The following is a 126,484-nucleotide window of genomic DNA, read 5'->3' as shown; positions in this document are numbered from 1 at the left end:
TATAAACTCAGCTGAATGACCTTAAGAAAGTGATTTCATTTGTATATTTCTTAATCAGCAAAGTATGGAATATGACGACTGTAAAAGGTGGCCACAGGGACAAATAAGCTGATATATATGGAGCATAAGCATAAGCTTCTTCTCAGAGAGTATTTTTGCACACATACTCATTTAGCAGCAAAACTTGATCTTCCTGGAAGAAAGCACAGCTGGGGAGAAAAATATAGGCACAAAAGTATACTTTTCTGTTTAAGAGAACCTTTCTTAGGTTAAGGCAGTGCACCTTGTAGCTCTTAGTAGAAGTAAGCAAACAGCCCTAGAAATCAAGTGGTAAATCACTGTAAGTCATCTTTATTGAGTCACTTAAACCAAAGCCAAACCTAATCTGTTTTGCCCTGAAACATGCATTAGAGCAACTGCTCTTAAACAGCAGTGAACATCAAGATAACTTGAATGGATTACAAATCAAAATAAAACAAATTACCATGATTAGGTTTCATTTCTGATCACTAGATCAAAAATGAAGGGTGAAGCCCAGGAATTAATCACTTTCCCCATAGTACCTGACCTCACCCACTAGCCCTGAAAGAAAAAAACCTTCCCTGGATGTGAGAACTGCTGAGTTTAAGGATCAGGGAAAGTACATAAACTTGACCAGACCACACTAGATTTGGTTCCCTTGTTCACACAGGCTAGGAGTTATGGCTTCCTTGGCCAGTATCTTAGTAAGGAGTACTGCACATTCATATCATCATTCTGCTTCACGTCTTTTAGCGTGATGCTACTTATATTTATGCTTATCTTAGCTACAGGGAGAGTCATATTTATGCTTATCTTAGCTACAGGGAGAGTCATTGACTTCTGGTTCCTATTCCAGAATGTGGGTTTGAGATACTCTTAAATTTTTGTGTGACATACATAAAGTCTAGAATTTAAAAAATTGCTTTTTCTCCCTATTGGATATTTGACCTTGACCAAATTACTTAGTATTTCCGAGCTTCAATTTTCTCTTTCATAAAATGAGGATATTAATAGTAGCAGCTAGATAGGAACGTATTATAATAGTAAATTCCTACATTAAATTACTATTTTCAATTACAATCAGTACTTTGAAGTCTCAAATAGGTAAAACTCAAGGAAGCAGCATTAGTTATGTAATGCTGATTAACAAAATTTGTTTGCCAATTAGAGATGCTTTAAATGATAAAACTACCCAGTACAGAGCCCACCATAAAGCAGGTTCTCAGAAGTCCCAGTTCTCTCTATGACTCCCTTTCCCTAACTCATGACAACTTTTTATGTTCTGCCTTGCTTGTTATTTTGCACTGAGTTATTATTATCTCTTGTATTATTTAATTTCCTATTTGTCTTGTCTTTTAAATTATCCTTTAAACTCTTTGGAGGAAGGGAATACATACTGCACTCATGATGATATCCCCAGTGCCTAGCACAGGACCTTGAAACAGAAAGTGCTCAATAAAAGTGTCAATTGATGTGGGATAAAAATAGTAAAAAAGAATAATAGAAAGGAAAGACAGGAGTTTGTGGTAAGCAGAGTTAAGTGTGTCAGATACAGAGTAGCCTAGCGCTAGGGATGTTTAATTTCTCCCAACAGCTAGGCTTTGGCTTCTGCAAAGTCCCATGATAATTACCCAAACTTTATGTAATCACCTAATTTAAATACATATTTGAAAAGCATGTAAATAGTGCAAATATTTTCAAAAGATACATATTTGAAGCTAAAATTATGATAAATAATTTTAAATTAAATATAGCTAACATTACTAAATATGGCTAAATATGATAGATTGGACCTGGGGTGTGTAGACAGGCAGATACACCTATACTTGATATACCCCAGCAATTGAGTGGCATGAAAGTATTGTGTAAGTTGAGTTGAATCAAATGTCTTATTTCAAAGAAGGGGAAGAACATGACTCAGATAAAATTTGTTTATGAAGCTGGATTATAAAAGTAGGTAGGCTCACTACTAAGAATTTTAATTTCTGAAACATTCTTTCATTTTTAGTCAGATTAGCAGAACAGAGGAAAGTTGAAAAATGTCTCTGAAAGAAAAAAATATCATTTATTCAGTTACGTTGAAGGTACCACTCTCATCTCCATTTGAAGAAAAAGAAAATCATCTCTTCCATTAAAGTGTCTCTGTGTCAGTGCAAATCAGGGTGGTGGGAGATCCTTCTAGGACTATACAAATACAGAAAAGACCAACAGGGATAGTGCCAACAAAATCTTCCCATAGATAGGGAATATGGTGAAAGGCTGTCAACAGGAGGATAATTGAACAAGGAGGATCAAGGCTTGCTGGATTTCAAAGGCAGGAACTGGATGAAGAGTTCAGACTGATGAAATTCAGACTGTCATGGATGCAGTTGGTGAGAATGATCAGCCCAAACTGAGGGTATGGGGGTGTAGAAATGGGATCCTGAGGAGTGGAATAACTCTTTGTCAGCTGTATATAGCAGGCAAATAGTATAACTGGACATAGGAGAGGATTTAGACTAGATGACGCTTTACCTGAGAAGGGATCACCAGTGGCAAAGATGACAGCATCAGTGTTTTCCGTATTTGTGCCACTTTCAAAGGTGTTACTGTTTCTGTAAAGGCCTTTGTATTTGACTTCATGATAACACAGCCTGAGAGAATAGCATTGGGATGATTATTACTACTATGGGAAATTTCTGGGCAGCTTGTTTGTTGAAATTAAAGAGAGAAGGTGTCTGGGGTTCCAGATGTATTGGCTCTTCATTCAGGTGTAAATTGTGCCTTAATCATCTAGTCAGTAGGTACAACTCTTTTACACACTGTTTAAAACATATGTTCTCCTTCATGAAAAGATTAAGGCACAACTCCAAAAGAGGGCAGGCATTTGGGCGATTTTTCCTGTAGTCCTATGAGTGGGTCACATAGACACAATTGCCTGTGCTGTTGTGTCAGATTATAGGCATTGGTGGCAGTCAGTGGCATTGTGGTAATGGTGAGGCAGCGCCAGAATTGAAGTTATAAGGAAGTAGAAGAGTTGCACTTTAACCTAGCCCAGGAAGTGAGAGTGAGAGATGCAGTCCCAGTAGCATTTGGGGTAAAGAACTGAGCCTGCTGGGTTTAGCCCCTTGAACTCTCTCTTTCAGAGCCATTCTGCCTGCAGGAAGGTCACCGTCTCTGTTCCTTCATGTAGAAGAACCCTGGACTAAATGCCAAGTCTCTAGTGCTTTTATTGCTGTAAATGAAACTAATATAATTTCACTGTAAATGGAAGAGTCCTTAATCAAGTGTATTATGATTTATTATTATTATTTTTATTAATAAATTCTTCCTTGTCTTCCCTTAAGTTGAATATATGTCAGTAGGCCACCGTGCTTGGCATATGTGTGGAAATCCCTCATGACTTGTCTGTTAGACATGTAACTAGGATAATATTCTGAAATGATGACCTATAATGGTTTCCTAGAAGTCATCATCTCCTTAGAGGTGATAATAGAGATTTATGAATGGCAGCCCTCTGGCTCTGTCCTTGGTATCACTCTCGTGTAGGAAGTAATAAAATGTCAGATAGTTTGTGTTAATTTATGGGAAACGAGCTGGGAAAAGTGAAAGCGTCTGATAAGTGTACATAAGACTTGGTTGGTACTATTTCTACTTTCTGACATTCTCTGATTCTAGGATCTTTAGTTCTAACCCATTTCTGGCTGTTTTATATATGCTGAAGGTTGAGTTGCAGGTACTTAATATACTTCTGTCCTCCATTAGAGCTGCTCTAGGAGACTAAGGATAGCAAAATAAAGTTTTTCTTCAACACATAATTGTCGATTTTCTAGCTTTCAAGAAAAGGTGATAGACTATCCAGATATCCTATTGGATGTTTAGAGTCTCAGACAATGCCTCTTTATCAGCTAACAGTCTGACAGGTAAAGGCATCACCACAATTAAAAATAATAATTATAATAAAGTTCAAATTGGAAACATGAATTTAGTAGATTGAACCTTGGAAATTGGAGTTAAAAGATTTAACTCTCTTCACCAGCTATCTACCTCATCATGCACAACTCATTTAGATTCTCTAGACTTCAGATTCCTCATTCATTAGGATGTATCTCATGCTGTTAGTGTAACGAAATGAGATATTACGCATAAGGCCTCTGCAAATAGAAAGGCACTAGGGACAGTGCAGTGGTATTAACATGAGGAATCTGTGTATGGAGTTTGGGGATCTCTCCTTGACCAGGTGTGGGAGGACAATCAGAAACATTACTTCTGAGTTTTTTTTTTTTTTTTAAAGGCTCTCCTTACAGGGATGTAGCCTTAAAAATAAGCACAGAATGTGTACATATTGAAGGGAAATTAACAGATGTAAAGAAGTTTTGGAATAAAAAACAAAGTCAATAAAAAATGTGGTAGATATTGAAATTGACTTTAGAAAAGACTGCCAGATTTTTCATATGTTAGTGATATGTAGATCTGCAATAATGCATGGTGAATGTTTGGAAAAGAATCATTTTTCTTGGTTGAGAGGATAAATTTTGCAGTATAAAAAATATGTGATTGATAAAATATCATGTATGCAATCTAAAAACTCCTCCAAGTTTGCAGCTAAGCTTCTTTTCAGATTTTTTATTTTCATTTCTAACATAATAATTGAGTTAAATTATTTCATGTTTATATCTTTAAGCTGATGGCTATACTGGAGATAAAAAGTGATTTATGTGTGATCACCTCTAAGAAAACTGAGTACAAGGAGCTATTAAATATTAGAATGGAAGTTTCTGGTTTTTTTTTTTTTCTTAATTTTAAGAAAAGCAAAGGGTGGTGAAAGAGCTGAAAAGGAAGGAGAGGCCTGGAGGGATGGGCCAGGGACACCTGGACTCCTCATCCAACTGCTAACACAATTGATACCTGGTCTAATAGGCTTAGATGTTGGACCTAGAAGTAGTTCCAGGGCCCAGTAGATATCTGTTTCAAGTGCATATCACACACATATACAACCATTGCTCAACTTCCTAAGTGTTGGTTTTCAAATTTGACTTGTAACTTTTATAAGACCTTCTGATAGCCTCTTAAGAAAGAAGAAACCTACATATTTTAATCCTGATAGGATATGATTTTATATCAAAGCTCCTAAAACAGAATGAATAAAATACAAAACTGTGCATTAAAACATGAACACAATATTTTATTTTATTTTTATGCTTGACTGCACATTAGAAATAATCTTGCTAACTAGTTTCTCCCTCTCTCCTACCACCTCTGCTACCCCCTCCCTCCAATAGAAATAGAACACATGAATTTTGGAATAAAATTGATTCCAAGTCAAGTAGATTGGTGGTTAAGAATGGGAATAGGAACAAATGCTCACAGATCAGGAGCATGGAGTTGAGTGGTTTCCTGGGTGATGGCTCCTAATTTTTCTTCAATGCAGAGAGCAAAGTCATCTGTTGAGAATGAGTGGCAAGTGGTAGAACAGTAGACTTCAGGAGAGTGCAAAATGTAGGAAATAGCTGTAAGGAGTGCCCGGGGCCCCAGGGTCTAGTTGGGGTGGAGGAGCATGAATTTCTAACAGAACATGACTTGTTCATGCACAGTAGCACCATTTTGGATGTACTTGTGTGATTTTTCTACAGGAGCAATGTCAATCTGGGAGCAGAGAAGGGAGGTACAGCAGATGAATTGATCCATGGTATGTGTTTCTTAGATGGGTTCAATGGAAGAGGGATGGTGGAACTGTGGCTATTGTTAGCAGGGTGGCTGAAATGAAAGACAAGAGTCCTACCCATGCAAAGAAGAAAATGAAGATGTGAGAGGATGGGCTCGAGTCTGAATGTCCTACTAAAGTGAAAGACCAAGTGTAGTAGGAATGAAGGTTATGGGCTGAATTGTGTCCCCCCCCCAAATTCCTCTGTTGAAGTCCTAACTCCCAGTATCTCAGAATGTGATTTTATCTGGAGACAGGATCTTTAAAGAGGTAATTAAAGTTAAATGAGGTCATTAGGACAGGCCCTAGTGCAATATGATAGATGCCCTTATAAGAAGAGGAGACAGGACACAGAAACACACAAAAGAAAGACTATGTGAAGACACAGAGAGAAAGCAACTGTGATGGTTAATTAATTAATTAATTTATTTTTGGCTGTGTTGGGTCTTCGTTGCTGCATGCAGACTTTCTCTAGTTGTAGTCAGCGGGGGCTACTCTTCGTTGCAGTGCGTGGGCTTCTCATTGCAGTGGCTTCTCTTGTTGTGAAGCACAGGCTTCAGTGGTTGTGGCACGTGGGCTCAGTAGTTGTGGCGCATGGGCTTAGTTACTCCGTGGCATGTGGGATCTTCCCGGACAAGGGCTCGAACCCGTGTTTCTTGCATTGGCAGGCGGATTGTTAACTACTGCGCCACCAGGGAAGCCCCTATGATGGTTAATTTTAGGTATCAACTTTTCTGGGCTAAGTTATGCACCGATAGCTGGTAAAGCATGATTTCTGGGGGTGTCCGTGAGAGTGTTTTTGAGAGATTACTATCGAATCAGTAGAGTGAGTAAAGAGGACCTGTCCTCACTAATGCCTGTGGGCATCATTCAATCCATTTAGGGCTGAATAGAACAAAAAGGTAGAGGAAGCGTGAATTTTCCTCTCTTTTTTTTTTTGTGGTACGCGGGCCTCTCACTGTTGTGGCCTCTCCCGTTGCGGAGCACAGGCTCCGGACGCGCAGGCTCAGTGGCCATGGCTCAAGGGCCCAGCCGCTCCGCGGCATGTGGGATCCTCCCGGACCAGGGCATGAACCCGTGTCCCCTGCATCGGCAGGCAGACTCGCAACCACTGCGCCACCAGGGAAACCCTCGCTCTCTCTTTTTGAGCTGAGACGTCCATTTCCTCCTGCCCTCCAATGTTGGAGCTCCTGGTTCTCAGGCCTTTGGGCTCAGACCGAATTATCCCACCAGCTGTCTTGTTTCTTCAGCCTACAGGCAGCAGACAGTGAGACTTCTTGGCCTTCACAACCATGTGAACCAATTCCTACAATAAATCTCCTGTTGTACAGATCTACATATATCCTATTGGCTCTTTTTCTCTGAAGAACTCTGACTAATCCAGTAGACAGACGCCTTAGAAGAAATCAAAACTTCCAGCACCTTCATCTGGGACTTGTAGCCTCCAGAAGTGTGAGAAAATAAGTTTCTGTTGTTTAAGCCACTCATTCTGTGGTATTTTGTTATGGCAGCTCTAACAGCTAATACAGAAGGTGTCAGGGTTTTGGAAAGATAAGAGGTTGAGGTCCCAAAGCAGGATTGCTTGTGTTTATATGAATGGTGGGGTAATTCCTGGTGATAACAACATCCAGGGTGTTGCTGTGGGACTGGGGACTGAAGTCATAAGGAGGTGAAAGTCACTGGCTGCAGAGAGAGCAAAGCAGGCAGTATAAAGGTAAATAATTCAGAACCAGTATTATGAGGTAAGAAACTGAAAGTTAATTGATGGCAATTGAGGGATCAGTTTACAATGTGCTTTGTAAATATCTTTTATAACAAAAATGGTCATGAGATAATAAATGTGAAAGTGCCTTTTTATTTCAAATCATAAAATCTCTGAATCCTGGTATGCACCAGTATAGCATGAACTGATTTATTTGCCTTATAAAGTACTCTCTTCCTTCGACTTCTCCTTCCCTTTAAATTGTTTGATAGGGCAACTAAATTATATGGGTAGAGCGTTCCCAGGGACAGCACAGAGCCTGGCATGGAGCATAGTGTGTTTGTTGAACTGGTAGGTGACTCTGCAAGGAGAGTGCCCTCAAATTGTCCCTTCCAGTAGTACGCTTGCCAAGTTATCTGGGCCACCTAAAGTAAACAACCTTAGCAATAACAGGAAGTTACCAACCCACGTAAGCAAAGCCTCCATCCTGAATGTCCACAGTCGCCCGATGCCACTGTATTTCTCAAGCAGGTAGGCTCAAATTCTTCATCCAAGCAACTCCAAGAAGAGTAGCTCTCTTAGCCATAATCTTCTGTGGTAGGGAAAAAGCAAATGAGCCCTGCTCTGATACATCCAGTACTGAGATGTCCTTTTCCGGTTTTACACCCTAGGCACGTGCAGAGTAAAAGAGGCTGCTGGAACAGCTCACTCTCATTCACATTTCTCCCCCTTCCCTACTTTATTTTTTTTCCCTACAATACGCCCCGTCAGCCAACATTGTCTATCTTTTATTTATTTATTTTGTTTACTGTCTATTTTCCTATTTTCTGCTACAATATAAACTTCATCAAGGCGAGGATTCCTTTTGGTTTTTTTCGCTGCTGTATCCCCAGCACTTAGAACAGTGCTGGACATACAGTAAACACTCAATGGTAATGTGAGCTGAAAACCCTAAGAAAATATATCCCTTTGCCCCCAACTCCAAGAGTCCATTTTGACCCATTCACCAGGAGGTTGATTTGGGAGCTAGTTTTTGGGTCTCTCTAGGGTCTGAGGAAGAGTTAAGCCAAGTGACGCATTCTGAAGTTTTTAGAGGACTAATGCTGTGCTTGCACTGGAGCAACAATGCTACTTGGAACTGTTTCATTTATGTAGCAAGTATGTTTCCCTACAGTGACCTGTGAGCATATCAGAGCATATAAGGGTCTGTAACAATTCACTCTGAGTCTTAGTCTCCTCCAATGCAAAACCATGATAATAATACCTACATTACAATGATGCCCTGGGGATTAAATGAGGTATATGTGGCATTACCCAGTACCCTACAAGCATTCAGAGTAGAACATAATTCTTGAGTCCCTGCCATGTGCCGGACACCATATTAAGAGATGTACATGCATTGCTTCTAATCCTCACTATAGTCCTGCAAAATAGATGTTATCTCTTCCATTTTACAAACAAGCAGTATAGCTCAGAGCAGTTTAAATGACTTCACAAGTCACAGTGATTTTTAAAAAAATTTATTTACCTATAGTTGATTTACAGTGTTGTGTTAGTTTCAGGTGTACAGCTTCAGATTCTTTTCTATTATAGGTTATTACAAGATACTGAATATAGCTCCACGTGCTATATAATAAATCCTTTTTGTTTATCTATTTTATATATACTGGTATGTATCTATTAATCTCATGCTCCTAATTCATCCCTCCCCTTCCTGTTCCCCTTTGGTAACCATAAGTTTGTTTTCTATGTCTGTGAGTCTGTTTCTGTTTTATAAATAAGTTGATTTGTATTATTTTTTTAGATTCCACTTATAAGTGATATAATATTGTCTTTCTCTGTCTGACTTACTTTACTTAGTATGATAATCTGTAAGTCCATCCATGTTGCTGCAGATGGCAATATTTCATTCTTCTTTTTCACATTGTTAATGTTAAATCTCAGCACTTTGGGCACAGATATTTTACATTAACTAGGCTGGCCCTGTGGTAACTAAATATTACTAAGCCACAGCTAGCTTAACAGTTCATATGGATCACAAGCTATGCCAAAATGTGCGTAATGAATCTGGAAATCTGTCTTCTTTTCAAATCTGATCGTTTTAAGAATAGTACTCCTTCATCCTCCCCGGTAGAGCATGGCTGGATTTGACAAATTTTTCTCTATTGTCTGGTCACTGGTGTCAAGATTATGGAAAAATTATAGAATTTCTTAGAGAAACAGCAGAGAATGAACCTTATTATTTTAGCATAGACTTAGTATCATTTTGGTCACCTGGAACTGTGAACCATGAACAAAGGTTGGGAAGCTGTCAGGGCTGTTTTTTCTTTCTCAGTTTATTTACGTTTGTCTTCCTCCAGGAGATTGTGAGAACCATGAAATCTAAACTGTGCCTCCTGTTTCTAGTGCAGTGGCTAGTGCTAGTAAACATATACTTAATTGAATAAAAATAGAACAAATAAATGACGATGAGGAGTCTTTTCAAGCTGTATTTAGTTAAATAGTTTAAATTTATGCTTTATATATGACTTTAATGCTGGTAAGAACAGAGATTTTAGTCCCATCTTATGGATTCATATACCATATTTCTTTGGGGAGTGACACAGTGGTTTGTTTTCTCCCAATAGTTATAGAACCAATTCCCATATATTCAGTGAATCTGTGCCAGGTGTTAGAAGAGCATGACAAGCTTAATAGTCATAGTAGCAAACACTTTTACTGCATTTACTATGCGCGCGGTTCTGACCACTTTACCTTTGTGATATCATTCAACACGCAAAACAACACTGGGAGGAAGGTACCATGATCATCTCGATGACAAATAAGGAAATCGAGGCACTAAAAACATAGTCAGTCACCCAAAGAAATAATTAGCTGTGGAGCTAGGATTTGAACCCAAGCGATTTGGCTCCAGAGCCTAAGTGCTTGTTCACAACTTTATAAACCCTCCTTAAATCAACGAATTCACAGTAAATATGAACAATGATAATAACTATATAATGGGATAATATTTTGATAATTAACCAATTTTTTTGTTCTCAGTATCCCCCGAACTTTATGATCTTTTCCTTCCTTCCAACAGCAGCTACAACTTAGTGCCCTCAGGAAAGGCATAACAGAATAGAACACAATAAACAAAAATTAAATTGTGAGCTCCGGACATAAAAGATATGAAAGGACATAATTTTGTCTCATCCATCAGGCCAGGTGAGCTTGTCTTCTCAGTGGAGGAGAGAGAACTGGAACCTCTGGTTCTAGCCACCCGTCCCTTAAGTTCCCTGCATGGGAGAGAGGGAGAAATGCAGATCTGTGACAGAGAACCTGAGCCTCGCACCCATCCTTATAGACCCAGGAAAGTACATGGAAGCTGGTAAGACCCCAGACCTTCCCTGGCCCAACATGGAGTGGGAACAGTAGAGCATAAAGGGCAAAACGCCTTAGGCAGCCCTACCTAATTTCTCACAGTGGTGGTTAGCAGCAGGAACTGATTCTTTATCATATGTCAAAGAGGCGTGAGTGGCAGAGAGAGCTGAGTGTCGTGAGATCTTGGCATGGGAATGAACAAGGCGCAATCCATCCCTAATGGATTGATGGGGTTCAGGGCAGGCCACCCCCAAATATATCACTTTGGCATATTGATTATTGTTAATTGAAGTTACTTGAGAAACAGCTGGTGCAGAAAGGACATTCCGACCCTCCTCTCTGTCCCCCTGAAATCAGAAAATAAATCTCTCGTGTGAAAGTTACCCTTCCTGCGTTAGGAGGTAGAAAGACCTCCTTTTGCCAGAGACAGGGAATTCAGGGCTGTGAAGTTATGTATCTCTGCTTAGTTTCTTCAGTAATTAGTACCCAAGCCTAAGTTTCTTTGTCTTGTCAGTTCTTCACAAATTTATTGTTTCTTTGTCTAAAACTTATTAAAGCTGCCTGCTTTGATCATTTCTTTGAGTTTCACATTTCTATAAACTCCTGTACATATGAAATTAACATTTTATTTTCTCCTCTTAATTTGTCTCATGTCAATTTAATTATTAGACCAGTCAAAAAAACCTAGAAGGATAGAGGAAGCAGTTTTTCCTCCCCATCAGGAGGAATGACTGAACACCTAACAGACATGAGGCAGTCTCAGAGATGTCATTGTGGAGATGCTGGCTCAGGACCAGCTGCATCACTCTTCTGTGCCCCCTGCCCAAGCACCTGATGGCCTGGTGCCACGTGAGCCCCTGAAGATCAGACCCACAGGGTGAAGCTGGGGTAGCAACCTGAATTAACTGAGAAGACGTTTCTGTTACCAGGCAGAAAGGGAGGGCTTGTGATAAAAACGAAGTTGTTATAGACAAAAATGCAGGTAACATATGAAACTAAATGTCTTGCATATTAGAATTTGTGCTTGTGAATATTCTTCAGTACAGTAAGTATCATGTACTGTTGGATGTATGCTAAGAACTGTGCCAAGTCCTTTATAATAGTTTTTTCATTTAGTCCTCATAATGAATTTAGGACAGGGGTTCTATTTGTGTTCCCCCATTTCACATTTATGGGAATTGAGGCTTGTAATAGGCAAGTCACTTTCCCAAAATTACAACTGGGTCACAGGGTAAGGAGTCAGTTTCTGTCTCACCAGATCCAAAGCGTCTGCTCTTAAATATTATATCAGTTCCTCAGATTTATTTTCTTAGAGTTGAAATAGCAGAAATTTGGGACTGATCTTTATCACCTTGCTTCTCTTACCCTTATGTTCGATTTCAAGACCTATGGAGTCTACGTCTAAGATACACATTGACTCCATCCACTTCTTTCTGTTTTCCCTGATAGCACACAGCCCACGTTACTGTCAAAGCTGCCACATACCAGAGGGAAGCCTGCAGACCATGGAAAGCTGGTCTGCCTTCACAGAGTTTCACAATGTCTTAAAAGGGGGGAATTGCGAAAGGTACTTACACATTTCAGGCGCTGGAATTATCAAAGGGATGTTTTAAGACAGAAGAAGAAAGCAAGGTCTTGGTCAGAATTTGTGAACTTGGCAGGAGATGCTGGTCTTAGGAAAGCATGAGTCTATGCAGTTACTACTAGAACAGCTAATCAGTGGTCTTCTCCTGGAGCATGTGGGTCGCAATGAGCTGGTAACTGTTTGACCTTGGTTTGTGGTACACATCCTAGTTGGGATGCTTTATCTATCTCATGAGTCGCAGCATAGTTCACTACCTCCACCTCTTTCTTGGCCTTGTGTAACAGCCCGATTAGTCTCCCTGATTTCACACTTTCTCACCTCCAATGCTGTCTTGACAAAGCAGCCAAAGCGATCTTTCTTAAAACCTCAGATTGGATGTCATTTCCCTGCCTAAAACTCTTCAATGGCTTCTCATTAAACTTGAAATAAAACACCAAATTCTTGGCACAGACTTCACCCCTGTCAGTAACTCCAGTATCATCCTGTGCTATTCCTCCTGCACACACTGTGCTCCATCAACCCTGGCCGTCTTTGTTTCTTTTTTTTTTTTTTAATTTTTATTGGAGTGCAGTTGATTTATTTTGTTTCTTAAATGTGCCAACTCATTGCTGCCTCCATCCCTTCACACACGTTCCAGCTGCCTGAGTGATCTCCAGTTCTTCCACTGCTACATTCCTTATAACCCCCATACCTCAACTTAAAGAAACCTCTCAAATCCACCTTTCATAGTAGGTCCCTTTAGATCACAGAGTGCAATGTATTTCCTTTCATAGCATATGTTAACAATTTATAATTGTATACTTGAAACCGTGCAACTCAGATTGGGACTTGAACCCACGGTCTTTTAACTGAGATCACACACCTGGTCTCAGGACGTAATGAAGCTCAGGTTCTTGATGTTCTCGTTGCAGAAAGAATTCAGTGAGAGACAAAGTGATAGGTAAGAAGTAGATTTATTTAGAGAGAAACACACTCCACAGACAGAGTGTGGGCCATTTCAGAAGGTGAGAGGCACCAGGGTATAGGGTTTTCAGGGTATAGGGGTGGGTAATTTCACAGGCTAATGAGTGGGAGAAGTATTCCAGCTATTTTGGGGAAGGGGTGGGGACTTCCAGGAATTGGGCTGCTACCCACTTTCTGACTTTTTATGGTCAGCCTTGGAACTGTCATGGTGACTGTGGGTGTGTCATTTAGCATGCTGATGTGTTACAATGAGTGTAGACTGAGGCTCAATGTCTAGTGGAAGTCAAAATGTCCACCATCTTGGACCTGTTGGTTCTAACCAGTTTATGTCATCTCCTTGGGCTATGTCAGTCTGTGACCAGCTCTTAATTAGGAAAGGTAACAAACCTAAAGTTTATTTTTAAAAAAATCTTAAAAAGGGATATATCCTATCTACAGTGAATAAAGTTGTTGTGAAGATAAGAGATGTAAAATGTTTTTGATAATCAGGATCTTGTATGAATAAGATACTGTAACCACAAAGTGTGATGACCTCATATGATAAGCCTCATAAGATTAGAAGCAACAGAGCTTATCAGTCAAGAGTTGGGTGTTAGAGTCAGGAAATCTGGGTTAGAACCCTTGAACTTCATGTACTAGTCGTGTATCCTTGGGCAAATTAATCTCCGTCTTTGTGCTTTCATTCCTTTGTCTATAAAAAGAGAACAAAAAAATTACCTTCAGAGGTTGGGGATGAAATCATGTAATACATATAAAGTGCTTGGCTCTTGGGAAGAGTTTACTCAAAGAGTTCAGTAAAAGTTCGTTATGCTCAGCTTTAGATATAGAAACATAATTTGGGGAAGGGAGTGGGAAGCCAATAGAACCTACAAAGACAAGCAGGTATCTGTTACTTTGTAATCGTGGCAAACTAAAAAATTGCGAAGAAATTTTGGAAGTCAATGTTAATGCTTTGAGAGAATAGTATTAAAAATATATTTCTTCATTTAGTAAAAACAAGTGTTTGAAATACCTGTAATATCCTCTGAATGTGTGGATTCTGCTTATTTTAAACTTTTCTGAAGTAGTTAGATAATATTTCATTGTTGGTGTTATTTTATGATTTTCAGTAAACACACCTGTAAAGTGTAGAACAGTTTAAGAGCAAGGAATGACCTAATATACTCCCAAACTCCAAGATGTTTTGTAACGATTTATGCAATTAATATTGCATGCATATCAGGCCTTATTGATTTATATCCTCAGTATCTTCCTGAAGAATGCTGTGAATTAACAAACTCATTTATTGTAGTGGTTGTCATGTTCATTTTAGCCACTGTTGGCCCAGAAGACTCCTATTACTTGTGGGTTTTCCTCCATTCATCCCTTCTCTTCAATTAAAAAGTCATTTTTGGGGGGGTTACACTTGGCCACAGTTACACCCCTTAATGGAATACTTTCCTCTGTAGCTGATAGTTTGTGAACATATTTGGGACAAATTTCATACATGCTGGTGGTAAAAAGGGAGAATAAAAGGAATGGAGAAAGGCATTAACTGAAATCAAGCTGTAAAGAAATAGGACTCCAAAATATCAGCAATTAAATTCCCTGACATTGTGGGACAGCTTGGTGTTTCTGGCCTCATGAATATATTTCTAAGTGGTGATCCAGTTGCAATCAATATATTATTATAGAATTGCAGTTCCCATGTCCTCTGACAAAGGACCTCCAAGAAGAATATTTCCTACCATTCTCTTTTATATAGATTCATAGTTCCACTAGATTTTCTGTCTATGTCTTGGTGAAGTGGTGAAGGAAGAGGGCAGGAAGGGAGGTTTCCTTGAAGAGGAATCAGCAGAGTCTAGTGAAACTAGAGCATTAAAAGCAAAAGCAAAACAAAAAAAAAACAGGATCAAAATACAACTTTACTCTTGTCAGTCCAGTGGAAGTATTTTTCCATTGTATATTGGGCCAGACCACGGGAAGCCACACTTGACTAAGGAGTGGGGGTATCATGTCACTCAGAGGTCACAGAATTGGAGCTAAGAGCAGTAACTGGATGAGACCATTGTCTTCCTCAGGGAAGGGGTATGTTTTGGTTGAATAGAAGAGTTGTGTTATGTTTTACATTCTCCTCCAGAAAGGATCCTTTAGACTCATTTATTTGTAGACACAATTGAATGCTACCTCATTATGCTACTGCTTCTTGAGATACAGTGTTTGCCTTTTAACAGAGTTGTTTTTATGGCAAAGGGTAAAGATTTAAAAGTGTAATTTCAGGCTTTAGGGACCTGGGAGTTTGGAGAGGGGCTGTATTAGAGTGAAGACTAAATCACTGCAATAGAGAGATCTATAAATGCAAAGACTAAAATAGGTAGTCATTTATTTCCCTTGAATGTAAAAGTCCAGCATGGGTAGGACCTGCTCTGAGAAGCCATCCAGATATCCAGGCTGTTAGGGGCTTTTCCATATTCCAAGGGGCATAGTATATTATTATTTTCTGCAAGTTTGAAGCTGAGTTCCACATCCACATTCAACCATCAGGAAGGAATAAGGCAGATTTCCTTCTTAAGCAAGTGATTAGGCTAAAGTCTTATACTTTGCTTCTGCTCACCTTCTATTGGTGAGAACTTTGGCCACCCAGAGACCAAAGGGGACTGGTCTCTGGTTGATTAGCCATGTGCCTATGCTGGGTAATTAGCTGACTCAGCTATGGAGGGCTTTCCTTTGCCTTAAATTATTTCCTGAGACCTGCCTTATATATTCCACCACCACTTGACTCCATATTCAGAAGTTATATTTTTTATTCTTTGAAAAAAATGAAGATATCTCAGTTGCTATGATAGTCATAGACATAATAGCTGAAAACTTCCCTAACCTGGGAAAAGAAATAGACATCCAAGTCCAGGAGGTGCAGAGAGCCCCATACAGGATTAACCCAAAGAGGAATACATCACGACACATTGTAATTAAAATGACAAAAATTAGAGAAGGAGAAAGAGCAGAGAGAACCAGTAGATGATGGAGGAGGTTACTGTAGTAGGTTGAAAGTGAGGAAGAAGTCCTTGGTCACCAGCCTAAAGGACTTTGAAGAACATGTAAATATCACAGAATATCTGACCTTTTACAAAACCCTCAACATTTGTATAAGGTCCACTATACTTGTTGCTATGTCTGTTTCTTTGGGAGGGTGGGGGTTGGAGAAGGGTGAGGAGTTATGAATTGGTTTGGTTTGCTTTGTTTTGTAGAAATCTAGGTAGGTATATTAGTTTCCTATTGCTGCTTTAACAAATTACCACAGACTAATGCCTAAAAACAATAGCAATTTAATATCTTATAGTTTTGAGGTTCAGATGTCCAAACTGGCTTTCACTGGGCTGAAACCAAGGTGTTGGTAGGACTATGCTCATTCTGGGAGCACTAGGGGAGAATCCATTTCCTTGCTTTTTTCAGCTTCTAGGTTTGCATTCCTTGAATTCCTTGGCTCCTGTTCCTCATCTCCCTCTTCAAAGCCAGCATCATTGCATCTTCAAAAATCTTTCCTCTCTAACTTCCACCTTCCTCTTATAAAGACCCTTCTGATTACATGGGGCCAGCCCAGATAATACAGTTTCCTCTCCCTGTCTCAAGATTCTTTATTTAATCATATATGTAAACTTCCTTTTCCATGTAAGGTAACATACTCGTAGATTCTGGGGATTAGGAATTGGAGGATCCTGTGGAGGATGGAAGAAGATTTTCCATGCAAATGGAAGTCAAAAGAAAGCTGGAGTAGCAATACGCATATCAGATAAAATAGACTTTAAAATAAAGACTGTTACAAGAGACAAGGAAGGACACTACATAATGGTCAAGGGATCAATCCAAGAAGAAGATATAACAGTTGTAAATATTTATGCACCCAATATAGGAGCACCTCAATACATAAGGAAAATGCTAACAGCCATGAAAGGGGAAATTGACAGTAAAAGAATAATAGTGGGGAACTTTAACACTCCACTTACACCACTGGACAGATCATCCAGGCAGAATATTAATAAGGAAACATAAGCTTTAATGACACAATAGACCAGATAGACGTAATTGATATTTACAGGACATTCTGTCCAAAAGCAGCAGAATACACTTTCTTTTCAAGCACACATGAACATTCTCCAGGATAGATCACATCGTGGGTCACAAATCGATCCTCAGTAAATTTAAGACAATTCAAATTGTATCAAGTATCTTTTCCAACCACAGCGCTATGAGATTAGAAATCAGTTACAGGAAAAAAAAACCTGTAAAAACCACAAACACATGGAGGCTAAATGATACACTACTAAATAACTAAGAGTACTGAAGAAATCAAAGAGGAAATAAAAGCATACACAGAAACAAATGACAATGAAACGTGATGACCCAAAACCTATGGGATGCAGCAAAAGCAGTCCTAAGATGGAAGTTTATAGCAATTCAATCCTACCTCAAGAAATAAGAAAAATCTCAAATAACCTAACCTTACACCTAGAACAACTAGAGAAAGAAAAACAAACAAAACCCAAAGTTAGTAGAAGGAAAGAAATCATAAAATTCAGAGCAGAAATAAATGAAATAGAAATGAAGAAAACAATAGCAAAAATCAATGAAACTAAAAGCTGGTTCTTTGAGAAGAAAAATAAAATTGATAAACCTTTGCCAGACTCATCAAGAAAAAAAGGGAGAGGATTCAAATCATAAAATTAGAAATGAAAAAGGAGAAATTACAACTGACACCTCAGAAATACAAAAGATCATAAGAGACTACTGTAAGCAACTATATGCCAATAAAGTGGACATCCTGGAAGAAATGGACAAATTCTTAGAAAGGTACAACCTTCCAAGACTGAACCAGGAAGACATAGAAAATATAAACAGACCAATCACAAGTAATGAAATTGAAACTGCAATTAAAAATCTTCCAACAAACAAAAAGTCCAGGAACAGATGGCTTCACAGGCAAATTCTACCAAATATTTAGAGAAGAGCTAACACCCATCCTTCTCAAACTCTTCCAAAAAATTGCAGAGGAACGAACACTCCCAAGCTGATTCTCTGAGGGCACCATTACCCTGTTACTAAAAAGCAGACAAAGATATCACTGAAAAGGAAAATTACAGACCAATATCACTGATGAACATAGATGCAAAAATTCTCAGCAAAATACTAGCAAAAAGAATCCAGGACTTCCCTGGTGGCACAGTGGTTAAGAATCTGCCTGCCAATGAAGGGGACATGGGTTTGATCCCTGGTCCAGGAAGATGCCACATGCAGCGGAGCAACTAAGCTGCTGTGCCGCAACTACTGAGCCTGTGCTCTAGAGCCCATAAGCCACAACTACTGAGTTCATGTGTCACAACTACTGAAGCCCATGTGCCTAGAGCCCATGCTCCATAACAAGAAAAGCCACTGCAATGAGAAGCCCGCACACCACAACAAAGAAAAAGTAGCCCCCTCTCGCCTCGACTAGAGAAAGCCCGTGCACAGCAACGAAGACCCAATGCAGCAAAAAATAAATAAGTAAGTAAATAAATAAATTTATTAAAAAAAGAATCAAACAATACACAAAAAGGATCATACACCATGAACAAGTGGGTTTTATGATCAAGGATCATACACCACGATCAAGTGGGTTTATCAAGGATTCTTCAATATATGTAAATCAATCAATGTGACACACCATATTAACAAATTAAAGAATAAAAACCATACGATCATCTCAATAGATGCAGAAAAAGCTTTTGACAAAATTCAACACCCATTTATGATAAAACTCTACAGAAAGTGGGCATAGAAGGAACGTACCTCAACATAATAAAGGCCATGTATGACAAACCCACAGCAAACATCATTCTCAATGGTAAAAAACTGAAAGCATTTCCTCTAAGATCAGGAACAAGAAAAAGATGTCCACTCTCACCACTATTATTCAACATAGTTTTGGAATTCTTAGCCATGGTAATCAGAGAAGAAAAAGAGATAAAAGGAATCTACACTGGAAAAGATGTAAAACTGTCACTGTTTGCAGATGACATGATACTATACATAGAATACTGAAGATGCCACCATCAATGATGCTAATCAATGAACATGGTAAAGTTGCAGGATACAAAATTAATGCACAGAAATCTCTTGCATTCCTATACACTAACAATGAAAGATCAGAAAGAGAAATTAAGGAAACAGTCCCATTTACCACAGCAACAGAAAGAGTAAAATACCTAAGAATAAACCTACCTAAGGAGGTAAAATATCTGTACTCTGAAAACTATAAGACACTGATGAAAGAAATCAAAGATGACACAAACAGATGGAGATTTTTCTTGGATTGGAAGAATCAGTATTGTGAAAATGACTACACTATCCAAAGCAATTTACAGATTCAATGCAATCCCTTTCAAATTACCAATTGTATTTTTCACAGAATTAGAGTAAAAAATTTTACAATTTCTTTGGAAACACAAAAGACCCTTATAGCCAAAGCAATCGTGAGAAAGCAAAACGGAGCTGGAGGAATCAGACTCCTTGACTTCAGACTATACTAAAAAGCTGCAGTAATCAAGACAGTATGGTACTGGCACAAAAACAGAAATATAGATCAATGGTACAGGATAGAAAGTCCAGAGATAAACCCACGCACCTATGGTTACCTAATCTATGACAAAGGAGGCAAGAATATACAATGGAGAAAAGACAGTCTCTTCAATAAGTGGTGCTGGGAAAACTGGACAGCTACATGTAAAAGAATGAAATTAGAACACTCGCTAACACCATATACAAAAGTAAACTCAAAATGGATTAAAGACCTAAGTGTAAGACCGGACACTATAAAACTCTTAGAGGAAAACATAGGCAGAAAACTTTTTAACATAAATCACAGCAAGATCTTTTTTTGACCCACCTCCTAGAGTAATGAGAATAAAAACAAAGATAATCAAATGAGACCTTATTCAACGTAAAAGCTTTTGCAAGCAAAGAAAACCATAAATGAGACAAAAAGACAACACTCATAATGGGAGAAAATATTTGCAAAAGAATCAACTGACAAGGGATTAATCTCCAAAATATAAAAACAGTTCATGCAGCTCAATATCAGAAAAACAAACAACCTGATCAAAAAATGGGCAGAAGACCTAAATAGACGTTTCTCCAAAGAAGACATACAGATGGTTAAAAAGCACATGAAAAGATTCTCAGCATCACTAATTATTAGAGAAATGCAGATCAAAACTACAGTGAGGTATCACCTCACACCAGTCAGAATGGCCATCATCAAGATATCTACGAACAATAAATGTTGAAGAGGGTGTGGAGAAAAGGGAACCCTCTTGCACTGTTGGTGGGAATGTAAATTGACACTGCCACTATGGAGGTTCCTTTAAAAACTAAAAATAGAACTACCATATGACCCAGCAATCCCACTACTGGGCATTACCTTGAGAAAACCATAATTCAAAAAGACATATGTACCCCAATGTTCATTGCAGCACTATTTATGATAGCCAGAACATGGAAGCAACCTAAATGTCCATTGACAGATGAAAGGATAAAGAAGATATGGTACACATATAAAATGGGATATTACTCAGCCATAAAAAGGAATGAAATTGGGTCATTTGTTGAGACATGGATGGACCTAGAGACTGTCATACAGAGTGAAGTAAGTCAGAAAGAGAAAAACAAATACCATATGCTAACATATATATATGGCATCAAAAAAAAATAAATGGTTCTGAAGAACCTAGGGGCAGGACAGGAATAAAGTCTCAGTTGTAGAGAATGGATAGACACAGGGAGGAGGAAGGGTAAGCTGGGACGAAGTGAGAGAATGGCATTGATATATATACACTACCAAATGTAAGATAGATAGCTAGTGGGAAGCAGCCCCATAGCACAGGGAGATCAGCTCGGTGCTTTGTGACCACCTAGATGGGTGGGATAGGGAGGGTGGGAGGGAGATGCAAGAGAGAGGGGACGTGGAGATATATGTATACGTATAGCTGATTCACTTTGTTATACGGCAGAAACTAACACAACATTGTAAAGCAGTTATACTCCAATAAATATGTTTAAAAAAAGGAGAAAAACAAATATTGTATATTAATGCATATATGTGGAATCTAGAAAAATGGTACAGGTGAACCTATTTGCAAGGCAGGAATAGAGACACAGATGTAGAGAACAAACGTGTGGACACAGTGTGGGGGGAGGAGGGGAGGGATGAATTGGGAGATTGGGATTGACATATATACACTATCGTGTAAAACAGTGAGCTAGTGGGAACCTGCTGTATAGAGCAGGGAGCTCAGCTCAGTGCTCTGTGGTGAGCTAGATGGGTGGGATGGAGGGTGGTGGGAGGGAGGTCCAAGAGAAAGGGGATATATGTATACATAAAGGTGATTCACTTCATTGTACGGCAGAAACTAACAGCATTGTTAAGCAACTCTACCCCAATTAAAAAAAAAATAGAGGACTGGAAATGTATCTCAGATATATCAGGGTTCAATTAGAGAGGCACAACCAGAGGTTTGACTAAGCAATTGTGGGAGCGGGTTAAGAAGTCTCTGCAAAGTTGTCATCTTCACACTTTGTGCTGGAGCTCAAAGTCTGCAGGGCAGGCAATTGGGAAAGGCGTGTGGGTGTGAAGTGGAGAGCAGGGACAAGGTAGAACCCACAAGCGTGTGACTGTATCAGTCTCTTATTGCCTCCAACACTGATGATGTTGATGATGCAGATGTCCTGCAGGAGAAGCTGGTGTCCTTTGTCAACATTACTAAACCCACCTGGCCCAGAAGTCAGAGAAGCTGAAGAAAGACCCAAGGGAAGGTAGAATGGCTGCTGCCCCAACTCCCAGCAAGGCGAGCTGGCAGAGAAATGAGAACATGTGTGAACTGCAAGTTGACACATTCCAAAGCCACAACATCTGAGTCAACAGAGGAAATGGGGCTTTCATCTACCAGCAAGTAATTCCCTGTGGCTGAAGTGGTTTATGCTAGGGTGGGATGCAGGGGTGGGAGGAAGGTAAGGTGAGATGAGTGAAAGATGAGCCTGGAGCCTTAAGTCAAGCAAGATCACTGCAGTTCAACATTTATATATCAACTTCCTTATAAACCAGGATGAAGTGTTAAACTGGATCCTGACGGCCATGGGAACCACTAACTATGTTGACTCTCCAATTTTCATTTCAAAAAGTTTAAAACCATTGGCACAGCACAATCTTCCCCTCAGGTCTCAGCTCTCCCTATTCTTTCCTTAACCACCTGTACCCACAACAAACTCTCCAGCTTCCCCCAACACTCTTCTTGCCTCAGTGTCTCTACCTGGAATAGTTTGCCTGCTCTAAATCCTCTTCCCCTGCAAGCTCCATTTCTTCCTTTGTAAATACCGCCCTTGGCAGCATTCATCAGAGCAGGGTGTAAATAACCACACTGTGTGTCACTAGACTGTGGCCTTCCTGAGGATGGGAACCTTGTTTACATCATCCAGATAGCGTCACTATCTAGCATAGTGTCTGGCACTTAGAAGATGTTCAGTAGCTATGTATTGATTAATGCAAGCTCCAAGAGCTTCTCATCAAACACTTTGCTTATATGTTTTTTCAATTTTGTTAGTTGCTTTGATGAAGTAAGTCTTCTAATCACTGTCAGACAGAGAGAGGCAACACATTTCTATATTTGAGTAGAGAATCAAGAAGAGACAGTAAAGGCTTCTAGTGTCCTTCTGAAAAGCATCTACAAACGGACTCAAGTTATCAAGAGGGAAAGGAAAATCATTCCTCTTCGGAGGTGTGCTCCAAGGCACTCGTGAACCTTGCATTCTTTACCGATACATCTTTGTTCTTTACCAATACGTCTTCATAATTATTGTCTGTAATGGCTTCCTTATCATTCTTGGTTTCTTTAATCCCCATAGGACTGCCTGTCAGGTCCTTGGGAAGGTTATAATTATAAAGAGGCTTCAATTTTTTGATGTAGATTAAGTTAAACAGTCTTCGGAAGCTTTGTTTAATATTTGAGGAGGTCAGTCTATGGGCTGTTTCCATAAAAATTTTGTTTGTTATTTTTGCAAACTCCCTGATCACAGGATCTTCATCCCCAAGCACTGGGTCAATAGCTGTAACAGCAGAAAGGCCATTAATTCAAGGCATCACTCTCATAGTCTGAGAAGCTCTAACCCTAAATAGCCTCACCACCTTTCACAAAAGTCCCCCTCCCCCAATTTTTGTTACTTTGACAAATAGCATCCAGGAAGTTTTTTATCCTCTGTCCTCACCAGACCTCATTAAAAGAAAAAAGGAAATATTCACTAAGTGTTTACTGAGTGCCTGTTCTGTGCTGAGCATTCTGGTAGACAGCATAAACATATATTCATGAAGAGGTTCAGTATTGCTCATAATAATGAAAAAAGTGGAATCAGTCTAAATGTTCATCAATATGAAAGTGCTTAAAAATTAGAGATATCATAAAGTGAAGTAGCACATACATATTAACATGATGATGTAGACCCATATTTCTTGGCATGAAAAGATGTTTCTGACACATGAGTAAGTGAAAAAGTTATAAAACAGTTACGATAGTTTTAAAAATAAATAGGTAATAGTTTATATTCTTTAAAAATATCTGCAATAAGATATATACCAAAATACTAATATCATTATATTCACATGTTGAGCTTGTGGGAAGTTATTATTTTCTTTCTTAATAAAAAGAAATAGAGAAGGAAAAAAGGACAGATATAGAAAAGAGAGAAAAAGTAGAAGGAACAGAAGGAGGAGGAAGAGCGAAAGAAGAAAAATATTCTGAGTGACATGGAGGGAGTGCTTAGTATTTAGCCGGCAGTCAATAAATATGAATGGATAAAAAAGGAAGATAATGATGTGTCAATGTAGATTCATCAACTGTAACAAAGGTACCACTCTGCTGGGGGATGTTGGTAACTGGGGGAGGCTCTGCATGTGTGGGGGCAGGAGGTATACAGGAAACCTCTGTATCTTCCACTCAATATTTCTATTAATGTAAAATTGCTCTAAAATATAAAGTCTATTACCAAAAAAGGGAAGGAAGGCAGCCACCTTATTTTCTGCCTCCCCTGTTTGTAATTCTGATCCTGAAGGGGAAATAGGCAGAGGCTAAGAGAGAGATGCTGAAGATCCAAACATTTTGAAAGAATAAACATTACCCTTCTTTAATTTCTTCTGGTGCAAGTGTACATTGCTCTCCACTAAAATGTAAATCCTCTGAGGGAAGGGACTTTGCTTTGTCTGCTGCTGTATATCCTGCAGATAGAATAGTGCTGTCACATAGTAGATGCTGGAAAAATGTTTGTTGAATGGATTAATGAGTGAATGAATTCTTAACTCTCTGTAGTTCCTAAGGACTCTAGGATAATAGTTAGGTCTCAACTAATGAGAGGGACAGATGGAGAGATTGAAACAGAGAGAGAAAGAATAAAAAATAAAGAAGATGTCCCTTAACCCAGTCCTTCCACTGATTTCCCCTTAACTGCCTAGCTACCTCTACCACCCTCTTCCCATCCCTGGCATCACTATAGAGCTCAGATATAAACTGAATCACAAACAGTGAAGTTATTTAGGCCTATACATAAAGATTTCATTATAACTTCAACACTTACCCTCAAGCATGACTTGAATTTCATCTCTGAGCAGTAAATGGCCACCCAATTTTGCCAAGTACCCTATGCACAAAGTAAAATTAAAGTTACTCCAAAATACGTTATGAAAATGCATCATCTGATATTATCTGGCTACCTTCATTGCTTTCTTCAAAGCAAAGCATCTCTAGATTATCCTTGAATCATCTTTTAGTGCTTTCAAATAATTATTAATAAAATTCTTTATTGAGATATCCATGTGTTTATAAATGTGCAGAAATCATAATTGTACAGCTCAATAAATGACCACATGGTGAATACGTCTAGCTACCACCTAGGTCATTAAATAGAATATTACTATTTTCCTAGGAGCCTCCCTCATGCCCTTTGCAGCCTCCTCCTTCACCTTTCAGAATACATTCTTTTGCTCAACGTTATATTGTATGATTCATCCATGTTTTTAAACATAGCAATAGGTCATTCATTTCCATTGCTACATGACAGAGGTTGGCAAAGTTCTCTTGAAACACAGCCATGCTTATTGGCTCATTTGCTTATGGATTATCTACGGCTGCTTTCACCCTCCAACAGCAGGGTTGCATCGTTGCGACAGAGACCATATGGTACTCAAAGCCTGAAATATTTACTATCTGGTTCTTTACAGAAAGAATTTGCAGAATGCTTTTATATGATATTCCATCGTATTAATGCAGCACTTTTTAGCCATCCTGCTTATGATGGACAATGTGTTGTTTCCAATTTTGGGCTGTTATGAATAATGATGTTATTGTGGGCATTCTTGTACATGAATTTTTGCGTAGATTTGTGTGCATTGCTGTTTGGTATATAGCTAGGAGTGGACTTATTGGCTAATGGATGTGCTTATGTTCACCTTTAATCATTACTGCAGAACAGTTTCCAAGGTGGTTGTACCAATTTTCACTCTTACATTTCCATTGCTGTACATCCTCTCTAACACTTGAAATTGTTAGTCTTTTACCTTTCAGTCAGTCTCATGGGTTTGGTGGTATTATTTTTGTATATTTATTGGCCACTTGGATATTTCTTTTTTTTTTTTTGCAGTACGTGGGCCTCTCACTGTTGTGGCCTCTCCCATTGCGGAGCACAGGCTCCGGACGTGCAGGCTCAGCGGCCATGGCTCACGGGCCCAGCCGCTCTGTGGCATGCGGGATATTCCCAGACCGGGGCACGAATCCGTGTCCCCTGCATTGGCAGGCGGACTCTCAACCACTGAGCCACCAGGGAAGCCCTGGATATTTCTTTAGTGAAATGTCTGTTCAAGTAAGTCACTTGTTTTTATATTGAGGTGTTTTTAAATTATTTATTCTTAGGCATTTTAAATTCTGGATACTAATCTCTTAGAATATTACACCCATTACAAATATCTTCTCCTACCCCAGGGCTAAACTTTTCCATTTGTATTGTTTTTTTGGTTTTTTTTTTTGATGAACAGAAGTCCCTAATTTTAATGTAGTCCAATTTATGGTTAGTGAATTTTGGAGTCCTGATAGGGAATCTTTGCTGTCTGAAGGTCATAAAGATATTCTCCCATATTTACTTCTGGAAACTTTATTGTTTTACCTTTTCACATTTTTGGATTGCAAGCCCAACTGGAATTATATGGCATAAAATAGGGGTTGAGATTACTTACCTATGAAATTAATCGAGCACCATTAAGAGAAAAAAAACAAAGTCCTTTCCCTAATGCTTTGCAGGGTCATTTATATCGTGAATTTTGCAGGGGTCAGTGTCTTGACTCCATTCTAACATTGTGCTACTTCCATAGTACCTTAATGTAAAATGGGTCTTGATATCCAGTAGTATAAGTTCTTCAACTTTGTGATTCTTCTTCAGATTATCTTGGCTATTCTCAAATCTTTAAATTTTCATGTAAAAATTAGAATCAACTTCTCAAATTTCACACACACACACACACACACACACACACACACACACCCACCCAAAACCTCTGGTGAAATTTTGTTTGGGGTTGTATTGAATATACTGAACAGTCTGGGGAGAGTTGACATTGTTACAATACTTAATTCTTTAATCCATAAACATGATATATCACTCTATTTAAGTCTTCTTAAAAACTTCTCAACATTTTCTAGTTTTTTTGTGTATCAGTCTTGTACATCTTTCCTTAGTTTTATTTTGAGGTATTTGATGAATTTTGGTACAATGCATTAGGCATCAAAAAATCGATTTTCTAGTTGTTTATTGATAGTGTGTAGAAACCCAATTGATCTTTGTATATTGATATTGTATATAGAAAACTTGCTAAATTTATTTAATTCCAATAATTTTTCTGAATTCTTTCCAGTGTTCTAAATACTCAATTATTTATCTGCAAATTTTGGAAGTTCTATTTTCTTTTTTCCAGACTTATACATTTTATTTCTTGTTATTACCTTATTTTAGTTTTGGAAAATTTTTGGTCATTATCTCTTCAACTATTTATTTTGTCTCATTCTTTCCCCACTATCCTTATGGAATGCATATGTTAGACCTTGTAACCATATCTCATATTATTATGCTCTGTTCATATTTTCCATTTTTAACTCTTTGAGCTTTGATCTTGAGGCTGAATATTTTATTTTGACATTTCTAATTCTCTTTATCTCTTTTCAGTTCTTTCTAGTCTGCTGCTAATTTTACCCATTGAGTTCTGCATTCCATCTCATTATTTAATCTTTTGAACATACTAATCATATTTATTTTAAAGTTCCTATCTGATAAATTTCAATAATTGCATATACTAGATTGTTTCTATTTTTTTTCCTTGTAATTAAAAAAAATCTAAACCTCTGGTTATTTTTGATTAAATCTCAGCTATTGTGTATACAATTTTGTGTAGATACTTTTAGGCTCTGGGCAATTTATCTTCTCCCAGAGAGGATTTATTTTTGCTTTTTTGGCAGGCAGTTAGGCTAGAGGTATATCCCCTTAATCCAACCAGGGAGTTAGATATTCAAAGGTTCAGTAATTTTAAGAGCTGGCCTATTTTTAGTTTACTCTCACTCTTAGGGTAGAGACATCAGGGATCCCAGCTGAAAACTTGGGGGTATTTACCAGAGTTCCTCCTCATTGTCAGTCCACTCCAAGTTTTATTCCTCCAGCTCTGTGAGACAGCTAAAATTTCTGCACAGTTTATCAGCCTCCCAAATACCCTTTTTGCATTTAGAATTGATCTATAAATTTATAAAAGAAAATCTATAAAGGAAAATAATCCCCAAATCTCAGGCCTACTTCTTTTGGTTTTTCTACTTTCTCTTCACTGCCTTTATAAAAGCTCTTACATGTTTTCAGATAGATTTAAGAAATATTTTTATTGCTGTTCTTATTATCCTCATTTTCCATGTGATAAAATAAAAGTTCATAGAGATTAAGTAACTTGGTGAAGGTCACACGGCTAGTGGGTGTTCATTCTGAGATTTCAATGGAAACGTATCTACTCTCACCAATATTTCACACTGCCTCTGCTTCAGTCAAAATAGTGACCACAGAAATCACAATAATACATTATTTTCATAATACAATTTACAGATAGTAAAGCTCAAGATATTCTTATTGACAGGTGGAACATGGACTTAAAAATTTAAGAATAGGGCTTCCCTGGTGGCGCAGTGGTTGAGAGTCCGCCTGCCGATGCAGGGGACACAGGTTCGTGCCCCGGTCCGGGAAGATCCCACATGCCACGGAGTGGCTGGGCCCGTGAGCCATGGCTGCTGAGCCTGCGCGTCGGAGCCTGTGCTCCGCAACGGGAGAGGCCACAACAGTGAGAGGCCCGCGTAGAAAAAAAAAAAAAAAAAATTTAAGAATAATGTTTAAAAACAAAGCCCTGTGTTGTGGAGGTATCCTTAATTGGCATACTTTTGCTTAAGTTTGTAAATCAATGCAATTCCTTTCAGAATTAGGTGGCAGGTACAAATAATGAATGAAAATTTCTTATGCTAGAGAGTACTAATTTCCCCTGTTGTCAAATTACTTCTTTATCTTTAGTTCTCTTACTAAAACTACCAATTTTTAGCTGGACACGTGGCCATCTAGCAGATGACTAGACTTTTAAGACTTCTTTGCAGCTAGGTATGGCCACATCTATGTTCCGGGCTAATGATCATTTAGCAGAAGTTACAGTTGCTCTTTAAAGAGATGCCTGTGACCTCTTGATATTTTCCCCTTTCCAATTGAAGTGGTTGCAGGAGATGGAGGAAACATCTTGGACCTGATGTAGGAAACTGTGTGATGAGAATACTAGAGCAACAGAAGAGCTGACACTAGTCTACGTATACTTGGATTGTTAAATGAGAGAGAAATAAGCTACTATTTTGTTTAAGCCGTAATTATATTTGGGTCTTTCTTATACTGTAGGAACTTCAGAAATACAACATTAGCACCAAAGGAGCAAAACAGGTGGTAAAATTAGGCAAAAACAACTGAAAATTAAATGACTCTACTGAAATGGTGTTTTTGAAAGTTACAAATGAACTTTCAAATAGAATTTGATGTTTTGAAAGTTTTGAAACACGGCAGACTAACCACAATGCCAACAAGGTGCACGTGGAAGAATACAGTTAGTAGTGGTGGGGAGCGTGGGGACAGGAACTACAAGCTCCATCCACAAGCAGTCAGCTCTGCTCAGTTGCTACCAGGCAGAAATGCAGGTTCAGTGTAGCCTTATCTCCTCCCCCTATCAAATAATTGGAAATACAGATACTTATGCGAAAACTCTTAAATTTGGCAATTGTGACACACTGCTAGCTGTCAATCTAATATCATTGTCCCCTTCTTGCCCAATAAAAAAAGTGCCAAGCAGCTCTTGCAAATGATGGTGGCATTGTGACAGTTCTGGTCATTGGGAGGTATAAGATGAATCACTGGTTGGGATTTTGAAGAAAGCCTTGTAAAATTAGGTTGACCCAGAGACACCTTTTGCCCTTTACGTTTTTCTTTCTCCTTGGTGTAACACTGCGAAAATACTGAGGGTAATCAGAAAACACAAATAAGGATACAAGTCACATGCTAAGGATGATGGTATTATAAAGCCAATGATGCAATGAATATCTACATGCACACATCACTTCTCATATGTGACTATATCAGAGGATAAATTCTCTTGAGAAGAGATTATTAAGTCAAAAGAATATGCATTTCACATTTGGATGGAAATTACCAAACTGCTGAGATTGTAGTAATTTACACTCTGACCAGTAATGTAAGTGTTTGCCTACTTCCTGCAACCTGGACAAAACTATGTAGTATAATCATTTTTGTTCTTTGTCAGTTTGATGGATGGAAGCACTTTATCAATTCAATTTGCATCACTTTTTGGATGAGGCTGTGAAAATTTTATGTATATGAGCCAAGTAATTTTCTTCATGTACTTTGTCCATTTTCCTAGTGGGTTGTTTGGCTTTTCTTACAGATTTGTAAGGATTCTTTAGACAGTAAGAATTCATGCACCCTTTATATGTGATAAGTGCCATAAATATTTTATTACAGTTTGGCTTTTGACTTTGTTTATAGTGGTTTTGCCTTGCAAAAATATTTGTTTTTACATAGTTTGTCAATCTTTTATGATTTTTACTTTTACTTAGAATGATCTTACCTACCCCATGATTATAAAGCAAATTCTTCTACACTATTTTATCTAATCTTATTTATTATTATGGTTTTATTTTTAGCATTTGAGCCTTTGACCATCTGGAATTTATTTAGTGTAAAGAGTGGGATAGGAATAAAATAATTTTAAAAATTCCAGATGGCTCACCATGTGTCCCCAAACCATTTAAGGAATATTCCATATTTTCATCACTATTACTTAAAGCCAGTGATTCACTGTAAAATATTGCATGTTTTGGCAGTTATTTCTAGATGGTATTTTGTTCCATTTGTCTATCTATTCATTCCATGTGATTTTAATTACTGTAGCTATATTAATATCTGATAAGGTTAGTCCTTTCTCATTCTTTTTTGGTTAGAACTTCCTGGATATTCTTGCATGGTAACTTTTCTATATTAATTTTAAAATTAGGATGTCAATTTTGAAAAAAAAAAGCCCTATTGATATTTCAACGGGCATCTTATTCCATGTATAGATTAATTTAGGAAAGGACTGGCACATTTACAATTTTGATTCTTTCCTAAAATATGGTTTATACCTTTCAATTTATTTAAAATTTTTTTGTGTCTTTCAGTAATGTTTGCAGGTTTTCTTCATAGAAATACTGCATACATTTTAAAGTTTCTTTTTAGATCTTCCTTCCTTCCATCTATTCAATACATGACTTCATACACCTAGAATTGATTTTTGTGTAGGGTGTCAGGTAGGAATTTGTGTGTGTGTGTGTGTGTGTGTGTGTGTATTCCCATTGTCCTAGCACCTTTTATTAGACAGCCCATCATTTCTGATCTGATATATACTACCAGTTCTGATCTTTTATATTAGGTGTTTGTATATGTGTGGATCTGTTTCTAGGCTTTCTATTACAGTTTCACAGTTCTTGTCTTTCCTTGAGTGAGTAACGGATTGTCTAAAATTTGTTAGTTATATCTTCTTATGTTGGTCTTTTGCTCTTCCATATACATTTAGAATCAACTTGTCAAGATCTATGAAATTATCTGTTGGTATTTTTTATTATAACTGGATTGAACTTATTGATCAGTATTTCTCAGTAGGGGCTCTGGGGTTTCTAGATGGGATAATTCGTGACTAACACTGTTACAATTATTACTGAATATTAAGCATACTCCTGTAACATTAAATGCATTAATGGACATTAAATGCTATACCAACCTGAAAGCAAGCTGGCAAGGGAGATTGGGAGATGTAGACCATAGAGGTCAGTTTTTGAGGCATAGAGAAATGTAAAACATAGTGAAGAATGGATTGGGAGCTGGAAGTCCTACAGTTAAGTAGATACTGTATGTCCTTATGTGATAGTTTATCCATTCCTTCTTTAGTTGGCTGAATTCCATCCATCAATGATTTCTTCAAGAAGGATTCATGGTAATGAACTTATGCTGAGTTTTTATGTTTTAGAAATGTTTTCTTATTATTTTTATAGTTGGATATAATTTTGATAAGTATAAAATTCTTCAGTCATAATTTTTTTCTACTTAGGATTTATAGGCTCTATTCTACTACATTTTAGAGTTGAATACTGAAGTGGAGAAATCTAATGCCACATTTATTTATTTTGTAACGTATAGGTGACTTTTTTTTTGCTCAACGGCACGATGAATTCTTTAACTCTGAAGTTCCATAACTTTGTTAGGAAATGTCTTAATGTTTCATTCTGTATAAAACATTTCTTGAACAATTTTTACCATCAGTATATTTAATCAAATTTTTTTTAGTTCTTAAATTCTATCTTTGAATACTTTTTTCTGTCTAATTGTTCATTTTTCTTCATGGATATTATCTATGCATATTTACATTTCTTTCATCTATCTTCTATATCTATCACTGCTCCCTAATTTTTCAAACTGTTTCTTGTTGGTTTATATTTTATTTTGCTAACATTTTTCAACCCTTTCCTCCTTGTTCCTTACTGGGTTATCAACAATATATATTTGCTCTTCCATTGGCTGCAATGAAGTTTTTTGCAATGGTTATATATTTTTTCTTACACTTTCCATCATGCTTTGAAAGCTTCTTTTACTTTTTGAAATTCTCTATTTTGCCATATATTTTCTTGAACATGTTAATCAGTTTTTAAAACATATATCTCACATCTATGTCAGCTAACTTTAGTATCTGGCTCTCCTGATGTTCTCCTTCCATTGTCTATTTTTTAAAAAAAATTTTATTGGAGTATAGTTGATTTACAGTGTTGTGTTAGTTTTAGGTATACAGCAAATCTCCTCCTAGAGTAATGAAAATAAAACAAAAATAAACAAATGGGGTCTAATTAAGCTTAAAAGCTTTTCCACAGCAAAGGAAACCATAAACAAAGCAAAAAGACAACCCTCAGAATGCGAGAAAATATTTGCAGAGGAAGCAACCAACAAGGGATTAATCTCCAAAATATACAAACAGCTCATGAAGCTCAATATCAAAAAAACAAACAACCCAATCAAAAAATGGGCAGAAGATCTAAATAGACATTTCACCAAAGAAGACATACAGATGGCCAAAAAGCACAAAGCACATGAAAAGATGCTCAACATCACTAATTATTAGAGAAATGCAAAGCTTACTCTTCATGTGTTCCCGATATCCCATTATATATTCCCTGTGTGCTTATATCATTAGATTTTTATTTTAAAAAGTTTTGGATTCATGAATATATTTACCATGATTTTCAACTACTCTGTAGAAACATTTTCTAAAATTTGATTTTCTTCTTTGTGGGAAGTTTGTGGAAATTTCCAGTGTAGAATTCAGAATAGCATGAATTCTTTATGGTTTGAAATAAAGTTCTTATAATACAGGGTTCTCTGTGTGTGTGTGTTCCTCTACTCCACTCTGATCAACACAGATCATGAACTGTAGTGCTGATCGTAATACAACTTGTCTTCTACCCTGACTAATGACAGACTTTTCTGTACAAGAATAATGTGACTAAGTATTTCCTCATTCCTTGGGGCCCCAGCTATTCGAGGATGCCAAATGGGGTCAAGGGAAGATCCCACGACCAAGTTGGGAATTCAGTTCCTATCATTCCAAATAAAGGATTATTAGTTTTGATCTTCATGGCGAGAATCTAGGCGGAAAAAAATGATTGGTCAGATTTGTCCAAGGTCAAAAATTATAGTTGTTTTCTTTTAGAATCTTCCTGCACTCCCACAACTTTACATTTTCTTCTTCAAACTTTATTGGATTTGGTAGCTCTTCCTCATCTGTTGTAGTCTGTGGTTATAGATGTTCATGTTTTGTTGAAGATGGCATTTAAAAAATACATTATTCTTATTCTTTGGGGGGTGATTTTTAAGCAGTGAAGGAAAACTGTAGTGGTTTGCCACCATCTAAAATTTTGAAATTCATCCTGTTGGATGTACTTTGTATGATAATTTAATCACACCGCTATACCCACTGTGTATTACAAAGTAGAACTCTATACTCATGATATATTTTAACTTCTGTTCATCTTAGATATCACCATGAAAAGTACTGTCTATCATAAAGAAAGAAAATTTATAATTTTTTCAAGGAAAATTTCTAGCTGCTTACCCCATTCTTTACCTTTTAAGACAAATTAGGAAATTAGAATTGAATTTTACTTACCTATTAAAATAACTGATCCTCTTCTCAGATATGTTCTGGAACTCCTCAGGAATCCTAAGGTATCAGCTATCAAATCTATAACATATTTCTGATGAGAAATAAGCTGAGAATAAAAAAGGAAAAAAAATTCTCTCACTTATTGAAAGAGCACATTTGCTCTCTCCAGAGAGGCTTTCAGGGAAAAGAACTTGGTTGCTTATACCAAATCAGGGCCAGTTTAAAACTCGGGGGTTTCTGCGTATGAACGTTATTCTTTTGCTTGCAGGTATTATTCAGCTTATTACATGATATCCAAAGTTTGGGTTTCCAACTTTTGCTTAACATCCTTCCATCCCCATTTGTCTATCGTTGCAGTTTATGCTGGTTTTCAGAGAACCAGCTCATTCAGCCATGGAAAAGAAATTCCAGCTTTTCTTTTGGTGATCTGAAATGTTGCTACCTTTACACTGCTCAAAGTAGGTAGGTTGGAGGAAGAAACGATAGATGGAAAATGTTGAGGAAAAGAGAGTGGAAATTTTTAATTTTCTCTTGTCTCAAGTTCTAGCTATAATTGTTCATTTATCTTTTCTTTATATTCCTTGCTCATCATGCTTTTCATCACTTTGGATATCCTTTAAAGTTCCTCCTATAACTCTTGTGGTAGTAAACCCTGAGGGATCACTTACAAGATTGTTACAGATGTTGAGCACTACCAGCTCAAAACTGTAATGTTCATCCTTGAGCAAATATGATGTTGCCCATTTTAATTCTGAGGCACAGATTTCTAATGTATATTTACATGCCTGTGAAGTAGAAAAAGGTCAGTAAAAATCTATTCATCTGGTGTTACATAAAGCACTGCGATTCTCAGCAAAACTAAGAAAAACAAAATCACAGGACTTACTTTAACTACTCTTGCCTCTGTATCTTCCAGAAACAGAATCAGAGGCACCAAGCCTCCGAAAACCACATCATTCAGCATCCATGTGTACTGACTCATGTCCCTGAGTAACTCACCAAAGTGTCGAATGGCCATACTCCGAATGCCTCCATTACTCTGAAATATGCACACAGAAAAGACCTCATTTGAGGATATTTATATATATGCACACACACTATATACTATATATACTATGTATACTTATATACACTATATAGTATATATATTTATACGTATATATACTATATATGATGTGTCTATATGTATATATATAATTTTTTTTTTTTTTTTTTGCGGTACGCGGGCCTCTCACTGCTGTGGCCTCTCCTGTTGCAGAGCACAGGCTCCGGATGCACAGACCCAGCGGCCATGGCTCACGGGCCCAGCCGCTCCGCGGCATGTGGGATCTTCCCGGACCAGGGCATGAACCCTTGTCCCCTGCATTGGCAGGCGGACTCTCAACCACTGCGCCACCAGGGAAGCCCGTATATATATAATTATTATCATTTATTTTTAGAAAAGATTCAGCTTGAGTCTAAGAAGTCTAAGGGTCTAAGAAGATTCACTTTGGGTCTAAGCTTGTCTTTTGATTTTAAAATAAGACTTGCTTACCAAAATTCAGATTACCTTAAAGAAAATCCCCTGTGAAAAGTGAGTTTCTTAAATTTAGGAAGATAGTATTTAATAACATCCTAAAATTATAACATGTAAAAATCTATATAACTTGGAGATGATTTCTATAATACTTAGGGTAATGTGACCATGATGTCTTCAAATGCTGGAGGACTTTGCAGAATTGCCAGTGAATACCAATGCAAGTTCTTTGCATAATGGCATAGTACTAGGTTTCCAAGGGCTTACTTATGCCAAATAGGAAGGTGATTGGATTATAAAGATTCTAGAAGAGAAAAATTTCAAGTCAGAGGAAGAGGTTAATTTTTTAAAATATAATATCACCTTCAGTTTTTAAAAAAAGTTTATGATTCCATTTTGAAAGTAATTCTTTACATGGGCATGCCAACTACTTATTAGCCGTGTGAACTTGGCCAAATATTCATTTCAGTTTTCCTCAGTTTCCTTATATGTAAACTGGATAATAGCAATAGAGTTTGTTAGAGGATTATGTGAAATTGTCCATGTAAATCCCTTAAAATAGTGCCTGGTACATAGTAAACGCTCAATACATTTTAGCCACTATTATTATTACTATTCTTATCATTATGTCCTTATGAAAATATTTTCTGCCACTGTTTCCTTTTTCTATAGTTTAATAATATTGGGCCTTTCTTCAATGAAATCTGCAGAACTAAGAAGTTACACATTTTGGCAAGATAATTTACTATGAAATAATTCTCTGGTTCACAAACACTCATCAAAGGAATCTTTAAAAACAAATAGATTTCCCATAGCATACCAAAATGTTCTTGTTTATTAAAATACTATATTACTGTCATCCAACTTTTCTGGAACACGTTTACCATAAAAAATGAGAATTTTCAAAATGTACAACTTTCTGATGAAATACTTTCTAATTAAAGTTTTCTATGAAAATACCATATTCATTTGGGGCATTACACATGTCAACTCTAATACCCATAATATGCCTGCTATTCACTCTCTTTTACAGATGATGCACTAAGAGACTGAACCACCTGCTCAAGATTTCACAGCTAGTCAGTGGCAGCACAGGGATTTGAACCTAGGAAGTCCAGATTCAGGGTTAACAAACACAGCCACTAAACTATAATTCCTCTTTCATCTAAGAACAGAGGCTACATTTTGATTCTCTTTTCCTATGGGCAGACTTTTCCAGGTTCTCATAGTGTAGTTTAAAAACAAACAAACATAGAGCTTACTTGATTAATATTATTATCTCTGGAAAAAAAAAGGTAGCTCTGCACAAAATGACTGCCTTTTGTTGACTTATTCTGGGATGTAATAGCATTGCCTTACCTGGGGCTTCAGCTTAATGATAAAACCTAATGATCTCATATATCTATGTAACTCACATGATCCATCAGAGAACAGTAGCTGCAAGCAATTCTGGTACACAGGGAGGAGTAGGTCACCTTGTCCAGTTTGCCTAAAAGTCTTCGAAGGGTCATCAAGGCCCGAATTACAACAGTCTTGTCTTGGGAAAGGAAGGCATCCAGGATGGCTATTAATAAGCTGCAGACATTTTCTATCTATATGTAAAAGGAAGAAAATGGTGGGATTTAAGAACTAGAAGGAGACTTGAGGTAGCTTTGGTACACACACCTCTGAGTTTGGGCAGTATGCAGTGATGTGCTGGAGCTAGCTTACAAGAGTCAATTGCCAAATTGTCAAAAATTTTGCAAGCTGATCATTAAAAGTCACTATTAAAAATTAAATTTTATAAATTTAGAAATAAAAACAATGGTAATAAATACTGAAGACTCATCACTTCCCGTTCTTTTGCTACATTTTGCTCTTTTATGCCTTTGAGGTTATTTACATGTAGTGTATCTGTATGGTGGGGATATTAAATAATGATGCACTACTGTGCATCTCCTCCCAAATCCATGTCTACTGATGTCCCTTTGATAGATTGAAATCATCCATAGTGGGAGTTTTTACACCAGAGAAATTGGTCTTATTTTCACAGAGCTGCTTGTTTAAACATTTACCAACACACCACTGGCAGTATAACCTCGAAACTAGGTGACAATGACCTGTTTGGACATGAGAGCCACTGAGCTGCTGAGCTAGGTCATGGGCATCAATTGCAGATCAGAGACAAGCAGAATATCAGGCAATTAAAGCATGAAAAGGAGACACAAAAGGAGTGAAAGAAAGGCTGGAAAGAAAGGAAGTAAAAGAAATAAATAATATTTGCCAAAATAACAGCCAGAGGACACTTGTGTCTGGCTGGAGTCTTTACCAATAGATAGTACGTGAAACCTCAAAACAGATCCCTCTCCACTGTTTCTCTCCCACTTTCCTAGACAACTTTGTTACGTTGTTAATCGCATTGGTAAGAGGACTAGACAAGGCAATAAATAACTTTCTGTTCACAATACATCCTATTGACTTGTATGATTTACCTAAAGCAAATAAACTATGGCTCATTTCGTTCTAAATGCAAAATGAGTGCCCACTGACAGGCTTTAAGCTTTCAGAGACTATGCTTAATGGATATACTAGGATTTATTATTAAATTTATTATTAAATCAGTAATAATTTATGGAATATCTACAGTCTCAGCGTTGTGCAGGCTACTTTGAAATTTACAAAAGAATTACAACACATAGGTGTATGCATTGACACACTCTTCCTGGAAGGCAAGAAGTATTCACATGACTTAGTGGGAAATGATACAGGGCAGTAGTTCTCAAGTTCAACCTGCATTAGAATTACCTGGAGGACTTTTGAAAACATAGATTGGTGGGCACAACCCCCAGGATTTCTGATTCCATAGGCCTGTGATAGGGCCTGACAGTGTGCTTTTTTTTTTTTTTTTTGTGGTACGTGGGCCTCCCACTGTTGTGGCCTCTCCCGTTGCGGAGCACAGGCTCCAGACGCACAGGCTCAGCGGCCATGGCTCGCAGGCCCAGCCGCTCCGCGGCATATGGGATCTTCCCATACCGGGGCACGAACCCGTGCCCCCTGCATCGGCAGGTGGACTCTCAACCACTGCGCCACCAGGGAAGTCCGACAGTGTGCATTTTTAACAAATTTCCAAAAGACTCTGATGCTGTTGGTTCAAGAGTCATAGGTAGAGAGCCATAAATATGAAATACTATATAAGCAAGTGCTTATAGTTGGTGTGGCCCTGAAAGGGTTGAGGCTGCTAGAGACCAGAATATCCAGTGAAGTTCGACTTGAGCTGATCATTGGAAAATAAGAAAAATGTGAATGGGTGAAGGAGGAAAGTGGTATAAAGGAAGAAAAAGCTTGAGCGAGTGCTCTGAGACAGGAAATTAATGTGTATGCATGTGTGTATGTTGGAGTGGAAAATAACGTATGTGTGGTTTAGAGTGTAACAAGAGTGTTCATGTAGAGCAATGCTGATAAATTCTGAGTGTAATGAGCGATTTTCTGGGAAAAATATAAATAAGGTGATAAAGCCAATAAATTGACTTAACGCATCCTTTCCATTCAACCCAGTTTCCTTATTGATAAAACACTCAGCTTTGATATTGTGTTAGTGATGTATAAACTAAAAAATAATCAATGTTTTGTCAGTAAGGATACTGAGTTCTACCAAATCTCAGATTATGAGTTCGATGGTGCTGGCAGACACAGATCACACACACACATACCTCGTTGATAACCGGTGCCATGCTGGCAATCTTCTGAAGGCTCAGTTTGCTAACTGCAGGATCAGAGTCATTGACCCAGTTTCTGAAGAGAACCAAAAATTCTTCTGGGAATGGGTCCTTGAAGAAATTATTGAGAAGCTAAAAGAAAACAATTAAGTTCATAGGCAGAGTAATGGCCAGGCATTGTTCTTGCTTCAGTCATAAAAATCAAGACATTTTCAGTAAAACAAACACAAATCACACTAAAACTCTAAATACTTACACATATTTTTACATATATTTCTGTGCCCATAGAAGGAAGGAGAAGTAGCAGATGGAATAGGAAATACATGCTTTGTTTTATATATATGATGAAAGAAATTTTCACATGTGGAATAACAGAGTTTACGTTAACTTTTTACACTTTTATGTTGCCTCATCTTTCTCTTACCTGGAAAACCTTGGTGCCTAATAGCATTAATATGTTTACTTATTCGTTTTCTACCATATAATGCATATACTAGTCTTAAAATTATGATATCAACACATATAACATCAATAAACCTCCTGAGGAAAAATAAATATTTCTTTACAGATTTTTTTTGTCCTTGCAATTTATCTCACTAAGGATGTACAAAGCACAGTGTTCATGTATTACTTGATCTTTCACAAATCTGTGGGGTGTGTATATGTGTGTATGTGTGTGTGTGTGTGTGTGTGTGTGTGTGAGTGTGTGTGTGAGAGAGAGAGAGAGAGAAGCATACAATTCACAGAGAAAGACACTAAGATCATAATAGTTAAATAGGTAAAGGAAAGATCAGGTTGTTCATAATATGGAACTTTAATTTATAAATAATATTTTAAAAATGTTCAAACTCTCTTTAAACAATAAGTACAAATCAAATCACCCCACAGGACATCACATCTGCCTCACACATTGGAAAGCTTGTTTATGGTGGTGAGAGTGCCGTGGGGTAAGCAGACCCACGAGCTGTGTGGGGAGCTCTGATTGGCACTGCTTTCCAGATAGCGGTTTGGCATTAAAAATCCTTAGCCTTGAGAATGTTTATACCCTTTGGTTATTATTTCAGATTCTTGGAATCTATTATAAGAAAATAATCGAAAATACCAAAAGAAAGAAGATTTAGGCACAAAGATGTAAACTTGATTACTATTTATATCAGTAGAACTTGATTGCTATTTGTATCAGTAGAAAACTAGAAATAACAAATATATATAAATAAATGGCATAGGCATTGGTAATACTATCTTAGGTATCACTGGCTGATAAGACCAAAATAAGGTAAAATGCATAGATTGTGTGTTCAGAACAACAAAAGGCCAAGGGACCTCACAGTTGAACTGGAAAGTTGACGATTGCCCAGAATTTCTAAACAGAGAAAAATGGTGGGAGAGTGTGGTCATTGCTGAGTTCCTGGAAAGACAGGCATGCCAATCTCCAGTAGCAGGAAGCATTACATTCATGATGAGAGAGGCAACTAGGTTTCCATCTAGGTATATTAATGATGCTTACATAAATCTTATGTAGTTTGTAAATTTCTTTTAAATGTAGCATTTTATGGAAGGGATTTTGTATCTCATGTTTAGACCTGTTTGGTGTTTGTACATACTTAAAGGGTAGTACAATAAAAATAATGAGTCACATAATAAAATAATGAGAGGTTCAAATGGATTAAGCAAGTTAGAAAAATACTGATTTGCTACTGCAATGTTAAGTTAAACTAATTCATGTATCCTTGTGAAAGCTTTAGAAGTATATAGTAGGGCTTCCCTGGTGGCGAAGGGGTTGAGGGTCCGCCTGCCGATGCAGGGGACACGGGTTCGTGCCCCGGTCTGGGAAGATACCACGTGCCGCTTAGCGGCTGGGCCCGTGAGTCATGGCCGCTGAGCCTGCGCGTCCGGAGCCTGTGCTCCGCAACGGGAGAGGCCACAACAGTGAGAGGCCCGCGTACCGCAAAAAAAAAAGAAGAAAAAACGAAGTATATAGTATACTGTATGGGTATGCCTTTTATAGTTTATTAACTATTTTGACATGAAGTTTGAAATGTAAAACTTTTGGGAATATTTGGCATCGTACCTTAGATCAATACTTCCTTATTATATATTACTTTTATGGAAAATTAGATTTGACTCAGATAATTTCAATTTATAGAACTTTTTACATGCCTTTTGTAAGCAAAAGTACTGCCTCAATTTGCTTAACTCTGGTATGGCATTCCAATATTTGATGTAATATTCATATACAAAGTAATATAGTTCTGTATCTTCATGTTACCCAGTTATTTAGCCCATTCCTTTTTTCCCCTAGGCAGTCTGAAGTATCGTTTAGACACTAGATGTTACCTACCACCTTTAGTAAACTTAATTATCCCTATATACTTTAAGAAGCTTGTAAAGAAATATGAACTAGGACTACAAAAATACTTAGTTTGTGCAAATCCGCACCCCCTAGGAAACTACAAAGGCCAACTCCTGAAACAGTCTAAAGGGACAACCCTCTCATAAATCTATCTTCGCCTTACGCCCCTCAGCTTCAGATATCTGTTATTGTCTTAACTTTTGGTAAGAATCAATATTCGGAGAGGGAGACAAAACATTAGAGAGTTGATTTAAGTTTGGATAAGGAAAGGGAATGAGAACTTGGTTGTTCACAGTCTCGTAATAAAACTCACTTCAGTGAGGAATATTATTGTGATGACGTTGTCTTCTGGCCTTCTAGGACCTTCCACTGAGAGCTTATAGAGATAATGCAAGGTGTCTGGAAACTGTGGAAAGTTATAGTCACTGAGAGTTCTGTAAAGAAGAATAAAGCACTGAATTAGCAAAGAAGATGAAAACACTTTCTGCATCAGCAAATGCTAATGGTAGAAAAGAGGGAAACATTATCCTCATATTTGTATCACCAGATAAAAAGAAAGATATTCTTGAATATTCCTTAATCCAAGGTAAACTGCGGGCTCAGTATGAGTTCTACGCAGACTCTGTGGATAAAAGTCCTCTTCTATTATACTTTCCCAAATTTGTCTCATTGGGTACAGGTTTTTATCAGACCTCTTTAAAGTGGGAGCACATGTCTGATGCCTGCAGAGAAGGAATCAGTTAACAACAGAGGAAGGAAAAAGCAGATTCACCTCTAGTTCTCCATATCTGTTCTGTGGAGGGAGAATAATTTGGTGTCTACATCACTAGGTAAGAGAGCAAGGCAAGGAAAAGTAAAACCCCCCAAAATAAGTGAAAAAGTAGAAGTCAAATGGCAATTCAGATCATTAGGAGAGATTTGGAAGTTGGAGTGGCTATTGACTGTGTTCCCACAGTGGCTTAGTTGAAGAAAGATGAAACAGGTGGGAAAGAGACAGAGAACATTTCTCAATGCCCCTGTTCTTACTTGGCAACAAGGTAGACTCCATGATGGTGAAACAGTGCTTGGGAAAACTGGTTCCAACAATTATTTCTCTTTAGAGCAATATCCACTTGTTGCAGTCCAGAACAATTCAGCAGAACTCTCAGTGCATCTCGAGCATAGCTAAGGTCCCAAAGAAGAGGAGAGTCATCACCTGCAAGTGGCCTTCACATAACTAGATACAAGTGATTATTTGCCTTTTCATTCTATGTTGGGCAGGATGCCAGTTTTGGGAAAGGGGGGTGTTTCAAAGGAAAAGACCATTAAATGCTCTTAATCTCCCCTGATTAACAGGACATGGGATGTGGCGTTAAACTGAAATTGTAGCATGTAAAATCTAGGATTAATCATAGAGCAGCTTATTAGTTAATTAAAAGCTTGTTAGCAAAAGATGTTAAGTGATGTGAAGACATGCTAAAGGTGCCTGTTGATTGTCTTCTTTGAATGCTTTAAATAAATAGAATACATTCTTATCTACTTGGGATGATTTGGTGTCTGTCTGCTTGAAAGACAGAGAGTGGATTAAATATCTTAATGGGATTGTGTTTTAGAGTCCTGCCTGACTTAGAAGTCCACACCAGATGAGGGCAAATAGCAGAAAGTTGGGTCCTGATTTCCCTGGAGAGCAGGGAAGCTTACTGTAATCTCTTGGGCAAAAGAGAAGAGCTGAACCTTACCTTATGTGGACAGAATGACTGCATGCTATCATAAGCCCATACATCACATCACCAACCGCAAAATAAATTTACAGTTCACAAAGCACATTTGTGCACATTATTATTATTATTTTTTTAACATCTTTATTGGGGTATAATTGCTTTACAATGGTGTGTTAGTTTCTGCTTGATAACAAAGTGAATCAGTTATACATACACATATGTTCCCATATCTCTTCCCTCTTGCGTCTCCCTCCCTCCCACCCTCCCTATCCCACCCCTCCAGGCTGTCACAAAGCACCAAGCCAATATCCCTGTGCCATGTGGCTGCTTCCAACTAGCTATCTACCTTACTACGTTTGTTAGTGTGTATATGTCCATGACTCTCTCTCGCCCTGTCACAGCTCACCCTTCCCCCTCCCCATAACCTCAAGTCCGTTCTCTAGGAGGTCTGCGTCTTTATTCCTGCCTTACCCCTAGGTTCTTCATGACATTTTTTTTTCTTAAATTCCATATATATGTGTTAGCATACGGTATTTGTCTTTCTCTTTCTGACTTACTTCACTCTGTATGACAAGACTCTAGGTCCATCCACCTCACTACAAATATCTCAATTTCGTTTCTTTTTATGGCTGAGTAATATTCCATTGTATATATGTGCCACATCTTCTTTATCCATTCATCCGATGATGGGCACTTAGGTTGTTTCCATCTCCGGGCTATTGTAAATAGAGCTGCAATGAACATTTTGGTACATGACTCTTTTTGAATTTCGGTTTTCTCAGGGTATATGCCCAGTAGTGGGATTGCTGGGTCATATGGTAGTTCTATTTGTAGCTTTTTAAGGAACCTCCATACTGTTCTCCATAGTGGCTGAACCAATTCACATTCCCACCAGCAGTGCAAGAGTGTTCCCTTTTCTCCACACCCTCTCCAGCATTTATTGTTTCTAGATTTTTTGATGATGGCCATTCTGACTGGTGTGAGATGATATCTCATTGTAGTTTTGATTTGCATTTCTCTAATGATTAATGATGTTGAGCATTCTTTCATGTGTTTGTTGGCAGTCTGTATATCTTCTTTGAAGAACTGTCTATTTAGGTCTTCTGCCCATTTTTGGATTGGGTTGTTTGTTTTTTTGTTATTGAGCTGCATGAGCTGCTTGTAAATTTTGGAGATTAATCCTTTGTCGGTTACTTCATTTGCAAATATTTTCTCCCATTCTGAGGGTTGTCTTTTGGTCTTGTTTATGGTTTCCTTTGCTGTGCAAAAGCTTTGAAGTTTCATTAGGTCCCATTTGTTTATTTTTGTTTTTATTTCCATTACTCTAGGAGGTGGGTCAGAAACGATCTTGCTGTGATTTATGTCATAGAGTGTTCTGCCTATGTTTTCCTCTAAGAGTTTGATAGTTTCTGGCCTTATATTTAGGTCTTTAATCCATTTTGAGCTTATTTTTGTGTATGGTGTTAGGGAGTGATCTAATCTCATACTTTTACATGTACCTGTCCAGTTTTCCCAGCACCACTTATTGAAGAGGCTGTCCTTTCTCCACTGTACATTCCTGCCACCTTTATCAAAGATAAGGTGTCCATATGTGCATGGGTTTATCTCTGGGCTTTCTATCCTGTTCCATTGATCTATCTTTCTGTTTTTGTGCCAGTACCATACCGTCTTGATAACTGTAGCTTTGTAGTATAGTCTGAAGTCAGGGAGCCTGATTCCTCCAGTTCCTTTTTTCGTTCTCAAGATTGCTTTGGCTATTCGGGGTCTTTTGTGTTTCCATACAAATTGTGAAATTTTTTGTTCTAGTTCTGTGAAAAATGCCAGTGGTAGTTTGATAGGGATTGCATTGAATCTATAGATTGCTTTGGGTAGTAGAGTCATTTTCACAATGTTGATTCTTCCAATCCAAGAACATGGTATATCTCTCCATCTATTTGTATCATCTTTAATTTCTTTCATCAGTGTCTTATAATTTTCTGCATACAGGTCTTTTGTCTCCTTAGGTAGGTTTATTCCTAGATATTTTATTCTTTTTGTTGCAATGGTAAATGGGAGTGTTTTCTTGATTTCACTTTCAGATTTTTCATCATTAGTGTATAGGAATGCCAGAGATTTCTGTGCATTAATTTTGTATCCTGCCACTTTACCAAATTCATTGATTAGCTCTAGTAGTTTTCTGGTAGCATCTTTAGGATTCTCTATGTATAGTATCATGTCATCTGCAAACAGTGACAGCTTTACTTCTTCTTTTCCGATTTGGATTCCTTTTATTTCCTTTTCTTCTCTGATTGCTGTGGCTCAAACTTCCAAAACTATGTTGAATAAGAGTGGTGAGAGTGGGCAACCTTGTCTTGTTCCTGATCTTAGTGGAAATGCTTTCAGTTTTTCACCATTGAGGATGATGTTTGCTGTGGGCTTGTCATATATGGCCTTTATTATGTTGAGGAAAGTTCCCTCTATGCCTACTTTCTGCAGGGTTTTTATCATAAATGGGTGTTGAATTTTGTCAAAAGCTTTCTCTGCATCTATTGAGATGATCATATGGTTTTTCTTCTTCAGTTTGTTAATATGGTTTATCACATTGATAGATTTGTGTATATTGAAGAATCCTTGCATTCCTGGAATAAACCCCACTTGATCATGGTGTATGATCCTTTTAATGTGCTGTTGGATTCTGTTTGCTAGTATTTTGTTGAGGATTTTTGCATCTATGTTCATCAGTGATATTGGCCTGTAGTTTTCTTTCTTTGTGACATCCTTGTCTGGTTTTGGTATCAAGGTGATGGTGGCCTCATAGAAGGAGTTTGGGAGTGTTCCTCCCTCTGCTATATTTTGGAAGAGTTTGAGAAGGATAGGTGTTAGCTCTTCTCTAAATGTTTGATAGAATTCGCCTGTGAAGCCATCTGGTCCTGGGCTTTTCTTTGTTGGAAGATTTTTAATCACAGTTTCAATTTCAGTGCTTGTGATTGGTCTGTTCATATTTTCTATTTCTTCCTGATTCAGTCTTGGCAGGTTGTGCATTTCTAAGAATTTGTCCATTTCTTCCAGATTGTCCATTTTATTGGCATAGAGTTGCTTGTAGTAATCTCTCATGATCTCTTTTATTTCTGCAGTGTCAGTTGTTACCTCTCCTTTTTCATTTCTAATTCTATTGATTTGAGTCTTCTCCCTTTTTTTCTTGATGACTCTGGCTAGTGGTTTATCAATTTTGTTTATCTTCTCAAAGAACCAGCTTTTAGTTTTATTGATCTTTGCTATTGTTTCCTTTATTTCTTTTTCATTTATTTCTGATCTGATTTTTATGATTTCTTTCCTTCTGCTAGCTTTGGGGTTTTTTTGTTCTTCTTTCTCTAATTGCTTGAGGTGCAAGGTTAGGTTGTTTATTCTAGATGTTTCCTGCTTCTTAAGGTGGGCTTGTATTGCTATAAACTTCCCCCTTAGAACTGCTTTTGCTGCATCCCACAAGTTTTGGGTCATTGTGTCTCCGTTGTCATTTGTTTCTAGGTATTTTTTGATTTCCTCTTTGATTTCTTCAGTGATCACTTCATTATTAAGTAGTGTATTGTTTAGCCTCCATGTGTTTGTATTTTTTGCAGATCTTTTCCTGTAATTGATATCTAGTCTCATGGCATTGTGGTCAGAAAAGATACTTGATACAATTTCAATTTTCTTAAATTTACCAAGGCTTGATTTGTGACCCAAGATATGATCTATCCTGGAGAATGTTCTATGAGCACTTGAGAAAAATGTGTATTCTGTTGTTTTTGGATGGAGTGTCCTATAAATATCAATTAAGTCCATCTTGTTTAATGTATCATTTAAAGCTTGTGTTTCCTTATTTATTTTCATTTTGGATGATCTGTCCATGGGTGAAAGTGGAGTGTTTAAGTCTCCTACTATGAATGTGTTACTGTCGATTTCCCCTTTTATGGCTGTTAGTATTTGCCTTATGTATTGAGGTGCTCCTATGTTGAGTGCATAAATATTTACAATTGTTATATCTTCTTCTTGGATCGATCCCTTGATCATTATGTAGTGTCCTTCTTTGTCTCTTTTAATAGTCCTTATTTTAAAGTCTATTTTGTCTGATATGAGAATTGCTACTACAGCTTTCTTTTGGTTTCCATTTGCATGGAATATCTTTTTCCATCCCCTTACTTTCAGTCTGTATGTGTCTCTAGGTCTGAAGTGGGTCTCTTGTAGACAGCATATATATGGGTCTTGTTTTTGTATCCATTCAGCTAATCTGTGTCTTTTGGTGGGAGCATTTAGTCCATTTACATTTAAGGTAATTATCGATATGTATGTTCCTATTCCCATTTTCTAAATTGTTTTGGGTTCGTTATTGTAGGTCTTTTCCTTCTCTTGTGTTTCTTGCCTAGAGAAGATCCTTTAGCATTTGTTGTAAAGCTGGTTTGGTGGTGCTGAACTCTCTCAGCTTTTGCTTGTCTGTAAAGGTTTTAATTTCTCCATCAAATCTGAATGAGATCCTTGCTGGGTAGAGTAGTCTTGGCTGCAGGTTTTTCTCCTTCATCACTTTCAGTATGTCCTGCCACTCCCTTCTGGCTTGTAGGGTTTCTGCTGAGAGATCAGCTGTTAACCTTATGGGGATTCCCTTATGTGTTATTTGTTGTTTTTCCCTTGCTGCTTTTAATATTTTTTCTTTGTATTTAATTTTTGATAGTTTGATTAATATGTGTCTTGGCGTGTTTCTCCTTGGATTTATCCTGCGTTGGACTCTCTATGCTTCCTGGACTTGATTAACTATTTCCTTTCCCATATTAGGGAAGTTTTCAACTATAATCTCTTCAAATATCTTTTCAGTCCCTTTCTTTTTCTCTTCTTCTGGAACCCCTATAATTCGAATGTTGGTGCGTTTAATGTTGTCCCAGAGGTCTCTGAGACTGTCCTCAGTTCTTTTCATTCTTTTTTCTTTATTCTGCTCTGCAGTAGTTATTTCCACTATTTTATCTTCCAGGTCACTTATCCGTTCTTCTGCCTTAGTTATTCTGCTATTGATCCCATCTAGAGTACTTTTAATTTAATTTATTGTGTTGTTCATCGTTGCTTGTTTCATCTTTAGTTCTTCTAGGTCCTTGTTAACTGATTCTTGCATTTTGTCCATTCTATTGTCCATTCTATCTCCAAGTTTTCGGATCATCCTTACTATCATTATTCTGAATTCTTTTTCAGGTAAGCTGCCTATTTCCTCTTCATTTGTTAGGTCTGGTGCATTTTTTATCTTTCTCCTTTATCTGCTGTGTGTTTTTCTGTCTTCTCATTTTGCTTATCTTACTGTGTTTGGGGTCTCCTTTTTGCAGGCTGCAGGTTCGTAGTTCCTGCTGTTTTTGATGTCTGTCCCCAGTGGCTAAGGTTGGTTCAGTGGGTTGTGTAGGTTTCCTGGTGGAGGGGACTAGTGCCTGTGTTGTAGTGGATGAGGCTGGATCTTGTCTCTCTAGTGGGCAGGTTCACGTCTGGTGGTGTGTTTGGGGTGTCTGTGGCCTTATTATTATTTTAGGCAGCCTCTCTGCTAATGGGTGGGGTTGTGTTCCTGTCTTGCTAGTTGTTTGGCATAGGTTGTCCAGCACTGTGGCTTGCTGGTCGTTGAGTGAAGCTGGGTGCTGGTGTTAAGATGGAGGTCTCTGGGAGATTTTCGCCGTTTGATATTATGTGGAGCTGGGAGGTCTCTTGTTGACCAGTGTCCTGAAGTTGGCTCTCCTACCTCAGAGGCAGAGCCCTGATTCCTGGTTGGAGCACCAAGAGCTTTTCATCCACACGGCTCAGAATAAAAGGGAGAAAAAGTAGAGGGAATTAGTAGAAGTATGAGGAAAGAAAGAAGGAAAGGAGGGAAGGAAGGAAGGAAGAAAGAAAGAAAGAAGCAAAGAAGGAAAGAAGGGAAGAAAGGAGGGAGGGAGGGAGGGAGGAAGGAAGGAAGGAGGGAAAGAAGGAAAAAAGACAGAAAGAAAGAAGATACAGTAAAAATAAAATAAAGTATAATAAAATTATTGAATTAAAAAATTCTTATTTAGAAAAAAAAGAAGGGACGGATAGAACCTTAGGACAAATGTTGGAAGCAAAGCTATACAGACAAAATCTTACACAGAAGCATACACATATACCCTCACTAAAAGAGGTAAAGGGGGAAAAATCATAAATCTTGCTGTCAGAGACCACCTCCTCAATTTGGGATGATTCGTTGTCTTTTGGGAGGTCTGAGGTCTTCTGCCAGCGTTCAGTAGGTGTTCTGTAGGAGTTGTTCTACGTGTAGATGTATTTCTGGTGTATCTGTGGGGAGGAAGGTGATCTCCGCGTCTTACTCTTCCGCCATCTTCCACTACTGTTTGTGTGCACATTATTTTTACCTTACACGTAATTTACCCTGAGAGATCACTATCAGAGTAAATGGCAGAGCTCGTACATGTCTGGTTTTGGACCTGTTTTTCCTCCCTACTCTCTCTCTGCGTGGTGGCTTCCCTTTGTGGCAGGAATAAACCGTGTTCTGTGGGAGTGGTTTTTTATATACTGCATACACATTCAGGGAAGGTCCCAGCTTACTTCTAGGTACTTAGGATAGTTACTTTTCCAAAGGCATCCTACCCTGCAGAGGAGAGAAAACTGTAATAAATGAATATACTGCACAAGGGATTATATAGTTCCACATGAACCCAAGGGAGTAGAAATATTTGACAGCTGGAAGCTCATTTCTTATACCACTAGTATCTCACAAAGTCCTGTCCTCTGTCATCAGTCTCAGGTTGCTAGTGTAATAGAGTTGAAGCATGAGGGCCATCAAGAGCTGGGGGAAAAACTGGGCCACCGCTTTCTTGTAAGAACCAATAGGCAGCAATGTACACAGGGCCTGGGATGCCTATAAGGGAAGGAAAAAGGAGTCAAGAATGTAACCATCTCCCTTTAAACCCAGTCAGCAGTGGTGAGGTGGGTGGAAAGGCAGGGACTCTGCAACTCCTCCCCCAAATTCCTTGAAGGAAGCCTGAAGCATGCATGTGTATTCATTCATTCAATAACAGTTACTCAGTCCATTTTGAAGCAGGAACTGCACCAAGCATTCTCTGACCATGGGCTCCCAAATCACTATCAACAGTGCCTGATTGCCAAACCAGCAGGAAGCAAGCTGATTCTCAAGGAAGGCATACCTCCCAAGGCTCCATGCCTATGTGCTCATGAAGAATAGTCTTGCCAGTAACCCAGGTCCTCCCAGTGCTTCAACAATCCAGGGCAGTGAAATATTTAAGGAGGGGCATGCCAGGTCAACTAACAAAGTTTTTGGTCTACTGACCACTACAATACCCACTCTATCAGAGAAACACATCTCACCACCTCACATTTGTGGAGGATTATCCAGTTTTTCCCCTCTTATATGTCTGCAAGGCTTGAATTTACTCCCAGGAGTGGCGATTTGGGTGCTTGGGAGATATATAATGATGGACACAAATGAGGTTTGGCCTTCACATGCCTATCAAGAGTCTGTGTGATCTGGCTGGTGGCTACCTCTCTGATACCATCTCCTACACCTTCACCCTTGCTCAGTACTCTCCAGATGTTTTTAGCCTCCTTGCTTCACTGATATACCAGGTAAGCTCCCGTCACCACGTGGCTTTTGCCCTTCTCTCTGTCTAGAACTCTCATGCCCAGATATCTGCAAGGATCACTCCCTCACCTCATTCAGGTCTCTGATTCGATGTCACTGCAGCAGAGAGACCTGCCCTGACCAATTTACCTAAACCTTCCCTGCCACTTTCTTTTCCCCACCCCACTTTATATCTCTTCTAAGCTTTGTATCATCTGACACATAACACATTTTTTTGGTTCATTGTCTGTGTCTCTTACAAGAATGTAAGCTTCATGATCGAAGTGTGACATGTAGTAGGCATTCAATAAATACGTGTTGAGTGAATGAATGAATGAATGAATGAGAGCCAGATTGTGTCAAGGAAGTATGACTCAGACTGCGAGCAGATAGGGATTTTCACGACTAAGAAAACAACACCAGGAAAAAGAAACACTCATTGTATTATTTACCGCCACGGGCATCATGTTAGTAGTGTCAAGAGAGAAATGTCTTCTTTCCGTTTTTCTTTCTTCCATTGTCCCAGGCTTTCCTTTCAGTATCAACAAGATTGTCTTCAGCACAAGTGGAGCCACACTTGACTCAGAACCAGCCGCCTGCCACATCAGCATCAGAGTGCTGCAAACACAGCCCCCCATCCCCGATAATGAAAATCATACGTTTTTCATTTCCTACTCAACACTGTGACACAAATCAGGAAAAGAGTCTTGGTTTTACATCTTTATAGTGCGAAGAAACTGCAGACAAGTCCAAAACTAACTGATATTCCCATTTCCAAATGATCCCATTAAGTTTCTTGTCCTTGAAAACAGGGGAAGAATTTCAGTATGGTCTTGTGGAAAATACAGACTGTAAGTCTGCAAGTTCATTTCCTACTGCTATTTAAATACCTGTCCAGCTCAATATCAGGAACTGATCAGCTTTCTGTACTCCATACTCTTCCCTCCCACCTTGTGACCTTGTTTGTCTAGGGATAATAGAGTATTTAAAAACTGGTACGGAAATACAAATTAATATATAAATAAATATATCAATTAAAAAAACTAGGTAAAAAGCTAACTAAATTAAAGAAAAACTACATAACTTAAAAATTAGAAAATTAAATTTAAAAACTAGGGCTTCCCTGGTGGCGCAGTGGTTGAGAGTCCGCCTGCCGATGCAGGAGACACGGGTTCGTGCCCTGGTCCGGGAAGATCCCACATGCCACGGAGCGGCTGGGCCCGTGACCCATGGCCACTGAGCCTGCATGTCCAGAGCCTGTGCTCTGCAGCGGGAGAGGCCACAATAGTGAGAGAGGCCCGCGTACCGCAAAAAAAACAAAACAAAACACTGAGCCATTTCCCCAAATGTCACACATATAGTCAGTGACACAGATGTAACTAGAACCCTGACTTCTCAATCTCCAATTCCTGAGCTCCTTTCCCTACATACCTGTCACACTTCAAGATTATTCTTACTATTGCTCATCTTAAAAACTGCTATATGTCAAGCCATGCTGGGTTCTGAACTCTGTTCTTTCTCTTTGCATTTAGGTTCCTAATATGGGGGCCTGGTCCCACAGAACATGGACACACCTATCTCTCTAGAACCCCAGTACTCAGTTGCTTTTATCTGCAGGGCTTATTCGTAGTACCATGCTTAGAACCACATGGACATCAAATCTCTCAAGCCCTGTCTCATTCTCTTACCTCTTGATCACACCTTCTTTCTGTTTCTCTGTTTAAGCTTACCTACAAATCCCAGTTTTTCTACCTCAATCCTTACCTACTATTGCACAAGACCTGCTAGTGACTATTTTAATTTTCACCTAATTCTAATTATGTTTGTTTTCTGTACCTCCTCAGTACACACTGTTTGTAATGGATTCATTGGAAGCTTTTATCTTATATCCATATGGGTATATTCACTCTCCTCAACAAAATGCTTGAAGGCTGGTAACTTTACACACAGTGGGTACTTAGTTCCTGAATGAGAAAACACTGAGTCTTATGAATATTTTTAGTTTCCAAGAATTTTCTAAATAGTAAAATACTTTGTGAGTTTAAGCTTCCTAAAAAATACAATCTTTAAGTTGGAAATAGAAAGTCGGTCATATAATTGGTTTAGCATTTTGTTGATTTCATTGCCCTCTTACAGACATTAACTAATTTAATCCATATAACAGCTTTATAGATGAAAAGAACTTTCCTCATTTCACAGATGAGGAAATTGAGGATCAAGGAGTTTATGAAACTTACATGATGTCACACAGGATATAAGCGTGAAGGCTGGGATGCAATTCATTTTCATATGTTTCCAAAGCCTGAATCCTTTCCATAATGTAATTTCCTGCCTTTTATACTGTTAATAGTAGAGAAGTAATACCTTCCCTTCCAAGGTACAAACTATAGAAATGCAGTGGTGTGATTTAATAAGCTCCTCTAACGTGGCTGTTAGATTCATAGTGTCACGTAGGCTCACCTTAGCATACTTCCTTCTTAAATATTTCTCATGACCCTGGATCATGAATTTCAGATAAACAGTTAAGGGACAGGGACAGGTAAAATCCCCAATTATACCTGGGAATTTGAAATGTTTTATGATTTAATTGGTGGTTGGAAATATGTCTGTCCTTCATAAACGAGAAAAAAACACTATGAATTTTATCACATGTGGGGAAAAAACCATTATAAGTTTGAGAAGAGGTTTTTCAATGTGGGATATGCAGCAGAACACAATTTAAATCCTCAGATAAATAATAGCAACAGTTATGATTTCTTGATGGTCTACTGTGTGCCACATATTTTACGAAGATATGAATACTATAGATGATCTTATTTAAGCCTTACAATCATCCTATGTGGTACAAAAATAGATATTATCTTTCAGAAAAAAAGAAACCAGATCTGATTTGTTCAGGTCTGTCTGACTCTGGAGACTGAACAAACTCTGTGGAAGGGGTGAGAGGGGCCTTACTTGTCTGCTGGGACTGGGTAGTCCATAAGTTGAAAGATGACCTTCTTTGGTGAAGTACGTGTCAACAAGGTAATGACCCTCAACATAACTTGCTTCAAAATGGGAGAAGCATTTCCACACAATTGTTTATAAATAACATCCACAATTTTAGACACCTGGAAAAGCAATTTCACAGGTCAACAAGAGTCTCTAGTTGCACAGCCACCTCTAACTGAGGCGTTTCTTAGACAAAAGAATTCAGTCTTTCTCAGAATGACCAAGGCAGCAATTAACATACAAATAAGCACTAGAGGAAAGCATATTTATGTGTATTACTACACAATGAAAATGTTTATTTGGATGAGAAACATATGCATTTATTTTTTTCTTCCGATTTTATTGAGATATAGTTGTCATAAAGCACTGTATAAGTTTAAAGTGCATAGCATAACGATTTGACTTACATCGTGAAATTATTACCACAATAAGTTTAGTAAACATCTATCACCTCATATAGATACAAAATAAAAGGAAAAGAGAAAATATTTCCTTATGAAGAGAACTCTTAGGATTTACTCTCTCAGTAACTTTCATATATAACATAAAGCAGTGTTAATTACATTTATCATGCTGTGCATTACATCCCTAGTACTTATTTATCTTCTAACTGGAAATTACCCCTCCCACCAGCCTCTGGTAACCCCAAATCTGATCTCCTTTTCAATGAGTTTGTTTATTTATTTTTGAAGTATAATTAACCTATAACACTATGTTAATTCCTGGTGCACAACATAGTGATTCTGTATTTCTCTACGTTACAAAATGTTCACCATGTTAAGTGTAGTTACCATCTGTCATTGTGCAAAGATACTATATTATTCTTGATTTTATAAGTTTCCCACACTGTACATTTTGTCCCCATTACTCACCAGAGTCTATGTCTCCAGGTGAGTCCAAGTTGCCTCCTGCCTCTCTAGGAGGCTCTCCAAGATCAGTAAGTGGGTCTGACCCAGGCTCCTTTCAAATTACTGCTTCTGCCCTGGGTCTTGTGGAGCATGTGAGGTTTACTATGTCCCCTTTAAGAGTGAAGTCTTTGTTTCTAACAGCCCTCTGGCTCTCCTGAAAGCAAGCCCCACAGACCTTCAAAGCCAGATGTTCTGGGGACCCATCTTTCTGGTGCAGGACCCCCAGGTTGGGTAGCCCAATGTGGGGTTTTGACCCCTCGCTCCTTGGGCAGAACCTCTGAAATTGTGATTATCCTCCTGTTTGTGGGTCGCCTCCTTGGGGGTGTGGATATTGACTGTACAGTGTCTCTGCCCTTCCTACTCATCTCATTGTGCTTCCTTCTTTACAGCTTTAGTTGTAGATTTTTTCTGCTAGTTTTCTGGTCTTTCTCATCAATAGTTGCTCTGTAAATAGTTGTAATTTTGGTGTACCTGTTGGAGTAGGTGAGCTCAGGGCTCTCCTATTCTGCCGTCTTGGCTGCCTCCCAATCTACATGCATTTATGGATAGTGGGAGAATACCCATGTTTTTTTTAAAAAAAGTTTATTTTGGATGGGTAGACTTTATTGTATAAAACATATAAGCTCAATTCAAAAAGCATATATACAATATAATTTGAGTCCTTTAAAAAGAAAGTCAAAATAATGGAACAGAATAACAAGAGAACAATATACTTCTGAAAACATTTTGACAATTAAAGGAGATATGAATCTATATTTTGAAGGAGTGAACTATGTGTTGAGGGAATGGACTAGATGGTAAAAACTGAATCATAATCTTTCAAATTTTCTTTATAGGCTCCAAGTTAGTTTTATTTTTTCCTTGTTTTCTGGCTGTATTCTTTTTTTAAAAAATTATTATTATTTTTAACGTCTTTATAGGAGTATAATTGCTTTACAATGGTGTGTTAGTTTCTGCTTTATAACAAAGTGAATCAGTTATACATACACATATGTTCCCATATCTCTTCCCTCTTGCGTCTCCCTCCCTCCCACCCTCCCTATCCCACCCCTCTAGGTGGTCACAAACCATTGAGCTGATCTCCCTGTGCTATGCAGCTGCTTCCCACTTGCTATCTATTTTACGTTTGGTAGTATACATATGTCCATGCCACTCTCTCACTTTGTCCCAGCTTATCCTTCCCCCTCCTCATATCCTCAAGTCCATTCTCTAGTAGGTCTGTGTCTTTATTCCTGTCTTACCCCTAGGTTCTTCATGACCTTTTTTTTTTTCCCCTTAGATTCCATATATATGTGTTAGCATACGGTACTTGTTTTTATCTTTCTGACTTACTTCACTCTGTATGACAGACTCTAGGTCCATCCACCTCACTACAAATATCTCAATTTCGTTTCTTTTCATGGCTGAGTAATATTCCACTGTATATATGTGCCACATCTTCTTTATCCATTCATCTGATGATGGACACTTAGGTTGCTTCCATGTCCTGGCTATTGTAAATAGAGCTGCAATGAACATTTTGGTACATGACTCTTTTTGAATTATGGTTTTCTCTGGGTATATGCCCAGTAGGGGGGTTGCTGGGTCATATGGTATTTCTATTTGTAGTTTTTTAAGGCACCTCCATACTGTTCTCCACAGTGGCTGTAACAATTTACATTCCCACCAACAGAGCAAGAGTGTTCCCTTTTCTCCACACCCTCTCCAGCATTTATTGTTTCTAGATTTTTTGATGATGGCCATTCTGACTGGTGTGAGATGACATCTCATTGTAGTTTTGATTTGCATTTCTCTAATGATTAATGATGTTGAGCATTCTTTCATGTGTTTGTTGGCAGTCTGTATATCTTCTTCGGAGAAATGTCTATTTAGGTCTTCTGCCCATCTTTGGATTGGGTTGCTTGTTTTTTTGATATGGAGCTGCATGAGCTACTTGTAAACTTTGGAGATTAATCCTTTGTCAGTTGCTTCATTTGCAAATATTTTCTCCCATTCTGAGGGTTGTCTTTTGGTCTTTTTGATGGTTTCCTTTGCTGTGCAAAAGCTTTGAAGTTTCATTAGGTCCCATTTGTTTATTTTTGTTTTTATTTCCATTTCTCTAGGAGGTGGGTCAAAAAGGATCTTGCTGTGATTTATGTCATAGAGTGTTCTGCCTGTGTTTTCCTCTAAGAGTTTGATAGTGTCTGGCCTTACATTTAGGTCTTTAATCCAAAAAATTATTATTGAAATATAGTTTGTGTTAGTTTCAGGTATACATCACAGTAATTCAGTAATTCTTTTTCACATTCTTTTTCCTTATAGGTTATTACAAAATATTGAGTATAGTTCCCTGTGCTATACAGTAGATCCCTGTTGATTATCTATTTTACATACAATAGTATAAATATATTTGTCCCAACCTCCTAATTTATCCTTCCCCCCAACTTCCCCTTTGCTAACCATGTTTCGCTTTCTATATCTATGAGTCACTTTCAACTTTGTAAGTAAGTTCATATGTATCTGTTTTTTTTTAGATTCCACATATAAGCGATATCACGTGATATTTCTCTTACTTGTATGGTTTATTTCACTTAGTATGATAATCTCTAGGTCCATCCATGTTGCTGCAAATGGCATCATTTCATTCTTTTTTACGGCTGAGTAAAATTCCATTGGATATATGTATACCACACGTCTTTATCCATTCATCTGTCGATGGAAATTTAGGTTGCTTCCATGTCTTAGCTATTGTAAATGGTGCTGCAGTGAATATTGGGGTGCATGTTACTTTTTGAATTACAGTTTTATCTAGATATATGCCCAGAAGTGGGATTTCTGGATCATCTGGTACCTCTATTTTTAGTTTTTTACAGAACCTCCATACTGTTGTCCACAGTGGCTGCACCAATTTAAATTCCCACTTAGAGTGTAGGAGGGTTCCTTTTTCTCCATATCCTCTCCAGCATTTATTATTTGTAGACTTTTTTTTGAAATAAATTTATTTATTTATGTATTTATTTTTGGCTGCATTGGGTCTTCATTGTTGCATACGAGCTCTCTCTACTTGCAGTGAGCCAGGGCTACTCTTTGTTGTGGTGTGTGGGCTTCTCATTGTGGTGGCTTCTCTTGTTGCGGAGCATGGGCTCTCCTCTTGTGGGCTTCAGTAGTTGCTGCATGTGGGCTCAGAAGTTGTGGCTCACAGGCTCAGTAGTCATGGCTTGTGGGCTCTAGAGTGCAGGCTCAGTAGTTTTGGTGCATGGGTTTAACTGCTCCATGGCATGTGGGATCTTCCTGGACCAGGGCTTGAACCCGTGTCCCCTGCATTGGCAAGAGGATTCTTAGCCACTTTACAACCAGGGAAGTCCCTCTTTGTAGACTTTTTGATGATGGCCATACTGAATGGTGTGAGGTGATACTTTATTGTAGTTTTCATTTGCATTTCTCTAATAATTAGTGATATTAAGTATCTTTTCATCTGCCTGTTGGCCATCTGTATATCTTCTTTGGAGAAATGCCTATTTAGATCTGCCCATTTTTTGATTGAGTTATTTGTTTTTTTTTGATATTGAGCTGCATGAGCTGTTTGTATATTTTGGAAATGAAACTCTTTTTGGTTGCAAATATTTTCTCCATTCTGTAGGCTGTATTTTGTTGTACTTATAGTTTCCTTTGGTGTACAAAAGCTTTTACATTTAATTAGATCTCATTTGTTTATTTTTGTTTTTATTTCCATTACTCTAGGAGACTGATCTGAAAAGATATTGCTGAGATTTATGTCAAAGAGTGTTCTGCCTATGATTTACTCTAGGAGTTTTATAGTATCTGGCCTTACGTTTAGGTCTTTAATCCATTTTGAGTTTGTTTTTTTATATGGTGTTAGAGAATGTTCTATCTCACTCTTTTACATGTAGCTGTCCAGATTTCTCAGCACCATTTGTTAAAGAGATTGTCTTTTCTCCATTGTATATTCTTGTCTCCTATGTCATAGATTAATTGACCATAGGTGGGTTTATTTCTGGGCTTTTTATCCTGTTACATTGATCTGTATGTCTGTTTTTGTGCCAGGACCATGCTGTTTTGACTACTGTAGCTTTGTAGTATAGAATGAGTTCTGAAGTGTTCCTTACTCTGCAGTGTTTTTGGAAGTTTCAGCAGTATAGATGTTTTCTCTATATGTTTGGTATAATTTGCCTGTGAAGCCATCTGGTCTGGGACTTTTGTTTGTTGGGAGTTGTTCTGTTGTAATTTTTGAATTTTAATTAATTAATTTATTTATACAGCAGGTTCTTATTAGTCATCAGTTTTATACACATCAGTGTATACATGTCAATCCCAATCGCCCAATTCATCACACCACCACCCTGACCCCCCGCCGCTTTCCCCTCTTGGTGTCCATAAGTTTGTTCTCTACATCTGTGTCTCAATTTCTGCCCTGCAAACCGGTTCATCTGTACCATTTTTCTAGGTTCCACATATATGTGTTAATATACTATATTTGTTTTTCTCTTTCTGACTTACTTCACTCTCTATGACAGTATCTAGATCCATCCATGTCTCAACAAATGACCCAATTCGTTCCTTTTTATGGCTGAATAATATTCCACTGTATATATGTAACACATCTTCTTTATCCATTTGTCTGTCGATGGGAATTTAGGTTGCTTCCATGACCTGGCTATTGTAAATAGCGCTGCAATGAACATTGGGGTACATGTGTCTTTTTGAATTATGGTTTTCTCTGGGTATAAGCCCAGTAGTGGGATTGCAGGATCATATGGTAATTCTATTTTTAGTTTTTTAAGGAACCCCCATACTGTTCTCCATAGTGGCTGTATCAATTTACATTCCCACCAACAGTGCAAGAGTGTTCCCTTTTCTCCACACCCTCTCCAGCATTTATTGTTTCTAGATTTTTTGATGATGGGCATTCTAACTGGTGTGAGATGACATCTCATTGTAGTTTTGATTTGCATTTCTCTAATGATTAATGATGTTGAGCATTCTTTCATGTGTTTGTTGGCAGTCTGTATATCTTCTTCGGAGAAATGTCTATTTAGGTCTTCCGCCCATCTTTGGATTGGGTTGCTTGTTTTTTTGATATTGAGCTGCATGAGCTACTTGTAAACTTTGGAGATTAATCCTTTGTCAGTTGCTTCATTTGCAAATATTTTCTCCCATTCTGAGGGTTGTCTTTTGGTCTTGTTTATGGTTTCCTTTGCTGTGCAAAAGCTTTGAAGTTTCATTCGGTCCCATTTGTTTATTTTTGTTTTTATTTCCATTTCTCTAGGAGGTGGGTCTAAAACGATCTTGCTGTGATTTATGTCACAGAGTGTTCTTCCTATGTTTTCCTCTAAGAGTTTTATAGTGTCCAGTCTTACATTTAGGTCTCAAATCCATTTTGAGTTTGTTTTTGTGTATGGTGTTAGGGAGTGTTCTAATTTCATTCTTTTCCATATAGCTGTCCAGTTTTCGCAGCACCACTTATTGAAGAGACTGTCTTTTCTCCATTGTATATCCTTCCCTATTTTGTCACAGATTAGTTGACCATAGGTGTGTGGGTTTATCTCTGGGCTTTCTGTCTTGTTCCATTGATCTATCTTTCTGCTTTTGTGCCAGTACCATATTGTCTTGATTACTGTAGCTTTGTAGTATAGTCTGAAGGCAGGGAGTCTGATTCTTCCAGCTCCACTTTTTTCCCTCAAGACTGCTTTGGCTATTTGGAGTCTTTTGTGTCTCCATACAAATTTTAAGATTTTTTGTTCTGGTTCTGTAAAAAAATGCCATTGGTAATATGATAGGGATTGCACTGAATGTGTAGATTGCTTGGGGTAGTATAGTCATTTTCAAAATATTGATTCTTCCAATCAAAGAACATGGTATATCTCTCCATCTGTTGGTATCATCTTTAATTTCTTTCATCAGTGTCTTATAGTTTTCTACATAAAGTTCTTTTTTCTCCCTAGGTAGGTTTATTCCTAGGTATTTTATTCTTTTTCTTGCAGTGGTAAATGGGAGTGTTTCCTTCATTTCTCTTTCAGATTTTTCATCATTAGTGTATAGGAATGCAAGAGATTTCTGTGCATTAATTTTGTATCCTGCAACTTTACCAAATTCATTGATTAGCTCTAGTAGTTTTCTGGTGGCATCTTTAGTATTCTCTATGTATAGTATCATGTCATCTGCAAACAGTGACAGTTTTACTTCTTCTTTTCCAATTTGTATTCCTTTTATTTCTTTTTCTTCTCTGACTGCCGTGGCTAGGACTTCCAAAACTATCTTGAATAATAGTGGTGAGAGTGGACATCCTTGTCTTGTTACTGATCTTAGAGGAAATGCTTTCAGTTTTTCACCATTGAGAATGATGTTTGCTGTGGATTTGTCATATATGGCCTTTATTATGTTCAGGTAGGTTCCCTCTATGCCCACTTTCTGGAGAGTTTTTATCATAAATGAGTATTGAAGTTTGTCGGAAGCTTTTTCTGCATCTATTGAGATGATCATATGGTTTTTATTCTTCAATTTGTTAATATGATGTATCACATTGATTGATTTGCATATATCGAGGAATCCTTGCATCCCTGGGATAAATCCCACTTGATCATGGTGTATGACCCGTTTAATGTGTTGTTGTATTCTGTTTGCTAGTATTTTGTTGAGGATTTTTGCATCTATATTCATCAGTGATATTGGTCTGTAATTTTCTTTTTTTGTAGTATTTTTGTCTGGTTTTGGTATCAGGGTGATGGTGGCCTAATAGAATGAGTTTGGGAGTGTTCCTTCCTTGGCAGTTTTTTGGAAGAGTTTGAGAAGGATGGGTGCTAACTCTTCTCTAAATGTATGATAGAATTCACCTGTGAAGCCATCTGGTCCTGGACTTTCGTTTGTTGGAAGATTTTTATTCACGGTTTCAATTTCATGACTTGTGATTTGTCTGTTCATATTTTCTATTTCTTACTGGTTCAGTCTTTGCAGTTTGTACCTTTCTAAGAGTTTGTCCCTTTCTTCTAGGTTGTCCATTTTATTGGCATACAGTTGCTTGTAGTAATGTCTTATGGTCCTTTGTATTTCTGTGGTGTCTGTTATACCTTCTCCTTTTTCATTTCTAATTTTATTGATTTGGACCCTCTAGTTTTTCTTCTTGGTGAGGCGGCTAAAGGTTTATCACTTTTAAAAATGTTTTCAGATAATGAGCTTTTATTTTCATTAATCTTTTCTACTGCTTCCTTGGTCTCTATTTCATTTATATCTGCTCTGAACTTTATGATTTCTTTCCACCTACTAACTTTGGGTTTGGTTTGTTTTTCTTTCTCTAGTTGCTTTAGGTGTAAGGTTAGGTTGTTCATTTGAGATTTTTCTTGTTTTCTGAAGTAAGCTTGTATCGCTACAGACTTCCCTGTTAGAACTCCTTTTGCTGCATCCCATAGATTTTGGATCGTTGTTTTCATTTTTATCTGTCTCTAGGTATTTTTTGATTTCCTCTTTGATTTCTTCAGTGATCTATTTGTTGTTTAGTAGCATATTGTTTAGCATCCATGTGTTTGTGTTTTTTACAGTGTTTTCTTATAGTTGATTTCTAATCTCATAGAATTGTGGGTGGAATAAATGCTTGATATGATTTCAGTTTTCTTAAATTTACTCAGGCTTGCTTTGTGGCTAGCATGTGATCTATCCTGGAGAATATTCCATGTAAACTTGAAAAGAATGTGTATTCTACTTCTTTCAGATGGAATGCTCTTTAAATGTCAATTAAGTCCATCTGGTCTAATCAGTCATTTAACACTATTATTGTGTTACTGTTAATTTCTCCTTTTTTGTCTGATAATGTTTGCCTTGTACATTGAGGTGCTCCTATGTTGGGGGCATAAAAATTTACAATTGTTGTTTCTTCTTCTTGGGTTGATCCCTTGATCATTATGTAGTGTCCTTCCTTGTCTCTGGTAACAGTCTTTATATTAAAGTCTATTTTGTCTGATATGAGTATTGCTACTCCCACTCTCTTTTGATTTCCATTTGCATGGAATATCTTTTTCCATCCCCTCACTTTCAGTCTTTATGTGTCCCTAGATCTGAAGTGGGTATCTTGTAGGCAACGTATATATGAGTCTTATTTTTGTATCCATTCAGCCAGTCTGCGTCATTTGGTTGGAGCATTTAACCCATCTACATTTAAGGTAATTATTGATATGGATGTTCTTATTGCCATTTTGTTAATTGTTTTGAATTTGTTTTCTGTAGGTCTTTTTTCTTTCCCTTTCCTCTTTTGTTCTCTTCTCTTGTGATTTGATGACTATCCTTAGTGTTGTGTTTGGATTCCTTTTTCTTTTTTGTGTTTATATCCATTATAGATTTTTGTTTTGCAGTTACCATGAGGTTTTGGTATAGTAGTCTCTCTCTATATATATATACACACACATGATTGTTTTACGTTGCTGATATCTTAATTTCAAATGCATTTAAAATATCTTGCATTTGTACTCTCCTCCTCTCATGATTACTGATTTTGAGATCATATTTGTGTGTGGATAATTTCCTACATTTACTGTAAGTTTGCCTTTACAGGTGAGCTACCACTCTCATAATTTTCTTGTTTCTAGTTGTGGCCTTTTCTTTTCCACTTAGAGCAGTTCCTTTAGCATTTATTGTAAAGCTCGTTTGGTGGTGCTGAGTTCTTTTAGCTTTTGCTTGTCTGTAAAGCTTTTGATTTCTCTATTGAATCTGAACGAGAGCCTTGCTGGGTAGGGTATTCTTGGTTGTAGGTTTTTCCCTTTCATCACTTTAAATATATCATGCCACCCACTTCTGGCCTGCAGAGTTTCTGCTGACAAATCAGCTGATTCCCTTGTATGTTATTTTTTTGCTTTTCCCTTGTTGCTTTTAATGTTTTCTCTGTCTTTAATTTTTGTCCATTTGATTACTATGTGTTTAGGTGTGTTCTTCCTTGAGTTAATCCTTTATGGGATTCTCTGTGCTTCCTGAACTTGGGTGATTGTTTCCTTTCCCATGTAAGGGAAGTTTTCAGCTATTATCTCTTCAAATATTTTCTCAGGCCATTTCTCTCCCCCTTTATTTCTGGGACCTCTATAATGTGAATGTTGGTGCCTATGACCTTGTCCCAGAGGTCTCTTAAACTGTCTCCATTTACTTTCATTCTATTTTCTTTATTCTGCTCTGAAGCGGTGATTTCCACCACTCTCTCTTCCAGCTCACTGATTCATTCTTCTGCCTCATTTATTCTGCTATTAATTCCTTCTAGTGTATTTTTCATTTCAGTTATTGTATTCTTATTTTCTAACTCTCTGATGAAAAGTTCTTGTAATTTCTTGCTCTGTGCATCCATTCTTTTCCTGAGTTCTTGGATCATCTTTAAGTTCATTACTCTGAACTCTTTCTTGGGTAGATTGCCTATCTCCATTTCACTTAGTTGTTCTTCTGGGGTTTTATCTTGTTCATTTTGTCTGGAATATATTCCTTTGCCATCTCTTTTTTTTTAAATTTCTATTTGTATTTAATTTCTGTAGTAGCTTAGTTATGTTTCTCAACCTTGAAGAAGTGGCCCTCAGTAGGGGATGTCCTTTGTGTCACAGCAATACACTTTCCTCTTATCACCAAATGGCCAGGGACTAGCGGGTCCCAGGGTAGGTTCTGACCTGTGTTTGCACACTCAGTTCTGCAGCCTGTGGGATCATAATTTTCTTGCTTCTGGTGCCTGCCCCTTGGTGGGTGAGGCTGGTTTAGAGGCTTGTGCAGGCTTCCTGGTGAGAGGATCCAGTGCCTGCCTTCTGGTTGGTGGACCTGGGTCTTGGTCCTCTTGTGGGCAGGGCCATGTCAAGGGGTGTGTCTATTCGTGGCTATGGGCTCAGGAAGTCTTTAGACAGCATGTTTGCTGATGGGTGTGGCTGTGTTCCCACCTTGTTGGTTGTTTGGCCTGAGGAATCCCAACACTGGAGCCCACAGGCTGTTGGGTGAGGCCAGATCTCAGTGCCAAGGACCCAAGCAAGATATCTTCCTCCAGCCAGAGTTCACATAGATGAACACTCCCTGATATGTCCACCACCAGCTTTTATGACCCCAGAGAGAGCCACAGCTGCTCCCTGCCTTCCCAGGAGACCCTCCAAGACCAGCAGGTAAGTCTGGCCCAGGCTTCTATGAAATCACTGTTTTGCCCTGGGTCCCAGTATGCACAAGAACTTGTGTGTGCCAAGACTGGAGTCTCTGTTTCCCCCAGTCCTATGGAGCTCCTGCAGTCAAGCTCCATTGGCCTTCAAAGCCAAATACTCAGGGAGCTCCACCTCCTGATTCTGAGGAGACTGCCATGGAGCTCAGAGCTCTCACTCCTGTGGGAGAACTTATGTGATATGATTATTCTCCAGTTTGTGGGTCGCCCACCTGGATGGTATGGGATTTGGTTATATCACTATTGTGCCCCTTGTACCATCTCATTGTGGTTTCTTCTTTGTGTCTTTGGATGTAGAATATCTTTTTTAAAATAGATCTTTATTGGAGTATAATTGCTTCACAATACTGTGTTAGTTTCTGTTGCACAAGAAAGCGAATCAGCCATATGCATACACATGTCCCCATATCCCCTCCCTCTTGAGCCTCCCTCCCACCCTCCCTATCCCATCCCTCTAGGTCATCACAAAGCACTGAGCCGATTTCCCTGTGCTATGTGGCTGCTTCCCACTAGCCAACTGTTTTACGTTCGGTAGTGTATATATGTCGATGCTACTCTCACTTTGCCCCAGCTTCGCCCTCCCACCCCATGTCCTCAAGTCCATTTTCTATGTCTACCTCTTTATTCCTGCCTTGCAATATCTTTTTTGGTAGGCTCCCGTCTTTTTTGTCAGTTGTTGTTCAGCAGTTGTGATTTTGGTGTACTTGTGAGAGGAGGTGAACTCGGGTCTTTCTACTCCACCATCTTGTCTTCAATCCCTCTTCATGTTTGAATAAGGAGAGTTTTAGCTAGACCTGGAATTTTTCTCAAACCAATGGTTGTATATTCAACATCAAATTTAACCTACCCAGATCACCTCACTTCTTATTTTGAAAGTACTTCTCAGAGACCATAAGCTGAAAAGTTGTTTGATGTAAATTTACATTCCATTGCAATTGCCTCGTATACAATTGAATTATCTGTGTCCAACCCTCTACTCTAAACAAACAAAATGAAGTGTTTATTGTAAAACATTCATCCCACAAAATATGCTCCAAGGTAAACATGAAATGGGAGAAATAAACCAGTGATCTTCTCCAGAGTTCTCTTAACTATTGGGTTTCGAGCTTTTTCTTCTCATCCTCTTCCTCCTACTTTAAATGCAGCATGCCCCTAAAACAAGCCAGCTATGTTACTGTATGCTCAATTGTAGAAATGATGATTTCCTTCAGTCCTCAAGGAAAGACGTGCTGTGTTAGATTTATTTAGAAATAGTAAGCCCACAAACTATACTTGCAATTTAGGAGATTTTCAGGATAATTTTAATGCAATTTTTCATTATAACTGACTTTAGAATCCAACCCTGTTTAAGCCAAGAATCCAGTGTATTCAGTAGTTCAATTGTTTGTGGGAGCTGGGGTGGGGAAATAAGTTGCTGAACCCCATTTTTGTTCAGTTTATTTCTCCATGTTTAATGATTTCATTGTAGCACAGGCTAGGTTTCCACATCTAGTTTTCCAATTGGCTTCTTGTCTTCTCTAGGACCTGATATGGTTTTACCTAGCCTCCTTTTCTCACTGCATGAGAGAAGAACTTTTATTTTGTTAAAGAAATAACTGCTGCCCTCCAGCTTTCCCCTTGGTCTGCATGCCTTTTGGAATGCTCCTGTCTGTAGAAGCATGAGAGTTTGTAAGAAGCATTATTTCCCCTTTCCTGCTCTCTGAGTTTGAGTGCAAGCACTCAGTTTATCTACAATCACATAACACTGCTATGTCAGGAGAGGGAACTGGGAGTTCAGCCCTTATGTCTCCATCAGGGCTGGTTTCATGGGCATGTGACCTATGCTTTTGCACAAGGTCCCACATTCAGAAGGTCCTTCACTTTGTTTAAACCTCTGCTGTCGTCATATTGAAATTTTTAATAAGTTCTTCCTTGAGTTTGTGTTTTATAAGTGAAGTCCCATGGGACAATGGAGCCTGTGTGTGTGTGTGTGGCAGTATGAGAGTCAGCTACAGTTCCTGCAGCCTCATTCAGAGGCAGCATTCACAATTCCCTAAGAACACAGAATTCCAGTAGACCCATGATGTGCAGGGGTTAAGTGGGAAATCAAAGCAGGTATAAGATAAACATCTATTGATGCCTCAACCACTTAGGCTGAAAATGATGACATAGAAGGAAAGAGAAAGATGTGGCAATCCATAAATTCTTTTCCTTTCAATCTTTCCTTACTCACGAACAAAATGAAGATAGTGTTAATAGAATGTGTGAATGACAAGGAGTGAAATAAAGACAATTAAGGTAGTTTTGTGTAGTGTTTACCACTCTTCTGGTAATAGTAAAATACATATGCATGCATGAAATATGAATTGTAGTATTTTGTTAAGTTGTGTGCTCTTATATTTGCAGCTATGATTGGCATTGCACAATAGAAAGATGGATGGCAAAATGCATGCTAATATTATAAAATTTTAGTTTTTTTTTAACTTAGAAAATAACAACACCATGACAAATTGAGAGAGAGAGATATGTTTCTACATCTAATATTTTTCTACATCTAATAGTAGTTTTTTTCTATGTTTTGAATAAGAAGCCCCACATTTCAGTTTGCACTGGGCCCCACAAATTATGTGGCCAGCCCTACAGCTAGCTGAGGGTTCTTAAAACTTTCCTTAATGGTTACACAGGGGATTTCAATTACAGTTACACAGGGGATTTCAATTACAGTTGTACTATTTTATTGTTGTTAAAGCATTTCTTTAAAATTTGAAGCAAGTATAGCAAAATGTACAATTTGGTGTGATTGGTGAGTGAATGTTCATTACATTATTTTGAAACTTTTCTGTATGCTTGAAATATTTCACACAAAAGCCTCATTTTATTGAAGTGACATAATGAACAATGGCAAGAAATATATATGAAAAGAAGTAGGCATATAACAAAGACAGTAAGAGCCCATTAGAGAATACATTCTGCACTCCCCTGCTCATTGTCAAGTATCTTACCATGGTGACCTTATGGGCATAATATTCCAGAGTCAGTTTCAGTATGGTTGCTGCCTCGGATGCAGTTGTTTGATCAGGTGCAGAGAGTTTCATCAGGAGACTCCACACAAAGTCAGTTAGCAAGCGTGGCAATAAGGTTTGTCCTACACTCTGAAACCAAAAAGGAGAGTCATGATCTCAGGCCTTACTTATATCAAGAGAAGCAAGACAGCTGAACCCAGACATCCTGAGGGAAGCTTCAGGGCCAGGCAGGGCCATATGATTTTTGTGGGCCCTAGGCACCTTTGCTGCTGTGGGCCTTTTCCTCCATTAAAAAATATTAAAAATTATATTTTACAATTGTGTTGCTATTAAGATGACTGTAATTCAAGTTGAATTATATATTTTTTTCATCTGATTTTTAAAGCAATTAAAACATTTTTATCTGAATAAGTAAGCTCTGGGGGCAAGCCAGGGAGAAGTGGAAAATCATGGCATTGCAATTCAGAAGAACCATAAAATATTGATTTTATCCCATTTCAGCTATTCAAATACTAGAAATTATTGTGAACTTCAGCTTTGGAAATGAATTTGCTCAGATCAGAAACAAGCATGATTTGTAGAAGATGAAGGAAAGGATGGGGTAAGAAAGGCAGGGTCATTCAGAGGTGTGGACTTTTTCTCAGAGAAGTATCAAGAAGTGGGAAGAGAAAAAAAGGCCCATATGTCCACGATTGAGGTAGAACAACTACAATTCAAACAATCTCTTTTTGAAGTTAGAGGAATATCCATGGGCCATAAAATGTGAAAAAAATCACAATATTATGGATCTCTCAATTAAGAAAGATGAATGAACCACATTTCCTCCTTTTGTATATGTGTGTGTGTGTATATATATATATATATTTTCAAAAAATATACATTCAAAATTTTCCTTTATGTGTGTGTGTGTGTGTGTGTGTGTGTGTGTGTGTGTGCCATTCTCTAAAATACAGAAAGTACTCAATATTGTTAATAAAAGCTTTTCTCCATCCCGATTAAAGGAATTGAGCATAGCTCTTTCTGGTCAATAGGGAAGGACTGAGGTCTGAGTGAAAATTGATGACCACCAGGCTCCCTCCTACTGGACAGAGGGGTGAGGGATAGTATTTTTGGAAAGCTATGAAAGATGGATAAAGGAGGATCACTAAGGCTTGGTGAGGTGAACTGAATATTATAAATAGTTTGCTCTACTTTGAGAAAGCCAGATTTAATTATATAAGATGTTGAATTTTAAAAAATCATTGGAAGAGGGAATATTCTCTTTTGCATATTTTTTTATTCAACAAAATATTTTAGTTTGGTGTCTATTAAAATGTTGTAGAAGGAGCAATTCCTAGTGAAACGTAGAGATAGTGTTAGAGGTTTCTGGTATGTCAAGGTTGAACAAAGAAGAACAAACCTGACTCCATATTGGATCTATTCCTTCAGCTCTAGCCTTTGTGCTCCATTGCCTGTGCTTAGTCATGCTAGCTTTGCACCTTTGTCTCAAACAGTAAGAGAATGTGGCCTATAGCCTGGAATATACATACTAACCCTTTCTCAATATTCTGCCTCCCAGGCTTGACCTTTAAATGTATAACACGTTTCCATTCATATAGAGATAAAAAGTGCAGAATAGAAAATTATAGTTGTCTTGTTGGAGGTTTACGGGAACATTGTTACCAGACCTATCTGGACAGCTGCAAGAACAAAGGATTTCAGCACCAGTTAGTTTGTAGCAACCAGTCACACCTCCCCTCCCCTTTTAATGTAAAAGAAGCCTGAATTCTAACTCGGGTAAGATGGTTCTTTGGGACACTAGTCCACCATCTTCTTGGTCTGCTGGCTTTTCAAATAAAGTCACTATTTCTTGCCCTAACACCTTGTCTTTTGATTTATTGGTCTATTGTGCAGCGAACAGTATGAGTTTGGACTCAGTAACAAAGGTATAGATATGACAGTAGAGTATTAAATGATAGGGCTCCCTTTATAAAATGTGATCTAGCTCTCTTGGCTAAAAACCTTGATGCTTTTCCTCCTATTTGCATCCTTAGGACTTTGTCTTTGGATATGGTCCTCTTGGTTTCCTTACTACAACCTTAGATTCTCTCACCCATTTGTCCCAATCTACCTCTGAAAGTACCTACCTCAGGATTTTCCAGCTACCACTCTTGCACACAGTGCTAGTACTAGGCCTGCTTTGATCTCACAATTGAGAACTGAATCACAGGTCATGAACACAGGACCCAGGACACCCTCCCCCAAATCCAAGGATTTCTAAATCTGATGGACATTAAACTCAGAAAAGAGAGGATGCTAAACTGGAAGTGGAGATAGTAAGACCCATGAATCACTTGGAAGAGACCCTGAGGAAGCTGCTAGTCTTAGGCTAACTAGCCTAGTTGTGGGGCTCAGGAGTTCAGTTCCAGGGCTCTGGAGTGAAGCATGGAAGGATGTAAAAGGATTTTCTAGTAAACCTCTACAGATGCCTGGTTTCTTCACTTAAATAGACAACTTTGTAGTCAGCCAGGTTTGTGACTTTTGAGGGGAGGTGGATTATGAATAATGCTTGATTTTGGAAAGATGCATCATCATGAAGATGCATATATAGGATATCTATGTGGTATTTTTGATTGTATTATTTGAGGTATATTGTTTTCATATCTCCTCAGCCTCCCACAATTCTATCTACCTCAGCCATGGGAGGGCAAGGCACTGCTTTATGCATGTACCTTTAGGAGGAGCCATAAGACCCTCCCAACTCAAGAGATGAGCTAGCCTGAAGAGCCTCCCCAGCAGACTTTGCTGAACTGTTGACTCAATGTGTGTACCTAGACAGCCATCTGTTGGACAGCACAACTTAGGCGCCAGTGACCTCTCAAGCATATGAATAAGCCCATATACTTTGAAGAAGGTGAGGGAATGTATACAGTTATAGAGCCTCATGATTTTCCCCAAAGGTTGGGTCAGTGTAAAAATTATTTACTTGGTCCTGAGGTTTATCACTTGAACTTTTAAAAAAATTTAAATTTAAGAGGTTTTTAAAATGTAAATCGCATTATTTTGATGTTTGCTGAATAAATTATAGTAACATTGAAAAGGCTGTTAATTGTTGACTTCATTAATTTTGCTAGAAAATCAGAAGTTTCCCATCTTTAATAACTTATTAGCCAAACAATAAGAAGCATAACAACTAGGAAACACCTATCTCATTTGCATTCTGTAAGGATTAGGTAAAATAATATAAATTGTTATATTCTGGAATAATAGGCATAATTCTCATTAATAGAGATGAAAATCAGGAAGCCAAATACTCTATCATTTACTCTTTGCTTTACTGAATTTAAATAAAACAGAAAAAATCTATTAAAAATATAAATTTTGTTGAAATAAGTTACCACTAAAAGTAATAATACACATGAAACAAAAGCCATAGGATAAAGTGGGGGCTAAGTTACCTGAGCAATTTTACTTTTGTCTCTTTGCAAGATCTTGGGTAGAAATTCTATATCAGAGGGAGAAGGCAGGAAGCAATGACTTCCAGGCTTATCATACTTTGTACTTTTATTTTTTGCAATATCCGCTGTATTAAGGAAAAGAGTTTAAGGTTTTTATTTGATCACTGGTTCCTCTATAACATTGCTATTTCCAATTTCCTCTTCCTGCCCAATTCTGGAAGTCTAAAGTTTCTGAATGTTTAACTCTCTGCTAACAGTTTAGTCACATAAAATACTATGACTACATTGACCCAGAGTTTAAAAAGTGTTTAAGAGAGGCCTCTTTGAAATATGAATAAAGGACATAGATAATTTTAATAAGTTGACCAAATATCAAGTACATTTAGGCCATCAAATGCATTGTTCAGTGCAATGGAAGAGCTACTGCTAAGTTGGGGTGTCTATTGGTAAAAGAGCAGACTTGGAGGCATTTTGCAAAGAGCTAGGGGAGTGATACAGCAAGAAAGAGAAAAGCCCTCAACATAAGCTTCAGGTGCAGATGTCTTTTGTTCTAGAGAAGGTAGGTTTTAAATGACTTTGCTTGTTTGCTAACAGCTTTATAGAGATATAACCAATATGCAACATAGTTAAAGTGTCTAATTTGGTAAGTTAATATATATGTATGTGCCCATAAACATCACTGCAATAAAAAAAGATTTATTCCCTCCAAAAGTTTCCTCATGTCCTTTTGTAATTGATCAAACCTGCTCCCAGATCCCACTCCCCGATTCAAAGGCAGGCACTGATCTACATTCTGTCAAGTTTGTATTTTCCAGTTTTATATAAGTGGAACCATTTAGTATATACTCTTTTGTTGTTTGGAATCTTTCATTTAGCAAAATTATTTGCAATCCATCCATGTTTTTTCTTGTATCAGTAGTCGTAGTGATGGATACTATTCCACTGTACATATACACCATCATCTGCTTATTCATTCACCTTTTGGTAGACATTTGGGTTGTTTCCAGTTTTGGGCTATTACAAATAAAGGTGCTATCAACATTCATGTACAAGTCTTTGAATGGATATTTGCTTTCATTTCTCTTAGGTAAACACTAAGCTGTGGAATGACTGGATCATATGGTAGATGTGTGTTTGACTTTTTAGGATACTGCCAAATTATTTTCCAAAGCTGTTGTATCACTTCACATTCCCTCTAGCAATGTATGAGAGTTCCAGTTGCTTCACACCTTTAATAACGCATTGTATGGTCAGTCTTTTCAATTTTAGACATTTTAACTGGAGTACAGTGGTGTCTCATTGCAGTTTTAATTTACCTTTCTTTTATGACTGTATATTGATCATCCTTTGATGTGCATCCTTGCCATCTGTGCTGCTTTAGTGAAATGACTACTCAAATCTACTATTATTATTTTAATTTGGTTGCTTGCTTTTTTTTTTTACTGAGTTTTGAGTGTTCCTTTAAAATAATGAATGCAATTCTTCTATCAGATATGTAATTTGCAAATATTTTCTCACTGTCTGTGGCTTATCTCTTAAGTGTCTTTCAAAGAGCAGAGGTACTTAATTTATCATTTTTTTTCATTTATGGGTCATGCTTTTCGTGTTATATTTAAGAAATCTTTGCCTAATCCAAGGTACAAAGATTTTTTCTAGTTTCATAGTTTTAGGTTTTACGTGTAGTCCTATGATCCATTTTGAATTAGCTTTTATGCATTTATGAGATATATATCAAAGTTCTTTCTTTGCATACAAATCACCAATTTTTCCAACAATGTTTATTGAAGTTTATCCCTTCTCCACTGAATTGCCTTTGAACCTTTGTCGAAAATCAGTTGACCATACGTGTGTGGATCTATTTCTGGACTCTTTATTCTATCCAAAGCATTGTTGAACAGAACTAATGAGAGTGCACATCCTTGTCTTTTTCCAGGTCTTTTGGGGAAATCATTCAGTATTCCACCATTAAGTATGATGTTAGGTGTAGATTTTTCATAGATGTATTTTAGCAGATAGAAGAAGTTTCCTTTCTATTCCTAATTTTCTGAGAGTTTTTATTAGGAATGGATGTTGAATTTTGTCAAGTACTTTTTCTGTATCTACTGAAATAATCATATGGTTATTTTTTTCATCTGTTGATGTGGTATGTTACATTGGTTGATTTTCAAAAGGTTAAATTGACATTGCACTTCTGGATAAATTCCACATAGCCATGGTATATTATTCTTTTTATTTAGTGTACTGTTTGATTTGCTGAGCTTGATTAAATTTTTTCATCAGTGTTCTTGAGGGACATTGGTCTGTAGTTTTTTGTTTTTATTTTTCTTGTAATATCTTTGTGTGATTTTGGTTTTGGAATAATGCCAGCCTCATAGAATGAGTTGGCAAGTATTCCCTCATCCTCACATTTCTGGAAGAATTTGTATAGAATTAGTATAATTTCTTTCATAAATGTTTGATAGGTCATTTCAGTCTGGAGTTTTCTCTGTGGATCTGGACTTTTCTTTGCAGAAGATTTAAACTACAAACTCAACTTCTTTGCTAGATACAGAATATTCAGATTATTTCTTTTTGAGTGAGCTTTGGTAATTTGTGTCTTTCAATAAATTTGTCTGCTTAACTTGTCAAATTTATTGGCCTAAAGTTGTTCATAATGTCACTTTTTATTCTGTTAATACCCATAGAATCTTTAGTGATATTATTTCTCTCATTCCTTATATTGGTAATTTGTGTCTTTTCTCTTATTTCTCCCCTGATCTTCTCAGAGAATTTGCTTTTGGCTTCATTGCTTTCCCTTAAGGTTTTTCCGCTTTCTAGTTTTATTGGTTTTTGTTCTGGTCTTTATTATTTCCTCTCATCTTCTTACTTCTGGTTTTATTTGCTTTTCTTTCTCTACTTTCTTAAGGCAGAAGCTAAGGTCATTGATTTAAGAACTTTTCTCTATTCTAATGTAGGCATATGGTGCTAAGAATTTCCCCTCTGGAATCTTGTTTAGCTGTATTCCATAAATTTTGAAATTTTATATTTCCATTTTCATGTAGTTCAAAATGCTTTAAATATCCCTTATTTCTTTTTTTGACACATTTGTTATTTAGAAACAGGTTATCTAGCTTCCAGATATTTTGAACTTTCAGATATCTTTTAAAATTTAAAAATTTATCTCCAGAGTTTCCATTTATTAAAAAGTTGATAAAAGTTTAACTTGAATAAATCCTTTCCCCACTTCTATTTATTTTTAACTTGTTTAAAATCTAAAAAAATTTTATTTTACATTGGCGTACAGTTGATTTACGATCTTTTGTTAGTTTCAGGTGTACAGGAAAGTGATTCAATTATACATATACAAGTATCTATTCTTTTTCAAGTTCTTTTCCCATTTAGTTTATTACAGAATATTGAACAGAGCTCCCTGTGCTATGCAGTAGGTCCTTGTTGACTATTTTAAATATAGCAATGTGTATATGTCAATCCCAAACTCCCAATCTATCCTTCCTCCCCACCCTTCCCCACTGGTAACCATAAGTTCATTCTCTAAGTCTGTGAATCTGTTTCTGTTTTGTAAATAAGTTCATTTGTGTATCATTTTTTTCTTAGATTCTGCATACAAGTGATATCATATGATATTTGTCTTTCTCTGTCTTACTTCACTTAGTATGACAATCTCTATGTCCATCCATGTTGCTGCAAATGGCATTATTTCATTCTTTTTAATGGACGATATTCCATTGTATATATGTACCACATCTTCTTTATCCATTCATCTGTTGATGGACATTTAGGTTGCTTCCATGTCTTGACTATTATAAACAGCACTGAAATGAACATTGGGATGCATGTATCCTTTCAAATCATGGTTTTCTCCAGATACGTGCCCAGGAGTGGGATTGCTGGATCATATGGTAGCTCTATTTTTAGTTTTTTAAGGAACCTCCATATTGTTCTCCACAGTGGCTGTACCGATCTACATTCCCAGCAACAGTGTAGGAGGGTTCCCTATTCTTCACACTCTCTCCAGCATTTATTATTTGTAGATTTTTTGATGATGGCCATTCTGACTGGTGTGAGGTGATATCTCATTGTAGTTTTGATTTCCATTTCTCTAATAATTAGTGATGTTGAGCATCTTTTCATATGCCTGTTGGCCATCTGTATTGTCTTTTGCCTATTTTTTGATTGGGTCGTTTGTTTTCTTTGATATTGAGCTGCATGAGCTGTTTATAAATTTTGAGATTAATCCCTTGTCATTCGCATTGTTTGCAAATATTTTCTTCCATTCTGTGAGTTGTCTTTTTGTTTTGTTTATGGTTTCCTTTGCTGTACAAAAGATTTTAAGTTTAATTAGGTCCCATTTGTTTATTTTTGTTTTTATATCTATTACTATAGGAGACAGATTATAAAAGATATTGCTGCGATTTATGTCAAAGGGTATTCTGCCTATGTTTTCCTCTAAGAGCTTTATAGTATCTGGTCTTACATTTAGGTCTTTAATCTGTTTTGAGTTTATTTTTCTGTATGGTGTTAATTCTGTTTTTGATTTCTAATTTAACTCTGTTTTCGTCATATTTTGTATGACTTAACTACCTGTTGATTTCTTGAAGCTTGTCTTATGGTCTATAATATGGTTTATTTTGGTAAATTTTCTGTTTTTTTCTTGAACAGAATGTTTATTTTTCCATTTTTGGTAGAGTGTTCTATAAATGTCAGTTAGATCTAGCTGGTTCAGGTCTGTATCCTTATTGATTTTTTGTGTAATAGTTTATTGAAAAAGTGGTATTGAATTCTCTGATTGTAATTGTAGACCTATTTCTCATAGTAGTCCTATCAGCTTTTGTTTAATGTATTTTGATTATTTTAATATGTTTTGTTTTCAAGTACATAAATGTTTTGGATTATGTCTTCTTAATTAATTGACCCCTTTAGCATTATGAAATGACCCTCTTTTTCCCTGGAAACATTCTTTGCTCTGAAATGTGTGTATTTTTTTTATATTGATATAGTCATTTCAGCTTTCTTTTGACTAGTGTTAGCATGTTATATCATTTTCCAACTTTTAACTTGTATTCTATTTGTGTCTTTACATTTAAGGTAGATTTCTCATAGGCAGTATATAGTTGAGTCTTGCTCTTTATCCAGTGTGATAATCTCTGCCTTTTCATTGGAGATATTTAGAGCATTTATATATATTATGAGTGGATTTAAGTCTTCATTTTACTTTTTGCTTTCCATCTGTTTTTCTTTATATTTTTCTTCTTTTTTTGTCTTTTTTTTATTAAGTATTTTTTATGATTCTATTTTATCTCCATTTTGGCTTATTATATAAAACTCTTCGTTATATTAGCTAAGTAGTTCCTTTAGGATTTATATTATACATCTTTAACTTATCACAGTTTACTTTGAAGTGATATTTTATGAATTTATGGATAAGAACCTCATATTTCATGCTCTTTCAAGACTCTGTGATATTGTTGTCACATATTTAGCTCTTACATTGTTTTTGTTTGTTTGTTTGCTTTAAATAGTTGATTCTCATTTAAAGAGATTTAAAAAGTAGGGAAGAAAATTTTAATATTTTCCTTCATAGTTGCAATCCAATGCTCCTTATTCCTTTATGTAGACCTAGATTATCATCTGACATCATTTTTTTCTTGAATAATTTCATAAAATATTTTTCATACTGCAGATATGCTAGTGATAAATTCTACCAGCTCTTGTATATCTAAAAAGTCTTTATTTCACTTTTGCTTTTGAAAGAGTACCACTTCTGCTGGTTAAAGAATTCTAGATTGACAGCTTTTTCTTTCAGTACATTATGAGGTTGCTTCATTGCCTATAGCTTGCATTGTCTCATGAGAAATTTGCTATAATCCTTACCTTACCTTTACTCTGAATGAAATGTTCCCCCCTCCCAGCCCCAGCTCCTTTTAAGATTACACTGTTGCACATGAAAAGATTCTCAGCATCACTAATTATTAGAGAAATACAAGTCAAAAAAACAATAAGATATCACCTCACACCTGTCAGAATGGCTATCATGAAAATGTCTACAAATAACAAATGTTGGCGAGAGTATGGAGAAAAGGAAACCTTTGCACAGTGTTGGTGGGAATGTAAATTGGTGCATCCACTATGGAAAACATGTGGATGTTCCTCAAAAAACTAAAAATAGAACTACCATATGATCCAGCAATTCCACTCCTGGGTATATAGCCAGTAAAGTAAAATGAAGAAAAAATGAAAACACTAATTTGAAAAAATACATGCATTCCTATGTTTATAGCAGCACTGTTCACAATAGCCAAGAGAAATGGAAGCAACCCAAGTGCCCATAAACAGTTGAATGTATAAAGAAGATGTGATATATCTTCTATCTATCTATCTAGATATATAAAAACTCATCCATAAAAAAGAATGAAATTCTGCCATTTTCAGCAACATGGATGGACCTAGAGAATATTAATGCTTAATGAAATAAGTCAGACAGACAGAGGGAGACAAATACCATATGATATCACTTATATGTGGAATCTAAAAAATTAAAAAATGCAAATGAATGTATATGCAAAATGGAAACAGACTCACAGATATAGAAAATAAACTAGTGGTTACCAAAGTGGAGAAGGAAGAGGGGATGGGCAAATTAGGCATATGGGATTAAGAGATACAAACTACTATGTATAAAAGAGATAAACAACAAGGAAATATTAACAGCACAAGGAATTATAGCCATTATCTTGTAATAACTTTTAATGGAGTAAAACCTGTATAAATACTGAATCATTATGCTGTACACCTATTGTAAATGTATATTGTGTATATTGTAAATCAACTATACCTCAATAAAAAAGATTATACCATTAATCCCTGCCAGAGTGTTTTTCAGCTCAGATATTGTAGTTTTCATCTCCTGAGGTTTAATTTGGGTCTTTTAGAGACTTTTCTTTGTCTCTCATTAACATGTTCATCTTTTTCTCTAACTCCTTAACTAAATGGAATATGTTATAATAATTGTTTTAATGTCTCTACTAATTCTATCATCTGTGTTATTTCTGGGTCAGTTTTTATTCATTCTGCTTTTTATTGTGGGTTGTATTTTGTTTCTTTGCATGCCTAGTAATTTTTTATTGCATGTCAGACATTGTTAATTTTAACTTGTCCAAACTGTTCATTTTAACTTGTTAAGTGATGGAATTTTTGTATTCCTAGAAGTAAGCTTGAGCTTTTTCTGATAAACAATTAAAGTATTTGGAGATCAGTTGATAATTTTAGGTCTTGTTTTTAACTTGTGTTAGGTGGCACTAAAATAATTCAGGGATAATTTTTTCCTCTTGATGAGATAAAATCTCTTTGTACTCTGCTTCATTACTTATGAATTATGAAGTTTTAAATTCTAGCTTATAGGCATAGGCACCATTTCCAGTCTTTTGGGATTCAGTGGATCCTTTAACCATTTTGGGTGTTACCCCCACCCTCTCCCCTGCAAGCCTCAGGTAGTTTCCTCACATGTGTGCTCTGATCCTTACATAGCCAAATAGTTAAAGGGCTCTCTGCACATCTCTGGAGCTCTCTCTTTGTGCACTCCTTTCTGGCGCTTTGCCCTGTGAACTCTAAATATCTTGATCTATCTGGATTCCCAATTCTGTCTCTTCAGCTTGGTGAGACTCTTGGGTTACTCCTTTCTGGGCTGCAGCCTAGAAACTTACTCTAGGTTGTAAACTCAGTCAGTTGTAGACTCTGCCTTATTTGTTCATTTGTTCCCATCTCATTAGGAATCATTGTCCTTTGTTATCTGATGTCCAGTGACTTGAGGACAATTAGTATATATAATCTTTAAATAGTTGTTTATTATGGGACAGTAAATCTATTCTCTGTTAAAGTATTTGGAAATAGTTTGATACCATAAGGTCTTGCTCTTATGCTTTGTTAGGCAGACCAGAGCAGCATTTATTTAGGTCTTGGGCTAATTTTTCCCCACCATTGAAGCAAGAATCTGAGTATTCTATTTGATACTCCATTACAGAGAAAAACTAAGCCTCTTTTTAGAAAGTCCCATTGGTAATTTTTCTTCCTCTCTTCCCTGCCTCCACCCAGCATTCCTGTTCCCACCATTAACACCCAACACTAATCTAAATATAGTATGTTATAGACATTGAAGAACCAACTATAACATTATAAAAATAATTCTAAAAAAGATTTAAAAATACATTTTAAAAAGTGAAGCTATAGATCTTGGGGCAGGATTTTGAAATCTACAGACGTAGAGCCCCCTTGGGACCCACAAGTATAATAATTAGGAACAGATTATTAGTAATCCTTAGAAAAGATGAACCTTTCTTACCATTCTGACACTTTGCAATGCAGAGGAGGTGATACATTCCCAAGGATGCTTGTTGTGTGATCGAGGGATCAGCATGGGAACACAAAAGAGACAGTTCTGCTGCCAGGACACCCAAACATGGAACATCAACACTTGTCTAGTGAAAAAACAAAGTAAAAAAATGTATTTGCTATGCACGGTCAACATTAAGTGTTTGTGTCTGATGTATATATCAGACTACGGTTAGAGTTGAGCTTCAGAGTTCGCAAAATCTGTATTAAAATCCTCACTCCGTTACTGAGCCTCAATTTTCTCATCTATGAAATGCATATAACAAATGTTACCTTGTAACAGTTATTGTAGGAACTAAGGGGGTAGGATTTATGACAAAAAAGAAAGTTCCTAGCAAAGTGCTTGGCAATAATAGAGACTCAACTAACGTTAGTTTCTAGTCTATATTTTAGGGAGCTATTTGTAGGTATCAAATTCTTAGGATACTGGGGTGGGGGAGTCAATATCCAGAAACTTTCATGCTTTCTTCTCCATGTATGAAACACTTTACATGACTCTGTAAGTCACTGGAGAACACTTCAGATGACTCTGTAAGTCACTGAAGAAAACTTTTCTTCTGAGAATTGCTCTGATTCTTTCCAGGGAAATTAATTTTTTAAAGAACTCAAAGCATTTGCTTCTGGTATCAAACCTACTGCCAGAACATTTATATATTCCCCCCCTACACACACACAACTTCCTTGACACATAGGCTTCTCAAATATTTAGGCTTTTATCTTGACTGATTTGTTTAGCCAGATAAAATGCAAATAGAGAGGAGTAGACACATAAAAGAAGAAAGGAGAGATGGAAGAGATATTTTGCTTTTGTGAAGATATGAGAATTATTACCAATTTTCTTTAAACAAAAAGGACTCTTCCCACATGTAGGTTTGCTAAACTAGTAGGCCTGCAGAATCTTCTTATCTCTAAGACAAATGATTACTTTTCCTAGATAGATGCTTTGGTGGTAAAAGTAAGAGTTCAAGTCAACCTTCCAGGGAGATCCCAAGACCTGTTTCTCCTTCTTTGTATTACTCTTATATACCCTTATCCTTGCGTCTCTTGTTGCTTGACCCACTCACGTCTCTCTGTCTGCCTGTCTCAGTCTTACACACACACACACACACACACACACACACACACACACACACACACACACACACACACACACACACACACGGAATCATTCCTGAAGAAGAATGTGAGGTGAACTAGGTCATGGGCCAAGGATACGACTGAATTAGGATGTTGGGAGTGATAGTCTTAGTAAACGAAGGGAAGATAATCTGCTTCTGTGGATGTCTTCCTTGGATTCTTTCTGCCTGTATTTCTTTGTAAGGGTACCTGCGGCTCCCCCTATTTTAGGAGTCCTATGACTTAGAAGAATCTAGAAGCAGACAGTAGGGGTTGCTATTTATTCTAGGCCCTAGGAAGAAGTATTTTATTTTCCCCTGGCTATTCTCTTCTTTTGGTTTGCATTCCAAATTTCTTTTTCTATCAAATGGCAAGATTTTAAGAACCACCTTTGCATTATGGGTTTAAGAAAAAAGGGGAGGGTGTTCTGTTTCTCTGTTGGGCATGATGGAGGAGTATGAGTATGTGTCCAGTATTTTGTCACAAGCTTCTCTGCCATAAACATCTTTGCCACGAGCATTTTTGCCTCAAACCCTTTTAATACATGACTAATTGTCTGTAAGGCAATTTTGCTGTGAAAGATAAAATAACTAGTAGACTGCTTGGTTTGACACTTTGGTTTCAACTGGTTGAAATGAGTTAGACTTTCTTTCAGTTAGCCATTTTATTGGTGGCTTTATTGAGCTGAGAGATGACAATGATTTGCCCCAAGAGTTGGTTTCTTATTTTGAAGCACACTACATTGGAGGAGAAAGAGGCTAAGGGTCTCAGAGGTGCAGAGTTGAACCCACATTTTCCATAGAGCTTTGGAACATCTATGAACAGACATGTGGCAAGATGCCAAGAACAAAAAACAGTGCAGAGGTTTTTATAATGCAATACAAAGCTCAGTTAGAAATATGCATCCTCATACTTGGAATGAAGGATGAAATGAAGGAAGAAATTTTAGCAAAAAAGAAAAACTATCATGCTGAATGAGGAGATGAATCAAAAAGCAAAACACGTACTATGAATGAGAGACTTCAAAGACAAGTGCTTAAGTACAACCCACAAAATAAAATCAGTTATTTGGCAGGATTGCCACGAATTTACACACAATTTAAATATATTTAAATTGTATGTAAATATTTAAATTGTATTTCTCAAGAAAGCCTTTTAAATTTTGTTATTAATTTTTCATGTTTCATTATGACCTTTATAACGTCCCTCTTTTATTTTTCGTTATTTTATCTTTTATGAAAAAATTGCCTTATGGCCAATTCGTTATGCTACAAAGATGTCTATGGCAAAGACCTTTATAGCGAAAGTACCTAGAACCAGGGTAGTACTTCTCACAGCTTAGCTCACTGAACCTGGGGACCATTTACAGAGGATTGGTTTTAAAGTTTTATTGTGTTATAGTTTTTGCCTTGCGCGTTCTCTCTGATTATTCCTTCTCATGAACTTGTGGATGTGTAACTCTTAGCAGGTGTCTTTGTAAAGGAAGCTGCTAATGATGCCAGATATGGTCTGTCTAGATGTGTGTCTCTAGCAGAGTAGGTGTGGCCATGTCTAGATTGCATAGCGTGTTTGAGGAGGAGGGGAGACCTGACCTAGGACAGGCCAAGAGAGGAATAAAGCTGTGTGAACCATGGGGCACACTGATGATGCCCTGCACAGTCCCTTCAGAAGTGTGCCAACCAAGTCACACCCCCTCAAACACAAGACTTTGGGAACATTAATACAGTATAGTCCTGCTTTTTTAGAAAATCTATCTAAAGTGCTGAAAGAAGGCAAGAGTTAAGACCTGGAGAAAAGTAACTTCTCTGTATTTGTTCCTAAGTCTAAGTGCCTGCTTAGTTTTCTGGCCCTTTCTTACTGGATTCCTTCTTCTGTGTACATCTGGCCTCTCCAGTTCCTTATCTTAACAATTATGACAGTTTTAGGTGCTAAATTCCAGAAGCAACCACTTCTAAGTTTTTTAGCTGCTGCTTTTGGAAATCAACTATACATCTCTAAACAATGGACTTCTACTTCAGTTCTAAAATCACTTCGGGACATTGCCTATCTATTCCTGCTGTGATGAATCAGTGCATAGGCCATACTCATTTTTAGTTATATTTCCTTTTGGCATATAAATATGTCCTCTCTACTCCTTTTGAGACTAAATTCTCATCTGTACTCAGAATTATCTATTTTTGATAATCATTTTTGTTCTCTTTATTTACCTGGGGCTATCTCTTGTATTTGGAGGGTTTTGGGGCTATCTCTTTTGTGTTTGTATTTGGAGGGTTTTCTCAAATGTCTGGCAAATTCTTGGTTGTCTAGTCGTATGTAAGAACATGATTCCACTGGTGGGATTTTGACCAAGGCTTGTCAACTGGTGGGCTTGGCTTTAGAGTAGTTGGGTGGGTAGGCTGGGATCATGCTGAAGTGTATCTAAACAACAGAACCAAGATGATCGTTTCAGGGAATTTACAATTGTTTTGAGAAAAATGTCCTCAAATTTTACCTACCAATGGACTCATGTCCCTGTGGAATATAGAGTGTGTGTGTAAACGGGGATGGGAGGCACTATAGATCCTTCTGTATAAACTTTCTATGAGTCTTTTCGGTGCATGTGTATGTCTTCAGCTTTCCTTTGCCTCCCACTCTTCATCGTTACTTGGGCTTCCATAGCTCCAGACTCTTCAGGGTTCCATAGGGATACTCCCTCCCTTTGCAGCTGTCCTCCATTCTAATGTTCACATGCCCCTGCCTTTCAGCTTCCCCTGCCAGACTTTATCAGTTACCATCTTCTATCTGTTCTGTCATGCAGAAGTTTGCTGACATCACTAGCCCACTGAGAACCTGTTACTAATTCTCTTTGTTGCAATGGCAACATTTAACAAATTTTATTACTGTCATTTTGTGGAGGGGGAGGAGATAGACATGTGGACAATCTGTTAGCTTTGACTGGAAACCTTCCACCTGTCTTTTTTTTTTTTTTTTTTTTTTTTTTTTTGTAGTACGTGGGCCTCTCACTATTGTGGTCTCTCCCGTTGTGGAGCACAGGCTCCGGACGCACAGGCTCAGCGGCCATGGCTCACGGGCCCAGCCGCTCCGTGGCATGTGGGATCTTCCACGGACCAGGGCACGAACCCATGTCCCCTGCATCTGCAGGCGGACTCTCAACCACTGCGCCACCAGGGAAGCCCCCACCTGTCTTTTAAATGCTGATGTGCCAAAGGAACAAACCTAGGAAAAATCTGTTAATGAGATAATATGACATGTTTAGCTCACATTTCTTCACCCGTTTGGAAATTAACAGTTTAATTGAAAGGACAAATATTCTTTGAGTGTAGCAGTTTCTTCATTCTGATAGGCACACAGGTCATATAAGAGGAATACCACTTTAAATTCTGGTAGAATACAAATGAAAGTATTGTTCAATAGGACAAGGGCCTCTGAGAGTCTGGGAGACATAGGCTAGGGTAATTTATGAAGAAAATAGTTTTTATCCAGTGAATGGCCAGAACCTGAGAACAGAATAGGTAGCTACGTTTAGTTAGAGAATGGCAGAACAAATCTTCATTTATTATTTACAATGTGTCAGATATAGAGATACACAGACCTTGCCTGTGGGTAGTTTAGCTTTTAATTTATTAATAATATTTTTGATTGTTTTATGTATTTGTTCCCCCATCTCCATTAATTTCACTGACTTAATTATCTTCAGAAGATAATTATCTTATCTTTATCTTTATAAGATAATTATCTTATTTTAAAGAGAAAATTAACTTAGTAAAGGTTTATGCTTCCATGACTGTGATATAAGCCCGTTGAGGCTATCTTAGTTCCCACCTTCTGGAAAATGCTGGTGTGCTTCCACCTGGTGGCATTCAGCAAGCATTGCAGAACAGAGGAATACGTTAACCACTTGGCTTCTCAAAGGTCTCAGTTAAAGCTTAGGAGCCCTCAACGATTTATGAGAGCCTTCTGCTGTACATATGAATTTACACATTTATTGTTTCACAGTTGAAGGGTGGGCTATGTGCTGGGGAGAATGAACTTTACAACTGTAATTGAAAGAGAGTAGAGGTGATAGCAGAAGATGAAACCCCCAGATGTCATACCTGCTACCTGAGTGGAACTCACTAGTAGATATATATATATTTATACACACATATAGTATATATCTAGTATATAAATATACACTAGATATATAAATAGAAAATGTATATGTGTATTGAAGTGCAAAGAGAAGCGTGTGAATAGTCTCCATCAAATGCTTGCTGAATATATAAAACATGTTAGGAACTATACAGAAAACAGACTGGAGTGTTGAACTACACTTAATCTCTAGCCTCACTTGCAAAATTTTGTGTCCATTTGAATGGACATTCCAAACCATCTCAGAAATAGAGGGAGACTGACTTCCCAGGCCAAAGAATCAGAATATTTAAAACAAGCCACTCAGACTCTCTTTTGGACACTGAGATGGGGAATTAGCATGATGCAAAGAACATCATGGACTGTATTTTCCATGTAAGTAAATTGTATTATGTTCCAAAGCTTATTTTATTTATGTAGTTTTTGGCTTTTTCTCACTTTCTTTTTTTAAATTTTTATTGGAGTGTAGTTGTTTTACAATATTGTGTTAGTTTATGCTGTACAGCAAAGTGAATCAGCTATATGTATACAATTATCCCCTCTTTTTTGGATTTCCTTCTCATTTAGGTCACCACAGAGCACTGAGTAGAGTTCCCTGTGCTATGTAGTAGGTTCTCATTAGTTATGTATTTTATACATAGTATAAATAGTGTATATATGTCAATCTCAGTCTCCCAATTCATCCCACCCCCCTTTCCCCTTTGGAATCCATACATTTGTTCTCTACATCTGTGTCTCTATTTCTGCTTTTTTTTTTTCAGATTCCACATATACGTGTTAATATATGATATTTGTTTTTCTCTTTCTGACTTACTTCACTCTGTATGACAGTCTCTAGGTCCATCCATGTCTCTACAAATGACACAAATTCAATCCTTTTTATGGCTGAGTAACATTCCATTGTATATATATATACCACATCTTCTTTATCCATTCCTCCGTTGATGGACATTTAGGTTGCTTCCATGTCCTGGCTATTGTAAATAGTGCTGCAGTGAACATTGGGGTGCATGTGACTTTTTGAATTATGGTTTTCTCTGGGTAAATGCCCAGTAGTGGGATTGCTGGATCATACGGTAGTTCTATTTTTAATTTTTTAAGGAATCTCCATACTGTTCTCCATAGTGGCTGTATCAATTTACATTCCCTCCAGCAGTGCCTGAGGTTTCTCTTTTCTCCACACCCTCTCCAGCATTTATTGTTTCTAGATTTTTTTGATCATGGCCATTGTAATCTGTGTGAGGTGATACCTCATTGTAGTTTTGATCTGCATTTTTCTAATGATTAGTGATGTTGAGCATTTTTTCATGTGTTTGTTGGCCATCTGTATGTCTTTGGAGAAATGTCTATTTAGGTCTTATGCCCATTTTTTGATTGAGTTGTTTGTTTTTTTTGATATTGAGCTGCATGAGCTGTTTGTATATTTTGGAGATTAATCCTTTGTCAGTTGCTTCGTTGGCAAATATTTTCTCCCATTCTGTGGGTTGTCTTCTAATCTTGTTTATGGTTTCCTTTGCTGTGCAAAAGCTTTTAGGTTTAATTAGGTCCCATTTGTTTATTTTGGTTTTTATTCTCATTACTCTAGGAGGTGGGTCAAAAAAGATCTTGCTGCGATTTATGTCATAGAGTGTTCTGCCTATGTTTTCCTCTAAGAGTTTTATAGTGTCTGGCCTTACATTTAGGTCTTTAATCAATTTTGAGTTTATTTTTGTGTGTGGTGTTAGGGAGTGTTCTCATTTCATTCTTTTACATGTGGCTGTCCAGTTTTCCCAGAACCACTTATTGAAGAGGGTATCTTTGCTCCATTGTATATTTTGGCTTCCTTTGTCATAGATTAGGTGACCATAAGTGCATGGGTTTATCTCCCAAAGTTTATTTTAAATAAAATAATAAAAATTCAACTATGTTATAAGGCTGATTTAGGCTTTTCGTCTCAATATGTCTAGAGACTGTACAAGTATTAGAAATGGATACATGAAGATAGTGTCACAAATGCATGTTTCTGACCCCCTTCATACTGAACTCCTGAACTGATTTAAACAATCAGATATACAATTAGTAGAGTATGTTTAAAAATCACAGTAAAGGGTGAGTTATGGAACAGAGACTGAAAACACAGTATCCATAAGAGAGAAAAATGTTCAGAGATAGTCTGAGGCTTCGTAGAAGGCAGGCAATAATGTTATTCAAAATATAGAAAACCTCAGTAAATATTGGCAATTATGAGATACCTATTCTCCATCTGAAAGGCAACAATTAAAAAGTCTGATAATATCCAGGTGTTTGTGAAGGTTGAGGAAATGGGCGCTCTAATATTCACAGGAATGCAGAATGAAGGATGATTGTGCATTACTAAGTTTTAACCTATTCATACTTTTTGGCCTATTATTTTTCTTAGCATTTCTAAGTACATACTCACATACATGCAAAAGGATGACCATTTTTGTATTGTTTGAAGTAGAAAAACCCACAATATACCTCAATGTTCATCAACTGAAGAATAGTTAAGTAGATCATAATACATCAACACTATAAGATATAAGCTGTAGTGAAAATAATGAAGCAAATCTATTAAAGTATCTGTTGGGCATACTGTTCAGTGAAAAAATCAAATTGCAGAACCATATGTAAATATGATGTAACTTTAGTAAAGAAAAACTAAGTAACAAAGCTATGTATATCCGTGTGCATGTATATTTGTATGTGTACGTAGCTGTTTGGCAGGACACACATCACACAGACGTGGCTAGGGACGAGATTGGGATGGAGAGGATAGTAAAGAAGGACTTCTGCTATGTCTTTAGCATGTCTTACAATGAAAGTACTCAAGAATTACTTGTTATACATTTAAAATAAATGGTGGTTTAAAAATATTCTAGGAAAAAGAGAAATAAGAAGGAAAGTAAGGATGAAAGAATTTATAAGTTTACAAATAACATTGATTGTGGTCCAAAGAGGAGAATCCAGAGAGTCATCAAAAGCCTGGTTTTGACACACTCATACTGTTTGTGGAAAGCATGAGGCATCTTAATCAATTGAGAAACTCTGCTCTAACTGACATAAAGTCATGTAGGATATTAATTCCTTTCCCAGTATCCCAAACCTACTAGTATGATAATACAAAGCAGGCATCTAACACTCTCTAGACCCAAGACTTGGAAAGCAGCACTGCAGAAATGCAGTCTTCAGAAGCACGTGGCATGATTACTCTGTGACTTACACATCCCTTGACTTTCCTGGATGCAAAGCTTAGCACTCTGCTGATGATCACCATGGCTCTCTCCTGCATGTACAAATTATCTTCACTCATCCACACAGCCATTTCCTGTTGAAAACACAAGAACTATCCTAGAGCCATGGTGTTTCCATTTCCACAGGTCCCTTTCTTCTGATCACCACCTTCACCAAGTCAAGGTTCCCCATGTCCTCCCAATGGTTTCACACCTATCCTATATTTATTTTAAAAATATGACAATAAGCTGGTATATTACTGTCTATTTAGGTCTTATGCCCATAAGACATATAATAGACATATGCCCATAAGACATATGCCCAATAGACATATGCCCAATAAGACATATGCCCATAAGACATATAATATTCATCTGCCATATAGCTACACCTGGGTTTTATTTTATTTAATTCTATCCAACAAGTATTTACTAATATCCACTATAACAGTCACTTTGCCAGGCATCATGAAAAGTTTAACATGAGGCTGTGAGGCTGATTATCACCAGCTGCTTCTCCTTCTCTTTTTCTTTCAAAATACATATTCTCTCTTTTTTTAAAGCCATAAGATCTGATTTGCAGTTTTAAAAAAGAATCAAATGTTATTTGATCCTGAAATGTCATTTTATCCCAGAATTGCCTCTGTAAATTTACCATCCAGATATCTTCTGACTCATGGTTTAGAGTATATTCCTGGAGCCAGCTCGATGAGAAAGTTCTTGCTAATTTTGATTCATTGCTAAATATGGTCTCTCTTGCTGTAGCTTCTACCTATTTGTTCTAAATCCTCAGATGCAGGGACATATTTACAACCTTGGGGAAGGAAGAAGACTGCATATGGCTTACATGTTAACCACCATTAGTAGACTTCTTAAGACAGATTGTTGGAGTCCTTAGTATTTATGCCAATGGTTGGCCAAATCTCATCCCCTTCTCTTGCTCCCATTGTGTAAAACTGTTCTGAAGTTTGTTTCCTAGGGCAGAAGAGTCTCTAAATCTCAGGGGGCTCAGCCTATTCCTTTTCCAGGAGTGAGGGTCAACACTTTTTGAGGATCAGGGGAGTTTCTAGATGTGGTAGGTATAAGAACAAGGTGGTTAAGTAACAGGCTCCCTAGTTAGAGTAGGTCCTCTACTCATTAGATGCACACATATTATTTCTCCTCTCTCTGCTTCCATTTCCTTATCTGCAAATGAGAGAAATAATTTTAACTTTCTCATAGGGTTATTTTAAGGATTAAATTAAAAAACCCATATATTAAGTATGCAGCTTAGTGCCTGACATAGAGTAAATCCTCAATAAGCAGCCTAGGGTGGTAGAAAGAGCACACATGGGGAGAGGGTTGTAATAATGGGGTAATAACCAATTTACAGGATTGTGAGGTTAAAATGTTTTAAATGCATGGAAAATATTTGGCTAAAATTAGGCACAAGTTACCTCAGTATATTTTATTATCCCCCCCCATTTCTCCTAATCTTCATATATACCAGTTCTGCTTCTTTCCTTGAATGTATTTTACGATTTGCAAATCCCATGATTCTCATGGTACAGTAAGTAAATCTAGTTTCTCAGTATTTTCAGACAGCTTCCTCCTGATGCCATCTTGTTAAAAACGCAAAATTAAAGGTCATAAAATGTCCAGATCAGTCTCTGTCTCTGCCTGGCACATTAAAAACACAGTGAAATCTTGGATGTGAAAAGTAGGGTTATGGCTGGTTATTAGAACTTCCTTTGATACTATGGTGTCCATGAAGATAGGATGCTCATGGGATTCCCTAGCCCAGGGTTGTTAGGGAAGAACATGCATATAGCTATTATCAAAATATGGCTCATTGTTAGGTGGACCTGAAGGTGGTTTAGGCCAGTCATCGTATGTTCTGCTACCCCGTATTGTGTTTCCTCTTACATTGCTACATAACCCTTGGCTTCTTAAGTGTCTGTTGCCATTCTCCCAAAATTGGCTTCTTAAAATTGTGTCTCTGTAATTCAAATAAAAGAAAGTAATTTTATTTGGGAGATAATGGCACATTCTGAAAGGTAAAGAAAAATTTTCAGCTGCCAAATACTTGAAGGAGATCTAAGTATGGCAAATGGTAAATAATAAGTAAAATATAGTATACCCTTTAGATTTATGACAAGAAAATGAGACTACTTATTTTCCCTTTACCTTTAAGATTTGCAGTTTGTAGAGGTCTTTAGACACTAAGATCAGAAGAGTGTCCTCAAATATGTTTAAAATAGTTCGGTATAAATTCTGAAAAACAAGAAATTTGCACAACCAGCCAGCCAGCCTTAGATAAAATTTCACCAACGCCTATAGTTTTGCATCCTGGGGTCCTGAGTTCTCCCCATAAACTGAAGGTAAGAAAGGAGAGAGGTAGCTCTGGAGATGAGACCTCATTCAATACTGTATGCCATGAATTGCTTTAATACCTTGCGGGGCAAGTGAACTGTGTAGCTATGCTGAGAAATAAAAACCACAGATGTTGCTGATCTTACTACAGGATTCTTTCTACCTCCACTTTTCTTAGCTCCTGTTTCCTTCTTTGCAACACTTGCCAGTAAACTTGCTGTTTTTGTCAAACAAATTAACCAAAATCTCTTCACCCATTTGTTCCTATAGATCCTATACAATCCTTTAAATCCCATGGGTTATAGAATTCACAAGGAGTCCAGGGATAGAGATTAGTGCTAGAATATGCTGTTTATCTATTATATCTAAAGAGAATGAAGGAGAAAACAAAGATTACAACTTTTGGACAGACTTTCTGTGGGATTGCTGTGGTGCATGATGATGTCTCATTATGACTAAAGGAAGCAAGTCTTACCTCCAGGTCCTCTTGGTCATCCTCATTCTTCCCAATTTCTTTAACTTTGTCAAGACTTGGTATAGCAAATGCCATTTTGAAGGACAACTCTACTATCTTCAGCTGAGTTTCATATTGCAATAAGGGATCCACGAAGCTGACAAGAAAAAGGTATAATTATTAAATTGAGGAAAGAACAGATACAACCTAACTTTAGTGGTTTTTTCTTAGTTTAAGAGACAGTGTACTAGAAAATGAGGCCCAACTTTCGACTTTATATAACATGGGTTTTAAATATTAGTGTAAAAATAACAATGGTGCTTTAACTATAAAGGAATCATATTTTTTGGTAAAAATCATTTATAATCTGTTATTTAGAGTTCATAATATATTTCTGCATAGACATAATAATGTAAAGGGTGGTTACCTACCCAGCCAAGCCCGTAAAGCCATGCTGAGATTTAGGTAGTTGAAATATATTACTGCCACATTTTCTCTAGTCCATGATACTATGTTTCTTACATTTAATGTTTCTGATATTGGGATACATCTTCCAATTTATGGCAAAAGAAACCTTCCCATCAGCAGCTAAAAAGATAAGTTGTGACACAGTTATTGTTCCTTCAATAAGTGTGACCTCTGGATACCAGTGCCTCCTGATTTTTTTGTGTTAAAAATAATTTTTTTAAAAAAGATGGTAATATAGTTGTTAAGGTAGGAAATCTTGTGCTGAACTCAGAATCTTTTTCCTCTACTGGAGAAGAAGACCTAAATATCTGATATCCATTGTTTGAAACGGCATTTCTCGTATTATATTAGATAATTTTCAAATCTTGAGAAGATTGATTTGACTTATTCATGGGCTCCAATGGATTTTCAGACTCTGAACAGCTACCTATCAAAAGCTTCCAGTAGTATTTTCAGTTGTAGGTTTCTAGAGATATATGATTTTGTTTAGAAAAATGCAAAATTAATATTTTGATAAAATAGAAAATAGTGTCTTTTAATGTACTTTGAAATCATATTGCCAGTCCTAAAAATGCTAAAATGGTCCATGTCATGAACAAGGATTAGGAAAGTAGTGTGATACTCTGATGCCATTCATAACTGCTGATGGACAAAAGAATCTTCACATTTTAAGTGTGAAGAACACTGAGAGTCAGATATTGGTGATAGTAAAGAAAGTCCGATATAAATATATAGGTCAACATCGGCAATTATCAGCAAGTATACATTGTTTTTTGGGCTACATGTAATTGGTTTTCAAAAGAACAAGTATTAAATTACTAATGTGTTTTACAAAAAATGACATCTTGGAAATAAGAATGGCAGTGTAAAACCTTTCTTATATTCCAAGATATATAACCAGGTGGTATAGAAAGAAACTTGAGAAGAAAGAATAAGCATCCCTCACAAATTACTGTATGCTTTTGTTAAATTTTTGAGTGAAATGTTTTTTCAGATATTAGAGTGAAGTGAGAAGTAGAGGTAAGCCAAATGTACTAAAATATTTCTTGAAAATGTTTTATTTCTTCCTATTATGAAGCAATAAGTATTATATAAGATCAGTAAGCAAAATTTTTACAAGTATAATTTCAAGAATCACAATTGAATAAAGGAAAGTCGATGCCTCCTAATAAAAGCATGGGAAAATTATATTAAACATGATCAAAAATAAATCAGGAGGGCTATATCAATATGATACAAGTCTAATACAAATGAAAGAGTATTAAGAGAGATATATGCAATTATTATAAAATAATAAAAGACATAGTTATTAATACAAAAGTTCTCAAACCACGTAGAAACAAAATTGAAAAATTATTAAACAGAATTATTTATATAATAATTTTATGAAAAATTATTATATTATTAAAGATATAAGGAGAAATAGACACACAGATATAGGAGATGATTAAGCATTCAATTATTAGTATGTGGTAGATAAAAATAAAAATTCTGCAAAAGGAGAGACCTTTAATAGAATTAATAAGGAGGTATAAATTGTATTAATTGAGATAACAAGGATTATCTTTTCAGATAATCATGGAATGCTGACAAATATTTACCATATACTTAGCCATAGAAAGTTTCAAAATATAAAAGGATATATATTTCGTTCTCAAATCACAATGAGAAGTCTATTTTAAAAATTAGAAAATTCAAAGTACTTAAATACTGTCAAGACTTTTTTTATTTAAAATGAGGGAAAATAATAAACTAAACATATAATTTAAGATTTTAAAAGGACTAAAAATACAACCAAAGACATGAAGGACATAAGCAAAATAAATGCATTATGGAAAAAAAAAAGGAAAAGGAGAAATAATAGTATAATGGCAAGTTTAAAAAAAGATTTAAAAGATAAGAAATCATAGGAGACTACTACAAGCAACTATACGCCAATAAAATGGACAACCTAGAAGAAATGGACAAATTCTTAGAAAGGTACAACCTTCCAAGACTGAACCAGGAAGAAATAGAAAATATGAATAGACCAAGCACAAATCTAGGAGCAGATGGCTTCACAGGCAAATTCTATCAAATATTTAGAGAAGAGTTAACACCTATCCTTCTGAAACTCCTCCAAAAAATTACAGAGGAATGAACACTCCCAAGCTCATTCTATGACACCATCATCACCTTGACACCAAAACCAGATAAAGATATCACAAAAAAGAAAATGACAGGCCAATATCACTGATGAACATAGATAGATGCAAAAATCCTCAACAAAATACTAGCATACCGAATCCAACAACACATTAAAAGGATCACACACCATGATCAAGTAAGTGGGATTTATCCCAGGGATGCAAGGATTCTTCAATATCTGCAAATCAATCAGTGTGAGACATGACATCAATAAATTGAAGAATAAAAATGATATAATATCTCAATAGATGCAGAAAATGTTTTTGACAAAATTCAACACCCACTTATGATAAAAACTCTCCAGTAAGTGAGCATAGAGGGAACCTACCTCAACATAATAAAGGCCATACATGACAAACACACAGCAAACATCATTCTCAATGGTGAGATTCTCAAAGCATTTCTTCTAAGATCAGGAACAAGACAAGGATGTCCACTGTCACCACTATTATTCAACATAGTTTTGGAAGTCCTAGCCGTGGCAATCAGAGAAGAAAAAGAAATAAAAGGAATCCAAATTGGAAAAGAAGAAGTAAAACTGTCACTGTTTGCAGATGACATGATACTATACATAGAGAATCCTAAAGATGTTACCAGAAAACTACTAGAGCTCATCAAGGAATCTGGTAATGTTGCAGGATACAAAATTAATGCACAGAAATCCCTTGCATTCCTATGCACTAACAATGAAAGATCAGAAAGAGAAATCAAAGAAATAATCTCATTTACTATCACATCAAAAAGAATAAAATACCAAGGAATAAATCTACCTAAGGAGGTAAAAGACGTGTACTCAGAAAACTATAAGATACTAATGAAAGAAATCAAAGATGACACAAACAGATGGAGAGATATAACATGTTCTCAGATTGGAAGAATCAATATTGTGAAAATTACTACACTACCCAAAGCAATCTACAGATTCAATGCAATCCTTATCAAATTACCAATGGCATTTTTCACAGAATTAGAACAAAAAATTTTACAATTTGTATGGAAACATAAAGACCACAAAAGCCAAAGCAATCCTGAGAAGAACGGAGCTGGAGGAATCAGGCTCCCTGACTTCAGACTATACTACAAAGCTACAGTCATCAAAGCAGTATGATACTGGCACAAACAGAAATATAGATCAATGGAACAGGATAGAAAGTCCAGAGAGAAAACCATGCACCCATGGTCACCTAATCTGTGACAAAGGGGGCAAGAATATACAATGGAGAAAAGACAGTCTCTTCAATAAGTCGTCCTGGGAAAACTGGACAGCTCCATGTAAAAGAATGAAATTAGAACACTCCCTAACACCACACACGAAAATAAACTCAAAATGGATTAAAGGCCTAAATGGATACTATAAGCCTAAAAGGCTGGATACTATAAAACTCTTAGAGGAAAACATAGAAAACTCTTTGACATAAATCATAGCAAGATCTTTTTCAATATACCTCCTAGAGTAATGAAAATAAAAACAAAAATAAGCAAATGGGACCTAATTAAACTTAGCTTTTCCACAGCAAAGGAAACCATAAACAAAATGAAAAGACAACCCTCATAAAGGGAGAAAATATTTGCAAAAGAAGCAAATGACATGGGATTAATCTCCAAAATATACAAACATCTCATGCAGCTCAATATCAGAAAAACAAACAACCCAATCAAAAAAATAGGCAGAAGATCTAAATAGACATCTCTCCAAAGAAGACATACAGATAGCTAAAAAGCACATGAAAAGCTGCTCAACATCACTAATTATTAGAGAAATGCAAATCAAAACTCCAATGAAGTATCACCTCACACCAATCAGAATAGCCATCATCAAAAAATCTAGAAACAATATGTGCTGGAGAGGGTGTGGGGAAAAGGGAACCCTCCTACACTGTTGGTAGGAATGTAAATTGATACAGCAACTATGGAGAACAGTGTGGACGTGCCTTAAAAAACTAAAAGTAGAGCTACCATATGATCCATCAATCCCACTCCTGGGCATATATCTGGAGAAAAAACATGGTTCAAAAGGATATATGGACCCCAATGTTCATTGCAGCACTATTTAAAATAGCCAGGACACGGAAGCAACCTGAATGTCCATTGACAGATGAATGGATAAAGAAGGTGTGGTATGTATATACAATGGAATATTACTCAGCCATAAAAAAGAATGAAATAATGCCATTTGCAGTGACATCAATGGACCTAGAGGTTGTCATACTGAGTGAAGTAAGTCAGACAAAGAGAGACAAATATTATGTGATATTGTTTACATGTGGAATCTAAAAAAAGTGTACAAATGAATTTATCTACAAAACAGAAATAGAGTTACAGATGTAGAGAACAAACTTATGGTTACCGGGGTGTAGGGGGGAAGGGATAAATTGGAAGATTGGGATTGACAGATACACACTACTATATATAAAATAGATAACTAATAAGGACCTACTGTATAGCACAGGGAAATCTACTCAGTAATCTCTAGTGGCCTATATAGGAAAAGAATCTAAAAAAGAGTAGATATATGTGTAACTGATTCACTTTACTATACACCTGAAACTAACACAACATTGTAAATCGACTATACTCCAATAACAGCAACAAAAAAAAGACAAGCAAAAGAGTAAGCAGAAACTAAATAATAATTAATAAAGACTAAATTAGTCAAAAAAATAAGTAAGCTATTATATGAGTTTAATAGTAACAAAATTTATTTATATTATTAAATTATACAAGTATATATGAAGGTATAACACACGTAAATCTTTATGTACCAAATTATACTTGGTCGAAATATGAAAACCAAAATCTATAACAAATTTTAAAGAATAAAGGAAAAACTATTGGGGGGGGGGCATTTTTAGGGCATTTAAGTAGACCAAAAAATTAAATTAAAATATGGAGAAGGGGATTCTAATCCAGGGTCTGCCTTTCCATGAACCCTGTAAAATAATATAATACAGTATGCCAAATTTTGTTTATATGGATCTATGTATACATGTATGAGTATCTTCTAGGTGACTAGGCTTTGACAAAACACTTATTAATAAGTGCAGTTCTTCTGGAAAACAAGTTGACACAATCAAAAGCTCTTAGAAGGTTCATCTCATCTGCATTACTTTGGGTTCAGGGGAAGCAGATGCCAAAACAGGATTAGAAGTACAAGAGATTTCCAAGAGAAGGAAGGAAGGAGGAATAGGGTAGGAAGAGTCTTGGACTGCAGCAAGTTCCAAGGAGGGTTCAGCTTGGCTGATGGCGATCCCTCAAGCTGAAGTCACCCATTGGAGTTATTTGTCCTACCATTCTGGGTCATTGGTGAGATCAGCCTACAGGAAGTGACACCTCACAGACCGTGCTGGTGAATCTATACAGGCAGGACTGGAGTTGTTGACCAATGAGGATTCCCCCACAGCAGGGCATTTTCATGGTTGCCTATCACCTAAATCAGGAACCTCACTTTCAGAATGGTATTTCAAGGAAGTAGTTCAGAGCAGATACAATCTTTTACGTACTAGGATGATTATCATAATGTTGGTAAAATATAATATAATTTAGAAAATGTCAAAATTTTGGAATATTCCATTGCCATTAAAATGAAAATATGATTTTACGGAGAAATTAAAAATTAAGACAAAGCAAAAATGAAAAGTAGGATAGAAAATTGAATGTGCAACCTGCTTATGATTCTGCAGTAGTTAAATAATCTGCCTATTCCTGCAATACAGAAAGATTTGAAAGAACATGAGAAAGAAAGAGCTAATAGTTGCTGAATTAGGGTGGTGGAATTTGGAGTAACTTTTTATTTCTCATATTTTTGATATGTATTTATTACATTTTTAAAAAGGTATTCAATCAGTGATATGAAAGCATTAAAGCTTATTATACCTGGAGTTCATGGCCAGGATCATGGCTTGATTACTTAACAGGCCTGAGTATGCATCCCATAGGCTGGCAGCTGTTTGCACCTGTAAGTACCAGGAGAGAGAAAAGAATCAATGATGACAGACCTGTGGGGCTCATAACATCATGTGTAATTCTGTCTTTTACAGAAACCAAAGGGACCAAATTGGACTTGAAATATAAGCCCAAGGGTTTATAGAAGTGATGAGACCAGACAAACTGTAATTTAAACCTATGCATGATATTAAATGCTGGCCTTTTACGGCCAACCACTGTGCTTATATAATTAGCATTTCCAGACAAAAATTTATTAGGAATGCTCTTTACCGGGTGCCCTCCTATACAACACTCTAACCATTAAGTGCAGTCTGCTCAGTGTGGAATCTATCTATAAACATATCAGCAAGGTGATTTAAATCAGGCCTTACTGAAAAATGTCCAAACTCACACTACTATAGAGTGGGAACCATGTACAGGTCAGTGTATAGCTGTCTAATATAACTATTTAAATTTATAAATGATTATAAATGGGATTCCATTAAGAATCTCCATTTCTTTTTTTTTTTTTTTTTTTTTTTTTTGCGGTACGCGGGCCTCTCACTGTTGTGGCCTCTCCCATTGCGGAGCACAGGCTCCAGACACGCAGGCTCAGCGGCCATGGCCCACGGGTCCAGCCGCTCCGCGGCATGTGGGATCTTCCCGGACCCGGGCACGAACCCGTGTCCCCTGCATCGGCAGGCGGACTCTCAACCACTGCACCACCAGGGAAGCCCAAGAATCTCCACTTCTTTATTCAAGAAGTTGGAGAACTGGAGAAGACCTAATGGAATAGCACCTCTTTTCTTCTGCACATCCCACTCTTGTTCATGCAAGCCTCTGTTGCAATGTCACTTTCTTGTATCAGACCCATTAGTGCTGTTTATAGAAATTCTCAGTCTCTATTTCTGAAATAGCTCAAAGTTCTCTTTTAGGTACTGCTGTATAATAATGGTATTTCAAAGGGAATTTATTCCTCTAGTGCATGGCAAATGACTGCCCCTGAATACTTCGCACATTAAAAAAAAGCCCTTCTCTGTTTGCTAAGTGCTGCTTTGCTGACTCCAGCATTGAGTGCCCTGTGGGATCTGTGTTTTGCCTCTGTGGAGTGTAAGAGCAATCTTGATGGATAGAGCTATATGCCTGTCTATTAAGATCGTGTTGTGGACTGCGTGTTTGAATTTTGAGAAATTTCGATGTTGAAACCCTAACCCCCAGTGTGATGATATTAGGAAGTGGGGCCTTTGGGAGGTGATTAGGTTTAGAGGAGGTCATGAGAGATAACCCCTATGATGGGATTAGAGCCTTTATAAGAAGAGACATAAGAGAGCTTGCTTGCGATTTCTGTCTCCACCATGTGAGGATGCAAGGAAAGGATGGCTGTCTGAAACCCAGGAAGAAGAATCTCACCAGATACTGAATCTACCATTCTTTGATCTTGGACTTCCCAGCATCCAGAACTGTGAGAAATAAATTTCTGTTGTTTAAGCCACCCATTCTCTGGTACCATGGTAAACCAGCCCAAACAGATGAGAAAGTCAGAGAAACTTCCTGATTGGGGATCTGAATTAAAAAATGGCATCTCCCCACTAGGGATAAAGCATCCTGCCATGACCTTCCTGGGAGTCACCACACTGATCATTGTCTAACACCTCTTCTCTGGGCTGTGCTCAGACTGAGTGCTTCAGAGGACTTATTCTCCTTTCTCTAAAATATTTATATTCATATCTAGCATTGATTCCTAACAATGCCAAACATGATTTTACTTAATCTTGAGAGAATAATTCTTTGCTATGTTATTTATTAACATACTGCACATTATTATTACTTAGAGAGCATGGAATCTTCTATATGGCAGACAACTCTCACTGTAACATGGAAGAATAATGGTGATTGGTCTATTTTGGAAAGACATTTTTGTCCTTGTCACCACTTCCATTTAATTTGGCCAGAAATCTACTAGTTGTGTTTCTCTGGGCAGTGACTAACTGAACATTTTGTTTGATATAAGCAATGATCCTTTGGCAGTATTGTTTCAATGGGAACTTTTCTTATACAATATGTTCTAACTGGGCTTGAGTCCTTAGAAATTAATTTGTAACACTTTAAATTTAAAGCACTGATTCTTAACATTGGCAGTACATTAAGGGGTTAAAAAATATTGATTTTGATCCCTGGGCCACACCTCCAGAGATATGGATTTAATAGGTCTGTATTCAAGACCAGGCATCAACATTAAAAAAAAAAAAGCCTTCCAGAAAATTTTGATGTACAGCCAGAATTGAGAAGCCATTTTTAAGCCTGTAGCTTGCTTGTACAGTAATAATCGTCATTACGTTGATCTCTAATAACATGGACCTCTGCTTCCCCTCTGTTAGCTAGGATCTCTCTTTTTCAAATTTGTTACCACAAATCTATCACCAGTTTATTGTTCTGCCCATATTACTTTAGCGTCACATCTTTTGTTGATTCACTGATTTACAGCAATATCCCTTCCTTGTTATAAGCATGCTTTCACCTGTGCCATATATACTGCTAATGTTTATCTAATTCCAAAAGCCAGTGCACACATTGATAAGCAGTAAGGATTGTCTAACATGTACAGACTGATTCTCCAGTGGTGTCGGTATAGGGAGTTATAGGATTTAGCCAGGAATTTCACCTGCTTTTCCCAATTAGGCTTTTTGTTATTGTTTCAAATATATAACATGCTCACCAGTGTTCCCAGAAATTCTTCAGTGCCTCCTCTGGGGAGATGTGATTATCATTCTGGCTTTAACTTCTATTATATGGATAAGTTCTCTTTTATATCATTTTCAATGACTCCTTAATCACTCTGGGTCTTCACTGGAAACCCACAGTAACTGATAAAACGGTCACAATCCTGGGACTTCCCTGGTGGCGCAGTGGTTAAATATCTGCCTACCAATGCAGGGGACACGGGTTTGAGCCGTCATCCAGGAAGATCCCACATGCCTCAGAGCAACTAAGCCATGCGTTACAACTACTGAGCCTGCGCTCTAGAGCCCACGAGCCACAGCTACTGAGCCTGCGTGCCACAACTACTGAAGCCCGTGCGCCTAGAGCCTGTGCTCCACAACGAGAAGCCACTGCAATGAGAAGCCCGCGCACCGCAACGAAGAGTAGCCCCCACTCACCACAACTAGAGAAAACCCGTGCACAGCCATGAAGACCCAATGCAGCCAAAAATAAATTAATTAATTAATTTAAAAAAATGCTCACAATCCTGGAAATCTGTACTTTGTAATATATTTCATAACACTGGATTCTAGGGCCAGTCTGGTGGGCCTTAAGCTTCCATATTTATTATTTTGGCTTTGTTCTCTAAACTATCCATGTGCTTTTTATATATATCTTATATCATTGACATTTTTTGTTCAATATCGCTTGTCATTCTTGGCCAGAAGAATTGGAGTTGTGCCAACTTGACTAGTTTCTTAAATCTCAGATGTTTCAAATCACATATGGATAATGTGTGTTTTCTTATGCCACCTTAGCCAGGGAGAAAATGGTATTATCATAATAATCATTATTCTGAGGGAATTTGAATTCCCTCTGGTAATTCCCAAACTATCCTGGGAATGTTCAAAGGGAGCCATGGACTTGATCTTCTAGAATACTATGTGAGTCTGAACTTTTCCCTTAATCTTAGCTCACTAGAATGTCTCCTTTCTCTGATAATAGCAAAATGTCAAAAGTTCAGAGAGATGGGGCATCTGAATTGAGGGCATGAATATCCAATGCCCTTACCTCTTAGGCTTTCTGTCTTGTGCTGGTGCCTTACTGAAGGTAGTGATTGCTGTTGCTGATGCTCTTGTGTCCCTACCAACACTGCCAAGGCCAGATACCGAGATAGGTGAAGGCTACACCCAGAATAAATTCACTGCCTACTCCCAAATCCAGTTAAATTATTTTCTACTACTGCAAAAAGAACCAGAACCAGTGTAACTACACTGTGCACTCTCAGTTTTGTAGTTCTTAACAGATTTTACTTGTTCTTATATTCATTCCTTGCTTGACTTAAACTCTGGGGAAGATTGATGGGACAAATCCCTGAAAGAAAGTTACTGTGCTGTTATATTATGTAGAATTGCCCTACTCCTTTTTTTTTTTTTTCTAATGAATCATTCTCTTTAAACTAGTTTTGTGCCTCCACTGTCTTTTCTTAGAAAGTTCTTTTCCAGGGAGATGTGGGGCCCTCATCTCTGCACACTACTGGAAGGCCTACTTCACCAAATCTCCAGACATTTTAGGGTCTTAGCATCAACATATCTTGGCTCATGAGGGTACCCCAAATACACACTTCCCTCATCAAAAATCCTTTGCCATCCTTACAAATCTCCCCTCAACCAAGAATCTTGTTATGGAAAGATGAAGAACTAAATATAATATCTCTGCAAGATTGAATCCCCAGGATACAAACATTTTCAGTTGATCATCAGATAGTTGTTTAGTGTCTACTGTGTACTAGGTGCTGTGTTAAGCAGTGGGGTTAGAACGGGGCAAGACAGATAAGTTCTGCCAGTAATCTCATGGGAAAGCAAATTTGAAACACAGGAAATCGGTAAGTATTCAACAAAAGAGGATTTATAGGGATGATTAAGGGAAGCTAAACTAGCAGAGGGTATCAAGGAAAATTTGTTTTCTGAAGAAGTTTTAAGCTCAAACTTAGAGATTATGGGGGTCAGGAGAGCAGAGGAAGAGTTTTTCAGAGAAACACTATGGGTTAAGGACTTGACTTGAGAAAGGGTTTGTTGCATTACAGACACCGTTCTCAACCCTCACTGAGCCTTAAAATCATTTGGATCCCTTCCAAAAATACAAATGCCTAGACGTCACCCCACACAAGTGAATCAAAATATCTGAAGGTGTGGCCCTAGCAACAGTATTTTTTAAAAAAATCTCCACACATGATCCTAATATGAAGCCAGGATTGAGAACCATTATATCAGAGGACATGAAAGGAAACCACATGGATGGTGCAAAGAGAGTAAGGACAGTGGAAAATCATGGGGCCAGAAAGGTTGAATCACAGCTGGTCCTTTTGTGAGCTCTTTTGTGAGTAATAAAGATTACTACTCATCTCTGAGGACCATGGGAGGCATTTAATAGAAGGAGGGACAAGATCACAGGGCTGCTTTGTAGAGATTTGATTGAATATGATAAAATTGTTGCCAAGAGAATGTTACCGAGGCGAGAGATTGTAACAGAGTAGGATTAGAATACTGGCAGTGGAAAAAGAGAGATAAGTAGTGACTGGTAGCAATATCAAATGCTGCTTAAAGGTCACACAAGAAAAAGAAAATTATTATTTGGATTTGAGACATGAAAGCCACTAGGGACCTAGATGGGAGTAGCTCAGTAGAGGGTTTCTGTAGATGCTCAGTCTGGCAGGTCATCATGCTGACTAATCAGCTCAGGTCTCACATTTGGATGTGAGGTCCTCAGTTATCTGCAGACACAAATGAACAAAGAGAAAGACTCTACTAGCCAAAACTTGCTTCCTTTTTACATGACCAAAGTCAACAAGTGAGACTGTCAAAAAAAAGTGAGATTGTATAATTGAGGCAAAACCATTTGTTTCCATTTCAGAACCATGTGTGCTGGGTACAATACTTGTCATTTTACTGATTCTGGTGTGACATATTAATACTCATTGAAACTTGATATTCTATGCCTAGAGACCTATACCTTTCTCCTTATCAGTTTTCTCTGCTGGATTTCTGCCCCTTGTGCTTTCTTTGATTTCTCTACCCCAAACAGAGAAGTGAGCACTTCTGTTGAGCTGCATTATTATTGATGGCCACTAGAGTATACTCTCTTGAGATAACTCAAAATTTATAGCATGACAGTAAAAGCAGAGAACCTCTACAAACACAGAGACCCAAATATCTCTCACTTCCTTAATGGGGAAGTTTTCCACTTTTTTTTCATTGGGAACAGCAAAGAGAGGAACTTTTTTAAAGCTTAGGTATACATGGACATCATAACCAGGTAGTATGTCCAATATCACTGCCTAGTAATATCAACCTAGTAGTGTGTTGTTGTTTTTTTATTTTATTTTTAAATTGAAGTAAAGTTGATTTACAGTGTTGTGTCAATCTCTGCTGTACAAAAAAGTGACTCAGTTGTACACATATAGACATTCTTTTTTTTAATATTCTTTTCCATTTATGGTTTATCACAGGGTATTGAATATAGTTCCCTGTGCTGTATAGTAGTATCTTGTTGTTTATCCATCCTATATACAATAGTTTACATCTGCTAATCCCAGGCTCCCAGTGCTTCCTTTCTCCACCCTCCCTCCCCTATGGCAACCTTGTGGAATCTAGAGTGTTGTTTTAAGTCCAAGTCTCAATGTGACTTCATTCAAAAACTTGTTGGTGACTGCCTACTTTGGAACCTTATATTCATAAATATCCATTTCAATATCTGATAGAATTCTGCTGATAAAACTTACTGGTTTCTTTCCCTCTCATCTTTTTAATATAATTATATAAACCCTCAGAACTAGTAATACATGGTATTATTAGTATGTAAATATAATTTCAAAAACCCTGAGCAGAATAAGTGATGAAAATCCTCATGTTCACATCAACTTCAGTGGTCCAAGAGGATGAGGATTCCTAGTTACTCTCTTCCTTTTCCAAGCCTACTTAAAACTCATTTCTCTAATATATCCCTAGTTTAGACCTGGATTAGACCTCTGAGTTAGGTCATAATGGATTACTGTAATAACATAAACATTCTTCACAACTCTTCTATGATATCCATTGAAGCCCCAAATTTTTATTCCTAATAATAAGGTTTAGCCAGCTGGTGATACAGACATTGTTTCCTAATCCCCACATTTTAGAAAGGCCTATAGAACAGGCCCTTATTTTGGAACAATTTCAAGTCAGCTTTACCCAGTCCATCTAGGACTTTAATTTGCCATCTGTTATGCCTTTTATTATCCACTTTGACAATATTAATGTTATCTAGGGACACTAATAATTCTGGATAGGTCATATTAACAAACTGCTTCTCTATTCAGTATCGAAAGGTTCCCCTTTAAATGAATAGATCTCTAATGGGCAGAAAAAGTCTTTATTTTTATCCTCATTAGTCAATGTTATCTGGTTGTTGGAAGTGATAACACTGACTTAGTAAGTCTAACCCACGGAGAACCACAAACATTTCAGTAGGTAGTCTAGTGACCCTTGAAGGCAAAATAGAGAGTATTAGCTCAGTGATTATGTTAATATGCACACATTAAAAAAACTTCCACATTTCTTTTTACTATTACTATTGGGTAGACATTTAACAAAGCAGTTAGAATGAACCACAAAAGTACATTTTAATTATATGAATACCTAAGGGATTAATCTCTCCTCAAACCATCCTTCTAGAGCATTATTTAAACTGTCTTGTCAGTGAACATTCTGATGTGCCAGATCACTAATACACACACAACAATCCATCCACAAGGAGAAACTCTTTGGTTCTGTCCTGAGTTGATTCTTCAGTATGTTTTCATGTGTCTCAGATCAAAGCCATGAGATCTTGGGATTTCTTAAAATGTCACAATACAATGTCTAACTAATAGTAATCTCAGAAGGAAAGAATGAAGAAAACACAAGGAAGAAAATTTTCCAATAAATAACGCAAGATCTTCTCAAAGATAAATGGCTGGAATCTTTAGACTGAAACATGAGTAAGTGCTTAACATATTTGAATAAAAAATACACCTAAAACTATTTTTATGAAATTTCAGTCTAGCCAAGATGAAGAAAAATCTTAAAGCCTTCCAGAAAGAGAAAACAGGTGACAAAAGCTAGAGAATCAGATCATGATCAGATTCTTCATTGGTTATACTGGATACCAGAAAAAATGTAAGTTATGCCTCAGATTTTATTTTTTAGAGAAAATGATCTGCAACCTAGGGAAATGGCTGGAATCATAATTTATGATAGCTGTTCTTATGGTGGTATTTTAAAAAACTCATCTATGTTGCATCATTTTAAAAAATGGAAACATAGCACTTTTGTAAAACTAAAAAAGCATTTAAAATTGATCATATATCCACTTCAGAAACAAAAAATCTCTAAGTTCCCAGAGACAGAAATTGTGCAGGTCACATTCTGCGCAATAATGGTATGAGATTATATGTTAAAAATAAAAGAATGGAATAATGGATATCTATATGCAAAAAGATGAATTCATATTTCTACCTCACACCTACACAAAAATCACTCAAAATAGATAATAGATCTAAATCTAAAAGCTAAAACTATAAATCCTTTAGAAGAAAACATAGGAAAAAATCTTTGTCACTTTTGGTTTAGGCAAAATTTCCTTAGATGTAGTCCCCAAAGCACAGTCAAAAGAAAAAAAAGATAAATTGGACTTGATCAATACTAAAACTTTTTGCTCTTCAAAAGACACAATTAAGGAAAGGAAAAAAAAATCAATGTACTGGGAGAAAATATTTGCAAATCATATATTCTACACTCAATAACTGTAAATCTATAAAATACACCTAGATAAATGATTAAGAAATATTTAAGGTATACATGAAGAAAAAACTTTACTGAAGATTCAAGTAAGTGAGAGAAAAAAACATGTTCCTGATGACAAGACAATAATTTAAATAAATTGTCCATAAACTAATCTATAAATTTATACAATTCTAATCAAATGCCAAAAGAAATTCTGGGAGAAATTTCACAAGCACAGTCCGAAATTCTTCTGAAAGTGTAAATGAGTAAAATTAGCCAATACATTTTTTTCTTTTCATTTTGAATTTTATTTTATTTTTACACAGCAGGTTCTTATTAGTTATCTATTTTATACATATTAGTGTATATATGTCAATCCCAATCTCCCAATTCATATGTTTGTTCTCTACATCTGTGTCTGTCTTTCTGCCTTGCAAACCAGTTCATCTGTACCATTTTTCTAGATTCCTAGATTTCTAGATTAACGCATTAACATATGCGTTAATATACAATATTTGTTTTTCTTTTTCTGACTTCACACTGTATGACAGTCTCTAGGTCCATCCACGTCTCTACAAATGACCCAATTTCGTTCCTTTTTATGGCTAATATTCCATTGTATATATGCACCACATCTTCTTTATCCAGTCATCTGTTGATGGGCATTTAGGTTGCTTCCATGACCTTAGCCAAGACATTTTTGAAAAAGAGGAATAACTGTATAGATTCACCAAATTAGATGCAGAAAGAGTTTGTGTTATATAGCCGAGCTATCTATAATAGTTTAAAAGTGTGACAGTTTCTTTATTGCTGTGATTTGGTAAGATAACTTTGACTATTCTGGCTGAAACCAAAAGATTCTGCTGAAGCTGCTGCTGCCACCTGTCAAAGGCATTGATAATATTGCTAGTGCTTGCTGATGGAGTCCCATGACTGCTGATACCCATTATCAAGTTAACTGGCTTATTTCACTTAGCATAATACCCTCCAGGTCTATCAATGTTGTTGCAAATGGCAAGATTTCATTCTTTTTTAGGACTAATATTCCATTGTATATATGTACCACATATTCTTTATCCATTTATTTGTGAGTGGACAATTAGGTTGCTCACATATCTTGACTACTGTAAATAATGCTGCAATAAACATGAGGGACATATATATTTTCAAATTAGTGTTTTTGTTTTCTTCAAATAAATACAAAGGATTTGAGTTGCTGGGTCGTACTAATATAATATTGTAATTCAACTATATTTCAATTTAAAAAGATAGAGAAAACTAGGATTGCACAAAAGATGCTCTCACTTCATAGCAAAAGCCACAGGTGACCTCATTCCCTCTCACCATTTTAGCCACTCATTGTTTCTCTCTTTTTTACAGCAGCCCCATCTTTCTGGGACTCAGAAGCTGGGGCTGTGCTATTGCGAGATTCTTCCCCCTCTTCTACCAGCCTATTGTCCTTGAATCACACTATGCACCTTGATAATATCTTCACACAAGATATGTTCTTCCCTTGCAGGCTCTTCCTTCCTGGTAGTTCTGTCTCATCTGGAGTGGTCCAGACATGCCCGAATTCTAGAGAATTCAATTTAGGCTCAAATTGTGACCTCTACACGAAACAAGTTTGCTTTTTGTCCCATGAACCATTTGACCATCTCCTTTCTGTTGACAACTATATGCAGCCTAAGTCTATGTCATTCTCTTGAATATAATTTGGTTTTTGGACTTGATCTTGTCCATAGCTAAGTGAAATATAAACCCTGATTCTGAAAAACAAATTAAGAACTGAAATTGTAGTGCAGTTTTAACCTTCTTAGGACCATATTCTTACTTTACAGGCTTAGCAGCTGTCTTACTGATTCCTGCTATGCCTCCAGAGATAAATTGGTGTCTAATAAACTTTTTTCTGTAATATAAATGGCATAAATTAGCTCTTTATGTTTTCTAGATTTTCTGTTCACTTCATATTGTCAGTAAAACTCTTCATCACTCTATTGGCAATGACTGTGTTTAGACTACTCTATTTCTCTAACAGTGTATATATTTCACTAGGTCAAAACAAAGTATATTTATTGCTCACTGATGGCAAATCTCCACTTTGCAATCCCTACTAGGAACGAAACAAAATAAAACAAAAAAGAATTTCAAATTCACACAGTAAGATACTTTGCTCTCTATTAACTTACTTTATTAATTAAAATCCCTCTTCCCCAGAGAAATAAAAAGTGATTGGGGGTGGCTTAGAGGCAAAGACAAAAATCCAATGATATAAAATTAAAATAAAGATAAAATTGATGATTTGAGGATGAGGGACATTCACAGACATACATAGTAAACAGCACCTTTACAAGAGCAAGAGATGGATTTCAAATTTAGATACAAATGAATAGATTGATCCAGTGATGAAACTTAGATTATCTATAGAAACATCTTTTTGAATAAACTTTTAAAGCATTATACCCATTTTGTTTAAACATTTTAAAAAATAATGCACAGCTCTGGAACGAAAAACCACATTCACAGAAAGATAGACAAGATGAAAAGTCAGAGGTCTATGTACCAGATGAAGGAACAAGATAAAACACCAGAAAAACAACTAAATGAAGTGGAGATAGGCAAACTTCCAGAAAAACAATTCAGAATAATGATAGTGAAGATGATCCAGGACCTCAGAAGAAGAATGGAGGCAAAGATCAAGAAGATGCAAGAAATATTTAACAAAGACCTAGAAGAATTAAAGAACAAACAAACAGAGATGAACAATATATTAATTGAAATGAAAACTACACTAGAAGGAATAAGTAGCAGAATAACTGAGACAGAAGAACGGATAACTCAACTGGAAGACAGAATGGTGGAATTCACTGCTGTGGAACAGAATAAAGAAAAAAGAATGAAAAGAAATGAAGACAGGGGCTTCCCTGATGGAGCAGTGGTTGGGAGCCTGCCTGCTGATGCAGGGGACACGGGTTTGTGCCCCGGTCTGGGAGGATCTCACGTGCTGTGGAGCGGCTGGGCCTGTGAGCCATGGCCACTGAGCCTGGGCGTCCAGAGCCTGTGCTCTGCAATGGGAGAGGCTGTGACAGTGAGAGGCCCGCGTACCGCAAAAAAAAAAAAAAAAAAAAAAAAAAAATGAAGACAGCCCAAGAGACCTCTGGAACAACATTAAACACAACAACATTCACATTATAGGGTTCCCAGAAGCAGAAGAGAGAAAGAACCTGAGAAAATATTTGAGAGATTATAGTCGAAAAATTCCCTAACATGGGAAAGGAAATAGCCACCAAAGTCCAGGAAGTTCAGCGAGTCCCATACGGGATAAATCCAAGGATAAACATGCTAAGACACATAGTAATCAAATTGGCAAATATTAAAGACAAAGAAAAATTATTGAAATCAACAAGGGAAAAACAACAAATAACATACAAGGGAACTCCCATAAGGTTAACAGCTGATTTCTCAGCAGAAACTCTACAAGCCAGAAGGGAGTGGCATGATATACTTAAAGTGATGAAAGGGAAGAAACTACAACCAAGATTACCCTATCCAGCAAGGATCTCATTCAGATTCGATGGGGAAATCAAAAGCTTTACGGTCAAACAAAAGCTAAGAGAATTCAGCACCACCAAACCAGCTCTACAACAAATGCTAAAGGAACTTCTCTAAGTGGGAAACACAAGGGAAGAAAAGGACCTACAAAATCAAACCCAAAACAATTAAGAAAATGGTCAAAGGAACATACATATCGATAATTACCTGAAACGTGAATGTATTAAAAGCTCCAACCAAAAGACACAGGCTTGCTGAATGGATACAAAAACAAGACCCATTTATATGCTGTCTTCAAGAGACCCACTTCAGACCTAGGGACACATACAGACTGAAAGTGAGGGGATGGAAAAAGATATTTCATGCAAATGGAAATCAAAAGAAAGCTGGAGTAGCAATATTCATATCAGACAAAATAGACTTTAAGGAATGTTATAAGAGACAAGGAAGGACACTACATAATGATCAAGGGATCAATCCAAGAAGAAGATATAACAATTATAAATATATATGCACCCAACATAGGAGCACCTCAATACATAAGGCAACTGCTAACAGCTGTAAAAGAGGAAATCGACAGTAATACAATAATAGTGAGGGACGTTAACACCTCACTTACACCAATGGAGAGATCATCCAAAATGAAAATAAATAAGGAAACAGAAGCTTTAAATGACACAATAGACCAGATAGATTTAATTGATATTTATAGGACATTCCATCTAAAAACAGCAGATTACACTTTCTTCTCAAGTGCGCACGGAGTATTCTCCAGGGTAGATCACATCTTGGGTCACAAATCAAGCCTCAGTAAATTTAAGAAAATTGAAATTATATCAAGCATCTTTTCTGACCACAACGCTATGAGATTAGAAATGAATTACAGGGGGAAAGATGTAAAAAATACAAACACGTGGAGGCTAAACACTACATTACTAAATAACCAAAAGATCACTGAAGAAATCAAGAGAAAATCAAAAAATACCTAGAGACAAATGACAATTGAAAAACGACAATCAAAAACCTATGGGATGCAGCAAAAGCAGTTCTAAGAGGGAAGTTTATAGCTATACAAGCCTACCTCAAGAAACAAGAAAAATCTCAAATAAATAATCTAACCTGACACCTAAAGGAATTAGAGAAAGAAGAACAAACAAAACCCAAAGTTGGCAGAAAGAAAGAAATCATAAAGATCAGAGCAGAAATAAATGAAATAGAAACAAAGAAAACATTAGCAAAGATCAATAAAACTAAAAGCTGGTTCTTTGAGAAGATAAACTAAATTGATAAACCATTAGGCAGACTCATCAAGAAAAAGAGGGAGAGGACTCAAATCAAAATTACAAATGAAAAAGAAGAAGTTACAAAAGACACTGCAGAAATACAAAGCATCCTAAGAGACTACTACAGGCAACTCTATGCCAATAAAATGGACAACATGGAAGAAATGGACAAATACTTAGAGAGGTATAAGCTTCCAAGACTGAACCTGGAAGAAATAGAAAATATGAACAGATCAATCACAAATAATGAAATTAAAACTGTGATTAAAAATCTTCCAACAGGGACTTCCCTGGTGGTGCAGTTGTTGGGAATCTGCCTGCCAGTGTAGGGGATGCCATTTCGAGTCCTGGTCCTGGAAGGCCCCACATGCCACAGAGCAACTGGGCCCGTGCACCACAACTGCTGAGCCTGTGCTCTAGAGTCCACAAGCTACAACTACTGAAGCCTGTGCACCTGGAGCCTGTGCAGCAAGGGAAGGCACCACAATGAGAGGCCCGTTAACCACAACGAAGTGTAGACCCCGCTCACCACAACTACAGGAAGCCCACGCGCAGCGGCAAAGACCCATTGCAGCCAAAAATAAATAAATAAATTTATTTAAAAAAAAAAATCTTCCAACAAACAAAAGTCCAGGACCAGATGGTTTCACAGGTGAATTCTGTCAAACATTTAGAGTAGAGCTAACACCCATCCTTCTCAAACTCTTCCAAAAAATTGCAAAGGAAGGAACACTCCCAAACTCATTCTATGAGGCCACCATCACCCTGATACCAAAACCAGACAAAGATACTACAAAAAAAAGAAAATCACAGACCAATATCACTGATGAATATAGATGCAAAAATCCTCCACAAAATACTAGCAAACAGAATCCAACAACACATGAAAAGGATCTTACACCATGATCAAGTGGGATTTGTCCCAGGGATACAAGGATTCTTCAATATATGCAAATCAATCAATGTGATACACAATATTAACAAATTGAAGAATAAAAACCATATGATCATCTCAATAGATGCAGAAAAAGCTTTTGACAAAATTCAACACACATTTAGGATAAACACTCTCCAGAAAGTGGGCATAGAGGGGACCTACCTCAACATAATAAAGCCCATATACGGCAAACCCACAGCAAACATCATTCTCAATGGTGAAAAACTGAAAGCATTTCCTCTAAGATCAGTAACAAGACAAGGATGTCCACTCTCACCACTCTTATTCAACATAGTTTTGGAAGTCCTAGCCTTGGCAATCAGAGAAGAAAAAGAAATAAAAGGAATACAAATTGGAAAAGAAGAAGTAAAACTGTCACTGTTTGCAGATGACATGATACTATACATAGAGAATCCTAAAGATGCCACCAGAAAACTACTAGAGCTAATCAATGAATTTGGTAAAGTTGCAGGATACAAAATTAATACACAGAAATCTCTTGCATCCCTATACACTGATGCTGAAAAATCTGCAAGAGAAATTAAGGAAACACTCCCATTTACCATTACAACAAAAAGAATAAAATACCTAGGAATAAACCTATCTAGGGAGACAAAAGAACTGTATGCAGAAAAGTATAAGACACTGATGAAAGAAATTAAAGATGATGTGAAGAGATAGATATACCATGTTCTTGGATTGGAAGAATCAATATTGTGAAAATGACTATATTACCCAAAGCAATCTACAGATTCAATGCAACCCCTATCAAATTACCAATGGCACTTTTTACAGAACTATAACAAAAATATCTTAAAATTTGTATGGAGACACAAAAGACCCCGAATAGCCAAAGCAGTCTTGAGGGAAAAAACGGAGGTGGAGGAATCAGACTCCCTGACTTCAGACTATACTACAAAGCTACAGTAATCAAGACAATATGGTACTGGCACAAAAACAGAAACATAGTTCAATGGAACAAGATAGAAAGCCCAGAGATAAACCCACGTACTCATGGTCATCTAGTCTATGACAAAGGAGGTAAGAATATACAATGGAGAAAAGACAGTCTCTTCAATAAGTGGTGCTGGGAAAACTGGACAGCTACATTTAAAAGAATGAAATTAGAACAATTCCTAACACCATACACAAAAATAAACTCAAAATGGATTAGACACCTAAATGTAAGACCAGACACTATAAAACTCTTAGAGGAAAACATAGGAAGAACACTGTTTGACATAAAGCACAGCAAGATCTTTTTTGATCCACCTTCTAGAGTAATGGACATAAAACCAAAAATAAACAAATGGGACCTAATGAAACCTAAAAGCTTTTGCACAGCAAAGGAAACCATAAAGAAGACGAAAAGACAACCCTCAGAATGGGAGAAAATATTTGCAAACGAATCAACGGATTAATTAAATTAATTACATCAAGGATTAATCTCCAAAATATATAACCAGCTCATGGAGCTCAATATTAAAAGAACAAACAACCCACTCCAAAAGTGGGCAGAAGACCTAAATAGATATTTCTCCAAAGACATACAGACGGCCAAGAAGCACATGAAAAGCTGCTCAACATCACTAATTATTAGAGAAATGCAAATCAAAACTACAATGAGGTATCACCTTACACCAGTTAGAATGGGCTTCATCAGAAAATCTGCAAACAACAAATGCTGGAGAGGGTGTGGAGAAAAGGGAACCCTCTTGCACTGTTGGTGGGAATGTAAACTGATACAGTCACTATGGAGAACAGTATGGAGGTTCCTTAAAAAACTAAAAATAGAATTACCATATGATCCAGCAATCCCACTACTGGGCATATACCCAGAGAAAACCACAATTCAAAAAGACACATGCACCCCAATGTTCATTGCAGCAGTATTTACAATAGCCAGTCATGGAAGCAACCTAAATGCCCATCGACAGATGAATGGATAAAGAAGATGTGGTACATGTATACAATGGAATATTACTCAGCCATAAAAAGGAACGAAATTGGGTCTTTTGTTGAGACATGGATGGATGTAGAGACTGTCATACAGAGTGAAGTAAGTCAGAAAGAGAAAAACAAATATCATATATTAACGCATATATGTGGAACCTAGAAAAATGGCACAGATGAACCGGTTTGCAGGGCAGAGATTGAGACACAGATGTAGAGGACAAACGTATGGATACCAAGGGGGATAGCTGCGGGGGGGTGGTGGTGGTGGTGTGATGAATTCGGCAGTTGGGATTGACATGTGTATAAAATTGATGACTAATAAGAACCTGCTGTATAAAAAAAGAAAAAAAATAATAATGCACACACATGTACAGTACAGCACAAAAGAGTAAATAGCAGACAAAGATTCCAAGTTTTTATCTATCTAGAGGTAGAATACGCAGATATGGGTGCGCTAATAACATTTTTTCAGCTGAGACAAGTAGGAAATTGTTCTGTTTTTTCCTGTAAGTCTTCCACTGTCCTCTATTCCCTTTCTTCTCACTGATCCCCTACCCTCGATTCCCTCCTAGATCGTTGTCTCCCTTATTGACTTCTAAGTCTGATTTCCATGAATTTTCCATCTCTTTATTAAAACAGCTTCACCATTATTAGTAATACTGAATCCTGTTTATTTAAAATCTTCAACCTCATAATTTATTCACAGGTCTTCCTTGATCCCAAGAGCAGGCAAGATTCTCGGTTTTAGGGTTGACACATTACAGCTTGATGCTTAGACCAGGGACTCTGGAACCAGATTCCATGAATTTGCACCCTGGCTCTGCCACTTGTAAATTATGTGCCAACGGGCAGGTCACCTCTTGCCTCAGTTTCCTCATTTGTCAAGCAGGGATAGTAGTAGCACTTACTCTGTAGGACTTTTGTGAGGATTAAATGAGTTTTTCATGTAAAGCACTCAGAGCATGGCTTACACGTTATAAATGCTACTTAAGTGTTAGCTATTTTTACTATTATTGGAGTGGGTAATGGGGTTTCCTTCTCTCACAGCTCCCCTTGTCTCCCCTGTCTTTATTTCTCTGAGGTTGTGGCTGTGACCTGGGAAAATATTTTTCTTTTCTCATCTGCCATGACATGACTTGTTGTCCTCTTCCGAGTGGTGATTACTTCTGACCCATTTTGGTGGGAAGGATTTCCACAGTGAAGAAGGAGGAAGGATAATAGGCTGTTGTGGCAGAGCAATCAGGAGATGAGGGTGGATGGGGAAATAGTGGGATGGGTCAAAACTTCCTTCCTTTTGAATTAGTGTTGAAGGTCATTGCAGGGGCACAGACGGGTGAGCACGATGGATGACTCTGCCGGGAAGAAAAAGCTAAAAACAGTTTTCAATCAAACTGCCCTTTTCCCCGTTCCACCTACTCACCTATGTTAAAATATATTTTAAACATTAATTATGACAGGCTTGTAATGGAGACAGTGAACAAATTTGTTTGTTTTTTCCCCCCAAGAGATTTCAGTTACATTACTTCCTCATAGAATATCACTTACCATGCGATGCCATTTGACACTGGGCTGCAGAATCTGGAGATTACTTGCTAGTCAGGGAGAAGAGGGAGAGTAGTTAAAAGGAAATGAACTTTTACCACCTGTTGGAACATATCCCCAAATCTGAAGTTTTATATGACCTTAATGGCAAAGCCCAGTGAAGACAGTATGTGCGTGCGCATGCGTGCGTGCACGCACGCGCACACACACACAACTTCAGACAAATTCATTACAAATATTACTAAACAACACTTAACTAAAAGATTAACAAACAGAATACACAGCCACATTAAAAGAATAATGAACCCTAACCAAGAGGTATTTATTCCAAACTTACAAGGATGGTTAGATAAAGGAGGACCCATAATATAATTCTCAATATTAATTGCTAAAAATGTTACATGATCATTTATATTGAGGCAGAAAATTCTGATAAAATTTTAAATCTATTCTTGATAGCAGTTCTTAATAAAACAGGTAGTCATTTTCTTAATGTGACATATAAACACAAAAGCCAGAGCCAGATGTAATAAGGATATAATTAGAAGCATTCTCATTAAAGTAGAGAACAAGACAATGATGACCATTATACCACTATCGTTTGCCATTTCTGGACATTCCAGCTAGTATTGTTAGAAAATAGAAATAAAAAAGTGTATTAAAATTGGAAAGAAAAAAACTATATTATTTTTAAATTATTTACTTCATGGGAAAGAATATGAGTGCCTTTTAAATTTGTCTATGATATGAGAATGATTTAACTAGAATTGGAGTTATCAATGACTGAATGTTTGGTAAAATTTCCTTAGAAAACCTTTAGAACCTGATATGTCTTTCTTTGACGGTGTAGCCCTTTGATAATTATTTTTATTTCTTTCATTTTAATTGTTCTGTTTCAATTTTCTAGGTCTTCTGTAATTCTTTTTTTTTAAATAATGTCTTTATTTTGGGATAATTTTAGATTTACAGAAAAGTTGCAAAGATAGTTTAGAGTTCTCATATACCCCTCACCTTGTTTCCATAGTGTTATCATCTTACATAACCATGGACCATTTGTCAAAACTGAAAAAGTTATATTGGTACAATTTTAACAACTAAACTGTAGGCTCTATTTTTCCACTAATGTCCTTTTCCTGTTCCAGGATCCAAACCAGGACCCCACATTGCATTTAGTCATCATTTCTCCTTTGTTTCCTGTGTTCTGTAATTATTTTGTAATCTTTCCTTGTTTGTGAATTTGACTATTTTGAAAAGGGTACCTGGTTAGATATTTTGGCATGCCCCTCAGGTTGCATTTATCTGATGTTTTTCTCAAGATTTGATTGGAAATATAAGTTTTGGGAAAAATATCACAGAAGTGAAGTGTCCTTCTCATCATGAGAAAGTATCAGATTTTGAATTTATTCAATAGTTCTACTATTTTTCTCTTATCAGATTCAGGGATGCAGCTTCATCTTTGTGTACTCCTTCTTTCCTTCTGCCTTCCTTGGATTTATTTTGAGGTTCTTTTTCTAAATTCTTGTTGTGGATACTTGATTCAGTTATTTCTATCCTTTCTGGTTTATAATTCTAAGTGTTCAAAGCTATGGATTTTTCTCTGTGTACTCTTTCAGCTATATGCTGTAGGTTCCAATATGTAGTGCTATCAACATTCTGTAATTTGTGTATTAATTTTCTCTTTAACCTAAGAATTAATAGAATACCTTATATGATACATGGTAAGGATTTTTGTTCATTTCATAAGTTTACTATTGACTGCTAATTTTTTTTTTTTGCATTGTGATTAGAGACTATTTCTGCTATTTCTACATTTTGGAATTTATACAGAAATTTCTAGCCTAACATATGGTTATCTTTTGTGAGTACACCTTTCTGTGGGCATTAGAAAAAAAGATATGTTCTTTGTATTCAGGGCTAGAGATTGATATATGGGTTTCTCTCACTCTCCCACGCACAAATACACACAGTTACCTTTGTCTGAAGTACATCCTAAATTCATACTTGCTTTAATACTCCTTGACGACTTGCTGACAAAGGTGAATTAAAGACTGCTACTACTAATGCTGCAAAAGAGTATTTTGTATTAGTACATAAACCAGTAACTTTCCTATAGCTTTTTTTTTGCTTTATGAATTTTGATGCTACTATATTATATGGTAAGTAGATCATATTAATTTTCGATCGCTGTGTAACAAGTTACCACAAATGTAATGGCTTAAAAAAAAACACCCATTTATTATTATTTGACAGTTTCTGTGGGTCAAGAAGGTCAGGCTCTCCTTAGGGTCTCACATGGCTGAAATGAAGGTGTCAGTATGAACTGCCATCTCACTTGAGGCTCAGAATCTTCTTCCAAGGTCATTTAAGTTGGTGGCAGAATTCAATTCCTTGAGACTGAAAGACTGAGGATCCTGCTCTTTTGCTGGCTGAGTCTGAGGGCATCTGTCAGCTTGTAGAAACTGTCTGAGTTCCTTGCTCTGTGGCCCCTTCACAAGGCCTTCTCACACTACCAATATGACTTCTGTCTCCAACGTCTAGACCCAGACTCAAAGGGATCACGTGATTACATCAGGCCCATTCATAATATTCCTTTTGATTAACTCGCAGCCAACTCTCTAGTAACCTAATTACATCTATAAAATCCCTTTTGCTGTATTGTGTAACATAATCATATCCCATCATATCAGAGCTCCAGCCTTTATCCTTCCTTAACTTTTCAGCTTCAAGAGGAGGGATTTATACAAGGCATGTATACCAAGAGACAGGAATATTGGAGGACATCTTAAAATTCTTACCACATGAATTTTTATAATTATTTTATCTTTATTATGATTTATAGACTTTCTCATTATGTGATGATTTTAAAAAATCACATTTAATTCTTTAAGTCTTAATTCAAGCCTAAAAGTCAAAGTTGTCTGAATTAAGATCCTGACTCCTAATTTGTTGTTATTGTTGTTGTTTACATTTTCTTGGTGTACATTTTCCCATCTTTTTATTCACAACCTTTTTTTTTTTAACATCTTTATTGGAGTCTAATTGCTTTACAATGGAGTATTTTGTTTTATAAATGTCTCTAGTAGGTAGCATATTGCTGGGTTTTATTTGTAATTTAACCAGACTCCTTTCTCATTATAGATGAGTTCAATCCATTTTGATTTATTTATGGAACATATTTTGGTCTTAATTTTGTTCTATATTTTATGCTTTTTCTGTAGCTGTGGCTACTTTTAAGTCCTTTATTACTTGGTATTTTTTCCTTGACTTTCTTTGTGTGTGAAGTGGTGTGTTTTGTGTGTTTCTTTTATATGAAAGGTTTATATTCCTGTTGTGATTATGGTTAAGATGACTCTAACTTTTTGTAATATATTTATTCCTCAAAACTGTAGACCAAACTTTAGACCAAATCTGATTCCCAATTGTGAGCAAAGATGAAATTTGTTCATCTCTGTTTCCTCCCCTTCCTTAACCCCTATAGATTTTAGTTGATTAAATTACTTAGTGAAACCTTTATGCCTTTTTGTTTATATTACTTGATGACTTATTAATCCCCAAGTTTTAATAATAAAGAATCAATGTCCTTACATTACCTTCCTCCTTATTTCTTAATTTTCCTAGTTTTTTATTTACTAATTATTTCCTAATTTTCCTAATTTTTATTAGTTATATAATTTTCATACTTACAAAGTTTATATTTATATTCAGTTCTGTAACAATAATCCCCACTTTCTTTTAAATAGATTCAGTGCACACTGCATTGGCTTCTCTAGTCATCTCCTGTTGAGCTGAAGTTCATTTTCTATTAGTCTCTTGAAGGGAAACACATTCCGTGAGTTCTTTCATGTTACAAAACATTTCTCACACTCACTCTGAGTTAAAGTTAGCCTGAGTATAACATTCTTGGGCCACCATGTTTTCCTCAAGGATTTTATGTGTTCTGTTCCACTGTCATCCAGTATTGCTGTGGAAAATGCTATGGTGAGCTGGATTTTTTCTTCTCCTAGAAAGGTTAATTGAATACTTTTCCTTTTCCTGGATTTCCAAAGCATTCTTTATCTTTGGAAATCAGCAACTTTACTGGGATACTGCTCCTTTGATTGTATAGAGTTAATTTTTCTAGGGACATAGTCTGCTTTTCGACCTATATCTTCATGAAAATTTATATTAAAAATTTTATTTAAATATTTTCTTCTTTTATTTTGGTTCTCTTCTTTGGTGACACCAATTATGCTTATATTGGTCTCTCTTTTTTTTTTTTTTTTTTTTTTTGTGGTACACGGGCCTCTCACTGTTGTGGCCTCTCCTGTTGCAGAGCACAGGCTCCGGACACACAGGCTCAGCAGCCATGGCTCACGGACCTAGCCGCTCTGCGGCATGTGGGATCTTCCTGGGCCGGGGCACGAACCCGTGTCCCCTGCATCGGCAGGCAGACTCAACCACTGCGCCACCAGGGAAACCCTGGTCTCTTTTTTAATGTCTTTCTAGCTTATCTCAGTTTTGTCCTTCATGCTCCTTACCATATTTTCAGCAATGCTTATTTTCTTTGCACCGTTTCCAACATGACCTTTGTTTTTGTGAGAATATCCTTTCCCCTCCACTTCTGTCCTAAACGGCACTGTTTTCCCCTAAATTCTTATATCTCTATTTCAAGTTTACGTTTTACAGATAAAATTGCCTCATTAAATTATAAAGTCTTTTTTATCTGCTCTGTGATATTTTCCTAGAATTATTTAACTGTCATTATTTTTATATTACATTTCTGCCTTTTTCTTGTAAAATCTTTCTTTTTTTTTTTTACATCCTCTATTGATTCCATTTTGATGATTACTCAGTATTGAATGTGATGAGCTACTCTCAGATCAAATGTTTGCTGGACTTTCAGATAGAGAAATTCTCCTCTTGACCCAGAACTGTGTGTGTAAATTTGCTCTTTCAGATTTATTCTACTCTTGCTATTTGATCTTGGCAGCTTCAGAATTTACCTCCTCTATCATGACTTACCTGCAACAGTAGATTCTTGGTTGAAAACCAGAACGAAAGAAAGGTGTTCAGTTGCATATTCCATTTCCGTTTTTCTGTCTAAGCTGCTCACCTTGCTTTTCCTCGTGCCTCCATCCCCACCAAAAAGCATCATTCATCTTCCCAGGGAGTACCTCTGGATCCAAATATCTGAACAAAAGCTTCATTCCAGAGATGTCATAGTTATTCACAATTTAGCTATTTCACCACTGGAGTGTTTTCATTGTTATTTTCAAAGATTCCATATTTACTAAATGTTTATTTAGCTTTAGCAAATGTTTCCCCTTTAAAATTCTCACAGGATTGAATACATATGTGAAGAAATTTTGGAACAGATCTAGAATTTTCCCAAGTTTTGCTAGTCTGTGTTTTTATGTGTGCATGGTTTATTAATAAAAAATTGATGTGTAAACTATTTAGTCTCATGAGCTTTTCACCACCTGATGAATTTTTCTATTTCCTGACTCCTTGAAATCCAGCTTCATTGAGAAAAATAAAATGTTTTCTGGAGGGGGGTTCAATTTTTGAGCTTGAGTGCTTGAGGTGAGACCAAAATTTGATGGTGTAGACTGCCATAGGTTAAGATAAGTGCTCCAGATGCCTTCGAGGCAGGAGAGTTGTGGTCAGATGGTGGAAAAGAAGGTAGACATGGAGTTAGGAGATTCATTAACAAAGATGAACTCTTTTAATTGGCAAATTTGGAAAGAACTTTAGAGGAGGGCCATAGTGAAGTAAATTCTAATATACCCATAGTTCTTTCTTTTAACAGAACAAAAACTAAGAAAAGTAGTCAAAGTTAGAAAGAAGACAGACTTTTGACTGACTGAAGGATTGATAGAATAAAAATCACTTACTCGTGTGTGACTTCTCTGCAATTGATAGGAGGCAAGGTAGTGAAGATAAACTCAAGTGTCTTACCTCTTAGCCAAAGGTAAAATATTCTAACAACGAAAGGAATCCTTTGAGATGTTGTCATTCGTCATGACAACCATATATTTCAAAGATTCCATTCTGGAATGGATGTACTTGCCTAGAAAGTACTGATATGCTCAAGTGGCTGGTAATGCTCACTGTCACTCCTGAGGAGGGAAGCTTCTGGTTCTTGTGTTATCTGCACTGAAAGGTAGCTCTGCAAACCAACAAGCTTGCTAGAAGTTGGGTGAAGGATATGAATAGAAAACTCACAGAAGAGGAAAACTGAATGGTCAATAAATATTACAAGATGCTTAATCATCCTCAAAGTCACGAAAATGCAAACCAATAAAATACCATTTCACAACAAATAAGTAAAAAAATAACTACAAATAAGTAAAAATTTTTAAATTGATTATCTAAATATTGGCAAAGATAAAAGAAACTGGAACTTTCTCACACTGCTGGAGGAAGTACAAATGATATAGCTACTTTGTAGAGCAATTTGTCACATTTTAGTAAAATTGAAAAATTGTGACCCAGAATTTCCACCTGTAGGTCCATAGACATAGAAACATTTATAGAATTTGTGTACTGGGAGGCACGGGGAAGTGTGTTCATTGCAGCATTTTTTCGTAACAAATTTAAGATATAACTTGTATTCCATATAATTCACCCTTTTAAAGTGTACAACTCCGTAGTTTTAAATATAGTTACAGACGGGTACAACCATCAACACTATCTATGCACCTATATTTATAAGAGATATTGGTCTGTAGTTTTCTTGAGATGTCTTTGTCTGGTTTTGGTATCAGGGGTAATGCTGGCCTCGTAAATAAGTTGGATAATGTTCAATCCGCTTCTATTTTTTAGAAGAGTTTATAAAGATAGTTGTCAATTTTTTGTTAAATACTTGGTAGAATTTACCACTAATGTCATTTGGTTCTGACATTTTCTTTGTAGGAAGGTTTTTGACTACTAATTTAATCTCTTATTATAGTTCTATTCAATTTTTTCTACTTCTTGAGCAAGTTTTGATAGTTTGTGTCTCTCTAGAAATCTCTCCACTTCATATGTTATGTAATTTGTTGGCATACAATTATTCAGAGCATTCCCTTATAATCTTTTCAATTTCTGTAAGGTTTTTCTTAATTTTTGAAGCATTGTTTTGCCAGATATAGAAATCTTGGTTGACAATTTTTTCCTCCCAGCCCTTTGCATATGTCACCCTGCTACATTCTGCCATCCATGTTTCTGATGACAAACCAGCTGTTAATCTTATGACAATATCTTATACATGATGAGCTGCTTTTCACTTGTTGCTTTTAAGATTTTCTCTTTGTTTTTGGCTTTACACGTGCTACTTGACATTCTTTGAGCTTTGTGTGTGCAGGTTAATGGGATTCTTGGGTTAAATTTGGGAAGTTTTTGGCCATTATTTCTACAAATATTATTTCTGCTCCTTTCTCTCCTCTCCATCTATTACTCATATTAGGCATATTTTGATATACTTGATGATGTACTACAAGTCACTGAGTCTTTGTTTATTTTTCCTCTTTCTTTTAAATTTCTGCTCTTTAGACTGGATAACATCGATTGACCTATTGGCAAGTTTGGTGATTTTGCCATCTGCTATTCAAATCTGCTGTTGAGCCCCTCTAAGTAGATTTTTCATTTCAGTTATACTTTTCACTCCAGAATTTCTATTTGGCTGTGTTGTATAATTTCTGTTTCCTTTTTGATATTCTCTATTTGGTAAGAGACATTGTTTTTATACTTTGTTTAAAAACATGGTTTACTTTAGTTCTTTCACTGCATTTATAACAGTTTGTTAAAAGTCGTTGTTTAGTAGGTACAACATCTGGTTTCCTTAGTGACAGTTTCTATTGTTTCTTATTCCTGTATATGGGCCATAATTTCCTTTTTCTTTGCATGTGTCATAATTTTTATTAAAATCTGGATATTTAAAAAAATTTAATATAGCAGCTCTAGAAATCATATTGCTCTCCCCTCAGAGTTTGTTGTTATGCTCATTATTGTTATTGATGGTGGTTTTATTTTGCGAATGTAGTGACTTTCCTGGACTAATACTGTAAAGCCTGTAGTTTTTCTTTTTTGTCATATATGGCCACTGAATTCTCTGTTCAGTTAGCTAATGATTGGATAGAGGTTTTTTTAAAGTGTTTTGAACCAGTAAGTCTCCCAACCTTTGCCAAGGAGCTCCCTGTGTTTGTACGTGTGTGTGTGTATATTGTTGTTGTTATTGAATGCTTTCCATACTTCCAGCAGTTTACAACACTGCCTTAGTCTTTGCTTCCTGATTGCAGAGCCTTAATGTTGCCCAGAAGGAAGAGATTAGAACCTTCTTATATCTTTCCTTGGTGTGTACAGAGCTCTGAACATGATTTCCAGAAATAGATCAGAGCTTTCAAAGCGTCCTATGGGCACCTTATGTCTCTATTTTTCCTTTTTTGGTCAGGCTCTTATTTGCTCCAACTGTTGTTGCCACCTCTGGGAGCTACAGTGTTAGACAACTGCCACTGATTGGTTTTGGCAAATGCTCTGAGAATAGGACTGTTTGCACTGAAGGACCTCTGAGTCAGGTAAAATAATGACAGGCCCTATGAATGGTACTTTTTCAAGGAGATAACAAAAAGGTCAAATAATGATGGTTCCCTGGAGGATTTGTGGGATCTATGAACATATTCTGCCCTCTCTAGCAGTGGCTAGGCTACTGATTTTCACAGCTACTGTGGTTTTGGGGTTTTGGGTTTTCACCCATTTTTAAAAATAAACACTTCTTAGATGATTGCAAGCATTCAGTTAATTCTCCAAGTTCTAAAAATGTTGATTTTGCCAGTGTCCTCATTGCTTTTATGGAGGAATAGATTTTGAGAGGTTCTTACTCCACCATTATAAAAGTACTTGCACAACCTTATTTTTAGTAGGAAAAAAATTGGAAACAATATGTTATAGTAAGAGAATGGACAAGTAAATTGTGATCTCTTTATACAATGGAACTCAGCAGTTAAAATAATGGACTAAGATTATATATCTATAGATGGCTAGCTATAAAAACAAGTTGTAGAATGATACCTACAGAGCAATAATATTTACATAATTACAACATATAAAACACACCAACTAATATTTTTGATATGTGCATATATTGAAAGCAAATTATTTTTACAAAACATGAGCTGAGAGGATAAACATCTTATGCATGATAGTGATGGGAATTTGGAATGAAATAAGAAAATAAGTAACTTTTCCCATAATATTTTTATTTATTTTATTAAAGAAAATATGGACACATGAGTGTATACTATATTATTTTTGTGTTTTTATCTATTTAAAACTTAGGAAGAAAGAAGAAAGTCATAATGGGTTGGATTCTTCTGTTCCCTGGGGACTCACTTGACTCTGCTCAATTTTTTATAATCTATGGGTGGATAGAAAACAAAAGACAAGAGTAGGATAAATAACTGCTGAATCACAATTGGGTCTGTTATAAAATGATTTTGAAATGGCTTTCAAATATGGACTGTCATATTCTGCTCTTTATTTTGCTTTTAAAAAAATTACAAGTTCAAACCAGACAGAAAAATGTGAGTCATTGGCTTCTTCCTCCCTAAAAATCTCCATACTATGTCTCTGCTGCAGTCAGGGAAGTGAAACAATTGACATTATCTGTCTTCTTTCCTCCACACTCTTGGTCAGTAGCACCTCCATAGATTCCAGCAGAGAGAGAGAAAGAGAGTTGCTTTACCATTTATAACAACTTGAAAGAACATAGCACCTCTCTTCCAGAAATTTCTGACATCCCATTGATGATATGGGAGCACAAATATCAATTCTGTTTTACAGACAGGAATGGGAGAATCTGATCTACTATGATACAAAGTAATTTTTCTCACAGACTATTTGACAAGGGTAAAAATGAGAAACAAACCCAAGCCTAGCCCCTCTTGGCCTGTTACGCAGCCAGAGAAAGCATCAAAGCAAGTGTTCTCATTACCACATGGAACCACTAGGTGTCACTAAATATAAAACTTGTATTCATTAGCGATTACAACTAGGAAAGCAGAAAAGGCAAGTGAAATTCGTCATGTTAATGGAGAAAACTGAAAATTCCACCTACAGTTGACACAATGGAAAGTGGCTTCTCTCTAACCCAATACCCCCAGGAAATGGTTTCAGACCCTGTCATATCTGTGTGTGGACCCATTTGAACTGGCAAAAGCATTTAGCAGAAAAGTAACTAAATGATCTCATAAAACTCAAGAAATATGTTATAGAATGACTCTGTTAATAAAATGGGGTTAAAATTCCAAGCCTCAAGTGCTGGAGTCCTCCTGGGACTTGTGTCTAAAGTTTCAACAGCTGCCCCCAGGTGGCAGTGAGTCAGATAAATTGAATTCTCTTTAGACAGGGAAAATTGAGATATGATTTTTTTCAAATTAATTTCTACTTTTCTCAATGATTTCCCCCCTTTTATGTCTTTATTCTGAAAAACATAACTGGCAAATAGTATGAATTCAACACATATTTGTTGGATGAATAGTATGAAACAAGGGAAGGAAACCAACATTTATTTAGTTGCTTTTTATACCTTGTTCTCTACTGCTTTCTTGCATTCCTTTTTTTGAACATACTCTTCACCAAAAATCCTATGAGGTAATTATTGTCATCATGGCTGCGTACAAGCAATACTCATGAGATATAATGACAAATAATCTTTACTTTTATTTCTCATTTTTCCTTTAAACTTTATTCAGTAGGAAAACTCTTTCCCTGCTCCTGGATAAAATCTTCAAGCACACATATAACACTTCTGATCTCCTGTTGCTACTCAAATGTCCTATGATCACTTTAAGTAATAGAACTATCACAATTTAGTAATAAAAACTGTCCAATTTTATGTAATAACACTACTTATTTCACTCAAAATCACAACTTCTCCTCCCCAAGCTAGAGCTGGTGGTGGTCTGGCAGTTTCCAGAAGGGGCTAAAGTACGTTT

The 126,484-nt window shown here is 36.9% G+C and overlaps 1 protein-coding gene across 1 annotated transcript; it reads right to left on the bottom strand.

Annotated features, from left to right (window-relative positions):
- Positions 1–23,083: 23,083 nt before the first annotated feature.
- Positions 23,084–120,658, bottom strand: MROH9 (maestro heat like repeat family member 9). The gene is made up of 21 exons (XM_067710882.1): positions 120,534–120,658; positions 115,536–115,582; positions 97,714–97,793; positions 91,207–91,342; positions 90,546–90,632; positions 88,370–88,474; positions 79,853–79,988; positions 71,518–71,642; positions 68,060–68,209; positions 53,982–54,136; positions 51,479–51,644; positions 50,164–50,306; positions 42,765–42,902; positions 42,052–42,172; positions 39,380–39,517; positions 37,106–37,282; positions 35,061–35,213; positions 34,843–34,959; positions 34,178–34,280; positions 24,946–25,008; positions 23,084–23,427 (listed from the first exon to the last, which is right to left on the bottom strand). Exons 1-21 carry the CDS (start codon positions 120,595–120,597, stop codon positions 23,084–23,086), a joined length of 2,748 nt encoding a protein of 915 aa, XP_067566983.1. The 5' UTR covers positions 120,598–120,658.
- Positions 120,659–126,484: the final 5,826 nt, after the last annotated feature.

The sequence above is a fragment of the Pseudorca crassidens genome, chromosome 2 (genome assembly GCF_039906515.1).
Source record: "Pseudorca crassidens isolate mPseCra1 chromosome 2, mPseCra1.hap1, whole genome shotgun sequence".
Taxonomy (NCBI): Eukaryota; Metazoa; Chordata; class Mammalia; order Artiodactyla; family Delphinidae; genus Pseudorca; species Pseudorca crassidens.
Note: the sequence above shows the minus strand (reverse complement) of the source record. Positions and strands in the feature narration are given on the sequence as shown.

Excerpts from the sequence above, each read along its gene's own strand:
- MROH9 (XM_067710882.1), bottom strand. The coding sequence starts at position 120,597 with ATGGAATATGCAACTGAACACCTTTCTTTCGTTCTGGTTTTCAACCAA. Across the intron at positions 97,794-115,535 it reads GTGTCAAATGGCATCGCATG|GTGCAAACAGCTGCCAGCCT; the intron begins GTAAGTGATATT and ends TGGTACTTACAG. Across the intron at positions 42,173-42,764 it reads GGAGTCTACCTTGTTGCCAA|AACTCTCAGTGACTATAACT; the intron begins GTAAGAACAGGG and ends TCTTCTTTACAG.